The sequence below is a fragment of the Symphalangus syndactylus genome, chromosome 17 (assembly GCF_028878055.3).
Source record: "Symphalangus syndactylus isolate Jambi chromosome 17, NHGRI_mSymSyn1-v2.1_pri, whole genome shotgun sequence".
NCBI classification, from domain to species: Eukaryota; Metazoa; Chordata; class Mammalia; order Primates; family Hylobatidae; genus Symphalangus; species Symphalangus syndactylus.
In genome coordinates this window covers 17,330,046-17,457,368 of record NC_072439.2, presented here as the reverse complement: position 1 = coordinate 17,457,368, position 127,323 = coordinate 17,330,046, and the positions used below count along the sequence as shown (strand labels likewise).

General features: G+C 50.2%; 4 protein-coding genes across 6 annotated transcripts; all 4 read left to right on the top strand.

Annotated features, from left to right (window-relative positions):
- Window positions 1-7,053: 7,053 nt before the first annotated feature.
- IGSF23 (immunoglobulin superfamily member 23) lies at window positions 7,054-30,334 on the top strand. The gene is made up of 5 exons (XM_055247386.2): window positions 7,054-7,261; window positions 20,245-20,510; window positions 24,041-24,194; window positions 28,987-29,051; window positions 30,010-30,334. The coding sequence occupies exons 1-4, from the start codon at window positions 7,137-7,139 to the stop codon at window positions 29,018-29,020; spliced, it is 579 nt and encodes a 192-aa protein (XP_055103361.1). The 5' UTR covers window positions 7,054-7,136; the 3' UTR covers window positions 29,021-29,051; window positions 30,010-30,334.
- Window positions 30,096-57,381, top strand: PVR (PVR cell adhesion molecule). 2 transcript variants are annotated; one of them, XM_055247135.2, is made up of 9 exons: window positions 30,096-30,259; window positions 37,516-37,742; window positions 40,676-41,023; window positions 43,254-43,550; window positions 47,354-47,471; window positions 51,610-51,758; window positions 52,598-52,759; window positions 55,132-55,163; window positions 55,585-57,381. In XM_055247135.2, exons 1-9 carry the CDS (start codon window positions 30,096-30,098, stop codon window positions 55,639-55,641), a joined length of 1,554 nt encoding a protein of 517 aa, XP_055103110.2. In that variant the 3' UTR covers window positions 55,642-57,381. The 2 variants fall into 2 exon arrangements, with proteins under 2 accessions (XP_055103110.2, XP_055103353.1); XM_055247378.2 differs by lacking the exon at window positions 30,096-30,259 and having other exon boundaries at window positions 37,405-37,742; window positions 52,598-52,723.
- On the top strand, window positions 56,095-77,148 carry CEACAM19 (CEA cell adhesion molecule 19). Of its 2 annotated transcripts, XM_055247138.2 has the most exons (10): window positions 56,102-56,219; window positions 60,923-61,125; window positions 63,807-64,485; window positions 65,091-65,459; window positions 69,114-69,264; window positions 71,679-71,762; window positions 73,109-73,155; window positions 74,049-74,134; window positions 75,389-75,442; window positions 76,229-77,148. In XM_055247138.2, the coding sequence occupies exons 3-10, from the start codon at window positions 64,431-64,433 to the stop codon at window positions 76,283-76,285; spliced, it is 903 nt and encodes a 300-aa protein (XP_055103113.2). In that variant the 5' UTR covers window positions 56,102-56,219; window positions 60,923-61,125; window positions 63,807-64,430; the 3' UTR covers window positions 76,286-77,148. The 2 variants fall into 2 exon arrangements, with proteins under 2 accessions (XP_063476905.1, XP_055103113.2); XM_063620835.1 differs by lacking the exons at window positions 60,923-61,125; window positions 63,807-64,485 and having other exon boundaries at window positions 56,095-56,219.
- A 15,699-nt stretch (window positions 77,149-92,847) lies between these two features.
- Window positions 92,848-104,475, top strand: CEACAM16 (CEA cell adhesion molecule 16, tectorial membrane component). Its single transcript, XM_055247376.1, has 7 exons — window positions 92,848-92,957; window positions 95,055-95,187; window positions 97,031-97,375; window positions 97,699-97,977; window positions 99,268-99,546; window positions 101,529-101,855; window positions 104,252-104,475. The coding sequence occupies exons 2-7, from the start codon at window positions 95,151-95,153 to the stop codon at window positions 104,260-104,262; spliced, it is 1,278 nt and encodes a 425-aa protein (XP_055103351.1). The 5' UTR covers window positions 92,848-92,957; window positions 95,055-95,150; the 3' UTR covers window positions 104,263-104,475.
- The last annotated feature ends 22,848 nt before the right edge of the window (window positions 104,476-127,323 follow it).

The window sequence follows — 127,323 nt, the reverse complement described above, 5'->3', positions numbered from 1 at the left end:
TGTGTGTGTGTGTGTGTGTATATATAATACAACAACCGAACTGCTCACCAATGACCAGGTGTTGCTCTGTTACATGGTGAATGCATTTTATCTTTCCCACGGTCCTAGAAGTTAAATGCAACTATCATCATCTCCATTTATCATATGGAGAAGTTGAGACACAGAATCACTAGCCTAGAGTCACATGGCTGGTACAGAGGCAGAATCAGGATTTGAACCTTTGCAGGCTGGATCCACTGTTCATGCTCCTTCCCATTCCACTGTTTTACCTCTCAAATTTGGAAACATTATTCTACCTGCCAGTTGTTCAGCACTTACTGTTGCCGGGCATATACTGAATTATCTCAGTTAATTCTCACTCCATGACACAGGATCTCTTGCTGTCCCCATTTTATAGATAGAAAAACTGACCCTCAGAGAAGGAGAGTCATTTGTTCAAGTCATACAGTTAGTAAATGACAGAGCCAGTCACCCTGCAAGTTACCCTGGTTTCAAGGATAAGTGGTATGTAGGAAAAATACATCATGCTATGAGAATTAGAGATGTTCTTCCGAAGATCTGATGTTTCATCTGTGACCTAAAGGATGGGTCAGAATTGAGTAGACAGAGTGAGGAAGAGTGTAATGACTGGAGCTCCAGCAGCCATTCTGAAGGACGAACTGACTTAAGGAAGGAAGCTAGGTGTGGTACAATGGAACAGAAACATAGAAGGAGCTTGGGTGGAACAGGAATAAAAAGAAATTAAAGACTGTGTAAGCAAAAACTCAGTTGTATGTAAGAAAACCTGATTCCCCTTGAGGAAGAGAAACAGCTGGAGTCCTTTAAAATTAACTGCCTGTTTTTCTGTCTGTGGCTAGTGAGCCTTATCTCTCCCTTTCCCAGGCATTATGAAGACTCTTGTTTCTCTAGCTGTGCAGCTGCAAGGTCATTAGACAGATAATCTCAAGTCGTAAAACATGTTGTTCCTTGAAAAGTAAGAAATAATGTAATGCATGTCTTAATTGAATAACTGTCTTTGTTTCTCACTTCTGTAATATGCTTCCCCCTGCACGGAACTCCCCCCACCTCACGAAATGCTTAAAAGGTAGCTTGACTCTGTTCAGGGCTCACTCCTTTGGATGTTAATCCGACTGGGTTGGTGCACCTAAATAAATAACTCCCCCTCAACCCCTTAGTCTCTCTGATTCCTTAATTATCCCGCAGCATGGGTACCCGGTGACCACACCAGACCACACTGAGATGTCTGTATCAGTTACCTATCACCATGTAACAAACCTCTCTAAAACCTAGGAACTTTGAGAGACAGACAAAAATGCACAAGACTTGTTGGGGCCTGGGCTCAGGACTACCACTTTATTATTTCTACCTCATTGTTTTGGTCAAAGCAAGTCATGAGGTTAACCAAGATTCAAGGGTACAGGAAAACAGGCTCCACCTGTTTGTGGGAGAAGCTGTAAAGTCACATTACAAGGCGCTTGGATACAGAGAGCAGAGAATCGGAGCCATGTCTGTGATCAACCAACCACAACTTATTTTACATGAGAGAGAACTACAGTCCTTTATTAACTAAACCACTGTTATCTGAGTTTCTATTTTATGCAGCTGAACCAAATCCCCACCTGACATAAAGAGTGTTGCAGATGGAGAGAAGAGTGTAAGCAAAGGCCCAGTGGTGGGAGGCTCATGATGCTTCAAATCACTGAAATAAGTGAGGGGGTGGATTTCAGGGGTGAGAAGATAAAGTCAGGCAACCACTGCCCACCAGCTCAGTGTTCCCTGCCCTTCCCAAGAGACTCACACATTTGACAACAGTTGTTACCCACGCATCAGGTGGGTTCAGTCACTTGGCAGGTATCAACCCAATGACCGCAACCAAAGAGGATTTAGCATGGGGATTTTATTACTTGCAACAGGTAAAGAGCACACTAGGGATAGTTCCCAAAGCAGTAACCTCTCTGAGCTGGGGTGCCACGGACCTATTGGACTGAACAAAGGGGGGCAAACATGGGAATAAAAGACAAGAGACAAAGGAGTATATTTGGAAGAAGGGATCAGGGGGCACCTTGCCTCTAGTGGACAAGGGCCCTGAGCTTTACACAGCCCTCTGTATTTATTAGGCAAAAGAGACAGCAAGAAAGTGGGGGTGATTGTCGCGTAATTGTCAGTCGGGCGTTTGGTTCACAGCAGGCTTTCGAGACTGCATCCTTTGAGCAATAGGCAGTAATATTCTCAGTAGATACCTTCAAGGAGCCCGGCGCCAGGCAGTGATGTCCCTCAGCAAACCTTTTGGTGGCAGGGCAGTGTGAGTCTGCCCACATCCTGCATGCGTGATAAACAGTTTGCTATTTGATCATATAGCCTCCAGTGGAATGCTGAGTTGGTCACGATCCCTTTGGCCTTTTCAGCTCCCAACACTGGGGGCTGGGTCAGGATTTTTATAAGCATGGGGTAAGGAGGCATGATCTGATTGGATCTTGCAATGAGGTGATGCCAGGAGGCATGATCTGACTGGATCCTGCCATGATGGGGTGATGCCAGGGCTTGATCTGATTGGCTCCTGGATCCTGCCATGTTATGTCTACTTCTTAATTCTGTCCTTGCTCCTTGGTCCAAACGCTTAGGTTCCCCTGTGGTGGTATACTTGGTTCATCTGGGCATGCTCAGTTTATGTGACCTGAGGGCCCATGGCAACCTAAAAACAGCTTACGACTTTGTTACATAAAAGTTGAACCAGATTGTGCTGCTACATAATCACACTGTAACTCCTGGAGCAGGATCTGGTTCAGCCTGCATTTATTAAATATGTGATGGGTGGTGGATCTAATGATGCAGGTGTTAAGGATGAAGGCAGGGTCCCAAGTGTTAAGAATTTCGTGGCCAGGTGCGGTGGCTCATGCCTGTAATCCCAGCACTTTGGGAGGCGGAGGCGGGCGGATCATGAGGTCAGGAGATTGAGACCGTCCTGGCTAACATGGCGAAACCCTGTCTATACTAAAAATACAAAAACTAGCCGGGTGTGGTGGCACGGCACGCACCTGTAGTCCCAGCTACTCAGGAGGCTGAGGCAGGAGAATTGTTTGAACCCAGTAGGTGGAGGTTGCAGTGAAACCAAGGTTGTGCCACTGCACTCCAGCCTGGGCAACAGAGCAAGACTCTGTCTCGAAAAGAAAAAAAAAAGAATTTCCGGCCAGGCATGGTGGCTCATGCCTGTAATCCCAGCACTTTGGGAGGCTGAGGTGGGCAGATCACAAGGTCAGGAGTTTGAGACCAATCTGACCAACATGGTGAAACCCCATCTCTACTAAAAATACAAAAATCTGCCAGGCGTGGTGGTGCATGCCTGTAATCCTAGCTACTCAGGAGGCTGAGGCAGGAGAATCACTTGAATCCGGGAGGCGTAGGTTGCAGTGAGCCGAGATCGCGCCACTGCACTCCAGCCTGGGTGACAGAGCGAGATTCCGTCTCAAAAAAAAAAAAAAAAAGATGATCATGATGGTTTAGGGGGTTGAATGGTGGCCCCCTAAAAATAAATGTCCATGCAGGACCTGAGAATATGGCCTTATTTGGAAACGGATCCTTGTGATGTAATTAAGTTAAAGATCTTGAGATGAAGTCATCCTGGATTGTCCAGATATGCCCTAAATCCAATGACAAAGTGTTGTTATAAGAGTTAGAAAACGAAGGCTGGGCGCGGTGGCTCACGCTTGTAATTCCCGCACTTTGGGAGGCCGAGGCGGGCGGATCACGAGGTCAGGAGATCGAGACCACAGTGAAACTCCGTCTCTACTAAAAATACAAAAAATTAGCCAGGCGTGGTGGCGGGCGCCTGTAGTCCCAGCTACTCGGAGAGGCTGAGGCAGGAGAATGGCGTCAACCTGGGAGGCGGAGCTTGCAGTGAACTGAGACTGCGCCACTGCACTCCAGCCTGGGTGACAGAGCAAGACTCCGTCTCAAAAAAATAAAGCTCTGTTTTTCATCTTTCCTTTCCATCAAAGTTCTTTTTTTTCTTTTTTTCTTTTTCTTTTTTTCTTGAGACCGAGTTTCACTCCTGTTGCCCAGGCTGGAGTATAATGGCGTGATCTCGGCTCACCACAACCTCCGCCTCCCGGGTTCAAGTGGTTCTCCTGCCTCACCCTCCCGAGTAGCTGGCATGCACCACCACGCCCAGCTAATTTTGTATTTTTAGTAGAGACAGGGTTTCTCCATGTTGGTCAGTCTGGTCCAGAACTCCTGACCTCAAGTGATCCGCGGCCTCGGCCTCCCAAAGTGCTGGGATTACAGGTATGAGCCACCGTGCCCGACCTCAATCAAAGTTCTTTTGGGATTTAAAGTAACTGAATCCCAAAACAAACTGACTTCAGGGGAAACAATGAGAATACACAGACCAGCATAGCACACAAGCTGAAGGATCAATATGGACATGAAGGATCAGCAGAAGGCACAGCTGAATTTAGGTGTTTAAATGATGCCGTTAGAAATCTCTCTTTCTGTGCACTGACTATGCTTTCATATGTGCTGGCCTCGTTTTTAGGCAACCTCTCTATTCATGATAGAAAGATTGCCCCCGGCAGCTGCACACTGAGATCTCTTCATCTCAGCAAACCCAGAAGCAAGAAAAAATGCTTTTAAGCTGGGTGCCGTGTCTCACGCCTATAATCCCACCACTTTGGGAGGCCGAGGCAGGTGGGTCACTGGAGGCCAGGAGTTCAAGACCAGCCTGGGCAACATAGTGAAAGACTGTCTCTACTTAAAATATGAAAAAATTAGCTGGGCATGGTGGCACATGCCTGTAATCCGGAGGCTGAGGCATGAGAATCTCTTAAACCCGAGAGGTGGAGGTTGCAGTGAGCAGAGATCACGGCACTGCACTCCGGCTTGAGCAACAGAGCAAGACTCTGTCTCTAAATAAATAAATAAAATTTTAAAAACAGAAAAAAGAAAAATTGCTTTATTCACCAGAGTTCCAATAAAATCCCTAAGAGATTGCTTCTCCTTGGCCTGTTCTGGGTGCCACGCCCAGGTCTCCAGAAATTACTGTTGTCAGGGGATGAAGTGCTCTGATTGACCAGTCCTGGGCCCCTCACCTCCCTGGGGCCATGAGGAGGTTGGTTTCCAAAAGAGAACTCCAGGTGCTGTTACCTGGATAAAATAGAGTGCGGGCTGGGTAGAAACCCCGGAATCCTTACAACATAATGGTTATTAATTGCATTGCAAATATTTACTTTTTGCCTACAGTGGTCTCCTGACCTAGCTAATCACTCCAGCAGAGGCCTTCAGACCAACCATAAAAGAGGCACTTTAGCAAATGCTAATAAAGAAATAACTGTGTCACTTGATAACGACTATTATTAGAGACTCATGGGTGAACCTTAGCCCCTGGGTGGAACCTGAACCTCTCTGGGAGGGAAAAGCATGAGCTTCTAAGTCAGAAAGATCTGAGTTCAAGTCTGAACACTCCCATTTCACTCGCTCTTCATTCATTTATTCACTAAAAAGAAAACATGTAGGCTGGCTAGGTGGTTCATGCCTGTAATCCCAGCACTCTGGGAGGCTGAGGCAGGAGGATCACTTGAGCCCAGAAGTTTGAGACCAGCCTGGGTAATATAGTGAAACTCTACTTCTACAAAAAAAATTTTTTAATTAGCTGGGAATGGTAGTGTGAGACTGTAGTCCCAGCTACTCAGGAGACTGAGGCAGGATTATTGCTTGAATCCAGAAGGTTGAAGCTGCAGTGAGCTATGACCGTGCCACTGCACTCCAGCCTGGCTGACAGAGTGAGACCCCAACTCAAAAACAAAAACATGTATTGAGCACCTGTTATGTGCAAGGCACTGTTGTTGTCACTAGGGACAGACAACATCCCTGCCCTCCTGGATCTGATATTCAAGTTGGAGAGGTGGAACTAAGGAGAGAGAGACAGATAACACAAGCGGACAAATAAATAAATCATCTAAAATAGCAGTAAATGATGTAAAGAAAACAAAACAGTGTGGCTTGCTAGCAAAGAGGTGGGGAACTGAGTTGCAGCAGGCATTAAGCGGTGGCTCACGCTTGTAATCCCAGCACTTTGGGAGGCCGAGGCAGGCGGATCATGAGGTCAGGAGATCGAGACCACGGTGAAACCCCGTCTCTACTAAAAATACAAAAAAATTAGCCGGGCGTGGTGGCGGGCGCCTGTAGTCCCAGCTACTCAGAGTGGCTGAAGCAGGAGAATGGCGTGAACCCGGGAGGCGGAGCTTGCAGTGAGCCGAGATTGCACCACTGCACTCCAGCCTGGGCGACAGAGCAAGACTCTGTCTCAAAAAAAAAAAAAAAAAAAAAAAGAAAGGCCTTTTTGATGTGGTGAAGTGTGTGAATTAAGCCAAAATAATAAGATACAGTCAACTTTGAGATTACATGAGTAAGGTTCTAAGGAGAGGGAACGGCTCATGAAAAGCCCCTGAGCTGGTGCCTCCAAAAACTGGCAGAAAGCCCCTGTAAACGGCTGTGTGATAGTAGGTGAGTTACTCAGCCCCTGTGCGCCACGGGAAAATGGGGATGCTCATATCTACCCTTCGAGGTTGGTATGAGGATTCAATTAGGCAACCCTGTTACAAGGTTAATGCTGTGTCCGGCATATAGTAGGTGTTCAATAAACACCAGCTATTAGTTTGAGCAATATAATTATTAATTTGAGGAGGAAAGAATGGACCTGGGGAGTGAGAAGGGTGAGGAAAAAGGAGCTAGTGTAGCTTATCCTTCTAGAATCTAAAATTCAGAATATAGTCTGAGCAAGCTCCTGATAACGGGATTCTAAACATGCCTCCAGGACATCCTGGACACCAAATTATAATTAGCATTGACTTCACAGTGACTGCCATTCATTGAGCGCCTACTACGTGACCAGGCACTACTCCAAGCACCTTGTGTCCACGGCCCCGTCTGACTCCGGGGCAGGCACTATTATTAACGCCTCCATTTTACAGAGGAGAAAAGCTGTGGTTCAGAGTCCAGGAGAGAAGCCAGGAGGCCAACAGAAAGCCCCGTCACCTCCTACCAGGTTGACCTTTGGCCATTCCTTGCGTTCGATGTGAGTGATAGGAGCGGGCGATTCTGCTTCTCCCTCCATCTCCCGGTGGGGATTGTAGGGTGAGAGAATGGGAGCAAAACCTCAGAGCCCCCTTCCCAGGAACCCTGTCCCAGCCTGGTCCCCACCCACCACCACCACTGACCTGATGCTAGAGAAGGATGCGGCTGGAGGTGACTTCCCAGCCAACTTGGTGTAAGTCATGTGGGGAAGTGGCCAGGGTAGGGCATGGTCATCGTGAGTGGGGTCCTGCAGGGCGGGGCCGGGGCTGCAGACACGACTATAGAGGTCTATAAAGACCCCATGTGTGATGAGGAGACCTTCTCTGCACAGGCCCTGGACAGAATACGAGATGAGGAGTCCTCTGGACGTCAGCTCCGGCCACACCCCTGCCTGGAGGAAGCTGCTTTTAACAGGTGCGTTGGAGACAGCGGCTTCACCACGGGCCAGGGACAAGGAAGAGAGAGTCTCCTTACAAGTCCGAGTCGCCCCCACTCAGAGCTTCCACCCTGTCAGTTTGAGGCCTGTGCAGCTCAGGCACCCAACTTATGAGAACTCTTGAAGGCCACTCCGCCACAAGAGATGACCCTATTGGCTTCTTTTAGGAAGAAGGGAAGTGAGGCACAAAGAGGGGACCAGGTCACCTACCCAAGATCGCAGGGCTGGCAAGGGGCAGGATCAGAATTTGGGACCCCAGCCCAGCCCCCTTCCACCAGAATGCCCTGTCTCACCCCAGCAATCCACAACCTAGTAATAATAAATATAAATAATAACAATCATAAAATAATAACAGCCGTAATAGAAGGTCACTGTAACTGAATAGATCTATATACCAGCCTGTTTGAGGTTTTTGTTTTTTTGTTTGGTTTCGTTTTGAGACAAGGTCTTGCTGTTGTCCAGGCTAGAGTGCAGTGGCCCAATAATGACTCATCGCAGCTTCAACCTGCTGGGCTGAAGCCGTTCTCCTGCTTCAGCGTCCTGTGTAGCTGGGACCACAGGTTTGCGCCACCAAACCCAGCTAATTTTTTATAGTTAGTAGAGAGGAGGTCTTACTATGTTGCCCAGGCTAGTCTCGAACTCCTGGGCTCAAGCGATCCTCCTGCCTCGGCCTCCCCAAGTGCTGGGATTACAGGCATGAGCCACTGCACCCAGCCTGTCAGCTCATTCTAAGTGCTTTCCTGTAGTGACATTTACCTCTTATCACAACTCTTTGAGATCAAAGCTGTACAATCCCTATTTCACAGAAGGGGAAACTGAGGTTAAGAGCGATCATGTGCCCTCTCCAGGTCGCACACTTGGAAGTGGCAGACTGAAGATTTGAAGCCAGATGGGCTGGTTTCCCAGACCACACTTTCCAGAGACCACACACATCTGCCTCTCAGATAGTGAATGAATTGCTTCCTTATCCAGGTCTTAAAAGTTCAGTTCTGAGCCCGGCGCGGTGACTCACACCTGTAATCCCAGCACTTTGGGAGGCCAAGGCGGGCGGATCACGAGGTCAGGAGATCGAGACCATCCTGGCTAACACGGTGAAATCCCGTCTCTACTAAAAATACAAAAAAATTAGCCGGGCGTGATGGCGGGCGCCTGTAGTCCCAGCTATTCGGGAGGCTGAGGCAGGAGCATGGCGTGAACCCGGGAGGCGGAGCTTGCAGTGAGCCGAGATCGTGCCACTGCACTCCAGCCTGGGCGACAGAGCAACACTCCGTCTCAAAAAAAAAAAAAATTTTTCAGTTCTGAGCCGGGTGCAGTGGCTCACGCCTGTAATCCCAGCACTTTGGGAGGCCAAGGCGGGCGGATCATCTGAGATCATGAATTCAAGACCAGCCTGACCAACATGGAGAAACCCCATCTCTACTAAAAACACAAAATTAGCTAGGGTGGTGGCGCATGCCTGTAATCCCAGCTACTCGGGAGGCTGAGGCAGGAGAATTGCTTAAACCCGGGAGGCGGAGGTTGCGGTGAGCCGAGATGGCGCCATTGCACTCCAGCCTGGGCAACAAGAGCGAAACTCCATCTTAAAAAAAAAAAAAAAAAAAAAAGTTCCGTTCCGTGTAATTTTAAAACCCCAAAGTCCACCTAGTTCAAAGCTTTGCTCCGTCCCCAGCTCAGGCAGGTGTCACACTGGAAGGAGGAAAGGGACGGGGTGGGCCTCTTCCCTATTTCGTCAGAGCTGTTCTCTGAGGCCCCTCTCAGGGCGGAGGGCAGAGGGGAGGAAGGAAGGAAAAGGAGGTTGGAAAGTTTCTCCTATGCTGCTGCAGTTTTATGACGGAAACAAGGCATGCTGTGTGTTGCTGGATCTTCCTAGGGGCGGGGAGGGTGGGGTACTTTGGGAATTGGCTGTGCCACTGGATAAAATAGCAACCAGTTTTTAGAAAGTTGTTTACAACATGTTTGCAAAGCGAGGTGGGGCAGCTTACAAAACATTGTCCAAAGGAAAACAAAGCCACGGTGCAACAAACTTCAACTCTGTAAATACAAAATGTTCTCTTGATAAAAGCAGGTACCTGGAGAGTGTGACCAGGACAAGCGTAGGGGTGGAGGTCAAAGGGATATTTGGCTTTATATGGGTCTACTTTTTTTTTCCTGAGGAGAAGCTCCTGAGTAATTAAAAATTAATTTTAAAAATTATGAAAAATCTTCAAAGAAAATATACTCCCCAAAGTGGTTATCTGAGTATTAGGCTTAAGGATTTGTTTTACTGCTTTTTACTTTACTTTCCAAATTATTCTATAATAAGGAGCAGAGGTTGTTTTTTGTGATGCCTTGTAAGAATTGCTGAACATAATTCTACTTTTTGTTTAAAAGAAATAGAAACAGCCAGGCACAGTGGCTCACGCCTGTAATCCCAGCACTTTGGGAGGCCCAGGCAGGCGGATCAGGAGGTCAGGAGATTAAGACCATCCTGGCCGACATGGTGAAACCCTGTCTCTACTAAAATACAAAAAAATTAGCCGGGCGTGGTGGCGCGTGCCTGTAGTCCCAGCTACTCGGGAGGCTGAGGCAGGAGAATCACTTGAACCCGGGAGGTGGAGCTTGCAGTGAGCCGAGATTACGCCACTGCACTCCAGCCTGGCGACAGAGCGAGACTCCATCTCAAAAAAAAAAAAAAAAAGAAAGAAAGAAAGAAAGAAATAGAAATAATAACAAGCATAAAGCTTGAAAAAAATAGTAAAAGTTTCCAAAACATAGTGTTTATTTCTAGGTGTCTAAGTTTTATGCTATAAAAATGGATATATATATGAGTATATATGAGTAATACCATATATGTAGAGAGAGGGAGGGAGAGAGAAAAAAAGAGAGAGAGAGGGAGAAAGGTCTTGCTCTGTCACCCAGGCTGCAGTGCAGTGGCAGGATCATAGCTCACTGAAACCTCAAACTCCTGGACTTGAGGGATCTTCCCACCTCAGCCTCCTAAGTAGCTGGGACTACAGGCGCATGCCACCGTGCCCAGCGAATTTTTTATTTTTGTAGAGACAGGGCCTCACTCTGTTGCCCAGGCTAGTCTTCAACTTCTGACTCAAGTAATCCTCCAGCCTTGCCCCGCCCCCCTCCACCGCCGCAAACTGCAGGATTACAGGTGGGAGCCAACACACCGGCCTACTCTTATGTTTAAAAAAAAAAAAAAAAGTCCTATCTGGAGTGAAAGGATTAGGGTGTGGTGCCCAAAAGATGCAAGGTGTCTTTTTGGGGTGATGAAAATGTTCTGAAATTGATTGTGGTGATGGTTGCACAATTGTGTGAGTATACTAAAAGCTCTTGAATGGTACACTTTAAATGAGTAAATTATTGGCTAAGAAAGTAGATTTTATGTGTTCTCGCCACAAAAAAATAAGTACATGAGGTAATGCATATGTTAATTACTCAATTTAGCCATTCTACAATGTATATGTATTTTATTTTATTTATTATTATTATTATTATTTTTTGAGACAGAGTCTCGCTCTGTCGCCCAGGCTGGAGTGCAGTGGCGCAATCTCGGCTCACTGCAAGCTCCGCCTCCCGGGTTCACGCTATTCTCCTGCCTCAGCCTCTCCGAGTAGCTGGGACTACAGGCGCCCGCCCCCATGCCCGGCTAATTTTTTTGTATTTTTAGTAGAGACGGGGTTTCACCGTGGTCTCGATCTCCTGACCTCGTGATCCGCCCGCCTCGGCCTCCCAAAGTGCTGGGATTACAAGCGTGAGCCACCGCGCCCGGCCTAATGTATATGTATTTTAAAACATCACATTGTACACCATAAATATATACAATTTGTATTTGTTAATTTTAAAAAGAAAAAATAGACGCAAGATTATAACTTAGTGTCCAGAACAAACATTATGTCACCCTTTAAAAATGTACCATTCACATTGATTTATAACCCATTATTATTTCAAAATAAGGTGGTGAGAAAATGTTGGGTGAGGGGTTGGGTAGGAGTAAATGGAGCAAAGCGGATCCCAGAACCAGAAGACATTAGTAGTATATGGAGAGGGACGCTCAGCAGGAGCTGTAGGCTGGAACAGAAGGACCCAGCCAACTGTAGGACTAATCCCTTCAAGCTTACTCCCCTGCTGCCCTCTCCTCTTCCGCCAGCATGCCCACTGACAGAAACCAACCAGCAGCAAAAGGTAAGGGGACCCCAACAACACAGCTCAGAGAAGTCAGCCTTTCAGGCAGCAGAGTGGAGCAAAGAAGGGTAGAAAACCAATTTTTACAACATCCAGTATAATATAAGTGTGTGCCTCATGGGCTCAAGGAGGGGAATCAATGATTTTATACACATTCAGCACTTAGAACAGTCAGGCTTGTGGTGGGTGCTAGTGAATGTTCTCTGTTATTTTACTCTACTTTTATCATTACTGCCACTGTCATCATCAACTCTTGATGCTCCACACTCACTCTCAGTGGCTTGGGAACAATCACTTGCAGCGACAGCATTTCGCCTTTGGTCTCACTTGCTCCCCTTATCTCCTCCTCCTTCCCTGCTCCTCCAAGTCACCCTGCTCACATCCTGCATCTGCTCTGCCTTCTCGGAGCTGCCCTTCTCGGCACAGCTGAACACCTTGACCGAAGGAGCCAGCGTCCACCTTCCTGTCCCCGGAAGCCTTGAAGGCATTCTCACCACCTCTTGGTTCCGAGGGTATGACGCCCAGCCAGCTGTTAGGTAACAGGGGTACCTTAATGGCGCCGGTTCCGGGTTCTTCTCCCCTCCTTGACCGGGCACTGTCTGAACCCGCCAAACGAGGGCCAATCAGAAAGAAGCATCTCCCGCCTTCCCTTGGGCCCGCCCCACGTAGGCCCAAGGGATATAAAACCCAGCACACCAGCAGCTCTCTCTCTTCTCTTCTCTTCTCTCTCTCCCCCGCGTGACCTGACCTCTACCTCTCCAATAAAGATCTCTTGGCTGCCACCGGTGTCGTCTCTGACTAGCCTGTCGCCCTTCACCAGCAGCCATGATATTCTCCCCGGAGGGCCTCCCAGGACCTGCTCACACTGGCTGAGAGATGCTGGGAACCCAAGGCAGCCTGGTCATTAGAAACGTGACGGCTCAGGACTCGGGCAGCTATACCGTCGTGCTGGAAACCAGCAGGGGACGCAGGAGTGTGACAGAGCAGATCCATGTCAACAGTGAGTGGGGCCCCACAGTGGAAGGGGCTGACTTCTCAGAAAGCAGACCCACTGACCCAGAAAAGCCCACCAGGACACTTTCTGTGCTGGTTATCCATTGCTCCCCAATAAACCACCCCAAAACTTAAAACATCAATCATTTATCTAGCTGGACAGTTCTTGTGGTCAGCTGTTGGGGTGTCTGGGTGTTGGCTGGTCCAAAATGACCTCCTTCATGTGCCTGGCCATGGACCAGCTGGTGTCTGGAGTGATGGGGGTGAGTGGGCCACATAGCCTCCCAACCTCCAGCAGGCTATCCTGGGCTTGTTCACTCAGCAATGGAAGAGGAACAAGAGGTAAAGCTGCAAAACTCCTTCAGGCCCAGGCCCAAAACTGACCACCATCACTTCCACCACCTTCTATTGGTCAAAGCAAGTCACATGGCCAGCCCAGCTTCAACAGGCGGGAAATAGGCCCCACCTCTTAAGGAGAGGAGTTGCAATGTGTTGTGGCTATTTTTTGTCATTATGTTAGATTGTTCTTGCATTGCTATAAAGACATACCTGGGACTGGGTTATTTATTTTTAAAAAAAAAAGAAGAAGAAGACGTTTGATTGGCTCATGGTTCCACAGGCGGAAGCGTGGTGCCAGCATCTGCTCAGCTTCTAGGGAGCCCTCAGGGAGCTTTTAATCATAGCGAAGGCAAAGGAGGAGCAGGTGTCTCCCATGAGAACAGGAGCAAGAGAAAGAGAGAGTCAGAGAGGAAGTGCCACATTTTACAACAATCAGATCTCATGAGAACTCACTACCATGAGGACAGCACCAAGCCATGAGGGATCCGCCCCTATGGCCCAAACACCTTTACCCAGGCCCCACCACCCACAATGGGGATCGCATTTCAACATGAGATTTTGGCAGGGATAAATATCCAAATTATAACAGCCAAGACTTGCAACAGACATGCATGAGATCCGCATTCATCATCACTTGGGAAAGGTAGAGAAGGTCTCTGGTAGCAGCCTTCAACCTCATCTATATTTTTATCACCTGGACTCAAACTTTCATATCTGAATTAGGAAAACAAAGCCCTGAGGGTAACCAGACCCATCCTCCTTTTAGAAGATAGTCCAGAGACTGGCTTAGTCAGCTCGAGCAAAATACTCTAGGCTTAATCAACAGAAACTTATTCCCTCACAGTTCTGAAGGAGGGTTTGCAAGATGAAGCTGCTGGCAGGTTTCATCTCCTCTGAGGCCTCTCTTTTTTGACTTGCACAAGGATGCCTTCTCATTCTGTCCTTGTGTGGTCTTTCTTCTGTGTGTGCACATCCCTGGTGTCTCTCTGTGTGTCCAAACTTCCTCTTCTTATAAGCGCACCAGTCAGGTTGGATTAGGACCCACCCTAACAACTTCATTTTAACTTAATCACCTCATTAAAGACCTTATCTCCAAATACAGTCACATTCTGAGGTACTGGGGGTTAGGGTTTCAACATATATGTTTGGTGGGGGACTCAATTCAGTTCATAACACAGATCAACTTAGTTAGGGTTCAGATTCTGATGCTCTAACAAAGACTCAAAAAGTTCCAGGGTTGGCCAGGCACGGTGGCTCATGCCTGTAATCCCAGCACTTTGGGAGGCAAAGGCGGGCGGATCACGAGGTCAGGAGTTCGAGACCAACCTGACCAACATGGTGAAACCCCGTATTTATTAAAAATACAAAAAGTAGCTGGGCATAGTGGCAGGCGCCTGTAATCCTAGCTACTCAGGAGACTGAGGAAGTAGAATCGCTTGAACCTGGGAGTCGGAGGTTGCAGTGAGCCAAGACCATGCCACTGCACTCCAAACTGGGCGACAGAGTGAGACTCTGTCTCAAAAAAAAAAATTCCAGTCTCTGAAGCAAGATGGGAGTTTATTTCTCTTTCCCATAACAGTCTGGCATAAGCAGTTTAAGGATGATACAGTGGCTCCATGGTGCCAAGATGTGGGGTCCTTCGAGTTTTCCATTATTGACAGGGTGTTGTCCCATCCATGGGATCCAAGGTGACTCCCGTAACGTCTGCATTCCAGCCAACATACCAGAGAGGGGGGAAAGGAGGTGAAAATGCCTTCCTTTTAAGGCCCAGCATGGTGGCTGCTCACACCCCGTTGGCTGGAATCTAGTCACTTGGTCATACTTAGTTGCAACGGGAGCTAAAAATGTAGCCCTTATTCCAGGCAGCCATCTGCCTAGCTAAAATGTGGGGTTTTGTGACTAAACGAAGGAGAAAAGAGATGTTGGCAGACATCCAGCACTTTCTGCCACAGGTTGCTAGTGGAGAATGCCTTTGGGGCTCACCCCTACCCCCATCCCTCAGAATCCCAAAGGGTTTAGCCAAGTATTCCTTCCAACCCAATGTATTTGGCCTCTAGATCATCCAGGGATGATCTAATTTTTGTATTTTTAATAAATATGGGGTTTCACCATATTGGTCAGGCTGGTCTCTAGCTCCTGACCTCGTGACCCACCCGCCTCGGCCTCCCAAAGTGCTAGTCAGCCCACTCCATGTGGGCTCCCAGCTCTACAGTAGGCACATGAATGGGTGTGTAGAAAAGGGGTTCATTCCCTAGGAACAGTGATATGGGCTAGGAGGGCTGGGGCTTTGGGGGAAGGCTTTGGGGAGCGGGAACATTTTGCTATCCATTTATTCAACAAGCCATCAGGACCTACCCTGTACTGGGCAATGCTGGAGACACAACAGGGACTGAGACAGCCCTGGCCTCTTCCTCCCATCCTTGCACTCACAGTCCAGGGAGGGAGACAGACCCATCCCCAGATAATGATGACCCAGAGTTGGCAGAGCTGGGCTGGGTGAAACCCACAGGACTGTGGGAGCCCAGAGAGCACCTGGCCCCTTTGAGGAGTCTGGGAGGACTTCCTGGAAGAGGGGGAATTCAGCAGTGAACAATACAGAGTTGATCTCTCCCACCATGGAATTCTCAATCTATCACGGGAGACAGACACTAAATGAACAATTCCAAGTGTAGGGTCAGAAAGTTTATCTGCAGGAGTAACATTTAAAATTATATCTGAAGCAAAATAGAATTTAGCCGATAAATATATGGAAAGTTGTTCCAGGCAGCAGGAACAACGTGGACAAGCACTGGAAGGGTAAGAGAGATGCTGATGAGTTTGACACAATGAGAGTAGAGCAGTGTACAGGCCATGGGACAGATGAGGCCACTGGCATTTCAGTGTCACAGAGGGAGGCAGGTGGAGTTTTGGGTGAAGAGGGCTGACAATAGGCTTTAGGAGTGACCTTCAGATTTCTATGCAACAGGACTTTCCCAGAGCTGACTTTTTACGTGCGCATCAAATACCTCTTTTGTGACTTCTCTGTCCTGGTTGATGCTGAGATTGCAGCCAGGGAGATGTGGGAACCAAAGAAGGTGTCTGACAGCCCTGGAGGGCCAGTAGAGCTTCCTGAAGCCTGAGCGGGGACCTGTACGATGGGCAGGAATTTGCCCAGTGAAAAGTAGGGAAAAGTGTTCCTGCAGAGAGGCCAGCCAGAGTAAACACGGGGAAGCAAGCCTGAAGGGAGGCTGGGTGCAGTGGCTCACGCATGTAATCCCAGCACTTTGGGAGGCTGAGGCAGGCGGATCACTTGACGCCAGGACTTTGAGACCAGCCTGGCCAATGTGGTGAAACCCATCTCTGATAAAAACACAAAAAATTAAGCCAGGCATGGTGGCACACACCTGTATTTCCAGCTACTCGAGAGGCCGAGGCAGGAGAATTGCTTGGACCCAGGAGGCAGAGGTTGCAGTGAGCCAAGATTGCGGCACTGCATTCCAGCCTGGGCAACAGAGCGAGACTCCAACTCAAAGAAAAAAAATTGTGAAGGGAGCCAGTTCACTGAGCATTCTTGACATGCCAGACACTGAATGATTTCCCAGCAGCCCAAGAAGCAGCAGCTCTGAGCAGCAACCCATTGCACAGGTGGGGAAACTCAGGCTCAGAGACGTGACATCAATGGCCTGTGGTCATGTGACAAGCAAAGGGCTGAGCAAAGGTCATATGATGACTCATTGATCCTGGAGCCCCTCTCCTTCTGTGCGGACTCTCCAGCCCAGCAACGTCTCCATGGTACAAGGCAAAGGTGGGGATCGCGATTAGAACCCCGCTTCTGTACAGACGGGTTTTTACTACCCTCCCAGAGAATTTATGGACCGCTGAGGTTCATCCATCTGTATTTCTGTGATTTGATGACTAATTTTTTTTTTTTTTTTGTGAGATGGAGCCTCACTCTGTCGCCCAGGCTGGAGTGAAGTGGTGCGATCTCGGCTCACTACAACCTCCACCACAGGAGTTCAAGCGAGTCTCCTGCCTCAGCCTCCTGAGTAGCTGGGATCACAGGTGCCCGCCACCACGCCCAGATAATTTTTGTATTTTTAGCAGAGACAGGGTTTCACCATGTTGGCCAGGCTGGTCTCGAATTGCTGACCTCAGGTGATCAACCTGCCTTGGCCCCTCAAAGTGCCGGGATTACAGGCATGAGCCACCGTGCCCGGCCTGAAGGCTAATTCTTCTAAAGGCCTGGCTCCACACCCTTGCCTATGCCATTCTCAGTCCGAAGGGCCCTTTCTAGAGAGAGAGGCTGCAGGAACTCACGCTCGGTGGTGCAGGCTCTGCGGCCAGAACTCCCTGGATCAAATCCCTCCGCCATCTGTTATGCCCCTGAGTCCCTGCAAAAAAGTAACTTTCTGTTTTGCACTTCAGTTTCCCCATCTGTGCAATGAGGTCATAGCGGAACCTACCTCATAGGGTGACTGTGAGGAGTAAGTGAGTTAATCTGTGCTAAATGCCTACAACAATGCCTGACAAAGAGCAAGTAAATGTTAGCCCTGGCCAGGTGCTATGGCTCACACCTGTAATCCCAGCAGTTTGGGAGGCCGAGGTGAGAGGATTGCTTGAGCTCAGAAGTTCGAGACCAGCCTGGGCAACATGATGAGACCCCGTCTCAACAAAGAATTTAAAAATTAGCCAAGCCTGGTGATGTGCACCCATAGTCCCAGCTACTCAGGAGGCTGAGATGGAAGGATCCCTTGAGCCCGGGAGGCTGAGGCTGCAGTGAGCTGTAACCTTGCCACTGCACTCCAGCCTGGGGGACACAGCAAGACCCTGTCTCAAAAAAAAAAAAAAAAATAGTCCTGTTTGTTTCAAAGGACTTGACTTCTTTGAGCCTTCCTTTTCTCATCAAAATGGGAATAAGGGCAGGCACAGTGGCTTACACCTTTAACCCCAGCACTTTGGGAGGACAACGTGGGTGGATCGCTTGAGCCCAGGAGTTCAAGACCAGCCTGGGCAACATGGTGAGTCCCCATCTCTACAAAAAATAGCTGGATGTAGTGGCACAAGCCTGTAATCCCAACTATTCTGGAGGAGCCTTTGAGCCCGGGAGGTGGAGGTTGCAGTAAGCTATGATTGCACCACTGCACTCCAGCGTGAGTGACAGAACAAGACCCTGTCTCAAAAAAAAAAAAAGGAATAATAATAATTACTTCCTAGGATTGTTGTGAGGATTAAATGAATAAATCCAGTGGCTTTCATAAGAAATGCTTTTCACATCATGCCCAGTATATCCCACAACTAACCAAAAGGCAAGTGTAATAACAGTTATTACTATGAGTAATGCTCTCTGATGTTTTCTATAATATTTCTTTTCATGTTTTAAATGTTGATCACAGTCTACTAAATGATTTAGACACCTGGGCATGGGTCTCGCATGCAGTATAACAAGCCACGGATTAACACGTGTGCTTGGCTCATAGAGCCCAATCCATGGCCGGGTGTGGTGGCTCATGCCTGTCATCCCAGCACTTTGGGAGGCCAAGGCGGGTGGATCACCTGAGGTCAGGAGTTCGAGACCAGCCTGGCCAACATGGTGAAACCCCATCTCCACTAAAAATACTAAAATTAGCCGGATGTGGTGGCGGGTGCCTATAATCCAGCTATAGAGAGGCAGAGGCAGGAGAATTGCTTGAACCCGGGGGGTAGAGGTTGCAGTGAGCCAAGCTCCAGCCTGGATGAAAAAGCAAAATTCCGTTTCAAGGAAAAAAAAAAAAAAGAGCCCAATCCAGGTGGCTGTTATATTGCCTCTTGTTTGTACACCTAGTGGGCTCTTTCTCCTCCTTCAAGGCTTAACTCAGACACCTCCTCCAGGAAGCCTTCCATGAGCTCTCTGGTTGTGCTAAAGTTCTTTTCACTTATAACATTGCGTTGAAATCAGAAATCAGCTCTAACTGGAAGTTCCCAGCACAGTCTGGGAGTTCAAATCCCAGATGTGTCCCTACTTGACCACAAAGCCTGGCCCTAATGAGCCCCAAACCTCAGAGCCTTTCACCTGAAAAACGCAGACAAGAAGTGGGGACCTCATGGGTCACCTCCTCACTGGGCTGTTTCCACTCCTGCAAACTTAAAGTCAAGTTCTCACATGATAGCCAGAGTGAGCCTGTTCAAACCTAAGCCAGCTCACGTCCCTCTTCTGGGCAGTCCTCCCATGGGTCCTACTGCACTCAGAGTCAAAATCAGAGTCCTCACCCTGGCCCAGGAAACCCCAGCATGATCTGCTCCCATTATCCCTCTGACTTCTTCTCCCAGCCCTCTCTCCCTTTCCCTCCTCTCTATGCCCACCTTGGCTCACACCCACCTTAGGGCCTTTTGCTTGCTGTTCCCTCTGCCTGGAACATTCTTTTTCTTAGGAATCCACATGGCTTCTTCCTTTGCTTCTTCAGGATTCTGCTCAAACATAACCTCCTCAAAGAGGTCCTCCTTGACCCACCTTACCTGAAACGGGCTTACCCCACCCCCAGTCCAACCCCACAGCCCTGTGCAGTTTTCCTCACAGCACTTACCACCACTATATATATTTATCAGTTTGTTGACCCTCTCCTCACTCAACTGTAAGTTTAATGAGGGCAGCGACTGCGTCTGTTTAATCAGTGCTGAGCCCCCGAGTCCTAGAGCCTTAGAGTCCTAGATTTGGTTCACCCAGATCCAAAGGCGAGGATTCAAGGACAGATAGTCTGTTTGGGAGGTGCAAGGAACTGGAGAGTGGGGAAGTTAGGCAGAGAAGGCAGGAAATAATAAAAGCTGTGTTCCCAAGCTGGTTACTAGGGGCCACTGCAGCACAGTCCCATTGGGGAACTCAGGCCCTGGTGTGGAATGACACTGCAGAGTTATCCCACATAGCAGTGAGGGAGCTGGGGAATTTATACACCAACCTGTCCTGGCATTGTGGAGGGCTGCTCCCTGATGTGCTTATTCCCCAGCACTTCCAGCCTGCTTCCTCCATGGGCAGAGTAGGCTTTGGCCACCAGTGAAAGTCCTTAGGCAACGGGATGCAGGTGCTGGCCGTTGGAAGTGGGAAGGGCAAGGGGTTGGACTGGGGGCACTGGGCACAGACCAGGCTCTTCAAACACATTCATGGGTGAATTAATGAATGAATGAACACATGAAAGAATGGACGTCTCTATGGTGGGCAGAAGAAATGCCCAGCTTTTCTGAGTGATCTCCACTCTTGTGGCCTTGTTCTCTGTTTGCACAGACAGCCTCCAACTAATGCCACTGAAGACATTCCCAGCTGCTATCCGGGAAGTCATCCAGAGTGAGCTCAACAATTCTGTGATCCTGCAGTGGGTAGTGACAATGGACCCTGAGCCCATGCTGAGCTGGACCTTCAATGGGGTGCCCTGTGGGATGGGAGAGAAGCTGTTCATCCAACGGTTGTCCTGGGAGCAGCTGGGCACCTACATGTGCATAGCCACGAACAGCAAGAAACAGCTGGTCTCCAAGACTGTGACCATCTCACTGCCAAGTGAGTCCCCCATCCCACCCCACCCCACCCAAGAGCCCTGCACCCTCTCCAGCCTCTGGAAAGGCAGCCTCTCTGATTCCATTGAGGCACCTACTATAAGCAGTCGCCTTCGAGACCTTTTATAGGCAAAATGTCATTCCAATGTTCCATCCACCTGGCAAACTGTGGATTATTAGGCCACTTTCTTCTTCTTCTTTCTTCTTTCCTCTTTTTTTTCTTCTTTCTTCTTCTTTTTCTTTCTTCTTTCTTCTCCTTCTTTTCCTCCTCCTCCTTCTTCCTTCTTCTTCTTCCTTCTTCTTTCTTCTCCTTCTTTTCCTCCTCCTCCTTCTTCCTTCTTCTTCTTCCTTCTTCTTTCTTCCTTATTCTTTCCTCCTCCTCCTTCTTTTTCTTTTTCTTCTTCTCCTTCTTCTTCTTCTTTTTTTTTTTTTTTTTTGACAGAGTCGTGCTCAGTCACCCAGGCTGGAGTACAGTGGTGTGATCTCAACTCACTGCAACCTCTGCCTCCCAGGTTCAAGTGATTCTCATGCCTCAGCCTCCTGAGTAGCTGGGATTACAGGCATGCACCACCACATCTAGCCTATTTTTGTATTTTTAGGAGAGACGGGGTTTCACTGTGTTGTCCAGGCTAGTCTCAAACTCCTGGGCTCGAGTGATCCACCCACCTTGGCCTCCCAAACTGCTGCGATTACAGACATGAGCCACCTTGCCCAGCCAATTAGGCCATTTTCAGATGACAGGCTGAGGCTCAAAGAGGTTAACTATGATGAAAGCCCAGCTTAGGATCTGGACCAGGCTACCTGGGTCCTTGGCTCCAACCATTTGCTGGCTACATGAACATGGGAAGCCTCTTTGCCTCCCTAAGTCTCAGCACATACCTGCAAAAAATACAGATCAAAATCTAAGGAGTGGGCCAGGTGCAGTGGCTCACACCCGTAACTCCAGCACTTTGGGAGGCTGAGGCAGGAGGATCACTTGAGCCCAGGAGTTAGAGACCAACCTGGACAACATAGTGAGACCTTGTCTCTACCAAAAAAAAAAAAGTTAAAAAAATTAATCAGGCATGGTGGTGCCACCTGTCGTCCCAGCTGCAATGGGAGGATCACTTGAGCCCAGGAGTTTAAGGCTGCAGTGAGCTGTAATCGCACCACTGCACACCAGCCTGAGTGACAGAGGATAACTGTCTCAAAAAAAAAAATCACCATTGTCATCATCTAAGGAGTGGTTCAAAGCAATGGCTTTGGAATTTGAATCCCTGGTTGTGTGACTCTGAGCCAGTGCCTTGACTTCTCTGTGCCTCAGTTTCCTCATTTATAACACTGGGAAGATAATAGTGCCTACCCCAGTGTGTAGTTGTGAGCATTCAATGAGATAAGCAGGTGAATAGCTTAAAACAATAATGTCTAGCACTATCGAACACTAATGAGTGCCCAATAACCATGATCCAATATCACTGTTGCAATTAGCATTGTCATTATTAATTGTAGCTATTACCATATACAGTCGGTATATGGAGCCCTAGGTGGCAATCAAAATGACAGCAAGTTGTTGAGATCAGAGAAGTGATTTGGGACCTGGTCAAAACTCAGTTCAGTCCCTGTTCCTGTGCCTTCCTGGCTCGGTAACTTAATGCAAGTGACTTCCCCTCTCTAAGCCCCAGTTTCCTCATGTGTATAATGGGGGTAATCCTATATACCTCTACAGGGTTGTTATAAGGAACGAAAACAAGGGGTGACTGAGTTTGGCAGAACAACTGTCAGGCAGCAGGTGCCTTGAATAGCAGCTGTTATGGTGAATATTATTTTTAGTGTGTTATTCATGGAGGGACACATGGTGATATGGTTTGGCTGTGTCCCCACCCAAATCTCATCCTGAATTGTAGCTCTCATAATCCCCATGTGTCATGAGGGGGACCTGGTATGAGGTAACTGAATCATGGGGTCAAGTTTTCCCCATGCTGTTCTCATGATAGTCAATAAGTCTCACAAGTTCTGATGGTTTTACAAAAGGCAGTTCCCCTGCACACATTCTCTTGCCTGCCGCCATGTAAGACATGCTTTTGCTCCTCCTTCACCTTCTGCCATGCTTGTGAGGCCTCCCCAGCCACGTGGAACTGGGAGTCCATTAAACCTCCTTTTTTTAAATAAAGTACCCAGTCTCGGGTATTTCTTCATAGCAGTATGAAAATGGACTACCATGGCTTGGTGTGAACTAGAGGTATGCAGAGGAACTGGCCAGGATAGAAGAGGGGGAGAGTATTTGGGGTAGCAAAGAATGCATGAGTCAAGGTTCAGAGCTGGGACGTGGAATGGAATGGGTGATGGGAATCTCAGCTTGGCTGGGTCCCAGAGAACCACCTCATCTCCCTGGCCAGGGTCCAGTGGGAGCTTCAGGGCTGATGCACTGGGGGAAAAAATGTAAATCTTATAGCACCTACTGACCCTGATATTTATTGAGAAGGACAATACTTCCAAGACCCCCTTTGCTCATTCATCAACTGCCCAGGAAATGTTTATGAGCACTTGCTGTGTGGCCAGCCCATATAGCTGGGAACACCCTGGCGACCAAGACAGCTGCAGCCCTCCCTTCACAAGACTCACAGCCCAGTGTCCACAGATGGTGATCATCAGAGTGGGCAGGGCTGGGATGGGGGAGCCCAGAGAGCTATGGGACTCAGCCTAGGAGTTAAGGAGGGCTCCCTGGAAGAAGGGACACCTGAGGTGGTACTACAACACATAAGAATTATGCAAGCTGGCCAGGTAGAGTGGCTCATTCGTGTAATCTCAGCACTTTGGGAGGTTGAGGTGGGTGGATCACTTGAGGCTAGGAGTTTGAGACCAGGCTGGCCAACATGGTGAAACCCCGTCTCTACTAAAAATACAAAAATTAGCTGGGAATGGTGGCACGTACCTGTAATCCCAGCTACCAGAGGGGCTGAGACACAAGAATTACTGGAACCCAGGAGGTGGAGGTAGTGAGCTAAGATTGTGCCACTGCACTCCAGCCTGGTGACAGAGGGAGACTCTGTCTAAAAAAAAAAAAAAAAGTGGGGGGGAATTATGCAAGCCGAGAGAGAGATGGCATTCCAGAGAGAGAGTGCAGCATGGACAGGCCTGGAGGCAAGAGAGAAAGAAAGGGATGAGCTTGGAAAATTGAGTGGAGTCCAGGGTTGCATGGCTATAAAGGCAGGGCAGTGAGAGGGATGAGGCTGGCCAGGTGGCAGGGCCTCAAAGGCTAAGGTGAGAAACTGACTTCTGCCCCAGGGTGTTGGGGAGCCACAGCAGGGTTCTGAGCAGGGGAGGAACAGGGTCAGGTGTGAGCTTTAGAAAGATCCTCCTGGCTTCCATGTGGTAGGAAGGTGGATGGGCACTGGATTAGGGCAGGAGAGCAGGGAGGAGAGGGGGCCGGAGACCTGGAGGATGGAAGAGAAGGTTGGATTGAAAAGACAGTTGGGAGGGGGAATGGCACAGGGAGGGGTGCACAGGGAGGGCGGGCAGACGGCTCCTCCAATCTCACCCCTCCTTGGTCCCCAGAACCCATCGTGCAGCCCACAGAAGCAGAGCCCATGGAGCTGGACCCCACTCTGTCCCTGTCAGGAGGCTCTGCCATCGGGCTCCTTGCAGCTGGGATCCTGGGAGCCGGGACACTGATTGGAGGCATGTGTTTCACCATCATCCAGAGCCTAAGGTACCTCCATCCCTCACCTCCGTCCACTGGGCAACATCCACTCAGCCCCCATGGGGCACAGAGCTGGCTCAACAAGGAAACAGAGATGAAACCAACACCCTCATCAAGGAGGGTGATAGGGACTCCTGAGGGGCCCATCTGACTCATTGGTTTCCAAAATGGGATCACAGCAACAAAGAGATAGAAGAGGGCACTAGCAAAAGAAAAATTCACTCACAACAACCCAGAGAGTCAGATGCTATTATTATCATCTGCATTTTGCAGATAGGCAAACTGAGGCACAGAGAAGGGGAGTGGCTTGCCCACAGCCTCACTGCTAGTAAGTTACGGAGCTGGGAAACTCTAACCCAGCGGCGCTAGAGGAATTAAAGACACAGAAATATAGAGGTGTGAAGTGGGAAATCAGGGGTCTCACAGCCTTCAGAGCTGACAGCCTCAAAGAGAGATTTACCCACGTATTTATTAACAGCAAGCCAGTCATTAGCATTGTTTCTACAGATTTTAGATTAACTAAAAGTATCCCTTATCGGAAACAAAGGGATGGGCCGAAATAAAGGCATGGGTGTGGCTATTTATCTGCAGCAGGAGCATGTCCTGCTCATACTGCACAGATCGCTCATACTGTTGTTAGTGGTTTAAGAACGTTTTTAAGTGGTTTTCCACCCTGGGTGGGCCAGGTGTTCCTTGCCCTCATTCCGGTAAACCCACAAGCTTCCAGGGTGGGCATCATGGCCATCATGAACATGTCACTGTGCTGCAGAGATACTGTTTATGGCCAGTTTGGGGGCCAGTTTATGGCCAGGTTTTGGGAGTGGCCTGTTCCTAACATGTCCCCCTTCTTTGATTTGCAAAGCAATAAAAGCAAAGGCAGTTTTGTCACGGTGAGCTACTTCTCGCAGGAGTCAGGATCTGCATCTGCAGACTGTACAAAGACAACACAGATTAAAGGCATAATCATCATTGAAATCACAGAGCTTCCAAGTGTTTTTATCCATTTTAATCCGTTACTATCTGCTAATCTGTCTGCAGCTCCTTCAAGCACGCCAGTTCCTGGCAGTAAGGTCAGGTGTGCCTTGGATGCTTTAAATATTTGTTCTTTTAATTTTGCAATATCCAAAGACAAGTTTGTAGAGTGTCCTTCTAGATGCTTTTTTATTCTTTCCCAAATTTTGATCTTATTAAGAGCTATTAATAGTTTCCACAAATCCTTATGTTAAGCTCCTACAGTGGGCCATATCATTTGAGGTTGAGGTGCCACTATACCGCCATGGTTTCAGATAATAGGAATTCTTGCCGTACATCTTGCCGTTTTTACCATCTGACCATTTTGTTCAGACCAGCTGAACATAGTGTGGCTGTGGCACACAGACTGCAAGGTGCAATTTAAGCTAAACATCCCTTTAGGAGACCAATTAACAATGATTCCATAAGAATCATTGTGCAGCACCTCTGCCTGTTCTGCAGTGCAATCTTCCTAAACAAGTATGTTCATTTTTTCTGGTCAGGTTCAATTTTGTTTACAAATAGGTTTTTGAGGGCAGTATGCCTCAATTATAGGAGCAGATTTATTATGGTAAATACTGAGATCAGAAAGCACGTGTAACTGTGTCATAGAGTGATTACATCCAGGCATTACTGTCAGCCAAGATTGATACATATGCCTTATAAGTATCATTGTTCTTTGTGTCAGCCCTTCTTTAAGTAATACTCACAGCAATTGTGATCACCGCTCTCATAGCTACCATTACTTATTGTGACTGGTTGTGCCACTTTCCTCAGGTTTTCTTCTGCCAGCTGTGACAACTTCTTGATCTGTCCCCAGGTGGGTGGCTGTGTTCGACGGGTGTTGCTCATGACAGCTGGGGTCCTCCTCAGCATCAGCCTCGACATGGCTGCAACCAGGGAGTCGCCAGGATCCTCCCGGAGTCTCTTCCTCGGCATCTGGCTCATGATAAGGTTTCAGGTGTCTTGATGGTATCCAAATCGGCTGTTCATTTTGGCCTGGAGAAACACAAGCATAACCTCTACCCCAAGTTATTATTTTACCTATTTCCCAACTTTTTGTTATCGGATCTCTCCACCAAACCAATTGTTCTGCTTCTGTCTTTGCAGCTGGTTTCTGTAGATGCTGTTCAGCTGCTGATAACATCTGGCTTTTGGGCAGGCTCAAAAAATTTAAAGTTAATAATGCTAGATTCAATTGTGTATGGGCTGTCCCATAATCCCTCTTTCTCTCCCTGTTTTGTTTTTATCATCAGTTGTTCATCTGTATGAAATCATAACTGAGCATTTTCAATTAACTGTGTGGAATGAACCACGTATGAAGAATCAGAAATCACATTAATAGGCATATCAAAAGCACTCAATACCTCAATTACACCTACAAGCTCCACTTTCTGAGCTGAAGTATAGGGCGTCTGGAAAACTTTACTTTTCAAGCCAGAATAAGAAACTTTACCATTATTAGACCCATCTGTAAAACAATGAAAACGCTTAGCAGGCTACAGGTTGTAAATGCAAACCATTCACAGTCTTGCTCAGCTAAAGGGATAGTACAGAAAGTCTTTTAAATCTATGACTATTAAAGGCCAATTTTAAGTCCTCTAAAGCCTCCAGTTTTTCTTTACTTAGTGGCCATTGTTCTATCCAAATTGGCTTATCTGTTAACCATTTTAAAGGTATCGGTTCTGGAAGCTTAACAATGGCTGCCATCAAAAATGATATTCTAAGCTTTGGCTGGAACTTTGTCTTTCTGCTTGAAGCGGTTCTTTCAAAACTTGCAAATTTTTTTCTAGTCCCATGCTGGGGACATGCCCCATTTCATGCATCATATGTTGATTTTGAGGGATATGTAATTGTTCTGGAATTAGAACTTGTGCTCCCCATTGTTGTAATAAATCTTTCCCCCATAGATTTATAGATACAGAAGTTATAATTGGTTGAATAGTCCCAAGCTGTCCATCGGGCCCTTCAAAATGCAAAATATAGCTACTTTGATATACTTCAGGGGCTTTACCAACTCCAACTGTGTTAAACTGAGCAGGTTAAATTGGCCACGCGGACGGCCAGTGCCGTAGAGAAATGATTGAAATGCCCGCTCCTGTATCTGCCAAACCTTTAAATTTCTTTCCCTGAATAGTTATTTCACAGGTAGGATGTTTATCAGTAATTTGATTTACCCAGTAAGCTGCTTTCCCTTGTTTATTTGTGCTTCCAAATCCTCCTGTTCATTTAATTTCACTTTTTCCCATTCCCACATACAGCACAATCAGGAGCTGTGCTACGCGCTCTCCTAGCTCTGCTTTCCAGGGAGCAGAAGGAGATACAACAATTTGAATTTCCCCATTGTAATCTGAATCAATGACTTCTGTATGTATTTGTACCCCTTTTAAATTTAAACTAGACCTTCCTAAAAGTAATCCTATTGTCCCTGCTAGCAAGGGTCCACAGACTCCTGTTGGGACCTTTTGCGGGGGTCCCCCAGGCAGAAGGCTCAGAGCTTTTGTGCAGCATAAATCTACTGCGGCACTACCAGCTGTGGCGGGGGACAGACATTGTACAGGGGTGAGGGAATGGCCTGAGCTGGAAATGCCCCAGTTTGGAACAGGGCCCGGGATGGGCCCCTCATAGCATTTCCCGAAATCGGGTTCCCTTCTTTATCAAACTTAGAATGACACTGATTAGCCCAATGTTTTTCTTTTTTACATTTTGGAATATTTCAGACTCAGCAATTTTCTTTTTTCCCCTATCTGGCAGCCTGACTTGCTGATTATTTCTACATTCTCTTTTAGTATGAATAGCTTGTTTAAATTCTTTGAGTAATTTACAAGGAAAAGGCTCAAATGTAGCTATAATATTTCCCTGTTGATCTGGGGGGTGTATTCTGATAGGGAACTGCCAAGCCTCTAAATCACCTTCTCTTCTAGCTTGCTGGATTCCTGCCTGAATAGAACTGACAGCGGTCGCTCGAGGTGCTGCTCAAACAGTCACTGAGGCAACTACTTTTCGCCCAGTGTCCTCCGGAAAAGAAAGATCTGGAGGGTTAGGCCACTGTTTATGGCCAGTTTTGGGGCCAGTTTATGGCCAGATTTTGGGGGGCATGTTCCCAACAGAATCTCTTGAACCTGGGAGGTGGAGGTTGCAGTGAGCTGAAATAGCGCCACTGCACTCCAGCCTGGGCAACAGAGTCAGACTGTCTCCAAAAAAAAGAAAAAAGAAAAAAAAAACCCAGGGATGTGATTATACTTTCCTCCAAAGACAGGAGTGAGGATTAAGTAAAATGATGGGAGTCATGAGCTATGAACAGTGCCTGGAATGTCATGAGCCTTCAATAAACCTCAGCCATGTGATGATGATGATTGTATTAGTTTGCTCCAGCTGCTGTGACAAAATGCTACAGACAGGGGCTTAAACAACAAAAATTTATTTTCTCACAGTTCTGGAGGCTGGAAGTCCCAGATCATGGTGGCAGCCAGTTTGATGTCCCATAGCGCCCCTCTCCATGGCTTGCAGAAGGCCACTTTCTTGCTGTGTCCTCACATGACCTTTTCTCTATGCTCATCCCTGGTGCCTCTTCCTCTTCTTGTAAGGATACCAGTCTTATTGGATCAGGACCCCACTCTTATGATCTCATTTAACCTTATTGTGTCTGAAGAATCTATCTCCAAATATAGTCACATTGGAGGGTTAGGACTAGGTATTAATGTGGGGAGCGGATAATAATTCAGTCGATTCTTATTCTCTCTCATTCTCTCTCTTTCTCTCTCTTTGTCTCTCTCTCTCTCCACTGCAGGACTGACAGGCAGAGAATAGGAATATGCAGCTGAAATGTGGGCAACTCTCCTGTCAGCTGAAGAGGTAATACCGGGAAGGGTGTGAAGGAAATCCTAGGTTTTGGAACAGAATGAAGTTTCTGGGCAGAGACTCCATATGTGATTTCCTCCCTCCTGGTTCCCTGGTCATTTGTCTGTGAGATGTTCCCCTCCTGTGGAGAGCTCCAGGAGCTGCTTTTCTCTCCTTTTGCCAACTGCCAGCACCCCATCTGCCCAGCTCATCAAATTCCTGGAAGCCACCTAAACAAGCAGTCTATATTTCATAAACCTCTTGGGCTCCATGCAAAAGAAACGCACTGAAGTAGCTCAGGAAAAAATAAAATGAACAGTTTAATATAAGGACCTATGAAATTTTTCAGCAATCCATAGGTGTGACAGTCAGCATTTGCTTTGTAACAAACTACCTCCCCAAAATTCACTGGCTTGAAATAACAGCCATTTATTTAGCTTGCAATTTCATGGGTCATCCATTTGGGCTGGGCTCAGCTGGGTAGTTCTTCTGGTCTCTGCCAGGCTCGCTCCTGCATCTGGGGTCAGTTGGCAGATTGCCCAGGGGCTGTCTGGACTAGGATAGCCTCATAGCTGGGACAACTGGCCTCTCCTTCATGTTGTCTCTCATCCTCTAGCAGGGTGACCCAAGCTTGTTCACATGGCAGAGGCAGGATTCCAAGAGTAACAGCAGAAACTGCAAGGCCCTTTAAGTCTCAAGCTCAAAATGGACATGCCATCACTTCTGCCACAGAAAGGACTTCATTGGCCAAAGTTACATGACTGGCCAAATTCAGGGAATGGGGAAGTTGACTCCACTTCTTGCTAGGAAGGGAAAAATCTGTGGCCATTTTCACAATCTACGAAGAAATGTGGAACTACACACAGCTCTCTCTGCCAGCCTCCCCCACCCACACACTTCACCACTACCCCAAGCCCTTACAATTCCTTTCCTCCTGCACATGGAATTCACAGTTCTCTGTCTCTCTCTGCAGATGGGCACTTTGTACGTCTCTATCCACGTGGGAAAAGACCCCATCCCATAGCTTCCAAGTCTGGAATATCTCTGTTCAAGGGAACAATGCAACGTAACCAGACTCCCTTTGCCCTGTTTCTGAAACACCTGAAGGAAACATCTGATGGGTTGACTCGGTGCCATCCTTGGTCCCATCGCTGTGACACGTTGTGCAAGCAAAGCATCAGAGGCTCATCCCTGTCTGTGGGAGCTGAGTGCTCAGAAAACAGGTGGGAGGTTTTACCTTGGAAATTGGCCAGACTCCAAAATATGTCTTCTACACATGCTGCTTTTTTTTTCTCTTCTTCAAAAAGAACCAAAAAATAACTAAAAACACCACCACTTCTGAGTGGTTTCTCATGAAGCCTCTCTTCCTGAGAGTGGGAGAGGCATGTTTGCAAATAAGAGCTTTGTGCTGTTCAAGTTTAATACCTCTCCATAGGAGGATCCTGACAGATGGCAGGCACAGGGCACACAAGTATGGCTGAAACTCCTCTGGGGGATATATCTCACATTTGAGGAACATTCGGTGCTTCTGTGACCAACACAGAACCACCTAACATGCCATTCTGCTTAGCAATAATAGTAGCAGAACTGAGTCCAAGTCTTGTCTGTTGAGGGCTCTCCATGTGCCAGCCACTGACTATTTACCTTACATGATTAATGTGTCATAGCAGGCCAGGCGCAGTGGCTCACACCTGTAAGCCCACCACTTTGGGAGGCCGAGGCGGGTGGCTCACCTGAGGTCAGGAGTTCAAGACCAGCCTGGCCAACATAATGAAACCCCATCTCTACTAAAAATACAAAAATTGGCGGGACATGGGGGCAGGTGCCTATAATCCAAGCTACCCAGGAGGCTCAGGCAGGAGAATCACTTGAACCCAGGAGGCAGAGGTTGCAGTGAGCCGAGATCATGGCCACTGCACTCCAGCCTGGGTGAGGGAGTGACACTATCTCAAAAATAACATAAAATAAGTAAGAGATGTTAGCCGGGCACGGTGACTCACGCCTGTAATCCCAGCATTTTGGGAGGCCAAGGCAGGCAGATCACCTGAGGTCAGGAATTCAAGACCAGCATGGCAAGATGGTGAAACCCTGTCCCTTGTTATCACAGGAATGGGGATGTGGCTTCTGTGCTGCCTAATCTTGCCTAGAACTAGATGTACCTGCGTTCTTTTCCTTATGGCTTTACCCTTGGTTACCCTAATTCCCTATTCTCCTGCCTCAAGAGGTGACCACAGCAGCCCTGGGCCTGCCCTCCTAGGGCTTATAGTACAGTGAGAGAGGCAGACCTGTTCCCAGTGATGACCCAGAGTCATCACTCCCCTCTGGGAGGCCAGGGGGAAGTTTTAATGGAGACTGGAGGATCCAGGAGGGCTTCCTAGTGAGGGAGGGGTCAGCTGTACTAGAGAACACATTAAGATCATTAATAACAAGAGCAACCAGACGGCCGGGCATGGTGGCTCATGCCTGTGATCCCAGCACTTTGGGAGGTGAGGCAGGCAGATCATGAGGTCAGGAGATCGAGACCATCCTGGGTAACACAGCGAAACCCTGTCTCTACTAAAAATACAAAAAATTAGCTGGCGTGGTGGCAGGCGCCTGTAGTCCCAGCTACTCGGGAGGCTAAGTCAGGAGAATGGCGTGAACCCAGGAGGTGGAGCTTGCAGTGAGCCAAGATCGTACCACTGCACTGCAGCCTGGGCGACAGAGCGAGACTCCGTCTCAAAAAAAAAAAAAAAAAAGGGCAGCCAGGTCTTCTGATTGGAGTTGGTGTTTAGGAAAAATAAAATTTAAAAATTAAAATTTTTTTGGCCAGGCACAGTGGCTCACAGCTGTAATCCTCGCACTTTGGGAGGCCAAGGCAGGTGGATTGACTGACCTCAGGAGTTCAAGACCAGCCTGGCCAACATGGCGAAAACTTGTCTGCTAAAAATGCAAAAAAAATTAGCCAGGCGTGGTGGTGCGTGCCTGTAATCCCAGCTACTTGGGAGGCTGAAGCATGAGAATCACTTGAATCCAGGAGGCAGAGGTTGCAGTGAACCAAGATTGTGCCACTGCACTTCAGCCTGGGCAACAGAGCAAGACTCTGCCAAAAATAAAAAAAATTTAAAAATTGTTTAAAGAGCAGCCAGGTCTCCATAGTGATAATTGTCAGGCATTGCACCAAAGAGCTTTAATGCGTTATTCTCAAACAGTCCTCCCACCTCAGCCTGCCAAAGTGCTGAGATTTCAGGTTTGAGCCACTGTGCCATGCTATGCCCATTTTTCAGATGAAGAATCATAAGCCCCAGGAGACATCAATAATAATTGCTGCCATTTGTTGAGCAGCTAAATAAATAACTTTTTAAACCATATAATTTCTTTCCTTTTTTTTTTTTTTTTTTTGAGACAGGGTCTCACTCTGTTGCCCAGACTGGAGTGCAGTAGCACGACCTTGGCTCACCGCAACCACCACCTCAAGTGATTCAGCCTCCCAAGTGGCTGGGATTACAGGTGTACACCATTACCACCCAGCTAATTTTTGTGTTTTTAGTACAGATGGGGTTTCACCATGTTGGCCAGGCTGGTCTTGAACTCCTGACCTCAAAAGTGTGGGGGAAAGAGAGATCAGGCTGCTACTGTGTCTGTGTAGAAAAGGAAGACATGAGAAACTCCATTTTGATCTGTACTAAGAAAAATTCTTCTGCCTTGAGATGCTGTTAATCTGTAACCCTAGCCCCAACCCTGGGCTCGCAGAAGCGTGTGCTGTATTGACTCAAGGTTTAATGGATTTAGGGCTGGGCAGGATGTGCTTTGGTAAAAATGTGTTTGCAGGCAGTATGCTTGGTAAAAGTCATTGCCACTCTCCAGTCTCGAGTAACCAGGGACACAATGCACTGTGGAAGGCCGCAGGGACCTCTGCCCAAGAAAGCCTGGGCATTGTCCAAGGTTTCCACCCACTGAGACAGCCTGAGAGATGGCCTCGTGGGAAGGGAAAGACCTGACCATCCTCCAGCCTGACACCTGTAAAGGGTCTGTGCTGATGAGAAGTAGTGAAAGAGGAAGTCCTCTTTGCAATTGAGATAAGAGGAGGGCATCTGTCTCTTGCTCGTCCCTGGGAATGGAATATCTCGGTGTAAAACCCAATCGTACATTCTATTTACTGAGATAGGAGAAAACTGCTTTACAGCTGGAGGTGAGACATGCTGGCAGCAATACTGCTCTTTACTGCACTGAGATGATTGTGTAAAGTCACACATAAATCTGGCCTACGTGCACATCCAGGCACAGCACCTTTCTTTTAATTTATCTATGACACAGAGTCCTTTGCTCACATGTTTTCCTGCTGACCCCCTCCCCACCATTACTCTATAGTCCTGCCACATTCCCCTCACCGAGATAGTAGGGATAGTGATCAATAAATACTGAGGGAACTCAGAGACCAGTGCCAGTGCAGGTCCTCATTTGCTGAGCGCCAATCCCCTGGGCCCACTTTTCTTCCTCTATACTTTGTCTCTGTGTCTTATTTCTTTTCTCAGTCTCTCATCTCCACCTTGTGAGAAATACTCAGAGGTGTGGAGGGGCAGGCCCCCTTCAAAATGATCAACCCACCTCAGCCTCCCAAAGTGCTGGGATTACAGGCATGAGCCACCATGCCCAGCCACAAATAACTTATTTCTAAATAACTTATTTAACTAACACCGCATGTTTTTATGACCTCCTATTTTATGGATGAGAAAAAAGAGGCAAGAGAAGCGATACCAGTTGCTTAGGATTCCCAGCTACCAATTAGTGGAAGCAGAATTTGAACCAAGGGAGTCTCCGGAGCCCTCGTTCCCAATCTCCTCTTCTTCCTCTGCATGTCTTTCTCTCTTTCTCCTCCTGCTCCCACGCCTCCTACATCACACCCTTCTGGACAAAGCTTCGCATCTGACATTTTCTTTTTTAGGGTGGACAGAGTCTCAACTCTGTCACCCAGGCTGGAGTGCCGTGGTGCAATCATGGCTCACTGCAGCCTCAAACTCCTGGGCTTGAGGGCTCCTCCAGCCTCAGCCTCCCAAGTAGCTGGGACTATGGGCATGTGCCGCCACACCTGGCTAATTTTTTAATTTTTTGTAGAGATACGGGGGATGGGGGCATATCTGAAATTTTTAAACCTTCCCTGACTGCCGTGAGCATTTCTGGGTAGAAGCCACTCCACGCCCTTACTTTGCTGGCATGGATGCTGGACAGCAATTTGGCAACATCCTCTAGACCACAAATGTGCATAGCCTTTGGCCCAGCAAATCGGCTTCTGGGAATAAATATGACAGATACTGTCACATACATGGGAAATGCCATGGACATGATGACCCAGGGAAGCACAGTTTGCAAGTACGAAAGGGCTGGAAACACCCAAAAAGCCCATCCCCTGAAGACAGTTTCAAAAATGATGGGGCATTCATGCAATGGAATAGCACACATTTGTGAATGAATGAATGAGGTAGCTCAATATATCTGCCTATGGGAAAATCACCAAGATATGTTGCTAAGTGAAAAACAGAAAGAGACAGAATAATGCTACCATTTTATTTTTTAATGGGAGAGGGAAGAATAAGGAAATGGATTCATATGTGCTTAATTACACAAGCTTCTTGATGATCCTTTTGGATCCAGAAGTTTGAAAACCACAGCATCAAGAGGATGCCCATTGGGCCTGGTGGCTCACGCCTGTAATCCCAGCACTTTGGGAGGCTGAGGAGGGTGGATTGCCTAAGTTCAGGAGTTCGAGACCAGCCTGGCCAACATGGTGAAATCCCATCTCTACTAAAAACACAAAAAAATTAGCTGGGTATGGTGGTGCAGGCCTGTAATTCCAGCTATTTGGGAGGCTGAGGCGCAAGAAGCACGTAAGCCTGGGAGGCAGAGGCTGCCGTGAGCCGAGATCATGCCATTGCACTCAAGCCTAGGAGACAGAGCAAGACTCTGTCTCAAAACAAACAAACAAACACACAAAAAATTAAGATGCCCATTGGAGATCTCCATTCACTATTTTATCAGATGATATTTCAGCACCTGAGAGAAGAAAATGTCTACGACTGGTCCAAACACTCAAGGAATTTAGACTTTTGACAGAGAAACACACAGAAGCAAGCAGATACACCCAGAACCAAACTTGCTTTTTCTTCTAAGCCTGTTTCTTCAGAGCAGCCTCTGACCCTCCAGGGCCCTGAGAGGAGTCCCTGGAGCCACAGGAGCTTGGGAGCCCAGAGAGGTGAGGGAACCCCAGATGGTGACAGCATCGTCAAGAGGAGGAACATAATGACGGCCACAGATTCCCAATTTGGAAATAACTCAGCAAAACAACAGTGACAGAAAATTCAGATATTTCCAACAGACTAGCCTCTATATTTCCATTTAGAAATTCACCTACATACATCCAGGGTGAGAGACCCCAAGCATCAGATGTGTCATACACAAGCATCAGATCCAAGTTAGAGAGGGCACCCAGGGACAGAAACCTCCAAGCCAGCCAAAAGCCAAAGGAAGGATTTTACAGAAAGACACAGGAATGTGGGGCCAGGCACAGTGGTTCATGCCTGTAATCCTAGCACTTTGGGAGGCCAAGGTGGGAGGATTGCTTGCGGCCAGGAATTCAAGACCAGCCTGAGCAACATAGCGAGACCCTATCTCTACAACAAATTTAAAAAACTAGCTGGGCGTGATCACATATGCCTGTGGTCCCAACTACCCAGGAGGCTGAGGCAGGAGTTGAGCCCAGGAGGTGGAGGCTGCAATGAGCAATGATGGCGCCACTGCACTCTAGCCTCAGTGAAATAGTGAGACCCTGTCTAAAAAAAATAATAAAAATAAAAAGGATATAAACATGTCAGAGAATAGGGAACAGAGCTGTTAGTTGGCCTCATGGAGACCCTGGCCAGGACAGACACCTCTGGGGACCAGGAAGTCTCTCAGGTTCTATCTCTGAGGGTTTGGCTCTCTGAGTCTCTCTGTCACCTCTCATTTCTCTCTCATCTCGCTCTGTCTATGCTATGTCTCTATCTCTTTCAATCTCTCTCTGTCTCTGTCTCCCAGCCCTTATCTCTGAGTGTGTCTCTCTGTTTCTCTCTCATTTCTCTCTCTCTCTCTTTCTCTCTCTCTCTCTTTCTCTCTCTCTCTCTTTCTCTCTCCCTCCCTCCCTCCCTCCCTCCTCCCCTCTCCCTACTGCAGGTTGGTCTATAACCCTTATCTTCCCCAGACCTGATAGAGTTCTGGTATTAATCTGTTTATGGTCGGTTTCCCTCCACTAGAACACAGTCTTCATTAAAGGCAGAGATTTTTGTCTGTCTTATTTTCTGCTGTATACCCAGTGCCTGGGATACTGGCTGGCTCAATAAATACACACTGAGTGAAGAATGAATGAATGACCATTCTCATCAACATTATTATTTGATGGCAACTGTAAAGCAACAATAATAATAATTGTCACTGCCACTGCTGCTATTGTTGGTATATCTGCTTTTTATTTAGTACAAACTATATCCCCGAAATTGAGCTAAGCAGTTTCTTGTTTAAGTTTTACAGACCACGCTGTGAGGTAAGTACTGTTAGTATGCCCTTTTTTCTTTTTTTTGAGACGCAGTCTTGCTCTGTCGCCTAGGCTGGAGTGCAGAGGCCCGATCTTGGGTCACTGCAACCTCCACCTCCCAGGTTCAAGTGATTTTCCTGTCTCAGCCTCCCTAGTAGCTGGGATTACAGGCATGTGCCACCATGATGGCTAATTTTTGTATTTTTAGTAAAGATGGGTTTTTGCCATGTTGGCCAGGCTGGTCTTGAACTCCTGCCTCGGCCTCCCAAAGTTCTGGGATTACAGGCGTCAGCTACTGCGCCTGCTCTCCCAGCCCCCAACTTTTTTTTTTTTTTTTTTTTTGAGACAGAGACTTGGCTCTGTCACCCAAGCTGTAGTGCGGTGGTGCGATGGTGGCTCACTGCAGCCTCTAACTCCTGGGCTCACACAGTCCCCCTGCCTCAGCCTCCCAAAGTGCTGGAATTCAGGCCTGGGCCACCACGCCCTACTATGCCCATTTTTCAGCTAAAGAATCTGAGGGCCCTCGAGGAGAAACCATTGCCCAACATGAGCCCAGGTCTTGTCTGACCCCAAAGCCCATGGGAAGTTTAGGCTGCGTGGAAGGACAGCCTGGTGGGCTCAGGATCTGTCCCATCACGAGTTGGAACCTCAGCTCTGCCACTCGGCAACCGCGAGCCGTTAGTAAGTTGCTGAATCTCTCCGCGTGCCCCCGTTTTCTCGCCTGGAATGTGTGCGACCTCACAGAGGAAGCCGCCTCTTCTAGTGCGCACCGAGGGAGCGAACGCGAGTTTGCAGCGGGACTGAGCGCCGGGAGAGACCTGCGCAGGCGCAGGCGCGCGGGGAGGGCCAGCCTGGGTGGGACTGGCCGCCAACTCCCCTCCGCTCCAGTCACTGGTCTGGAGCTTGAAGAAGTGGGTATTCCCCTTCCCACCCCAGGCACTGGCAGAGCGGCCCCCGGGGATTCCAGGACCTGAGTTCCGGGAGCCGGACTCGCAGCGGCCACGGCAGAGCGAGCGGGCGCCGGGAAGCGAGAAGGAGACGCCCGCCGGAGGCCCAGCTGCCCAGAGCAACTGGCATGGCCCAAGCCATGGCCGCCGCGTGGCTGCTGCTGCTGCTGCTGCTGGTGGCGCTACTGGTGCTGTCCTGGCCAACCCCAGGAACCGGTGAGTGACCCCCGCGCAGTCCGGTGGCCCCTGTCTGGCTCCCAGCTGCGCATCCAGGCCGGGTACTCGGCCCCCTGGGTTCCCGAAGATGACGGCGCCGCCCGGCGCCACCCACCCCCCATCTCTGCCCCGGGGTTGGAAGGAACACGGTGCGAGGGCAGGACCCTCCTCTTGGCCACCCGGAGAGCGGTCGGGGTTGGGTTTAGAACTTCCTTGAAATTGGCAGGAAAACGGAGCGAGGGCAGGACCCTCCTCTTAGCCACCCGGGTAGCGGTCGGAGTTAGGTACAGAAATTCCTCGAAATTGGCAGCAACACGGGGTGGGCACAAGACCCTCCTCTGGGCCCCTCGGAAAGGGGATGGAGTTGGGTGCGGAAATATCCCAAAAAGGCAAGTGAATCTCGGAAAAGCAGCAGATGGTGACTCATGCCGGATTACCTTACCGAGGTTCCTGCTCAGCCTACCCAGGCCATAACCCAGCAGCCTGCTGGCAGGCTGGGTGTGGACGGAGAGGATGGTTGATGTTGGGGAGGAGGACAGTGGGTGACACTTGACACCATTCATTACCCCTCTGACCCCCAATGTCTGATTCCAAGGGCCTGGCCATTCATTCATTCTTTCATTCTTTTTTTTTTTTTTTTTTTTTTTGAGACAGTCTCACTCTATCACCCAGGCTGGAGTGCAGTGTCCTGCCCTTGGCTCACTGCAGCCTCCTCCTCCCGAGTTCAAGCGATTCTGCTGCTTCAGCCTCCCGAGTAGCTGGGATCACAGACATGTGCCACTATGCCTGGCTAATATTTTTGTATTTTTAGTAGAGACAGGATTTCACCATGTTGGCCAGGCTGGTCTCAAACTCCTGATAAATATATATATTATGTATTATTATTATATATTATTATAATATATTATAATAATATATTATATAATATTATATATTATAATATATTATAATAATACATAATATAATATAATATATTGTGTATTATTATATAATTAATAATATATTATGTAATAATATATTTCTTAATATATATTAAATATATACTTATAACATATATATTATTTATATAATAAATAATATATATTTTATTATACATTTAAAGAGTAAATATTTTGTTATTTATTTATATATTTTGTATATATCTATAGTGTGTGTGTGCGTGTATGTGTGTGTGTGTGTATGAGAGAGAGAGACAGGGTCTTGCTTTGTTGCCCAGGCTGGAGTGCAGTGGTACAATCCTGGCTCATTGCAAACTCGACTTCCCAGGCTCAAGCGATCCTCTCACTGTGGCTTCTGGAGTAGCTGGGATTATAGGTGCTCATCGCTACACCTGGCTAATTTTTTTGTATTTTTGGTAGAGATAGGGTTTCGCTATGCTGCCGAGGCTGATTGCAGCCAAGCACAGTGTCTCATGCCTGTAATCCCAACACTTTGGGAGGCTGTGGTGGGAGGATCACTTGAGCTTAGGAATTCAAAACCAGCCTGGGCAATATGGCAAGACCCTATCTCTACAAAAATAATTAAATAAAAGTTCAAAAATAAAAAAGAATGCATAGGACCATGTTTATTAGCGTCAATAAGCGCTGTCACATGTTGAGGACCTACTATGTGCTAGGGCCCTTAGTAGAAAGATTTTTATATAGGACCTGGGGGATTAGAGGTCAGTCTCTGACCACCCAAGTTCAAATCCCACCTCTGCCACTAAACCTCTGTATGACGTGGAGGACACTATACTCTGTGTCAGTTTCCCTGTCTGTAAAATGATGTTAACAGTAGTGCTTGCCTCAGGGGGGCTATTTGAGGATTAAATGCCAAGATATATGTGAAGCACCCAGAATAGCCCCTGATCTGTGTCAGCACCCTGTGAGTGTCCACTGTTCTAAGTCTCATTTTACAAACTAGGAAAAAGAATCAGAGAGGTTAAGTAGCCGGCCTGAAGCTTCACAGCAGAAAACTGAAGGGACCCAAAACTCCTGGGCTATCATTGCCTTCCTCTCGTGCCTCGATCCCCCACATTCTTCCGACCAGGACCCACCCAGAGTAATAATGCAGCGTGTCATGGATTTGAAGACCCAGGATTTTTCCCAGTTTTCTACACTGGGGATATTCTAACCCCTAATGGCAAGTTGTGCTGTAAATGACGACAGTCATGGTATGTGAAACCTACCACACTGGTGTGATGAAAAAGTTCTGGGCCAGGTGTGGTGGCTCATACCTGTAATCCCAGCACTTTGGGAGGCCGAAGTGGGAGGATCACTTGAGGTCAGGAGTTCAAGACCAGCCTGGCCAATATGGTGAAACCCCATCTCTGCTAAAAAAAAAAAAAAAATACAAAAAATTACCGGGTGTGGTGGTGGGAGCCTGTCATCCCAGCTACGCGGAAAGCTGAGGCAGGAGAACCGCTTGAACCCCGGAGGCAGAGCTTGCAGTGAGCAGAGATTGCGCCACTGCACTCCACCTGGGTGACAGAGCGAGGCTCCGTCTCAAAAAAAAAAGAGAAGAAAAGAAAAAGTTCTGGAGCTATATAGTGGTAACGGTTGCACAATATCGTGAAATGTACATAGTGCCACTGAACTGTATGCTTTAAATGGCTTCAATGGTAAATTTAGTTTTTTAGCCACAATATTTACCACAATTTTTAAAATCGATGTTGAGATTGAGGGAAATACGGTAATAATAGAAGAAATATGGTAATAAATAGCCAAAGTGAAGGAGCACGACCAAGTTGCAGACCATCCCAGACGCCCTTACCCTCCTCGCCTGCCATGACCCCAACTAGTGCCCCGGTCCCCCCTCCCTCACACCCCACCGTCCACCAGGGCTCCAGGGCCCCAGCGTGCAAGTGCACGCCCAGGTGCCCGGGCTCCTGGAGCCCCTCCCTGTCTAGCCCAAGATCGCCTGGGGTCTGACACCTTCTCTTCGGTTCTCCGCAGGGGACGTCGTCGTGCAGGCGCCCACCCAGGTGCCCGGCTTCTTGGGCGACTCCGTGACTCTGCCCTGCTACCTACAGGTGCCCAGAATGGAGGTGACGCACGTGTCACAGCTGACTTGGGCGCGGCATGGTGAATCTGGCAGCATGGCCGTCTTCCACCAAACGCAGGGCCCCAGCTATTCGGAGTCCAAACGGCTGGAATTCGTGGCCGCCAGACTGGGCGCGGAGCTGCGGGATGCCTCGCTGAGGATGTTCGGGTTGCGTGTGGAGGATGAAGGCAACTACACCTGCCTGTTCGTCGCGTTCCCGCAGGGCAGCAGGAGCGTGGATATCTGGCTCCGAGTGCTTGGTGAGCAGGGGATTTGGGGGAGGCGGAATGAAAGGCGGAGACTTGGGAGGATCAGGGAAGGTGGCAAAGAGCGGGGAGGCCTGGGACGGAGGGAGATTCCCTCCACAGCAGATTCCCTGGGGACAAAAGGAGGGGGCAGCGCAAAGATGGGGGGTGGGGTCGGGGGAGGTGAGTGGCGGGAGGGGCTGCAGGGCAGGAAGACAGCAGAGATCTCAGGGAGTAAGGACCAAGCCTGGGATCAGAACACCCTGAGGGAGAGGGAGGGGTATCTTGGAAAGGGAGCTGGGAGGGGACTGGGAAGGAAGGGAGGAGGCCTGGGTGGCCTCTTCTGGGTCCCTCCTTTCCTCATCTGTAAAAGAGTTGGTGACAATAGCATCACCCTTGGAAAGCTGTCCTGAGTGTCATCACTGCCTAGGAAAGAGTCTGTCTGCCCCCTTGGACTGTGTACCCATGAGGGCAGAACCAGGGCTATTTTGGTCACTGCTGGGCCCCAGCACTTTCCACCAAACAATATTTATTGAGCACTTATTATGTGCCATTCTAAGAGCTTTACCTGCATATTCTCATTGCCTATGATACCATCATTATCCCCTGTCGACAGACAAGGAAACTGAAGCACAGACTTGCCCAAGACCAAAGGTGCAGCCTTAGGGCAGTGGCGCTTCACCGCTGGCACATGTGAGCCCCTTAGAGCTGTCGGTTACTGTTACTTTATTTGGTAAAGAAGGAGAAAGTTGAAACAGACAGACAGGAAAGCAAGGATCCTGACACCCAAAAGAGGACGGGATCATGCTTTCATTTTCATGAGCTCCATGAAGCCCTCCTCTTGGAACTTGAGCAAGAAGTCTCTGTGCCTCAGTTTCCTCATCTGTGGGATAGGGATCACCATGAAGATTCAAAAAAACTGACCCTTTTTTTTTTTTTTTTTTTTTGAGACAGTTTAGCTCTGTCGCCTAGGCTGGAGTGCAGTGGTGTGATCATAGTAGGTCCTCACTGCAGCCGGGAACTCCTGGGCTCAAGGGATGTTCCCACCCTCCCTGTAGCTAGAATTACAGGAATGTGCCACCACGCCCAACTTGTTTTCTGTTTTGTTCTGTGTTTTTTTAAGCTTATATGCCCAGAACTATTCTAGGCCTGTGCATGAGAAACTCATGAAATGTCAAGAGCTTGGAACTGTGCCTAGCACACAATACCCAACCAAAGGCAGCTCTTGTCATTCCAGCAAGCCTGGGATTCCAGGTATCATGGTTTAGGATGAGGGTGAAACAGAAAGTGAGTCAAGTTAAGGAGAAATCTTCAGTAAATAATACAGGTAATGATGGGGAAGGAAGTTCCAGGTTTGGGAATCACCAGGATGATGATTAAGAGATGGTCAAGGTGGTTTTGGAGTCAGACAGACTTTATGTGAAAGCCCAGCTCTGCTGCTTACAGCTGTGTGACTGTGGGCAAGTCACTTCCCTTCTCAACTTCAGGGCTCAGGCTTCCTCTCCTCCACTGAGCCCCAGACTAGGATAACCCCCTTTGGGTTTCCCCTTCCTAGCCCTGCCCTCTCCAAGTCATCACTGCCTAGGAAAGAGTCTGTCTGCCCCCTTGGACTGTGTACCCATGAGGGCAGAACCAGGGCTATTTTGGTCACTGCTGGGCTCCAGCACTTTCCACCAAACAATATTTACTGAGCACTTATTATGTGCCATTCTAAGAGCTTTACCTGCATATTCTCATTGCCTATGATACCATCATTATCCCCTGTCGACAGAAAAGGAAACTGAGGCACAGACTTGCCCAAGACCACCCAGCTGCTCAGGGACACAGCTGGGGTTTAAACCATGCCATCCTGTATCCTTTTTTTGTTTGTTTGTTTGTTTGTTTGAGACAGAATCTCACTCTGTCGCCCAGGCTGGAGAGCAGTGGCACAATCTCGGCTCACTGCAACCTCCGCCTCCCGAGTTCAAGCAATTCTCTGGCCTCAGCCTCCCAAGTAACTGGGATTACTGGCGTGTGCCACCATACCCTGGCTAATTTTTAGTAGAGACAGGTTCCCCATGTTGGCCAGGCTGGTCTCGAACTCCTGACCTCAAGTGATCCACCCACCTAAGGCCCCCAAAGTTCTGGGATTATAGGCGTGAGCCACCCCACCCAGCAACCATGCTATCCTGTACCCTTAATGAATGCCCCCTTCTACCACGGAGGTGTTCATTGAATGACCTATTGCTTTTGTTCCTCTTCCCAGCCAAGCCCCAGAACACAGCTGAGGTTCAGAAGGTGCAGCTCACCGGAGAGCCGGTGCCCGTGGCCCGCTGTGTCTCCACAGGGGGTCGCCCGCCGGCGCAAATCATCTGGCACTCAGACCTGGGCGGGATGCCCAATACAAGCCAGGTGCCAGGGTTCCTGTCTGGCACAGTCACTGTCACCAGCCTCTGGATTTTGGTGCCCTCAAGCCAGGTGGACGGCAAGAGTGTGACCTGCAAGGTGGAGCACGAGAGCTTTGAGAAGCCTCAGCTGCTGACTGTGAACCTCACCGTGTACTGTGAGTGTGCCCAAGTCAGCGATGGCAAGAACCCCTGCCAGGCTGCCCCCACCACTGTCTACACTGACTCCCCAAGGCACTGTAGGCGTTGCTTCCATCATCTGCACCGGCTCCCCTGACTCCTATCTACACGACCCACCCCCACTGTCTGCACCAGCTCCCCTGGGCCATAAACAACACTGTCCCTGTTGTCTACACCAGTTTACTTGGGCCATAGTCAATGCTGGTACGCAGATCGTCTGCCCTGGCTCCTCTAGCTGCTGTCTGCACAGATACCTGACACTCTGTTGACTCCCTGGAGCACAGTCTACACTGCCCCTAAACTGCCTACACCCACTTCCCCAGGCAAGTATCCACAATGACCCTCCCCACATTGCTACACTGGTTCTCCTGGCCACGATCAACACTGCCTCCCTTAATTGTCTACACCCACTCCCTTGTCCTTTTCTTTCTTTCTTTTCTTTTTTTTTAAATAGAGTCTCACTCTGTCACCCAGGCTGCAGTACAGTGGCACGGTCTCGGCTCACTGTAACCTCTGCCTCCCAAGTTCAGGTGGTTCTCCTATCTCAGCCTCCCAAATAGCTGGGATTAAAGGTGCACACCACCACACCTGGCTAATTTTTGTATTTTTAGTAGAGACAGGGTTTCACCACATTGGTCAGGCTGGTCTCGAACTCCTGACCTCAGGTGATCTGCCTGCCTCGGCCTCCCAAAGTGTGCTGGAATTACAGGCATGAGCCACTGTGCCCGGCTTTTTTTTTTTTCTTTTCCTTTGGACAGGGTCTCGCTCTGTCACCCAGGCTGGAGTGTAGGGGCATGATCATGGCTCCTACAGCCTCAACCTTCCAGGCTCAAGTGATCCTTCTCCCTAAGCCTCCCAAGTAACTGGGACTACAGGTGCAGCCACCATGCCCAGCTAATTTTACAATTTTTTTCTAGAGAGAGTTTTGCTATGTTGCCCAGGCTGGTGTCAGACTCCTAGGCTCAAGTGATCATCCCGCCTCAGTCTCCCGAAGTGCTGAGATTACAGGTGTGAGCCACTGCACCTGGCCCCTTGTCCATTTTCTGCGCTGCCTTTACCATTGTCTACCCTGGCTCTCCTGGGCCACAGACAGCACTAACCCCATTGTCTACACCACCTATTTCGGCCACCAGCTGTGGGGTGTTTTCACTGTCTCCCATGGTGTCTACACTGGCTCCTATGACCACTGTCTACATAAACACCCCACTTTTTCTACACTGGTTCTCCTAGGCACTCTCTAAAGTGCCCCCCGACACTGTCTACACTGACTCCCTGGAGAACTGTCTGCATTCACCTCCCACATTGTATCAACCAGTTCCCCTGAGCCACGATCGACTGTCTCCGCCGGGTGCTAGTTGCATTGATCTTCCCACATTGTTTGTTCTTGCTCCCCTAAGCAGTGTCTGCAGAGTCCCCCAGTGTAGTCTCCATGCTCCTCTGCCCAATATTGTCTACACTGGCTCATCTACAGGCTATCCAGTCTCACCCCACATCACCACACTGGCCTCCTTGTGCTCTGTCTGCACAGCCCCCTGACAGCATCTGTCCTGGTTCTGCACAGCGTTACCTCCACCAGCTCCCTCACGGCATCATTGACATTGACACCCACACGTTTATCTCCACTGACGGCCCCAGGACTCTCTAACCACTGCTGTCTAACAGAAATAGCATGCAAGCTGCATATAGGATTTTAAATTCTCCAGCAGCCACCCCATTAAAAATTTAAAAGAAAGAGTCCAGGCACGGTGGCTCACGCCTGTAATCCCAGCACTTTGGGAGGCCGAGGCAGGTGGATCACCTGAGGTCAGGCATTCAGGACCAGCCTGATCAATATGGTGAAACTCCATCTTTACTAAAAAATACAAAAATTAGCCAGGCATGGTGGCGGGTGCCTGTAATCCCAGCTACTCGGGAGGCTGAGGCAGGAGAATGACTTGAACCTGGGAGGCAGAGATTGCAGTGAGCGAGATCGCGCCATTGCACTCCAGCCTGGGCAACAGAGCAAGACTCCGTCTCAAAAACAAAAAAAGAAAAAAACAAGAAAAGAAAGAGAAGAAATTTATTTGTTTATTTATTTATCTATTTATTTATTTGAGACGGGGTCTTACTGTGTCACCCAGACTGGAGTGCAGTGGCACAGCTCACTGCAGCCTCAACCTCCTGGGCTTATGTGATCCTCCCACCTCAGCCTCAGTCTCCTGAGTAGCTGGGACTACAGGCATGTGACACCATGACCAGCCAATTTTTGTTTTTGTTTGTGTTTTTTTGTTCTGTGATGAAGTCTTGCTCTGTCACCCAGGCTAGAGTGCCGTGGCGCAATCTCGACTCACTGCAGCCTCCACCTCTCGGGTTCAAGCGATTCTCCTGCCTCAGCCTCCCAAGTAGCTGGGATTACAAGCCCTGGCCACAGTGCCCAGCTAATTTTTGTATTTGTGGTAGAGATGGTGTTTCACCATGTTGGCCAGGCTGGTCTCAAACTCCTGACCTCATGATCCACCCACCTTGGCCTCCCAAAGTGCTGAGATTACAGACGTGAGCCACTGCACCCGGCCTATTTTTATTTTTTCTGGAGACAGGATCTCCCTATGTTGCCCAGGCTGGTCTCGAACTTCTGGGCTCAAGTGATCCTCCTGCCCCAACCTCCCAAGGTACTGGGATTACAGGCATGAGCCACTGTGCCTGGCCAAAATTAATTTTAATAATTGCCTTTACTTACCCCAATATACCCAAAATATTATTTCAACTTGTGATTGGTTTTTTTTTAATTATTCTTGAGATCTTTCCCATTTATTTTGTCCTAGTAAAGCCTTTGAAATCTGGTGTGTGTTTCGGCCTGGCTGTATTTCGAGTGCGCGGTAGTCACATGTGGCCAGGAGGTGCCATATTGGACAGCACAGATCTAGACTAAGTTCCCACATCGTCTACACTGGCTCATTCAAATACTGTCTACACACACACACACAGAGCCTGTCTTAATTTCGTCAGCTCCCGCGGACACACTCAATATGTGGGGGTGATCTCACCCCTACCACAACATTTTCAACACTGGCCCTACAATATAACATCTGCTGTAATATTCCAACACCCTGTCTACACTGAGCCCATCAGTAATATCCACACAAACTCTTCTAGGCATCATTCATACCGTTCCTCCCACCATTGTCTATACTGCTTACTCCCCGCCAGGCAATTGGTACACAGATTCCCTCAGGTACTGTCTATACTGGAGTCCCTCAATCCCTCAACACTGTCACTGGGTCTGAATGAGGGGGAGATCTACACTGACTCCTACTCCTCGCTCCTGAAAAAAACCCTGTCCCATTGGCCTGCCCCCCGAGAACATTGAAAGGTCTTCGCTGTCAATCACGTCTGGGATGGCTGAGCAGCAGCCTAGAGCAGGGTTATCCAGGACTCTTTCCCGCAGGACTTGTCAGAGCCTTGAATACACTGCTGTGTGTTATGAGTGGTCATTGCCTATGAGTGAGAAAAGGAGGAGGCCTTTTCCTGCAGGACACCCAAGCCATGCCTGGTCCAGGCTACCCAGGAAAGCTAGTGGAGAAAAGCAGGTCCTCGGAAGCCCTCTCCATGTCCCCACTGACCAAGGACTCCCAGGCTTCTGCTGTCTGCGGCACACCATCTACCTAGACTCCTCCTAGGCCTCTCCAGCTCCCGCTGTTTTCCAAATATCCCCAGGCCTTTTCCTGCAGTGTCGTGAATCCCATGTAGCCCCAGGCCCCCCAGAGGCTCCCAGTCTCTGAACCTCTGTGTCCATTTCCTGCAGACCCCCCAGAGGTATCCATCTCTGGCTATGATAACAACTGGTACCTCGGCCAGAATGAGGCCACGCTGACCTGCGACGCTCGCAGCAACCCAGAGCCCACAGGCTATAACTGGAGCACGTGAGTCCTGGGTCTCAGGGAGGAGGGGCTGGGGGTCTGGACCCCTGGGACTGAGGGAGGAGGGGCTGGGGGCCTGGACCCCTGGGTCTGAGGGAAGAGGGGCTGGGGGTCTGGACCCCTGGGTCTGAGGGAGGAGAGGCTGGGGGCCTGGACCCCTGGGTCTGAGGGAGGAGAGGCTGGGAGCCTGGACTCCTGGGTCTGAGGGAGGAGAGGCTGGGAGCCTGGACTCCTGGGTCTGAGGGAATAGGGGCTGGGGGTCTGGATTCCTGGGACTGAAGGAGGAGGGGCTGGGGGTCTGGACCCCTGGGACTGAGGGAGGAGGGGCTGGGGGTCTGGATTTTTGGGACTGAGGGAGGAGGGGCTGGGGGCCTGGACTCCTGGGACTGAGGGAGGAGGGGCTGGGGGCCTGGATCCCTGGGTCTGAGGGAAGAGGGGCTGGGGGTCTGGACCCCTGGGTCTGAGGGAGGAGAGGCTGGGGGCCTGGACCCCTGGGTCTGGGGGAGGAGGGGCTGGGGGCCTGGACCCCTGGGTCTGAGGGAGGAGAGGCTGGGAGCCTGGACTGTTGGGTCTGAGGGAAGAGGGGCTGGGGGTCTGGACCCCTGGGACTGAGGAAGGAGGGGCTGGGCCTGGACCCCTGGGTCTGAGGGAAGAGGGGCTGGGGGTCTGGACCCCTGGGTCTGAGGGAGAAGAGGCTGGGAGCCTGGACCCCTGGGTCTGAGGCAGGACGGACTGGGGCCTGGACTCCTGGTCTAAGAGAGGAGGGGGATTCAGAGAAGAAAAAAAGAGAAGGAGGTTGACTTCGGGCCCCCTAGTGGGGGGCGTCTCTGTTTTGACATCTCTGTTTTGCAGTTGAGGTGTTTAGCAGGTGGTTGAATCCTGGCCGGTGGATGCACCTGCTTTTTGGGGTGTGCCTGCTCTGTGCCCCGTACTTCCCCCGAATCCCACGTGACCCCATGCCGTGCACAGTCAGTAGCTGTTGCCCTGCCCAGGTTAAAGACCAGCCACAAGAGGGCAGAAGCGGCCCTTGAATCAGCGCCTGGCTCCAAAGCTGGTCCTCCGCCTCTTAGCCAAGCTTGTCTAACCTGCAGGCCACATAATTTGTAAACTTTCTTAAAACATGAGACTTTTTTTTTTTTTGCGAATTTTTTTAGCTCATTAGCTATCGTTAGTGTTAGTGTATTTTATGTATGACCCAAGACAGTTCTTCCAGTGTGGCCTGGGGAAGCCAAAAGATTGGACACCCCCACTCTAGACTGTAACCACCTCACCCTCACCGTCTCCTTGTGTAACCTACTTGGTTACCTCTGGACGGAGCAAGTACTATCCTCATTGTCTAGATGAGAAAGTTGAGGCTCACAGGTTTCCCCAGATTCATACTGAGGCTGAGGTCAAGAGCAAGGTAAGAAAAAGGCAAAGAGATAATACATAATTTTATAATATATAATTTTACATAAATTACATAATTTTACTGAACCACCTTTTTTTTTTTTTTTAAGAAGGATCTCTCACCGAGGCTGGAGTGCAGTGGCATGATCACAGCTCACTGCAGTCTGGACCTCCCTGGGCTCAGGTGATCCTCCCACCTCCAGCCTCCTGAGTAGCTGGGACTACAGGCACACGCCACCATGCTCAGCTAATTTTGTTGTATTTTTTTTTGCAGAGACAGGGTTTCGCCACATTGCCCAGGCTGGTCTTCAACTCCTGGGCTCAAGCAATCAACCCACCTCAGCCTCCTAAAGTGCTGGGATTACAGGCGTGAGCCACCTTGCCCAGCCTTAGGTCTTTTTCCTTATTACAAAAATAACTTGTGTCCACTGTAGAAATATGAAACAATTTAGTTATGAGCAAAAAGAAGAAAGTAGTGCCTATAGTCAAGTGTACCCAGCCACCTCCAGAAATACCCAGTGACCCCTTATTATACATCCTTCTGTCTTTTTTCTCTCTGTTTCTAAACAAAGACTGGAATTATGCTGTACATATAATTTTGAAACTTTTCATCTATCTTGTGAATACCTTTCCATGTCAAAGCACATAGATCCACAACTCCATTTTCCCCCACGTTGTATTAGGAAGACTGTCAAACATACAGAAAAATCATAGGAATTTTCCAGTGAACACGTAAGATTCCACCACGTGGATTCCCCCACTAACATTTTACTGTGCTTGCTTTATCACGTTTCTGTGATTCCTTCAGTCCCTCTATTCATCCATCAATCATATTATGCATTTCAGAGCACCCCCAGCTCCCCTGCTTTTTTTTTTTTTTTTTTTTTTGAGACAGGGCCTCACTCTGTTGCTCAGGCTGTAGCGCAGTGGCTCAATCACAGCTCACTGCAGCCTTGAATTCCTGGGCTCAAGCGATCCTCCAGCTTCAGCCTCCCAGATAGCTGGGACTACAGGCACACACCACCACACCTGGCTAACCTGGCCCCTTTTTTAATGTTGCTGGAATTCCACCACTTAAAAAAAAAAAAATTTAAAGAATAGAGACAGGATCTCACTATGTTGCCCAGGCTGGTCTTGAACTCCTGTACTCAAGCAGTCCTCTCACCTGGGCCTCCCAAAGGGCAGGGAAGGGATTCCAACATATGTGGATGTCATCAGTTATTTAACCAGTCCCTAGTAGAGGACACAGATGTCATTTTCCATTTTCAACTTGGCAAATGCCGTGGTGGTGACCATCCCCACTGGTCATTTGTTAGCAGTTGTCCGTGGAAGGAATTGCCGGTCAAAGGTTTTCAACTGGTGTGATGGTGCCTTTACTGTCCTGCCTCAAAGCACCACAATTCAAGCTCTTGAGCCAGATAGCTGCGTTTGCATCCCAGCTCTGCAGAGCACCCAAAGCCTGATGCTTCCATCTCCTCCACCTCTGTTCATTAAACCAGTGTTCCTTGACTACTTACTGTGTGCCAGGTACAATTAACCAACATACGTTGGCCGATAAAACAGACCAAATTTCCTCCCCATATAGAGCTTCCATTCTAGTGGTGAAAGAAACAAGAAGCAAGATAAAGTCATAAAGTGTGTAGTGTGTGTTCAATGGTGATAAATACCATAGAGAAGATAAAGCAGAGAAGAGAATGGGACTGGGCACCGTGGCTCATACCTGTTATCTCAGCACTTTGGGAGGCAGAGATGGGAGGATCACTTGAGGCTAGGAGTTTGAGACCAGCCTGGCCAACATGGCGAAACCTCATCTCTACCAAAAAAGATACAAAAATTGGCCGGGTGTGGTGGCATGCACCTGTAGTCCCAGCTACTCAGGAGGCTGAGGTGGGAAGATTCCATGCACCCAGGAGGTGGAGGTTGCAGTGAGTCAAGATGGTGCCACTGCACTCCAGCCTGGGTGACAGAGTGAGACGCTGTCTCAAAAAAAAATAAATAAAAAGAGAAGGGGATGGGAAGGGTGATCATCACAGTTGAAACAGGGTGGCCAAGTGAGGTGTTACTAAGGTGACATCCCAGCAGAGGCCTGAAGGAGATGAGGGTGAGCTCTGCGGGTACCTAGGGGGGAAAGCATTCCGGCAGAGGGAACAGCATTTCTATCCATCGGTCCCTGCATAAGCAAACCCTGGACACCTAACTGGAGAGTTTGAGGACCAACAAGGAGGCCACGGTGGATGCAGAGGCAGGAGCAAAGGGGAGAGTAATGGAAAACGTGGGCAGAGGTAGCAGAGGCCAGATCACGTGGGGCCTGTGACACGCGAAGACTTCGGTTTAACTCTGAGCCAGGCTGAGCCGCCAGAGGGTACTGAGCCGAGGGATGGGAACTGACTTAGGGTTCACAGGCGACCTCTGGTGGCCATTTGGGGAACAGACGAGGAGGCGAGGGCAGAAACGGAGCCCAGCGTGGAGGCGGCTGCTGGGGGCCGGGATGCACAGCGCCAGAGCAGGGAGGTAGCCGTGGAAGCCCGGAGGAGCGGTGGGATTCTGGACAGATCTTAAGGCGGGGCCGACATGATTGGCTAATGGGTTGGGTGTGGGCATGAGAGGAAGGGAAGAGTCGGGGGGCCTCCAGAGTTGCTCTCCGCTTATGCTGTAGAGGGCGTGAGGGTTTCTGGGCACGTAGTGAGTGCTCAATCACTGTCCCTCCGGAGCTGCAGCAGAAGCCACCTCCTCACCTTTCTGTCTCTCCCAGGACCATGGGTCCCCTGCCACCCTTTGCTGTGGCCCAGGGCGCCCAGCTGCTGATCCGTCCTGTGGACAAACCAATCAACACAACCTTAATCTGCAACGTCACCAATGCCCTAGGAGCTCGCCAGGCAGAACTGACCGTCCAGGTCAAAGGTGAGGAACTCCCTGGGTGGGGATAACAGGGACCAAAGGAAGAGGTCGAGGCAGGGTTCCCTCTCTAATGCTCTCTGGCTCCCATCCTTCTCCTAAGCCTTCTCACAAAAGGACCAGTGGGGCCAGCTTTACTCCCCTGTTAACTCCATACCTATACCACTGGTACCGTTGTTCAGCTGCCTGGATACACTCCCTCCACACACACAGGTTGGGATAGATGTGGAATCCCTCTCTCTCAGGGACTCAGGCCTTTCCAAATGTATTAGGCAGACCTCTATCAATTGCAATTGACAGAAACACAACTCAAAGTAGTCTAAGCAAACAAACAAACAAACGAAACAGGACTTTATGGAAAATTCACCTTCAGGTATTGTTAGATCCAGGGGCTCCAACCATGTAACCCAGGAACTTTTATTTTATACATCTCTTGTCTCTGCTTTTCGTTATACTGGCTTTATTCTCAGGCAGGCTCTGAAGCAAGATGGCCCTCAGCAGCAACAGGCTCACATCCTACCAGAATAGCAACAGCAGGAGAAAAAACACACCACTTTCAATAACTGTAGCCAAAGTCCCAGGGCTGGCTCTCATTGGCCCAGCTTAGGCCACAGCCCAGCTATGAACCAATCATAGCAGCCAGGGAGAATGGAATGTTCTGATTGGCCAGGCCTGTGTCAAAGTCCCATTCTAGGAACCAGAGGGTGGGATCCAGTCCACCTGAATTAAATAGACTGAGGCAAGTGGAGTGGTGGCTCCCTAAGGAAATTCGAGATGCCATTTCCAGAATGAGGGATAAACCCCAAGAGCTTCCTTACCTAAGTATCTGTTTCCTTCTCTTTCAGAGGGACCTCCCAGTGAGCACTCAGGCATGTCCAGTAAGGACATCACCTTCCTGATTCTGGGAATCGCGATTTCTCTGATCCTGCTGCTGGGGATCGGGTTTTATTGCTATTGGTCCAGACGTTCCTGTGAGTTCCTTTGGCACCGTCATCTGTCTCCCTCGAGTGAGCATCACCAGATTTGCCGTAATTGAGCACCTACTATGTGCTGGGCTCTGTGCTGAGTCCTTCCCGTGTGCCTCTCACTGAATCTTCACCCCACTGCCATGAGGTTTCCCCCATTTGACCGATGAGGGTGCAGAGCCAGGGAGTCTCATTCACTGGTTCATTGATTACATTTACAAATATTATTTACAGAGTGGGAGAAGAGCGTATAGAGCCTTAAGGCGGTGGTAGGGACTTTGGAATTTAATTCAGGTGATGTGGGAGTCCCTGCCAGATGGATGGAGGGTGAAATCATGCTTAATCCCTCAGCCTTACTCCATCTGCCTTGTTCAGGAGTGACTCCTAGGAGGAGATGGCAGGAACTGGCTTAGCTCTAAAAGGGTCTGATGCTGTCACACCTCAAGAGATTTGCACAGGCCGTTCCCCTGCCTGGAGCACCCTCCCATGGCTCCTTCTGGAGAAGTGCGCCAGCTAATTCTGTAATCAGAGGAACGATATTTTGCTGAGCACTGTCTACGTGACACTTTGTATGTATAACCCCCTCGATTTTAATTTTTTATTTTTTTATTATTTACTTATTTATTTTTGAGACAGGCTGTCACTCTGTCGCCCAGGCTGGAGTGCACTGGCGCGATCTCAGCTCACTGTAGCCTCCACTTCCCAGGTTCAAGCAATTCTCATGCCTCAGCCTCCTGAGTAGCTGGGATTACAGGCATGCACCACCATGCCCAGCTAATTTTTGTATTTTTAGGAGAGACAGGGTTTTGCCATGTTGGCCAGGCTGGTCTCAAACTCCTGGCCTCCTGTGATCCACCCACCTCAGCCTCCCAAAGTGCTGGGATTACAGGTGTGAGCCACCACACCCGGCCTGTACAATCTCCTTGAATGCTCACAACCACCCAGCAAAGTGCTTCTCCCGTGAGCCCCATGTTACAGAGGAGGAAGTATTTGCTTTGAGAGATGAAGTTACCTGCCAATGGTCAAACAGCTGGAAAGTGGTCGATGGGGAGAAAAAGCCAGATCTTTGACTACCAAGCTTTTCCCTCAACCACTAAACAGATCTGCTCCCTTACATCCTGGGCGGATGCTGCCTCATCCAGGAAGCCCTCCCTGACCCCCAAGCATGGGCCAAGCATCCACTAGGCTCTCCCACTCCAGCCTTGCCCATTCTGGGTCATCACTGTGGGGGACTTGTTTGTCTTCCCCAGTGGACTGTGAGCCCCTAGAGAGCAGACCTGAGGCTGTCACTGTCGTGACTACGTCCCCAGGAGCACCTACCACTGGGCCGGGCATAAAAGAGGCACTCGAGGAAGTGTTTGCTGAGTGATTCAGTGTGTCAACTCCAGAGCCAAACTGCCTGTATCTGGGCCCTAAAGCTACTGCTTGATTAGTGATGTCACCATAGGCAAATAGCTTAATCTGTATGACTCAGTTTCCTCATCTGTAAAATGGGGTGATGGTACCTAATAATACAGTAAAGCACTTAACACAGCAGGTGGCACATTGTAAGCCACATACTGGGTATATATTAGCTGTGATTATTATTGCTATTATTACTATTATTGTTATTATTAACATAAACTGCACAACAGCAGGCATTTTTTTTTTTTTTTTTTTGAGACAAGATCTCACTCTGTTGCCCGGACTGGAGAAGTACAGTGGTGTGATCTTGGCTTACTGCAGCCTCAACCTCCCAGGCTCAGGTGATTCTCCCACCTCAGCCTCTCGAGTAGCTGGGATTATAGGCATGCATTTCCATGCCTGGCTAATTTTTTATATTTTTAGTAGAGATGGAGTTTCGCTGTGTTGCCCAAGCTAGTCTCAAACTCCTAGACTCCAGCAGTCCACCCACCTCAGCCTCCCAGAGTGCTGGAATTATAGGTGTGAGCCACCATGCCTGGCCAAGAGCAGGCATTTTTATCTGTTTTGTTCACAGCAGTGTCCCCAGCACCTAGAATGTACCTGGCACAAAGTAGACATTTACCATTTGCTGAATACTACTACTATTTGCTAAATAAACCCCTGTTGAATAGTCTAGGAACTGAAACACAGAGAGGTTAAGTCACTTGTCCAAGTTCACACAGCTCCTAAAGAACAGAGATGGAATTTGAACCCATCCATCTGGTTCTAGAGCCCAGGCTCGATATTTATGGATATTTAATAACCAGGTGAATAACTGGATGATCAGATCCTTAAAGAGCACACCCGCCATCCCTGTCTGACACATGTGTATACCATTAAGGGAAATGGCACCCCCATGTAATAGCAGAGGCAGAACTTGACATTTTCAGGGCCCTGACACCCAGGCATGTCTTCTTCCCATGCTTCCCAGCATTATTCCTTCCTGACGACTTCCCCTCCTATTTCCCCAGGTAATGAGCATGCCAACGCCTCGGCTAATGGGGTAAGTGCCATGTTGGAGCTAAGAAGGGTGTGGGGTCTGCACGAACTACAGACCAGACGTCTTCAGATGCCCACGGCCTGGCCTCAGGAGCCTGGGTCTTTTCTCCTGTTGCCTCGAGCAGCATTTCCCAACCCTTCCTGCTGGGCGGAATCCCCTGTAGAGTTTGCTAAGACGCAGCCCCAGACAGTCTGGTCTGTGATGGGGCTGGGGAATCTGCATTTTAATATCTGCTCCCTCCCCCCCCGCCCCCCGCCCCCTCAATTCTACCCATGGCCACACACCTTGAGAAGCCTCTATCCCTGGCTTCCAGGGATAGAGGAGGGGATGGGCCTGCAGTTCTTTGCACATTGGGCTTCAGTGGGAAGATGTTTGATTTTGTTCAAAAGAGCCCCAAGGCTAAAGTTTGAAAACCCTCTTCTAGCACGTCTCCTATTCAGCTGTGAGCAGAGAGGATCCACAGACAGAGGGCACAAGGTGACAGCATCAGGACTGAGAGGGGAGAGGGACTGGAGCTGGCAAGGACATGGGCCTCCAGAGTTGGACCCCACCCCAATGGATGAAGACCGCCTCCAAAGAGACCACCCTCCCTCCCTGTGCCAGACCTCAAAACAAGGGGGGCAGGTGCAAGTTCAGAGGTCTCCAAGACCACCCTCTGTTCATTTGCTAGAAGGACTCACTAGACTCAGGAAAGCTGTTAGGCTCACAGTTACAGTTTATTACAGTAAAAGGACAGAGATTAAGATCAGCAAAGGGAGGAGGTGCACAGCACACGTTCCAGGACAGATGAGGCACCAGCTTCCAGCTGCCCTCTCCCAGTGGAGCCGTATAGGCAGCACCTGATTCTCACAGCAACATGTGACAACATGCAAGAAGTACTGCCAAAGAGAGCAGCTCACTCGAGATCTTCGTGTCCAGAGTTTTTTGTTTGTCTTGAGACAGGGTCTGGCTCTGTTGGCAGACTGGAGTATGGTGGTGGGATCACAGTTCATTGCAGCCTTGACTTCTCAACTCCAAGTCATCCTCCCACCTCAGCCTCCTGAGTAGCTACGACTACAGGTATGTGCCACCACGTCTGGCTAATCTTTTTATTATTTGTAGAGTCGAGGTCTCCCTGTGTTGCCCAGGCTGGTCTTGAACTCTTGGCTTCAAGTGATACTTCTGCCTTGGCCTCCCAAAGTGCTGAATTAAGCAGCTCACCATCCACACGGTTGACCTCATACATCAAGCCAATACCGTGTGGCCCAAGACCCCCACCATAAATCACATCACTAGCATGAACCACCCAGAGTGGCCCAAGACTCTCAGATCAGCCACCAGGCAGGATATTCCAAGGGCTTAGAGATGAATGCCCAGGAGCTGAGGATAAAGGGCCCGATCTTTCTTTGGGCAAGGTTAAGCCTTTACTGCATAGCAGACCACACAGAAGGGTGTGGATCACCAGAGAATTTCGGTAAAAATTTGGCCTCTGGCCTTGAGCTTCTAAATCTCTGTATCTGTCAGATCTCTGTGGTTACAAGAAACAGCCACTGACCCTGGTCACCAGAGGCTGCAATTCAGGCCGCAAGCAGCTGCCTGGGGGGTGTCCAAGGAGCCGAGAAAACTACTAGATGTGAACTTGAAGAAGGTTGTCAGCTGCAGCCACTTTCTGCCAGCATCTGCAGCCAGCAAGCTGGGACTGGCAGGAAATAACCCACAAAAGAAGCAAATGTTTTTTCCAACACAAGGGGGAAGGGATGCAGCGGGAGGCAGCGCTGCAGTTGCTCAGGACACGCTCCGATAGGACCAAGATGGATGCGACCCAAGACCCAGGAGGCCCAGCTGCTCGGTGCAACTGACAAGTTAAAAAGGTCTATGATCTTGAGGGCAGACACCAGAATTCCTCTTATAAAGAAAAGCGTTTGGGAAGATACCTTGAGGGAGAGAAGACTTTGGGCCAAGATGCTAAATGGGAATGCAATGTTTGAGCTGCTCTGCAAGAGAAAATAAGCAGGACGGAGGATTTGCTCTGGACAGAGATGGAAGAACGGGGAACAGAGAAGTGTGGGGAAGAGATAGGAACCAGCAGGATGGCAGGGGCAAAGGGCTCAAGGGTGAGGAGGCCGGTGGGACCCCACAGAGTTGGGGAGACAAAGAAACATTGGTTGCTTTGGTGGCACATAAGCTCCTTGTCTGTCTCCTGCGCCCAGAATCTCATTAAAGTTTATTTATTGTACCTCCAGTGGCTGTGTGCAATGGGGTCTCTTGTGGAAATCAAGGAGCAGACAGGTTTCATGTGTACTGTCACCACATGGGATGGAACCAGAGGCATGGAAGCAAGACGCTAAATGAAGAGGGCCGTAAAGGCTGGGATTCCCAGGCACCTTAGGAACAGCTTGTCTTTTTTTTTCCTCTCCAAAAAAAATGTTTAAGAGACGGTGTCTACTGTCACCCAGGCTGGAGTGCAGTGGCACAATCATAGCTCATTGCAGCCTCTAACTCCGGGGCTCAGGCAATCCTCCCACCTCAGCCTCCCAAGTAGCTGTGACCACAGGTGCCCCTCACCATGCCAAGCTAATTTTTTTAATTAGATAGTACATAAACTTCCCAAAATTAGAAGTTATAAAAAGACATGAGGGATCCATTCTAATTTGTGTTTGGAGTATAATGGTCCAGCTCCATTCTTTTGCACGTGGATATCCAGTTTTACACAACACTGTGAATGTAATGAATGCCACTGAATCATACACTCAAAAATAGCTAAAATGGCAAATTTTCTGTTATCTCTTTTTAACCACCATTTTTGAAAATTAATTATACCAAAAAACCATTGAATAGTACAGTTTATTTATTTATTTATTATTTGTTTATTTATTTATTTATTTTAGAAACAGAGTCTCATTTTGTTGCCCAGGCTGGAGTGCAGTGGCGTGATCATGGCTCATTGCAGCCTCGACCTGCTGGGCTCAGGCGATCCTTCCATGTCAGCCTCCCGAGTAGCTGGGACTATAGGTGGGTGCCACCCCACCTGGCTAAATTTCTTTTTAACTTTTGTAGAGATGGGCATCTTGCTATGTTGCCTAGGCTGGCCTGGAACTCCTGGACTCAAGTGCTCCTCCTGCCTCAGCCTCCTAAAGTGCTGGGATTACAGATGTGAGCCACCGCGCCCGCCCTGGACCTTACTTTTGTTGCTCAGTTTCTGGTAATTCAGAGAGTGCCTCCTTAGTTGTTCTACACCCACCTCATATTCTATGGGAGGGATGCACAGGGCTTTTATAACGGGCCCCTAAGGACAGGCATTTGTATCATTTCCAGCCTTTTACGATTACAATGTTGTAGTGAATAACTTTACACACTGTCATTTATTTTACTTATCTTTTTTTTATTTTAGAGACAGAAATCTTGCCATCTTGCCCAGGCTGGTCTCAAACTCCTGGGCTCAAACAATCCTCCTGCCTCGGCCTCCTAAAGTACTGGGATTTATAGGCATAAGCCACCGTGCCTGGCCAATGCACACCTGTCATTTAGCTCATGTTGACACCTGAGTGTAGGTCACACTCCTGGAGGTGGAATTGCTGGGCCAAAGAGTATGTTTCTTGTCATTGTGATAGATATTGACAAATGAACCCTCACAGAAGTTGTGCTGAGTTCTGTTCCCACCAGCGACGTAGGTGATGACCTTTTTCTGGAGGGAGGGGGCATCCTTGGAGTCCACAGAGCCAGGAATGCAGAGTGGACCCAGAATTTTGGTATAGGTGTTGTATAAACTTATAGTAAGGTTAAGAAAACCGCAACTATCCATATCAGAGACTTGGCGGGGGGCAGGGTATGATGGAGATCATAAAGAGGCTAAAACACTCCACACCCTCCCTCTGCATTGCTCCTGCATGAGAATCGGGAATCTTTTCAGGTTAATATGATCTCACCTTGAGGAGCTGTGAGGTCCCAGAAGCCTCTGGGTTGCAGATTGCTTGGGGTGAAAATGCCTGTGCTACTGAAATCTAACTTTTTAAAAAAAATTATGAGCTGGGCGCAGTGGCTCACGCCTGTAATCCCAGCACTTTGGGAGGCTGCAGCGGGTGGATCATTTGAGGTAAGGCGTTCAAGACCAGCCCATAGTGAAACCGTGTCTCTACAAAAAAAAATTAGCCGGGCGTGGTGGTGCATGCTTGTAATCCCAGCTACTCAGAAGGCTGAGGTGGGAGAATCCCTTCAACCCGGAGGTGGAGGCTGCAGTAAGCCATGATCCAGTCACTGCACTCCAGCCTAGGTGACAAGAGCGAGACTCTGTCTCCAAAAAAAAAAAAAAAAAAAAAGAACTGGATTGTCTGGCTCTACTCCAGGCATGGCGTGCAGGGCCCAGTTCTGCTGCTCTGCTGTTTGTTCTGCTTTCCTCCACGTATTGGCATCACCCTCTGGTGCCAAGATGGCTGCTGCATTCCGGGCATCACATCCAGAATCAGACCCAGAGAAGCTGCCCATCCCTACCTGGGTGAGCTTTGTAGGAACGAAAAACCACACCCAGCAGCAGAAACCTCACCCAGCAGCGTCTTTTCCGGTCTCATTCACCAGCGCCGCCCACCACTCAACCAATCCCTGGCCAAAAGAATGGGACCGCCTGGAAGGCTGGACCAATCAGGACCTGCCCTCTGGGGCTGGGGAGAGGCCCGGATGAAGGCTGCAGGACAGGATGGAATCCTAGACTTCTGTTACCAGCAGTGACTACCTCTGTCTGGGTGGTTGAAACATGTTTGAATTTTATTCTCTTTTAAGTACTGTCTAAAAGTTCTGCAATAAACCTTGACTCTTCTTTTAATAATGCAAAAGGAATCGAAGTGTTTGTTTGAAAGGGAGAGGAAGAAAGAGAGAGGGAGGGAGGGAAGAAGGGAGGGAGGCAGGGAAGGAGACAGGAGAGAGAGTAGAATCCAGCCACCGGAAAATCCAGAATAGCTGGCTTTGCTTAACCCATGCCCGGAAATAACTGCTGGGTTTGCAACAACCTCTCTCCCGGAGACAGACCAAGGAAACTACAAAACTGCAGGAAGGATTGAAGGGCCGGGCACGGTGGCTCACGCCTGTAATCCCAACACTTTGGGAGGCCGAGGTGGGTTGGATCACCTGAGGTCAGGAGTTCGCGACCAGCCTGGCCAACATGGTGAAACCTCGTCTCTACTAGAAATACAAAAATAAGCCGGCCGTGGTGATGCGCGCCTATAGTCCCAGCTACTTGGGAGACTGAGGCAGGAGAATCGCTTGAACCCCGGAGGCGGAGGTTGCAGTGAGCTGAGATCGTGCCACTGCACACCAGCCTGGCGACAGAGCAAGACTCTGTCAGGTGGATTCTGAGGGTACTCTGACCCTAGGAACCTAGCATGAAATCTTCCAGGCATTAAGGAACATTGAGGATGTGGAGGATTGGAAATCCCTCCAGGGAAAATAGACTTCTCTTGAGCAGGGTCACAAGGGGTGGGGGCAATGTGGGAGGTGGGGCAAGTCCAAAGACAAGGTCAACAGCAATAATAATAATAACAACGACAGGCATTTGTTGCTTGTTTGCCGGGCCTCTGGCATACAATTCTCCCAACATCCCTGTGAGGTGGTGATGCTTTTCCCCATTCTCCAGGGGAGGAGGCTGAGGCCCAGAGAGGTGAAGTCATGCGCCACAAAATACCCCAGCCAAATGGTGGTAGAACCAAGTTTTCAGCCAGACTCACCAGCTCACGGCAGAGCTGCCTGGAGTCTACAACCATTCAGTCTATAGCCGGGCCACTCCATCCTTCAAGGCAGTTCAACGTCAAGATTCCTGATTTTCCTCAACCTGGGCCGTCTAGAAGATACCATCACCCCCGACAAGCTGAAGACGTGTGTCCGGAACACTCAGACACACACAAAGTGCTATGGATACACCACACCCAGACCTAGCTGTCTCTTCCTGATGGACCTCACTGGGTAGAAATGCCTGGCACCGCCTGCCTCAGATCCCTAGGTCAGCTCTCATTCCCGAATAGAAGTTTCTGAGATGATGATGAAAACGTTCTCTATCTGTGCTGTCCAATGGAGTAGCCACTGATCACATGAGGCTAGTGAGCACTTGAAAGTGGCCAGTTTCAGGAACTGCATTTTTAATGCATTTAATTTTAATTACTTTGAATATATATACACACATATATACATTTATATATACATATTCATACACATATATTATATATATATATTCAATTTTTTTTTGGAGATGGAGTCTTGCTCTGTTGCCCAGGCTGGAGTGCAGTGGCACAATCTCGGCTCACTATAACCTCCACCTCCCGGGTTCAAGCGATTCTCCTGCCTCAGCCTCCCGAGTAGCTGGGATTACAGACGTGTGCCACCATGGCCAGCTAATGTTTGCATTTTTAGTAGAGACAGGGTTTCATCATGCTGCCCAGGCTGGTCTTGAACCCCTGACCTCAAGTGATCTGCCTGCCTCTGCCTCCCAAAGTGCTAGGACTACAGGCATGAGCCACCACACCTGGCCTATTCAATATATTTTTTTGAGACAGGGTCTCACTCTGTCATCCAGGCTGGAGTACAGTGTCATGATCAAAGTTCACGGCAGCCTCGACCTCCCAGGCTCAGCGATCCTCCTGCCTCAGCCTTCTGAGTAACTGGAACTACAGTCGAAAGCCACCAAGCCTACCTAATTTTTTAAATTTTTTTTGTGTAAAGATGGGGTTCTACTATGTTGCCCAGCCTGGTCTCAAATTCCTAGGCTCAAGCAATCTTCCCACCTCAGCCTCTCAGAGGGGTAGGATTACAAGTGTGAGTCACCTGTGCCTGGCCTAAATTTATATTTAAATAGCCACATATGACTAATAGCTATGATATTAAACAGCATAACTCTAGACCCTCTATCACCCAAGCTCTGTTGATCCAGCCAACAGAGCACACCTGATCTCTCCCACCTCCCAGCCTCACACACACATGCCCCACACCCTCCTTCCTGGCTCCACTCACCCAAGATATTGCAACCTCCTCAATACACCTTGATGACTATCTCAGCCTCCACATCCTTGTATTGCTGTTTATGCTGCCTGGTGCACCTCACGCTGCCTCACCCCATCATCTGCCTCATTTCTACTCTTACTCCAGGTCTCAGCTCAGATGCCCCCTCCCCCAGGAAGCCCTCCCTAGCCGTCAGGTTGAATGAGGTGTGTCTCCTTGGGCTCTCCCAGACTCCGGGCTCCTCCATCCCAGCCCTGATCACTCTGGATCATAACTGTGTGAGAGGAGTCTACCCCCCATACCCTACAGGACTGTGTGCCCTACTGTGGACAGAGGGCAGAGCAGAGGTGGTCTCAATCATCACTGCGTCACCAACATCACACAGCACCCACAACTGGGCACTAGGAATGTGTGCTGGAATGAATGGAGGATGCTTTTCAAAAACTAGGCTAGGCCAGGTGTGGTGGGTCACATCTGTAATCCCAGTACTTTAGGAGGCCAAGGTGGGAGGATCACTTGAGCCCAGGAGTTCAACACCAGCCTGGGGCAACATAGTGAGATCCCATCTCTACAAAACATAAAAAAATTGGCCAGGGATGGTAGCGCACAACTGTGGTCCCAGCTACTCAGGAGTTGGAGGCTGCAGTGAGCGATGATCATGCCACTATACTCCAGCCTGGGCAACAGAGTGAGACCCTGTCTTAAAAAAAAAAAAAAAGAGTAACACACTTGGAATAAACATGATCCAAAAAAGTACAAAACATACACTCTGGGGCTGGGTGCAGTGGCTCATGCCTATACTCCTAGTACTTTGGAAGGCCGAGGCAGGAGGATCATCTGAGGTCAGGAGTTTGAGACCAGCCTGGCCAACATGGCGAAACCCCATCTCTACTAAAAATACAAAAATTAGCCAGGCATGGTGACGCATGCCTGTAATCCCAGCTACTCAGAAGGCTGAGGCAGAAGAATCACTTGAACCTGGGAGGCGGAGGTTGCAGTAAACTGAGATTGTTCCACTTTACTCCAGCCTGGGTGACAGAGCGTCTAAAAAAAAAACCACTCCCAAAACTACAAAATATTCTTGCAATTATAGGTGACATATTTAAATGGTAAGACAACCAATGTTCATGAATGGAAAGACAGAGCAGGACCCTGTCTGAAGAAAAACAAAAACAAAAACAAAAAAAAACAGGCCGAGCGTGGTGGCTGACACCTGTAATCCCAGCACTTTGAGAAGCCAAGGTGGGCAGATCACCTGAGGTCAGGAGTTCAAGACCAGCCTGACCAACATGGAGAAACTCCATCTCTACTAAAACTACAAAATTCGCTGGGCATGGTGGTGCATGCCTGTAATCCCAGCTACTCGGGAGGCTGAGGTGGGAGGATTGCTTGAACCCGGGTGGCAGAGGTTGCGGTGAACTGAGATTGCGCCATTGCACCCCAGCCTGGGCAACAAGAGCAAAACTCCATCTCAAAAGAAAAAAAAAAAAAAACGAGGCCAAGAGCTTTTTTTTTTTTTTTTTTTGAGACGAAGTCTCGCTCTGTCACCCAGGCTGGAGTGCAGTGGTGCGATCTTGGCTCCCTGCAATCCCTGCCTCCCAAGTTCAAGTGATTCTCCTGCCTCAGCCTCCCCAGTTGCTGGGATTACAGGTGCCCACCACCACGCCTGACTAATTTTTGTATTTTTAGTAGAGACAGGGTTTCACCATGTTGGCCAGGCTGGTCTCAAATTCCTCACCTCGTGATCTACCCACCTTGGCTTCCCAAACTGCTGGGATTACAGGCGTGAACCACCGCACCCAGCCTGTCTCAGAGCCTTCAAGTGAGTCAGCCACAGGTGAAATCCCACCTCTGTCTATTGGCAGACTTGCCTCTTTTCCTGAGCCTCTGTTTTCACATCTGTGCAATGGGAACAGTTATTTATGGTGGCTGCTGAATGAGGCAGTGTGTGTTTGAGCAAACCCAGGGGAATTGTTCAAACAGAGGCTGTTATGACTATTGCTATAGTGATTGCTGTTGTAGTCACACTGAGTGAGAAAAAAAGGTTGAAGAGGGTCAGGGGAGGAGTCCTGGGAAGTTCCCCAGTTACCCTGAAAAACTGGTTCAACCTCTGTGCTCCCATCCCAGGGAGTGTAGGTGGAGCCTCCAGAGCCCGCGGACAGGGCATGCTGGGGCTGGGCCAGCCCCAGCGGTGTCTCTAAGGCACCCCTGGGATCCCCACTGAGCTGGCCTACTTCAGACAGCCAGGGCCCACCCCTCTGGCCCCCTTAGTGTCCAGTTCGTGGCCCCTTGGCATTTCCACAAGACGCCAAGATGGAGATTCCCATGGGGACCCAGGGCTGCTTCTCAAAGAGCCTCCTGCTCTCAGGTAAGGAGGAAATAGACCCTAAAGGCCAAGGGGAGAAATGGAGACTCAGCCCAGAGATTGAAGTTTCCTCTTAGAAGTAGGGAAAGATTACCTGAGAGGATGAAATTAGAGTAAGATGGGGAAGGGGCAACAGAATCACAGCTTCATTGCCATTTTATCTATAGAATTTTCTATAATGTTAGGACCATGGAGGCAGTAATTTATGTATGTTTGTTTCCCTGCTATATCTCCAGTGTCTAGAAATTGAAGGAAGTTTAGATGTATTATATATAGTTGTTATTATAGCTTATATATTACATATGCCTCTAAGTATTGGTTGAATAAATGAATGAATGAATTCAGAGAGTCCATGTGTTTAGAAGCAGGCCACACAGCATCTCAAGGTAGAAAAACCTCTGGATCAATAGGATGGCAAATCTGTTGTATCCATGCCTGTGTTCCCACTCCTGCACCCAGGGCAGACATCACTAATCAATCCCAGCATTGTTTCCAATGAGCAGCACTCAGAGTCCTTGCTCCCTGCTGAAGGTCTCTATCTAGAGAGGAGCATGTCATGGTCCCTGGCAACAGCCCTGATCTCAGCCCTTCCCTATAACTTCCCACAGCCTCAATCCTGGTCCTCTGGATGCTCCAAGGCTCCCAGGCAGCTCTCCACATCCAAAAGATTCCAGAGCAGCCTCAAAAGAACCAGGACCTTCTCCTGTTGGTCCAGGGTGTCCCAGACACCTTCCAGGACTTCAACTGGTACCTGGGGGAGGAGACGTATGGAGGCACGAGGCTATTTACCTACATTCCTGGGATACAACGGCCTCAGAGGGATGGCAGTGCCATGGGACAGCGAGACATCGTGGGCTTCCCCAATGGTTCCATGCTGCTGCGCCGCGCCCAGCCTACAGACAGTGGCACCTACCAAGTAGCTGTTACCATCAACTCTGAATGGACTATGAAGGCCAAGACTGAGGTCCAGGTAGCTGGTAAGTGTTAGGGTCTGGGGATGAGGTGAGGAAGCTAATGAGCCCTGAGCAGCTACCATGCACCAGGTGCTGTGCAAACACCATTTCATTTGGTCCTCTCATTCATTCACTTGACACATATTGAGCGTCTACTGTGTACCAATCCCCAGAGATCATCTTTAACCCTCACATGCATTAACTAATAAAATATCTAAGAAATGCCTGCCTTGTGCCTGACACTGGAGAATGCACCATCTCATTTACCTCTCACATGCACTAACATTAACCAAATTTTTATCGAGCACTTACTGTATGCCTGGTTGTGAGGAATGCATCCCTCAATCTTTATGTTCATAAAACGAGTATTTACTGATGAATCCACTCGGGGCAAAGTGTGAGGGAAAGGGCAGTGGGCAATAATGACAGCTGGCATTTCTTGGGTGATCATTAAGAGCCAGGCACCATCTTAAACATTTTCCCTAAAGCATAGTTTCTCAGCTTCAGCACTACTGAGGTTTTGTATTGGCCAGTTCTTCCTAGTAGAGGGTTTGTGCATTGCAGAGATTTCAGCAGCACCCCTGGCCTCTACTCACTAGGTACCAGTAGCAGCTTCCTAGTCATGCCAACCAAAAATGCCTTCAGATATTACCAAATGTCTCCACCCTGGGATAAGAATCACCCCTGGTTGAGAACCACTACTCTATATTTACTCATTTTTACCTTAAAACAACTCCATGAGGCGGGTGCCATTATTGTCTCCATTTTACAGATTGAAAAATGGAGGCACGCAGTGGTTATGACTTGCTGAGTAAAGAATACGAACCAGAATGATGTGACATGGGAAAGGAGGTCATCAGGGAGACCTCACTCAAGAAGTGACCTTAGAGGAGAGACCAGAAGAAGGTGATTGAGGGAGGGAGGTGCTGTGGCCCCTTGGCATTTCCACAGGACACAGATCCCCTCAGAATTTATATGTTGAAATCCTAACCTCCAAGATGATGGTATTAAAAGGTGGGCTTGGGCTCGGCACGGTGGCTCACACCTGTAATCCCAGCACTTTGGGAGGCTGAGGCGGGTCGATCACCTGAGGTCAGGAGTTCGAGATCAGCCTGGCCAACATGGTGAAGCCCTGTCTCCACTAAAAATACAAAAATTAGCTGGGCGTAGTGGCAGGTGCCTGTAATGCCAGCCACTTGGGAGGCTGAGGCAGGAGAATCACTTGAACCTGGGAGGTGGAGGTTGCGGTGAACTGAGATTGCGCCACTGCACTCCAGCCTGGACAACAGAGCAAAACTCCGTCTCAAAAAAAAAAAAAAAAAAAAAGTGAGGCTTTTGGGAGGTGATTAGATCATGAGGGTAATGCACTTGTAAATAGATTGTATGCCCTTTTTTTTTTTTTTTTTCAATTTAAAAATAAGATTGTGTGCCGGGCACGGTGGCTCATGTCTGTAATCCCAGCACTTTGGGAGGCCAAGGCGGGTGGATCACAAGGTCAGGAGATCGAGACCATCCTGGCTAACATGATGAAATCCCGTCTCTACTAAAAATACAAAAATTAGCCAGGCGTGGTGGTGGGCACCTGTAGTCCCAGCTACTTGGGAGGCTGAGGCAGGAGAATGGCGTGAACCCGGGAGGTGGAGCTTGCAGTGAGCCGAGATCGCGCCACTGCATTCCAGCCTGGGCAACAGAGCGAGACTCCGTCTCAAAAAATAATAATAATAATAATAAATAAATAAATAAATAAATAAATAAATAAATAAAATAAAAAATAAAAATAAGATTGTGGAGACAGGGTCTTACTGGTATTGCTCAGGCTGGTCTCAAACTCCTGGCCTCAAGCAATCCTTCCACCTTGGCCTCCCACTACTGGGATTACAAGAATAAGCCACATGCCCAGTCTCAGCTCACTGTAACCTCCACCTCCTGGGCCCAAGCGATCCTCCCACCTCAGCTTCCCGTGTAGCTGGGACTGTAGGCGCGTGCCATCACACCCAGCTAATTTTTTTTATTTATTGGTAGAGACGGGGTTTTGCCATGTTGCCCAGGCTGGTCTCCAACTCCTGAGCTCAGGCAATCCACCCACCTCGGCCTCCCAAAGTGCTGGGATTACAGGCGTGAGCTACCACTCCTGGCCCCTAGTTAAATTTCAAAATGGGTTTTGGACACTGAATAGAAAAAATTTTAGAGAAATGGATGAAATAGGCAAAAGTTGACTCAACATATGCATTAATTTGATTACACAAATCTGCATAAAATGACACTCTAGTCTGGTTGGAGATGACAGTCCTTACTTCACTCATGGAGCCTGAAGTGGCTTCTCCCCACATTTCTGGGGCTCCCAGGTCACAGGTGCCCCTTTTGGAAGCTGCACAGCATGGTCATTAAGGAGTTCAGGTGGCCTGGGTATGATCCCAGCACTGCACTTATTGTGAGCCATCAAGCAAGTCAATTTACTGTTCCGTGCCTCAGTTTCCTTATCTGTAAAATGGCACAGAGCTTACTTCTTTGTTGGATCATTGAGAGAACAGCATGTGCGTGTGTGTGTGTATTTCAAACTTCATAACAACCCTAAGAACTAGGTATTCGTATTATGCTCATTTCACAGACGAACCAAGTCACAGAGAGATTGAGTAATTTGCCCAAGGCCACACAGCTAGTAGGCAGCATTAGGATCTCATAGTCTATGAGCTTAGCTGCCAAGAAGGGTTGGGACAGAACAGATGTCCAGCTTGAGAGTAAAGCTGGGAGGTCAGAGGGTAAGAGCCAGGTAGGCGTGGTCTTAATTTTGGCAAGTCCAGTTTAAGAATCCTCCGAGTCCCCTACATCTCCTGCAAAACACAGCCCAGAACCTCATCCTTCTGCTGAAAGGGTTCAGGTATCATCAACTGAGGTGAGAAAAAGCAAAGGAGATTGGGTCTTGGCTTGGTGGCTCATGTCTGTAATCCCAACACTTTGGGAGGCCAAGGCAGGAGAACTGCTTGAGTCCAGGAATTTGAGACCAGCCTGAGTAATTTAGTGACACCCCTTCTTTACAAAAAATTTGAAAATTAGCCAGGAGTGGTGGTGTGCGCCTGTAGTCCCAGCTACTTGGGGGACTGAGGTGGGAGGATGGCTTAAGCCCAGGAGTTTGAGGCTGCAGTGAACCGTGATCATGCCACTGCACTCCAGCCTGGGCAACAGAGTGAGATGCCATTTCAAAAAAGAAAAAAAATCAGTTTGATGGGGTAGGGTTGGGGAGCATGTCAGCAAGCAGATTTTGGATGTGCTGAGGATCATATGAAATCCTAGGGAAGTGGCAACATAGAGATAGGGGACAACTAAGGAGTTCCATCTGGGACATGTTGAAATTTTTTTTTAATAGAGATAGGGTCTCACTATGTTGCCCAGGCTGGTCTCGAACTCCTGGGCTTAAGTGATCCTCCCACCTCTGCCTCCCTAATTGCTGGGATTACAGGTGTGAGCACTGTGCCCGGCCGCTGGGACATGTTGGATTTTATGTGCCACCCAGATGGTTGGATACTCAGATCTGAAAAGCAGGGGAAAGCTCTGGGCTGGAAATAGGAAACTGCACCTCAGTTCTCCATGCAGTCACTGATACAGTCGGTGGGGGATTGGGGGAGCCCTCAGGAGACATCACACAGTCCTCCCTCTCTCTTTCTTTCTGTCATCCCTCAGAAAAGAATAAGGAGCTTCCCAGTACATACCTGCCCACCAACGCCGGGATCCTGGCGGCCACCATCATTGGATCTCTTGCTGCCGGGGCCCTTCTCATCAGCTGCGTTGCCTATCTCTTGGTGACAAGGAACTGGAGGGGCCAGAGCCACAGGTACAGGGCCCCCAGGCGTCCCTCTCCTGTCTCCTCCCACTGTCTTCTCAAGCCGCATGGATTCTTCCACAAGTCACATCATCCGGCTCATACACAATCTCATCAAATCTCGGAACTCCTGGGGTGAAAAGGATCTTTCTATCCTGTATTAAACAGAATTCTGCATTGCAAGGGACAGGAAACCTATTCTTAAACTGACTTACCAAAAACAAGGAATTTTAGACAGGGTCTCGCTCTGTCACCCAGGCTGGAGTGCAGTGGCGCAATCACAACTCCCTGCAGCCTCAATCTCCCCAGGCTCAGGTGATTCTTTCACCTCAGCCTCCCAGGTAGCTGAGACTACAGGTGTGCACCACCAGGCCTGGCTAATTTTTTTTATTTTTGTAGAGATGTGGTTTTGCCCAGGCTGGTCTCAAACTCCTAAGCTCAAGTGATCCTCCAGCCTTGGCCTCCCGAAGTGCTGAGAATACAGGGATGAGCCACTCTTCCCTGCCTAAAAGCAAGGAATTGTTTAATACTACATAACTTATTAACTTCAGGTAGGGCTGCATCCAGGGGCTCAGTGTTCTCAAGTGACTCCTTTATATACTCCTCAACTCTGTCTTTTTCTTCGGTGGCATTCTCAGGCAGGCTCTCCCCTGTTGCGACAAGATCACTCCCAGGGGGCCCAGGCTCATACTGCACTGGTTTAGCCATTCCTAGCAAGGAGACCACCTTGTTCCTGGTAGTTCCAGCAAAAGCCCCAAGTCTACCTCTCATTGGCTTGACTCAGATCACATGACTTTTTATGAACCAATCACTGTGGCCAGGGGTTGGTGGCCAGGGAAAGCTCTGATTGGCCAAACTTGGGCTATTTGTGCAGCCCTAGAGCCTGGGTTAGATCCAACTCCGTTTAATCAAGTGGATTGAGAGTGTAGACCGGCTCTCCAAAGGAAAACTGGTTGCTATTGTCAAAGAAGGGGAGTGGACAGCGGCAGGCACAGCTATCAGATGCTACCTACCTCTGTGTGGGGAGAGAGAGAGAGATGGGGTCCTGTTTCCCCCAGGGAGAGTCTATTCGTGAAAAATTCCTTTCTTATGACATCAGCGTTTTCAGAACTTTGTCTCTTGAAATTGATTCTGAATTGATTGTAAAATCACTCTCCAGTTCCCAGAATATGAAAGCAGCAATTTTGTCTCCTTTCTCAACTCTTCCGTATGTGCCATGGATTCTCTTTTCTTCTTCTTCTTTTCTTTCTTTCTTTCTTTCTTTTTTTTTTCGAAACAGAGTCTTGCTGCAGTGCAATGGAGCAATCTCGGCTCACTGCAACCTCCACCTCTGGGACTCAAGCAATTCTCGTGCCTCAGCCTCCCAAGTAGCTGGGACTACAGGCGTGCACCACAACGCCTGGCTAATTTTTTGTATTTTAGTAGAGATGGGGTTTCACCATGTTGCCCTGAGTGGTCTCAAACTCCTGATCTCAGGCAATCCGCCGGCCTCGGCCTCCCAAAGTTCTGGAATTACAGGCGTGAGCCACTGCGCCTGGCCTCTTTCTTTTTTCTTTTTTAAAGAGACAGGGTCTTGCGCTATCACCCAGGCTGGAGTGCTGTGGCGTGATCATAGTTTACTGCAGCCTCAGACTCCTGGGCTCAAGCGATCCTCCCACCTCAGCCTCCTTGGTAACTGGGACCACAGGCCTGTGCTACCACAACTGGCTAATTATCTGTATTACTATTTTTTGTAGAGATGGGGTCTTGCTACGTTGCCGAAGCTGACCTCAAACTCCTGGCCTTAAGCGATCCTTCCGCCTCAGCCTCCCAAAGTGCTCGAATTACAGGCATGCACCACCATGCCTAGCTTATTTTTTACTTTTTGTAAAAATAAGATCTCCCTGCGTTGCCCTGGCTGGTCTTGAATTGCTGGGTTCAAGCCATCTCGCCAAATCAGCCCCCCAGGTAGCTGGGACTACAGGAGTGCACCATTTCCAAGCTTTTTCTTCTTCTTCTTCTTGTTTTGCTCTTGTCGCCCAGGCTGGAATCCAGTGGCGCGATCTCGGCTCGCTGCAACCTCCGCCTCACGGGTTCAAGCGATTTTCCTGCCTCAGCTTCCTGAGTAGCTGGAATTACAGGCACCCACCACCTCGCCTGGCTAATTTGTGTATTTTTAGTGGAGATGGGGTTTCACCATGTTGGCCAGGATGGTCTCAGACTCCTGACCTCAGGTGATCTGCCTGCCTTGGCCTCCCAAAGTGCTGGGATTACAGGCGTGAGCCACTGAGCCCGGTCGATTACTATTTTTTGTACTCAAAACCGCACACGCACCTTCCACCCCCTCCCCGTCTCTCCACTTTCCTTCATAGGGAAGGAATGTTGCTGTCTGATATTCTACTGTCAATGCCTTATTCCAATTTTCTTCCCCTCTCTTTCCCCCCTAGACTGCCTGCTCCGGGGGGCCAGGGATCTCTGTCCATCTTGTGCTCAGCTGTGTCCCCAGTGCCTTCAGTGACACCCAGCACATGGTTGGTGCTTGTAAATACTTATTTGGTGAATTAACAAACTCGCTATAGTGGTGTCAAGAGTACTTTTGTTTTCAGAGTCAAAAGTCTCACTCTGTTGCCGAGGCTGGGGTGCAGTGGTGCGATCGTAGCTCACTGTAGCCTCAACCTCCCTGGTTCAAACTATCCTCCCACCCGAGGCTCCCAAGCAGCTGGGACCCCAGGTGCGCACAACCACACCTGGCTAATTTTTGTAATTTTTGTAGAGACGGGATCTCACTTTGTGGGTCAGGCAGGTCTCAAACTCCTGGTCTCAAAAAAGTCTCCTGCCATGGTCTCCCAATGTGCTGGGAGTATAGTCATGAGCCATTTCACTTGGTTGCAGTGTACTTTTAAAATTAAGGGTATTCAGAACGGGTGCAGTGGCTCATGCCTGTAATCCCAGCACTTTGGGAGGCCAAGGCAGGTGGATCATTTGAGGTCAGGAGTTCGAGACCAAACTGACGAACATGATGAAACCCTGTATCTACTAATAATGCAAAATTAGCCGAGCATGGGCCAGGCGCGGTGCCTCATGCCTGTGATCCCAGCACTTTGGGAAGCCGAGGCTGGCGGATCACGAGGTCAGGAGATCGAGACCATCCTGGCTAACACGGTGAAACCCCGTCTCTACTAAAAATACAAAAAATTAGCGGGGTGTGGTGGCAGGCGCCTGTAGTCCCAGCTACTCGGGAGGCTGAGGCAGGAGAATGGCGTGAACCCAGGAGACGGAGGTTTTAATGAGCCGAGATTGCACCACTGCATTCCAGCCTGGGCGACAGAGCGAGACTCTGTCTCAAAAAAATAAAATAAAATAAAATAAAATAAGCCAAACATGGTGGCATACACCTGTAATCCCAGCTACTTGGGAGGCTGAGGCAGGAGAATCACTTGAACCCAGGAGGCGGAGTTTGCAGTGGGCTGAGATCACGCCATTGCACTCCAGCCTGGGTGACAGAGTGAGACTCTGTCTCAAAAAAAATAAAAATAAAAAATAAATAAGGGTATTCAAATGAATCAATGTAAAGAGAAATATTAAGGAAATCATAAGACAGGTGGATGGAGCAGGATCATTTAGGTGATCTCTGTAAATGGTGATATCTGGGGAACACTACTCACTGGCATAAGGTGGTGGCTAGGGAAACTGAGGGACTGCGGGTGGGGATTATGGAAGAAGAGTCTGGGATAGCTCAGGCCTCATCCTAGCTCACTCTGAAGGAGAGACCATGTGGCTTTCAGGGACCTGGTGGGATTTCCAGCTTCTCTAAGTCTCTCTCCACCCGCCTGAGTATCTCTCTATCCTAATATCAATTCCCTCCATGTGTCCCCAGGATGGCGACCACAGAGAAGCCAGAATTGGGCCCTGCTCATGATGATGGTAAGGCGGGAGCCCCAGATCTCACTACCTAGCCCTCCTCTCAGTTCCTCCCTTCTCCCACATAGCCACAAGCCCCCTTATTCTCCCTCACTCAGAGGCTTCCCAATGCACCTGCCCCGAGACCTCTCTGGGGCCCGCTGAACGCCACCCACATAATCTGAGCACATCGGCACCCACCCCAAACCTGCTTTTTCTCTTCTTCTCAGTGGCTGGCACCCCCATCCCATCATGCAAGTGGATCCCATCCACCCCCACAGGCCACTACCAGCCTCCTAGACCCCCCACACCCAGCTCCTCACTGGTCTCCCAGCCTCCAGACCCCTCCAACCCATCCCGCGATAAGGTCTTTCTAAAACTCTGATCCTGTTACTCCTCTGCTCAAAGGCCCTCCATGGCTCCCCTGTGCCCTTGGGACAAAGTTTAGTCTCCTTAACATGGTTCTCAAGGCCCTTCACAAGACAGATCAAACGTAGTTTCTGAAACACAGCTGGCTCTCTCACCAGACCTCTGCACTCATCCTCTCCTGCTTTAGCTTCACTCTTACTTCTCTCTACTATTTCAGATGTCCCCTCCTCCAGGAAGCCCTCACTGAGTCCTAGGCTGCTTAGGCACCCCCTCTTGGGCTCCCACCCACCCCCAGTCCCCCCACTCCAGCCCTAAACACTCCAGGTTGTCACTCTGGAGACTGGTCTGCATCCCCCACTGGACTGTGAGTCCTGGAAGGGCAGGCCCGGGACTGTCGTGGTCACCACTGTGTCCCCAGCACTGGGTTTGGCCAGAAGAAGCGTTTGCACAAATGTTAATTGAATAAATAAATAAATGAATGTGAACAGGCAGCCAGAGTGGCCTGTGGGGCCCATCTGTCAGCTGGTACCTCTCCTGTCCCGTTTCAGGTGACAACAACATCTATGAAGTGATGCCCTCTCCAGTCCTCCTGGTGTCCCCCATCAGTGACATGAGGTCCATAAACCCAGCCCTGGTGAGTCCCGTCCCCAGCCTCTCCCCTGAAGCCAATGCTAACAGGCGCCTCGCCTCTGAGCTGGCTGTGGTCCTATGGGCCATCTTGACACCAGGTTTGGGAATCTCAACTCTCTATATATTGTTCCCTGTTTTTAAAAATCCTAAGGAAAAGAGACTGGAAGGAAACAGCACAACAGAAGCAGCATTTGTCTCTGGGGTGAGGAGGCTGGTGGGTGGGTTTTATCTTCTTTTCTTTTATACTTGTCTGTGTTTTGCTGTGCACTGAGCAGCTACTCCCTTTATAATGGGGAGGTTTTATGTATATATAACGAAAAGTTTATAAAAATGAGTCATTTAGGCTGGGCACGGTGGCTCACGCCTATAATTCTAGCACTTTGGGAGGCCGAGGTGGGTGGATCACCTGAGGTCAGGAGTTTGAGACCAGCCTGGCCAACATGGTGAAACCCCGTCTCTACTAAAAATACAAAAATTAGCCAGGTGTGATGGCACATGCCTGTAATCCCAGCTACTCAGGAGGCTGAGGAAGGAGAATCGCTTGAACCCAGGAGGTGGAGGTTGCAGTGAGCCGACGTCGTGCCACTGCACTCCAGCCTGCATGACAGGAGCGAGACTCCATCCCCCCCCAAAAAAAAAAAAGTTATTTAGATTAAATAAAAGGAGAAACTTAGCTGAGCATGATGGCTCACACCTGTAAATCCCAACACTTTGGGAGGCCAAGGTGGGAGGATTGCTTGAGGCTGGGAGTTTGAGACCAGCCTGGGGAACAGAGCGAGACCCCATATCTACAAAAATTTAGCTAGGCATGGTGGTGTGCACCTATAGTCTCAGCTACCAGGGAGGCTGAGGAGGGAGGATCGATTGAGCCCAGGGGTTTGAGGCTGCAGTGAGCCGGGATTGCACCACTGCACTCTGGCCTGGGTGACAGAGCAAGATCCTGTCTTTTTCTAAAAAAGTGAAAAATAAGAGAAACATAAAACCCTAAGGCTAAGAGCTTAGAACCAGAGGTGTTGACAGGGGTAAACTGAGAGTTAATGGAGTGGCTGGCGGGCCACTTGGATACCACACAAAGCTGGGGCCCATTTGTCAGAGGAGAACACGGAGGTGTAAGGAAGCTAATCCCCTCTGCCCAGGGGCCTCGCCGTCTGGGAGGGGTGATGGGGACTTGGAATCTGGGACTGCCCTAGCACCAAAGGTCAAAGGTTAGAGGGTGGGGGGTGCCGAGCGCCCGCTCACCTGTGTCCTTCCCTTGCAGCCCCTGCCCACACCCCCACCCCTGCAGGCGGGGCCAGAGAACCACCAGTACCAGGTGTGGAGCTGGGAGCTGGGAGGGGTGGTGGGGATCTCATGGATCCAGGAGCCCCGAAGCCGGGGTGGGGCGGGGTCAAGACAACTGAAACTGGGGGCTTTCCTTCCCTCGTCCCCCCAAGACTCACGGTCTTAACCACCTCCCTGAGAGACCCTGGCAAGTCCCTTTTCCTCCCAAGGCTGCAATTTCCTTCTTTGCAAAAGGGATCCAAAACCTTGAATTTGCACAGGAGGAACAAGGCCCAGAGAGGGACAGGGGATTGCCTGGGGCCACACAGCCAGTCAGGTCCGCAGTGAAACCCCACTGCAGGGCTCAGTCCGTCTCCATCCCCTCCTGTCAGCTGTCTGATCCTGTAGCTCTGTCTCTCTCTCAGTGGCCTACGTATGTCTGTGTGTCTGTCTTCCCCTTTCTCGGACTCTCTCTCTCTCTCTCTCAATTTCTCTGGCTGTGTCCTTTTTAATCTCTCTGTCTTTCTCTGTTTCCAGTTTGTTCATGCTGCCTTGTCTAAGATGCATTTCTTTACACGCCGTTGTTTCTCTGCATCTCTGTCTCTCTCTCTCATTCTCTGTCTCTCCTGCCTCTTTGTCTCTGTCACTGTGTCCACCTCATTTCCTGGCTCTTCCAGGACCTCTTGTCTCTGTGTCTCACTCTCTTTCCACCTTGCTCTTCCACTCTCTCTGTGGGTTTCTCTCCATCTCACTCTGTCTCTCATCCTCTGTCCCTCTCTGTCTCCCCAAGACTCTCCCCCTCCACCCAGTCATACTTCTGTTCTCTCTTCCCCCCAAGCAGGATCTGCTAAACCCCGACCCTGCCCCCTACTGCCAGCTGGTGCCAACCTCCTGATGGGTCCTGGGCCAAGCCAGCCGGGGAGAAGACAAGGCCCCAGCCCTCCTCTGGGAGCCTCACACCTGAGACCAGCAGGACAAGGCCGTCGGGGGCTGTGGGGCCGATGAGGTGGGCTCGGCCAAAGACTCAGCAGCACATGGGGCAGGTGTCCTGGCAGGGGGACAGGAGACTGTAACAGGCCCAGGTCCCTGTGCAGCCCCTGAATGCACACCCACCTTCGGTCTGTTCCTTCAAGCAAGCTGGCCTGGTCCATGTGCCTGTGAAAGGCAGGCTCTGGCCCCTTTCCGTGCCAAAGTCCTCCAAGATCTGGATATCTGGGGCAAGGGGGTGGCCTCAGGCCTGCCTCCCAGGCAGTTGGCTGGGCTCCCAACTATCTGTCCTCAATGCCCTACCCCAACTCCACTAGTGACCCTCAAAGTCTTTTCCCCTGAGGACAAGGCAGACACCCCACCATGCGGGCCTCAGGTGGCAGAGAGGCCCAGCCTCACAGGCCTGTGGCCCCACACACCAGTCCCAGCAAGGTGACCACGGCTGCCGGACCCCTTCCTTGTTCAGGCAGGCCCAGCCCCTCTCAGAACCCGCTGCCAGCTGCTGGTCTTGGCCCCCACCCTGAATCTCACCGAGTCCCTCTGGGCGGCAGCTCCCTTCTCCACCCCACCCCAGCCCCCATCCCAAATGTGGCCTCAGCTTGTCCTCCCCTCCCCCAAACTATGCATTCATTCAGCAATAAATGAGCCTCTGCCATATGCCAGACCCGGTTCTAGACTCTTGCAGCCTTGGTAGAGAGCAAAACAAACACTCCCGCTTTCCAGAGGGTCACTTGGCAGGGGAGAGACTCAGGAAATAAAATAAATAATGAACATGCATTGTCTGTCAGATGGGGATAAGTGTACTGGGGAAATGGAGGGGGGTCGAGAGTATTGGAGGACTGAGATTTTTAATTAGGGCACAGAGGTCCTCAATGAGAAGGTGACAAATGAGCAAAGACTTGAAGGAGGGGAAGAAGGGAGCCATGTGGGGCTCTGGAGGAAGAGCATTCCAGACAGAGGGAATAGCCAGTGCAAAGGCCCTGGGGCAGAAGCATGCCTGGCACATTCAAGGAGCAGCAAGGGGGCTGTGCGTAGTGGCCCACGCCTGTAATCCCAGCACTTTGGGAAGCCAAGGCAAGCAGATCACTTGAGGTCAGGGGTTCAAGACCAGCCTGACCAACATGGTGGAACCCCTTCTCTATTAAAAATACAAAAATTAGCCGGGCATGGTGGCAGGCGCCTGTAATCCCAGCAACGGGAGGCTGAGGCAGGAAAATCACTTGAACCCGAGAGGCAGAGTTTGCAGTGGGCCAAGATCGCGCCCCTGCACTCCAGCCTGGGTGACAGAGCAAGACTCCACCTCAAAAAAAAAAAGGAGCAGCAAGGAGGCCAGTGTGGTGGAGAGGGTGGGGAAGGAGGAAAGGGTGGGTAGAAGTTGACGTCAGGAGATGGACGGAGGGGCACATGGCACAGGGCCAGGTAAGGCACTGCCGAGACTGTGGCTTTGAGGGGCAGGGTGCTGTGAAAGGCTGAATAACGGCCCCCCAGTGACGTCTACATCCTGATCCCCTGTGAATGTTACGTTATCTGACAAAAGAATGCAGCTGTGATTAAGTTCAGGATCCTGCTTTGGGGAGATTATCCTGGATTGCCCTGGCAGGCTCTTCATGTAATCACACAGGTCCTTATAATCAAGAAGGACACAGGAAGCGTTGAGTCAGAGGGGCTGTGACAACAAAGGAAGCAAAGCCCTTTGAAGAAGGGAGAAGGAGCCGAAAGTCAAGGCAGCACTTCAGAGTCAGAATGATTCAGTGTGAGAAAGATTCCGTGGGCCATTGTGAGTGTTGAAGACGGAAGGGGGCATGAGCTAAGGAATGCAGGAAACTTCTAGAAGCTGGAAGAGGGCCAAGCTCAGTGGCTCACGCCTGCAGTCCCAGCACTTTGGGAGGCCAAGGTGGGAGGATCACTTGAGGCCAGGAGTTGGATACCAGCCTGGGCAACATAGCAAGACCCCGTCTCCTAAAAAAAAAAAAAAATCAGAGCCGAGGGTGGCGGCTCACACCTGGAATCCCAGCACTTTAGGAGGCCAAGACTGGGGGATCACCTGAGGTCAGGAGTTCAAGAATCAGCCTGGCCAAGATGGGGAAACCCCGTCTCTACTAAACATAGAAAAATTAGCAAGGCGTGGTGGCAGGTGCCTGTAATCCCAGCTACTGGGGAGGCTGAGGCATGAGAATCGCTTGAACCCAGGACATGGAGGTTGCAGTGAGCCAAGGTTGCGCCACTGCACTCCAGCCTGGGTGACAGAGTGAGACTCTGTCTAAAAAAAAAAAAAAAAATCAGAATTGAGGAAAGGCAAGAAAATGGATTCTCTTCCTAGAACCTCCAGAAAGCAACACAGTCCCGCTGAAACCTTGGCTTTAGTGCAGTGAGACCCATTTTGGATTCTTGACCTCCAGAACTATAAGATAACAAACATGTGTTGTTTTAAGCCACTAAATTTGTGGCAATTTTTTACAGGAAATGGGAAGCTAATCTAGAGGATGAGGAAGAAATCACAGAAGGAGAAGTTGCATCTCATGCTGACTCAGTATGCAAATACTCCCTGGGAGACTTCTCCATCCTCAGACTGCTCCAGACACCGAATGCCTGGGCCTGTGACCGCCTTGCTAAGAGGGTCAACCAGGTCAGCCAGGTAGCCAGGGTTCAGGGCAAGGAGTGTGAGGGGATTCCATCTTTTCTCTCTCTTTTTTTTTTATTTTTCGAGACGGAGTCTTGCTCTGTCGCCGAGGCTGGAGTGCAGTGGCACGATCTCAGCTCACTGCAACCTACGCCTCCCAGGCTCAAGCAATTCTCCTGCCTCAGCCTACCAAGTAGCTGAACTACAGGTGCGCACCACCTCACTCAGCTAATTTTTTTTTTTTTTTTTTCAGTAGAGATGAGTTTCACCATGCTGGCCAGGATGGTCTCAAACTCCTGGCTCCGCAGACAGGAGGACCGAAATCCATGGTGGCAGATGCCTGTAATCCCAGAACTTTGGGAGAACAAGGCAGGCGAATTACTTGAGGTCGGGAGTTCAAGGCCAGCCTGGCCAACATGCTGAAACGTTGTCTCTACTAAAAATACAAAAATTAGCCGGGCCTGGTGGTAGGTTGGGACAGGAGAATCGCTTGAATCCGGGAGGCAGAGGTTGCACTGAGCAGAGGTCATGCCACTGCACTCCAGCCTGGGCAACAGAGCAACACTCTAGAACAAAACATTGACAGAATTTGGTTCTGGCTTGGATATTGGGGATTGGAGAGAAGAGTGTGCCAATAATTGGTTTGTTCATCAATTCAATGAACATTTATTGAGCATCTGTTGTGGACAGCCCTATTCTAGGTTCTGGGGAGACAGCCATGAATGAGACAGCGATGCCTGCTTTTGGAGAGCTGACCTTCTAGTGGGAGACAGGCCACAGACAAACAAAGCACATGGAACATAATGTCAGGGATGATGATGCTGTGAAGGAATGGAGCAGGTGCTAAGAACCTACTGGAACTGGCATGCTGAAGAGGTGCTGGAGAGGGTCAACTCTTGGATGACTGCTTCGAGCAGTGGGAGGGTGGGGAGCAGGAGTGTTGTGTACACTGCGACAGGGCCAGGTTTGCAAAAGAAATCAAGACACGGCCACACAAACACTTCTGTGTGAATGTTCACAGCAGCATTATTCACAATAGCCAAAAAGTAGAAATAACCCAAATGTCCATGAGCAGATGAATGGGTTTTTTTGTTTTGTTTTTGTTTTTGAGACAGAGTCTTGCTCTGCTGCCCAAACTGGAGTGCAATGGCACAATCTCAGCTCGCTGCACCCTCCACCTCCTGGGTTCAAGTGATTCTCCTGCCTCAACTTCCTGAATAGCTGGGATCACAGGTATGCGCCAACATGTCCAGCTAATTTTCATATTTTTAGTAAAGTCAGGATTCACCATGTTGGTCAGGCTGGTCTCGAACTCCTGACCTCAAGTGATCCACCCTCCTCGGCCTCCCAAAGTGCTGGGATTACAGGTGGGAGCCATGGCACCTGGCTGTACACGGTTTTTTTTTTTTTTTTTTTTTTTTTTTTTGAGACAGAGTCTGGCTCTGTCCCAGGCTGGAGTGCAGTGGCGCAATCTCGGCTCACTGCAAGCTCCGCCTCCTGGGCTCGCGCCATTCTCCTGCCTCAGCCTCCCGAGTAGCTGGGATTACAGGCGCCCGCCACCACGCCCAGCTAATTTTTTGTATTTTTAGTAGAGACGGGGTTTCACTGTATTAGCCAGGATGGTCTCGATCGCCTGACCTCGTGATCCGCCCAACTCGGCCTCCCAAAGGGCTGGGATTACAAGCGTGAGCCACCGCGCCCGGCATGGTATTTTTACTGTATCTTTTCTGTGTTTAGATACACGAATATTTATCATTGTGCTACAATTGCCCACGGTTTTCAGTGCAGCTACAGGCTATGCAAGTTTGTCACTTAGGAGCAATAGCCTGTACCTATACCCTAGGCGTGTAGCGGGTTCTACCATCTGGGTTTGTGTAAACACATTCTATAATGTTCACACAACAATGAAATCGCCTAAGGACTCATTTCTCAGGACATGTCCTCATCATGAAGTGACGCATGGCTATATTATCCAGCAGAACATTATTCAGCCATGAAAAGAAATGAAGCCCTGACACATACTGCAGCAAGGGTGATCCTGAAAACGCTGTGCTAAGTGAAAGAAGCCAGACGCAAAGGACTGCATACGGTAGGATCCCATTGCTATGCCCAATGCCCAGGCAATTCATCAAGACAGAAAGTGGATGTAGTAGTTGTTGGGTTGGGAGGGAGGGCAGAATGGAGAAGTGACTGCTCATGGATACAAGCTTTCTCTTAGGGGTGATAGGATGTTCTCAATTTTTGTTTGTTTGTTTTCTTTTGTTTTGTTTTGTTTTGTTTTCTGAGATGGAGTCTTGCTATTTCGCCCAGGCTGGCGTGATCTCTGCTCACTGCAACCTCTGCCTCCCGGGTTCAAGTGATTCTCCTGCCTCAGCCTCCCGAGTAGCTAGGATTACAGGTGGATGCCACCACACCTGGCTAATTTTTGTGTTTTTAGTAGAGACGGTTTCGCCATCTTGGCCAGGCTGGTCTCGAACTCCTGAGCTCAGGCAATCCACCCGCCTCAGCCTCCTAAAATGCTGGGATTACAGGCATGAGCCACTGCATCCAGCCATGTTCTCAAATTGATTGTAACGATGGCTGCACAACTCTGTGAATATACTAAAAGCTATTGAATTGTACACTTTATTTTGGTTTTGTTTTCATTTTAAGAGACAGGGTCTTGCTCTCTCGCCCAGGCTGGAGTGCAGTGGTTGCGATCTGGGCTCATTGCAGCCTCAGCCTCCTGGGCTCAAGCGATCCTCCTTCCTCAGCCTCCTAAGTAGCTAGGATTACAGGCATGCACCACCACGCCCGGCTAATTTTTGTATTTTTAGTAGAGACGGGGTTTCGCCATATTGCCCAGGCTGGTCTCGACCTCCTGACCTCAAGTGATCTGCCTGCCTTGGCCTCCCAAAGTGCTGGGATTACAGGTGTGAGCCATGGCACTCAGCCCACATTGTATACTTTACATGGATGAATTGTGTAGTATGTGAATTACAGCTCAAAACTGTTTAAAAAAGAAGAAAGGGGGAGCCTTTCTGAACCTATTCTGGTTCAGGGGCTGCCAGATTCGCAAAATATTTTTAAAAAGAAAGAGAGAAATGGGTTGGGGGAGGGAGGAGGAGTGTGGTGGGGAAAAGGTGGAGAAAGAAAAAAAGAGGAGGAAAAAAGAAAGAGAGAGAAAGGAAGCGGGGAGGGAAAGAAGGAGGGAGGGAGTGGGGAGAGAAAGCAGGCGGGTTTGAGAGGTCAGTCCTGAGTCGGCAGGACGGGGCAGCTGGAGACCGGGGTGGGGTGTGGGAGCGGGGACAGCGAACATAAGTGCTCCTTGTAGCACCTGACTCACTATCACTCCAGAAATGTCACCTTCTTTCACTGTTTGGGGTTTGTGCTTATTGGGTCGTCACTATTGCCAGACTTGCTGCAAGACAGGGTCAGCCCTGAGCCAGCAGGGGGCAGCAGAGCACCACACAGGCGCATGCACAAGCGCGGCAGCTACCTGGAGCCCCGCGTGCGCCCACCCCATCTGTGCCGCTTTCTTTACCCCTCTGGGAACCCAGAGAGTCTATCCAGCTGTCCAACCCCAAACCTGGTCACCTCCCTCCCCACTCTCACCGCAGGCACCAGGCCCTGCCCTCCAGGCCTCTTGAACTTGGACTTCGCCTGTCCCTGCAGCCCAGCCCTGGGCCAGGCAGCTTCTCTCCCATCCCTGCCCAGCCTCCCGCCTGGACTCCTCCCCACTCCCATTCTCCTACCACAGAGCAGCCCAAGGTATCTTTCTAAAGCCCAAACTCAACCTAGCCCCTTCCTGCTCGAAACCATCCATGGCTCCCCAGTGCCTTAGAGTCCAAGCTCCTCACCACAGCCTCCAACACCTGCAAAGTCCAGGGGACACTCAGTCTCACCTCTCAGCACCCACTGCCCTCTCACCCTCGCCCCCGGTCTACAGCCCACCAGATTTAACTTCTTTCTGTTTCCCCACACACTGTGTTCCATCTCACTTGCAGGCCCTTGCACATCCCCAGGCACACAGCTCCACTCTTCCTGCCCACCCCATTCACCCTCCAAGTCTCAACTCACACACCTCCTCCTCCAGGAAGCCCTCCTTGACCTCCAAGCTGGGTCAGATCCCTCCTGTGAGCTCATCCACCCCAGTCCCGCCCACTCTGGGCCATCACTGCCTAGGGATGGGTCTGTCCCGCTGAACTAGGAGCCCTATAAGCACAAGTGCTATCTCCATCACTGAGGGGCTCTAGCACTGACCAGCACAAGGCAGAGGCCCAAAGAGTGTGGACGCTCATTATACACATCCTTCCCTTTCCCAACCTAGCAGTCCCCATTCATTCATTGACAGAAGTTTATTGAGCAACTACTATCACCAAACTCTGTTACATGAACTTGACTGGCATGAGAGAGGTGAAGATAAACCAGCCCAGCTCCTACTCTCAGGGAGCTTGAGGTCTAGTAGGGGAGATGACCTGGAACTCAAAGTAATAGTAATAATTAATAGTAAACATTATTGAGCACTTATTATACGCCATGCACTGTACTAAGGGCTTTACATTTATTCACTGATATCTTCACAACGGTTCTGTGAGGGAAGTTTTGCCATTGAAAGTAATGGTGGCCGGGCGCGGTGGCTCACGCTTGTAATTCCAGCACTTTGGGAGGCCGAGGAGGGTGGATAACGAGGTCAGGAGATCGAGACCACGGTGAAACCCTGTCTCTACTAAAAATACAAAAAAATTAGCCAGGCGTGGTGGCGGGCGCCTGTAGTCCCAGCTACTCGGAGAGGCTGAGGCAGGAGAATGGCGTGAACCTGGGAGGCGGAGCTTGCAAGAGCCGAGATTGCGCCGCTGCACTCCAGCCTGGGCGACAGAGCAAGACTCCGTCTCAAAAAAAAAAAAAAAGAAAGTAATGGCAAGCCAGGCGCAGTGGCTCACGCCTGTAATCCCAGCACTTTGGGAGGCCGAGGTGGGCAGATCACCTGAGGTCAGGAGTTCGAGACCAGCCTGACCAAGATGGAGAAACCCTGTCTCTACTAAAAATTAGCTGGGCATGGTGGTGCACGCCTGTAATCCCAACTACTGGGGAGGCTAATGCAAGCAAATCGCTTGAACCCAGGAGGTAGAGGTTACAGTGAGCCAAGATCGCACCATTGCACTCTAGCCTGGGCAACAAGAGTGAAACTCTGTCTAAAAAAAAAAAAAAAAGTAATGGCAAATTGGCCGGACGCAGTGGCTCACATCTGTAATCTCAGCACTTTGGGAGGCTTGGCGGGCGAATCACAAGGTCAGAAGTTCGAGACCAGCCTGGCCAACATGGTGAAACCCATCTCTACTAAAAATACAAAAAATTAGCTGGGCGTGGTGGCAGGCACCTGTAATCCCAGCTACTCGGGAGGCTGAGGCAGAAAAATCGCTTGAACCAGGGAGGCAGAGGTTGCAGTGAGCTGAGATCGTGCCACTGCACTCCAGCCTGGGAGACAGAGCAAGACTCCGTCTCAAAAAAAAAAAAAAAAAAAGAATGGCAAAAGCCACAATTACTTTTGCACCAACCTAGTACTGTGATTATCCCCATTTTACAGATGAGGGAACTGAGGTTAAATAAGTGAAGCTGGCCAGGCAAAGCGGCTTATGCCTTTAATCCCAGGACTTTAGGAGGCAAAGGCAGAAGGACCGCTTGAGCTCAGAAGTCCAAGATGAGCCTGGGTAACATAGCGAGACCCAGTCTGCACACACAAAAAAATTTATTTATTTACATTTATTTATTTATTTATTTATTTATTTTGAGACGGAGCCTCTCCCTGTCACCCAGGCTGGAGTGCAGTGGCACGATCTCGGCTCACTGCAACCTCTGCCTCCTGGGTTCAAGCAATTTCTGGCTTATTCTTGTATTTTTAATAGAGATGGGGGTTTTACTATGTTGGCCAGGCTGGTCTCGAACTCCTGACCTCAAGTGACCCACCCACCTCGGCCTCTCAAAGTGCTGGGATTACAGGCGTGAATCACCGCACTGGGCCAAAAAAAAATTTAAAAATTAGCCAGGCGTGGTGGTGCGTGCCTGTGGTCCCAGCTACTTGGGATACTGGGGTGGAAGGACTGCTTAACCCCAAGAGGTCAAGGCTACGGTGAGCGTGATTGTGCCACCACACTCCAGCCTGGGCAACAGAGCAAGACTCTGTCTCAAAAAAAAAAAAAAAAAAAAAAAGGTGAGGTCACACAGGGTATCAGTGGACAAGCTGAGAACAAACCCGAAGTCTTTCTAATGCCGAAAATTTGTCTTCTGCTCATCCCAGCCTGAAAACAAGGTGAACTGAGATGCAACCCGTGCCCATTCAAGTGGGGTCTGTGTGTCCAAGCAGAGGTGTCTGCCCTCTACGAAGGACACAGAGGAGAGAGTCATGCTTAACCCAAAGGAGGTCTCGCTGATGGTGGAATTTCAGGCACCATGTTTATGTTTGGCCTAATCAGCTTGAGACCAGTGTCCTTGACTGGAACTAAGACGCCCCCCCACGCCCATCTCCGGCTCCCAGGCTCTCTCCACCCAAGTTCTGCCCACCAGGGGACACTGCTTCCCTCTGCCACCTCCTCTTCCCACGAGCCCTGGCACACCCTAGATTCTCAGGGCTGTGGCTCCTTGCTTTACAAATGAGTAAGTTGGTGGCAGGGAAGGAAGTGGGCTGGGCCATGACCAAGAGTCATTATGATTCACGGGGAAAACCCTGCCCTCCCGATTCAACTGTGTGTGCACAAAGGCTTTGTGTGGGGTCCTAGGGTCGCAGGGTCCATGGATATAGATAGACCATTAGAGGTATATACAGCCCCCTCACCACTGTCCACCAACTCCCCCACCCCCCGGGTCTGCCTATAGCCCTGGATGGGGATCCTGTACGGGGGGGTGGGGGGGAGGGCAGGGGAGGGTGTGGACAGGTGTGGGTTGAGGTGTTGTTTATATGTTGAACACACTGGGGTTCCAGGTAAGTTTCCGTCAGAAGAAAGCACCTCACTGCTGAGGCAGAAATTTCAAAATATTGAACCACTTTTCGATCCTGGCAGAAGGGAAGTTTCCCAGGGTGATAAAAGTGTTCTAAAGTTAGATTTGAGTGATGGCTGCCCAAAAGGAATTATGATATTAAAGAAATCATGGCTTTGCCGAACAACTGAAAACTCGAACACTGAGCATTTGAAGATACTAAGGAATTGTTGATTTTTATGTTCACTGTTTAGGTGAAATGATGGCATTGTGAGTGTGTTATTTTTAAATGAGTCCTTATCTTTTAAAGATACAGGCGGAAATAGCTATAAAATGATCTGATGGCTGGGATTTGCTTTCAAATAATACAGGAGAGGGCCGTGGGTGAGGAGAGGGAACCAGATTGCCCAGGAGTTGAGTGATGGGTATGTGGCTGCGAAGGGAGACACCATTCTTCTCTCTGCTTTCGATGGGTGTGTAGAATTTCCCATAATAAAAAGTGGTTTTTAAATTGTTTTAACCATTGGCCTGGCGCGGTGGCTCACGCCAATAATCCCAGCACTTTGGGAGGCAGAGGCAGGCAGATCACTTGAGGTCAGGAGTTCGAGACCAGCCTGGGCAACCTGGTGAAACCCCATCTCTATTGAAAAAATATAAAAATTACCCGAGTATAGTGGCATGCGCCTGTAATCCCAGCTACTCGAGAAGCTGAGGAAGGAGAATCGCTTGAACCCGGGAGGCAGAGGTTGCAGTGAGCTGAGGTCGTGCCACTGCACTCCAGACTGGGGGACAGAGTGAAACTCCATCTCAAAAAAAAAAAAAAATTGTTTTAACCATTCTAAAGAAATGAGAAAAGAATTCTACAACATTTTTTTTTTTTTTTTTTGAGACAGAGTCTCACTCTGTCCCCCAGGCTGGAGTGCAGTAGCATGATCACAACTTACTGCAGCTTCCGTCTCCTGGGCTAAAGTGATCCTCCTGCCTCAGCCTCCAGAGTAGCTGGAATTACAGGCATGTGCCACCATACCTGGCTAATTTTTTTTTTTTTTTTGAGATGGAGTTTCACTCTTGTTGCCCAGGCTGGAGTGCAGTGATGCGATCTCGGCTCACTGTAACCTCCACCTCCTGGGTTCAAGCGATTCTCCTGCCTCAGCCTCCCCAGTCGCTGGGATTATAGGCATGCGCCACCACGCCCGGCTAATTTTGTATTTTTAGTAGAGACGGGGTTTCTCCATGTTGGTCAGGCTGGTCTCGAACTCCTGACCTCAAATGATCTGCCCGCCTCGGCCTCCCAAAGTGCTGGGATTATAGGTGTGAGCCACCGTGCCCGGCTTTTCTTTTTCTTTTATTTTTAGTAGAGATGGGAGTCACTCTGTTGCCCCGGCTGGTCTGAAACTCCTGAGCTCAAGCAATCCTCACACCTCAGCCTCCCAAAATGCTGGGGTTACAAGACTGAGGCACCATGCCCAACCCAGGCCTGACCATAATTCTAAGTCCAAGTCCAACCCCTTCCCACTTTCCTGAAGGGAAAAATGAGGTGCGGAGAGAGGAAGGAACCCTTAACCAGGTCCCTTTAGGGTCCCCAGAGAACCCTGGCACTCTCTGCTGTCCTCCAACCCCCTAACTCTCCCCTTCACTTCCTCCCCTCCAGCACCTTCCAGAAAAGCTCTAGGTGGCTGGTCCCCCTCTGACCACCTTCTCCCACTTTCCCCTGCCCCTCACTCAGCTCCAGCCACACCAGGCTCCCTACTGTCCTTATGCTCATCAAAATCCCTCCTGCCCCAGGGCCTTGAATTCACTTGTTGTACCTTCTACCAAAAACACTCTCCTCCCACACACCCACAGGCTCCCTCCTCTGTGGCCTCCTTCAGGCCAGAAAAAGCGCCACCACCACCACCTCCCAAACTAAAACAGCAACCCCTGCTCCTCTCTATCCACTTGCCCTATTTTATTTAATTTTTATTTATTTTGAGACACGATCTCGCTCTGTTGCCCAGGCTGGAGTGCAGTGGTGCAATCTCAGTTCACTGCAATCTCCACCTCTTAGGCTCAAGCAATTCTCCCACCTCAGCCTCCCAAGTAGCTGGAATTACTGGTGCACACCACCACCACGCCTGGCTAATTATTGTATTTTTTTGTAGAGATAGGACCTCACTATGGTGCCCAGGCTGGTCTCAAACTCCTGGCCTCAAGCGATCCGCCCACCTTGGCCTCCCAAAGTGCTAGGATTACAGGCGTGAGCCACTGCACCTGACCTATTTTACTTTTTATAGCTTTTATCTCTGCCTGACATTAAATGCCATATCAGGTTGTTGTTTTTTTTTTAATTATTATTGCCCATCTCCCTCCAATAGGATTTAACCCAACAAAGGAAAGGATGTGTCTGTGCAAACAGCCTGGTACATAGTCCATGCTTGACAAATATTTGTTAAATGATTGAATGGCTTGGAAAAACCCAGATGAATGAGGTGAGGAGGGTAGGGACGGGTATCCAGGCACAGGGAACAGCCTATGGAAAGGTCTGGAGTTTCTCTGATCCACCTGCCTCCTCTCCTGCATGGAAGCCTAGGTGCTTTTTTTTTTTTTTTTTTGAGACAGAATCTCACTCTGTCACCCAGGCTGGAGTGCAGTGGTGCGATCTCGGCTCACAGCAACCTCAGACTCCCGGGCTTAAGTGATTCTCCTGCCTCAGCCTCCTGAGTGTCTGGGATTACAGATGCCAGCCACCACACCTGGTTAATTTTGTAATTTTTTTAGTAGAGACGGGGTTTCTCCATGTCAGTCAGGCTGGTCTCGAACTCCCGACCTCAGGCAATCCACCCGCCTCTGCCTCCCAAAGTGCTGGGATTACAGGCGTGAGCCACCGCGCCTGGCCGCCTGGGTGTTCTTTCTAGGGTCAGGAATTAAGGGGACATTTGGTCCTTTCTCCCCAAGAACAACCTCTCCAGGCCCAGCCAGAGCCAACTCCAGGCCTTGCCAGGCCGGCACAGGAAGCCACACCCTGAGCAAATATGACGGCCCCTCTGCCTCGCCCAAGATAAGGGGAGGCTGAAAGGGGTTCGGAAACCTGCTTCAGCCTAAGAGATTAGCTCCAGCCAAACCCTCAGTCTCGAGGCCTCCCCATCCCTGCCCAGGGAGGACGGGACAAGGATTCTGCCACAGAGGCCCAAGTCCGACGTTTTCATCTAATATATATTGATGATGTCAGTGGTGGGCAGGGTCTTGAAGAGGAGATAAAGGAGTTCCCAGCCCCCTTCCGGGTCCCGAGGGAACTAAGTGACTGGTGAGACAAGAGGGCTGGGCGGGCAAGGGGTGACCCTGACCAAACAAGGTCATAGACCCGTGTCCCCAGATGGCTGTGCAGAGAAGATAAGACTCATCTGCTCCAACCTTATGAGGCAATGGCCCGGGGTCTCAGTTTACTTGTCTGCAAAATGGGTTTTCTTGGGGATGGGTAGCGGGGAGCTGGATGAGATAACAGGAAAAGCTGAAGCTGTCAAAAAGATTAATGGGCCAGGCACGGTGGCTCACACCTGTAATCCCAGCACTTTGAGAGGCCAAGGCAGGTGGATCACTTGAGGTCAGGAGTTTGAGACCAGCCTGGCCAACATGTCAAAACCCCGTCTCTACTAAAAATATTAAAATTAGCCAGGCATGGTGGCGCGTGCTTGTAATCCCAGCTACTCGGGAGGCTGAGGTGAGAGAATCGCCTGAACCCGGGAGGTGGAGGTTGCAGTGAGCCAAGATCGCACCACTGCACTCCAGCCTGGGTGACAGATCAAGAGTCCATTTCAAAAAGAAGAAGAAGAAGAATGATATCAGCAGAATACATCTACAAGCTGACCACTTCTCCCATCCCTGGTTCAGCCACCACTACCTCTTGCCTGGTCCAGCCCTACCCAACAGGAGCAAGAGTGGAGCCACAAACACAATTCAACCTTTCCCAGCCTCGTCTCATGAAGAAAGGCGAAATGAATGTATTTAACACAACATATGCAAAATGTCATTTCAGCACAGAATCAGTATAAAAAACTGATTATCCGTTTTACATTATTGTGTGTGTGTGCGCTTTTTTTTCTTTTTTTCTTAATGAGACAAGGTCTTGCTCTGTCTCCCAGGCTGGAGGGCAGTGGTGAGATCACAGCTCACTGCAGACTCAACCTCCTGGGCTCAAGCGATCCTCCTACCTCAGTCTGCCAAATAGCTGGGACTACAGGCGTGCAACACCACTCCTGGCTAATTTTTAAATTTTTTGTAGAGACGTATTGCTACGTTGCCTAGGCTGGTCTCGAACTCCTGGGCTCAAGCCATCCTCCCGTCTCAGCCTCCCAATGTGCTGGGATTACAGGTGTGAGCCACTGCACCCAGCCCCCCGTACTGAACCTCTACTCCAATGTCGCTCTGACAATGTCGCCTTGCTGCCCTGCGTAAACCAGTGCCCCGACCACCTCCATCCCTTCCCCTGCTTTATTTTTCTCCATAGCATTGTCCCCACCTGTTCTAATACTGCTCATGTTTGTATTTGTCTATTAACTGTCTCCCCAATCAATAGGTCAGCTCTATGTCTATCTTATTCATGGCTGTAGCCCCACAGCGCCTAGCGCAGTGCCCAGCACATAGTAGGTGCTCCATAAACATTTGTCAAATGGTGGAGGAACAACGACCGCTGCGCCCCCAGTACGTGCTCTGAGGCAGGCCCAGCACTGAATGCTCCATGTGCCTATTTTGATCCTCAGAAGAGTCCCAGGGAAGTCAGTGCCATGACCGCTCCCCACCCACTGCACAAACAGGCAAAAGCCCCTGCCCACGAGAACCCCGTCTGCTTTCTGCCCAGCCGGGCAGCGCACAGCAGGTGCTAAAGAGCCTGCAGCTCTTGATTGAACCAAGGATCTGGGCTCACAGCCGGGAACACCAGAGGAGGGGCCAGGGAGGTGGAGGATGGGGGCAGACTGGGAAGGGTGGGTGTGACGCTGCGGGGCCTCTAGAGCCCGGCCTGGTCACACTCCGCAGGCAGACAGCGGATCACCAGGAACCTGAGCCTCTCTGAAGACTCCTCTCTCTGTGTCATCCACACCTGGTGTCCAGTTCCACAAACATGCTCTGAGCCCCTGCTCTGTGCCAGGCGATTTGCTGGGCAGTGCTGGGGACACAGTGGTGACAGCCCAGCCCTGCCCAGCTGAGGCTCCCGGGCCAGTGGGGAAAAAGACTCAGCTTCAGACAGCGAGAACCCAAAGCAGTCAGGGCTGGAACAGGGAATTCCAGGCCTTGGAGTCCAGGAGGGCTTCCTGCAGGAGGGGTTTGGGGAAGGCAGTGGAATAGAGCAGAGGGAAGCAGGGATATTCTGGGTAGAGTGCAAGTGAGACAGAAGAACTGAAGCAGAGGGTTCCCGGAAGCAAGTGGTGTTCTATGTAGCTGGTCAGGTGGGCAGGAGTCAGGCCGGGCAGGGCCTCCTGGGCTACAGTGAGGAACCTGGGCTTCCTCCCAAGGGCACTGGGGAGCCACAGCAGGTTCTGAGCAGGGAGGGGCAGAGGCAGGTTTTTGTTTTAGAAAGAGCCTCTGTCTGCCATGTGGAGGGGCAATGGAAGTGGGGGAGACCAGGGCCAGAGATTAGGGAGGAGGCTGGTGAGGAGAAAGGGGGACCCAGGCAAGGTGGAGTGGTGGGGTGGTCACCTAGACCAGGGCAGGGGCTTCAGGGAGGGAGAGAAGATATACGTAGAGTCAGCTGCCAGAAGGGGTGGCGTGTTCAGGGAGTAGGGGGAGGCATCAGGGATGAGGCCCCAGGTCTCTTTTCCCAGTGATGAGGTGGGTAGTGGAGCCTTCCCTGATAAGGGCACCAGGGGAAGAAACACTTCTGGGGGAAGATGCCAAGGTCAGTTTGGGACAAGGCGAGTGAGAGGTGCCCAGGGACTTCGGGGAGGCATCCTGATTGATACTGGGATGAGGTCCCAGTGTTCTGGCCCAGGATGGAGAAGAGTGAGGTGAGGTCACAGGTGGGGAGCGGGGAGCAGGAGACGCCAGGACATCCTCTGTGCCTCTCACCTGGCCTCACCCGCACCTCCTTAGGGCCTCCTCCCCCTTGTCAGAGCCCTGCCCCACGAGGGCAGCCCAGGACACAGTGCTGGAGGCAAACCAGGACAGGTGAGCACAGGTGTGGCCCCCTGCCCGGAAGCAGGCTGCAGAGGCCTCAGAGGAACCAGGACTCAGAAGCCATCACGACGTGGGTGTTAAGAACACAGCTATCAGCAGCTCTGGCACCACAACCCCCTTGGCTCCCGCCCAGCATCATCTCAGAGACACCTTCCCTGGTACCCTCCCTCCACCCCAATTTAAAGTAGCAAACCAGGCCAGGGGCAGTGGCTCACACCTATAATCCCAACACTTTGGGACGCCAAGGTGGGAAGATCACTTGAGGCCAAGAGTTTGATACCAGCCAGAGCAACATAGCAAGATCCCATCTCTACAAAAAATAAAATGGCAAATCCCGGCCGGGCGCGGTGGCTCACGCTTGTAATCCCAGCACTTTGGGAGGCCGAGGCGGGCGGATCACGAGGTCAGGAGATCGAGACCACGGTGAAACCCCGTCTCTACTAAAAAATACAAAAAATTAGCCAGGCGTGGTGGCGGGTGCCTGTAGTCCCAGCTACTTGGAGAGGCTGAGGCAGGAGAATGGTGTGAACCCAGGAGGCGGAGCTTGCAGTGAGCCGAGATTGCACCACTGCACTCCAGCCTGGGCGACAGAGCGAGACTCCGTCTCAAAAAAAAAAAAAAAAAAAAAAAGGCAAATCCGCTTTCTGACTTTATTTTTCAATCTGATGTGGAAGATATTTACCTTTCCTTTATTTACTCCGCAAATGTCGGCCCCCCGAGGGCAGGAATTTCATCTGTCTTGTGCACAGCTGCATCCTCAGCGCCTAGAACAGCACCTGGCAAACAATAGGTGCTCATTCAATATTTCTCCAATAAATGAATGAGTGATTTACTGAGCATTTACTCTGTGCCAGTCATGGTAAGTACTGTACTTCACACGTGTGTCTACTTCATCCTTTCAACAGCCCTGTGATGTGAGTACTATTGTTTTCCCTATTTTACAAATAAGGAAGCTGAGGCTTGGCAGATTCCATCAATTGCCCAGGGTCCTGGAGGTAGGAAACAGTGGAACTATGTCCAGAGCCTATACTTTTTTTTTTGAGATGGAGTTTCACTCTTTTGCCCAGGGTTCAAGCAATTCTCCTGCTTCAGCCTCCCAAGTAGCTGGGATTACAGGCACCTGCGACCACATCCAGCTAATTTTTGTATTTTTAGTAGAGACAAAGTTTCACCATGTTGGCCAGGCTGGTCTTGAACTCCTGACCTCAGGTGATCCACCCACCTCGGCCTCCCAAAGTGCTAGGACTATAGGCATGAGCCACTATGTCCGGCCATGAGCCACCACCCCCGGCCAGAGCCTATACTTTTAATAACAGTCATACCAATCAGACCCTCGTCCACCAGGCCCTGGCTTAAATCCCTGACTTGTAGCATCTCATCAACTGCTGTCAACAACCCTGAAGTAGGGTCCATATCATCTCAATTTTTTTGTTTGTTTTTGAAATGGAGTCTTGCTCTGTCACCCGGGCTGGAGTGCAGTGGCAGGATCTCAGCTCACTGCAACCTCCACCTCCTGGATTCAAACGATTCTCCTACCTCAGCCTCCCTAGTAGCTGGGATTACAGGCATGTGCCACCATGACTGGCTAACTTTTATTTTTTGTTTTTGCTTTTGTTTTTTGAGATGGAGTCTCACTCTGTCACCCAGGCTGGAGTGCAGTGGTGTGATCTCAGCTCGCTGCAACCTCCGCCTCCGAGGTCCAAGAGATTCTCCTGCCTCAGCCTCTCGAGTAGCTGGGACTACAGGTGCACACCACCACATCCAGCTAATTTTTTATATTTTTAGTACATACGAGGTTTCACCATATTGGCCAGGCTGGTCTCGAACCCCTGACCTCGTGATCTGCCTGCCTTGGCCTCCCAAAGTGCTGGGATTACAGGCGTGAGCCACCACACCCAGCTAACTTTTATATTTTTAATAGAGACGGGGTTTCTCCATGTTGGTCAGGCTGGTTGCGAACTCCTCACCTCAGGTGATCTGCCCGTCTCAGCCTCCCAAAGTGCTGGGACTACAGGCACCTGCCACCATGCCTGGCTATTTTTATTATTATTATTTTTAGTAGAGATGGGGTTTCACCATGTTGGCCAGGCTGATCTCGAACTCCTGACCTCAAATGATCCACCTGCCTTGGCCTCCCGAAGTGCTGGGATGACAGGCATGAGCCACCGCACCCAGCCATCGTCTCTATTTTTCAGAATAATAAATGGAGACTCAATAAGGGACTATCCCCAGCCCCACTTTGGGTAAGTGCAGAGCTGGTGTCAAAACTCAGCTCTCCTTGGCCCCAAAGCCTCCAAATACGCCCATTTGACAGAGAGGGGAAAACAAGGCCTCCTAAGTGGGAGAAAGAGAATGTGAATTTCTGAGCACTTTGCAAGAAGCCAACAAGGAGAGCCCCAAAGAAAGCATGTGGCCATACAGCTTCCTGCCCTTCTGTCTGGGTTTGCACACAGAGCAGGGCTCAAATCCCCTCTCCCTGCAGGAACCTAGACAAGTGGGAGTCCCCACCTGGCACATCTCCAGCTGCAAAGGGGGGTCCTAAAGGTGCCCATTTTACAGGGTTGTTTTGCCATCCACTGAGACAACACCTGTAGGTCCCCTGCACTGGGTGGGGCTGGGAAAGGTGCAGTCACCTTTCACTAATTTTATTCCTTGGTGACTCCCAAGCTCTCTGAGGAGGCCATGGGCCTGGGTGGTTGGTAAGAACTACCCAAAAATCTTCCCCTACCTTTCCTCTCTTCTCCTCGGCGACCTGGTTCCTCTCCCGGTACCAAATCCAGGCCCTCAGCACAAAGAGGGTTAGGCGGCTGCCCCAGGAGGCCTGCCCAGGTCACGGCCTCTGGCCGCTGCCCGCCACACCCACCCTGGTACCCAAACCGGGCCCCAGATCCTTGGTGACTCGATCCCTCCAAATTCAGGTGATCTCCCCTGGCTCCAAATCACCAAACCCTCCCAGGTCCTGCGGCAGACGGAGCCGAGCCCCAACCAGGAAGGGAGTCCGAGCGCTGGGACTTCAACGCCACCATCTCCAAGACTCGGTTTGGGGTGAAAGATGGCGCTGACTGGGTACAGCTGGCTGCTCCTCAGTGGTGAGCGAGAATGGCACCCCCCAGCACCTCAGCCCCCCGAGGACCCCAGGGAGGGGAGGGGACCCCCAGTCTGAGAGAGGGAAGGTATGAGCAGAAGTCCAGCGTGCTAGGGAGGGAGGGCAGCCCTGCTTCACACCGGCACAGTTTACCCCTCCAAGAGGCATCTGCATTGGGCAGGCTGGGGACAGCCACCCAGAGAGGTTTTCAGGGTGGGCTTTGGAGATTTCTAAGCCCAGGGCACGAGCCGCTGTTGCTCCTTCATTCCTGCGAGTTTCTGTTTTATCAGCTATGGAAGTCTTGACAAGGCTAAACTCTTCCCAGCAGCTGTTTCTCCCGGAAGATGTGGCTTGGGGCAGTTGCTTTTCCCTTCTCAGCCTTTGTGTACCTACCTATGAATTGGGCCTCACTGACAGGATCATGTAAAGGTCATTATAAACAGCACCATATATGCTGTGTGCCCGGAGCTGTTCTGAGAGTTTCTCATGTGTTTAAAACCACCTATGAGGAGCCAGGCAAGGTGGCTCACACCAGTAATGCCAGCACTTCGGGAGGCCGAGGCGGGCAGATCACCTGAGGTCAGGAGTTCAAGACCAGCCTGGTTAACATAGTAAAACCCCATCTCTACTAAAATACAAAAAATTAGCCAGGTGTGGTGGCACATGCCTGTAGTCCCAGCTGCTCGGGAGGCTGAGGCAGGAGAATCACTTGAACCCAGGAGGTGGAGGTCACAGTGTGCCAAGATTGCACCACTGCACTCCAGCCTGGGCAACAAAGCAAGACTCCATCTCAAAAAAAAAAAAAACCAAACCACCTATGAGGGAGGCCCACACATGAAACCCCACTTCATAGGGAGAAAACGAGGCTCAGAAAGGTGAAATCACTGGCCGCTGTCACACAGCCAGAAAGTGGCAGGACTGAGGGCTAGACCCAGAGCCCCTCACTCCTAGCCACACTCTAACAGCCTGGAAAGTACCAGAAAGCTGGTCAGGCATGTAAGTCCTTTTTATGTGAGCACTGTCACAGCCGCCCGTTCCAGGCATTCAAACCACATGTCATTCAAACCCCAGCAGCCCCAACCAGATCATCGGGCTTGGGGCTGATGTGCTTGGTTGAGAAGGAAAGGGGTGGAATGTGTTCATCTTACCCCTACTTTCCGCTGTAGGCGAGCTTGGAGAGGCAGAGGCAGAGCCCCAGCCTGGGAGTCAGGACCCAGGGGCAGGCCCTGAGGTCCTACGTGGTGCCATAAAATTAGCTGGGCTGGATATGCAGCCGGATCTCATGAGACTTAGTTTGGCGACTGTCACGATGGGAAAACCCTTTGGGTCCAGCTTAAAGCCGCAGGTCCTGTGGGCTGAGCACTTGCTTTGCACTTGCTGTATGCAAGATGTGATGCTAGATCCTTGGCACGGTCCATCCAACCCAATCCTCACAACACATGCCTCCCTCCCTCGGACTGAGTCCCTCCCTGGGACTGAGCTCCTGCATCTGACTAACATGTATTGGGCACCTACTGTGTACCAGGCATTCTAAGCGTGTTATGTGTACAGAATCCTTACAGCCTTACGAGGCAGGTAGACCTGTCATCCCCATGTGAGAGTTGGATGAACAGAAACACAGAGAAAGACAGTGTACTCAAAGCCACGCAGATAAACTCCCAGAAAGATTAGGTGGCTAAGATGTTGAGAGTCAGAGAGTTGCAGGTTCAAATCCTGCTTTTGCCTGTCCTCATTTACACAGAGGACATTGGGCTCAGGACGTGCCCCGAGCCTGAGTCTCTTCTTCTGTCAAATGGGGCGATTGATCAAACCTGCCTCATCCAACCCCTCTGACTCCTCTTCCTCAGCCACATTCCTGAATGTGGGGGCCGAGATCTCTATCACCCTGGAGCCTGCCCAGCCGAGCCAAGGGGACAACGTCACGTTGGTCGTCCACGGGCTTTCGGGGGAACTGCTCGCCTACAACTGGTATGCGGGGCCCACACTCAGCGTGTCGTACCTGGTGGCCAGCTACATCGTGAGCACAGGCGATGAGACTCCTGGCCCGGCCCACACGGGGCGGGAGGCTGTGCGCCCCGATGGCAGCCTGGACATCCAGGGCATCCTGCCCCGGCACTCAGGCACCTACATCCTGCAGACCTTCGACAGGCAGTTGCAGACCGAGGTGGGCTACGGACACGTGCAGGTCCATGGTGAGACACCCCCCAGCACCCACCTCTGCCCCAGCTGGGCCTTCCCATCTCCTTCTCAATCCTTATTTAAAAAAAAAAAAAAAAAATCCAACAAATCATCAGGGAAACTGTCAGGGAAAAAGTTTCTAAAATAACCTCAAAATGCTCACCTCCTTCAGGATGGCCTCCAGGATTAGACCTGCCTCCTAAACCCATTCTTTGTCCCTCCGGCTGACGGTGTAGGGGCACAGCCACAATCCGGCCATGCCCCTTGTCGGAGGAAGGGAAGGCCCTCGGAGCAGGCGGTGCCCGGCCCCCTCCCCCTCTGTCTCTCACCCCCACAGAGATCCTGGCCCAGCCCACAGTCTTGGCCAACAGCACAGCGCTGGTGGAGCGTCGAGACACCCTGCGCCTCATGTGCAGCAGCCCCAGCCCCACGGCCGAGGTCCGCTGGTTCTTCAATGGTGGGGCCCTGCCCGTCGCTCTCCGCCTGGGCCTGTCCCCTGACGGCCGGGTGCTGGCCAGGCATGGCATTCGCCGGGAGGAGGCCGGCGCTTATCAGTGTGAGGTGTGGAACCCGGTCAGTGTCAGCCGCAGCGAGCCCATCAACCTAACGGTGTACTGTGAGTCCTCCTGGCCCCACCAGAGATACCCAGTGTCCAAACCTCATGGATGGGGAAACTGAGGCCAGGAGAGGGGACCCAAGGGCACACAGCGAGTCAGCTGGCAAGCTGGGGTTGGGGACCAGGGGCCCCTCTTAAAGTGCACTTGCCCTGGCCAGGTGCAGTGGCTCACGCCTGTAATCCCAGCACTCTGGGAGGCCTAGACAGGAGGATCACCTGAACCCAGAAGTTTGAGACCAGCCTGGGCAACATAGCAAGACCCTGTCTCTACCAAAAACATAAAAATTAGCCAGGCATGGTGGCACATGCCTGTAGTCCCAGCCACTCAGGAGGCTGAGATGGGAGGATTCCTTGAGCCCTGGTGGCCGAGGTTGCAGGTGCAGTGAGCTATGATTGCACCACTGCACTCCAGCCTGGGCGACAGAGCAAGATGCTGTCTCAAAAAAAAAAAAACAAAAAACAAAACAACAAAAAACAAAAAAAAATACACTTGCCCCATATCCTAAAGGACTTCTACAGACCACCTTTGCTATTAAATAACCCTTCAGTTAGGAGCAATATCTACAGAGAAAGGAAACAGGGCCAATTGGTTTGAAAAGGGAGCAGGGGAGGGAATAGTGTAATGGGAGGGGACACAAAATTTAACAACATAACCAAAGCATGCAGTCATTCCCAGGAGCAGCAGATGTGCAGTGTGGAATCCTGGGAAAATAAATCACCGAGGTACATGAGGACCCATGATGTAGAAAAACTTAGTGCCTAGAATCCTAGAATCCTACAACTACAGAATTCTAGACTTCAGAAGCACTGATTTCCAGACTCTGAGAATCTTAGAACCTCTAGATGCAGAGATTCTTAGAATCTTAGAATCTAATAGTGAAATCTTAGAGCCTAGAATCTTAGAAACATAGATTTCTAGAAGCTTAGAACCTTAGAACCTAGAAGCACCAATTCTTGAAGCCCTAGAATTCTACACTCTTAGAATGGCTTTGTTAAAAAAAAATCATTTAGGCTTTTTTTATTTGTTAATGGAGCCATAGATTTCAAAAATACCTTGAAATGTTACCTGGCCCAACACATTCTTTTTACAGAAGAGAAAGCTGAGATCCTCTGAGAGGGAGTGATTCTCAAGATCCTAGAACAAGTTAGAGTTAAGGCCAGAGCTTTTTTTCCCCTCCACTAGGCCAAGATATTCCCAGGGACCTAGCCTGGTGGAGAGAAAACCAGGGGTACCAACCTCCACTCCTCCTTCCCTCTACTGCCCCATCTATCTCCCTCCTGCCCCCACAGTTGGCCCAGAACGTGTGGCCATCCTCCAGGATTCCACCACCCGCACAGGCTGCACCATCAAAGTTGACTTCAACACGTCCCTCACCCTGTGGTGCGTGTCCAGGTCCTGCCCAGAGCCCGAGTATGTGTGGACCTTCAACGGGCAGGCCCTAAAGAACGGCCAAGACCACCTCAACATCAGCAGCATGACAGCTGCCCAGGAGGGGACGTACACATGTATTGCGAAGAACACCAAGACCCTGCTATCTGGATCTGCCTCCGTCGTGGTCAAGCTCTCTGGTGAGTCACCCCCAGCCTGACCACCCCCCAATCCCCATGGAGGCCTCATCAGGCTGTGAAGGTTAAGCCACCATTTGCCCAACAGAGAATTGGAACATGGTAGATTCACAGTTCATTCATGAGCTGTGACAAAGTGGCATATCAAGTGGATCCCTTTGTATCTGGGTCTAAAGAGAGACAGCCCATGTCCTGTTCACCTAGAGAACAAATGTCAAACCATTGTGGGTTGACAGAGTGGAAAATCACTCAGATGTCACTTCAGGTGGGTGCCACTGTTCTAAATTCAGTCACCAGCTGCTTAGGGACTTGACCCACCACCCCCTGCCCCACACCCCGCCACACAGACAGCTGAAATTCTGTGTAGCCAACTAGACTACCCAGTTATCTGACCCAGATGACAGGCATACGTACACACACACACACACAATTGGAGAATCACAGCCAATTGCTGGCAAATGGAGAAACAGCTGGGGAGGCATCGTCATCTTGTTTCTGTCCTAAAATGACCTGAGGGCTGGGGCAGTGCAGGCAGCTGGCATTTCAGAGCCATTGGGATCCTCGGGTGACATTTTCTCATCTTCCGGGGATGGTGGCTTTGAACATTAAGGCTTCATTAATTCCACCTCGGTTCTTTCCCAAGTGTCCATCATCCCTGGGGAACAGTGGGGAATGGTCATTCCCTCCCTCCCACTAACAGGCTGGGTCTCATCCAAGGGGTGGATTTTCGCCCAAAGCAGAAATGGCATCCCCAGAGGTAAGTGTGCCTCCTGCTCCACTCACCTGGGGCTTTGGCAGCTGGTCTTGACAGGAGACAGGGGGATGGACCAGATGACCTCAGGCGCTACCCCAAGCCCTGCATGTGCAGGCCAAGAAGGGGGGTGTCCAAGGTATGCAGGTATGTGCAGGGAGTGGATACAGTGCCCCCAAGGGCTTCTAGTACTGTCAGCAACTCTGTGGCAGGTGCTGGGAGAGAGACAGAAGAAACGGAGACGCCACCCTCCCTCCACCTTGGGAGACTAATCCGATGGAGGAGACACGGCCTCTGTCCTTGGAGAGATGGTCCTGGGACAGGGAAACATGGCTCCCTTATTCAAGGAATTGCTGCTCAAAGAGACGAGGCAAGGCCTCATCCTCCTTGAGCTTCCAATCAGTAATGAGGGAGATATGACAACCCACCCTCAGTGAGCTCCTAGTCAGATGGAGGAGTCACAGTCTGCACTTGGGGAGAATTTTCCTTCTGATGGGGAGACTTGGTCTCCAGGAGACATGGCTCTGTTTTTTGAGCATTCCTAGTCTGATGGGGTATCCACCTTTGGGGTACTCCTAATCTGATGGAGGAGTACTGGTCCCCAATTTCTAGGAATTTCCAGTCTGATGGAATAGACATTTCCCTCTAACTTCTAGGGTCCCCAGCTTGATTGGAAAAACTCAGCAACAATTTAGAATTTTTCAATCTGATGGAGGAAACAGGGCAGCCACCTTGCAGGAATTTTCAATCTGATGGAGGAGACATGCTCTCACCCTCAAGAATCTTTCAATCTGATGGAGGAGCTATGGTTTACACATTCTGGGGTCTCTCGGTCTGACGGACACAAGTCCCAACCATCTCATGGGGAAGACACGGTCCCCATTTTCTGGGATTTCCACTCTGATAGGGGAGACATGGCCCCTATATTTTGGGAATTTCCAATCTGATGGAGGAGACATGACCCAGCCCTCCAGGGTCTTCCAGTTTGGTGGGAGAGATACCTCTCAACGGCTGGGAATTTGTAGTCTGATAGGGGAGACACAGACCCCAGCAGACACTATTCGGACCCAGAATCCACCTCCACCACCACACAAGTCACCTCCTTCCTCAGTCTCCTTCCCAGCACCCTACATGGGGAGCGCCAGCCAGCTGGGGGGAGGCCAGCAAGGGATGGGAGGGGGACACCATGCCAGATGCAGACCAAGCTGACCCAGCCCCCTGGCTCTCTCCCCAGCTGCAGCAGTTGCCATGATGATTGTGCCCATGCCCACCAAGCCAATGGAGGGCCAGGACGTGACGCTGACCGTGCAGGGCTACCCCAAGGACCTGCTGGTCTACGCCTGGTACCGCGGGCCTGCCTCCGAGCCCAACCGGCTGCTCAGCCAGCTGCCGTCAGGAACCTGGATTGCAGGCCCTGCGCACACAGGCCGGGAGGTGGGCTTCCCCAACTGCTCGCTGTTGGTGCAGAAGCTGAACCTCACAGACACCGGCCGCTACACACTCAAGACCGTCACACTGCAGGGCAAGACTGAGACACTGGAAGTGGAGCTGCAGGTGGCCCGTGAGTGTGTGGGAAGGGGCAAGGCGTGCCCCTTTTTAGACAAGGGCTCCCAAAAGGAGCCTTTGCTTCCTCCATCAGGCTGGGGGACATAGACCAAAGATGGATACCCCTCCCCCATCAGGGTGAAGGAAGCAGCCTTGTCTCCTCCATCTAACTTGGGGGTCCCCAAATAGGGTTCTGCCTCTTCTATCAAACTAATGACCTACACTGTGGGTAGACAGGCCTCCTCCATCAGACTGAGGGTTGCTACAGGGGACCCCCATGCCTTCTCTCTCAAATAAGAGGTACAGCAGACTGAAGGTTTTAAAAGAAAAGGCATAGTCTGATGGTGGAGCATCCTTTTTCCTGCAGACAGGTGGACCCTAAAACATAGGGTCCATATTGGGGTAATGGGTTAATGATGGGAGTTTACCTCTCCTATCAGACTGCAGGCATAGAGTAAGGATGAATCAGGCCTCCCTATTCAGACTGGGAGATCCTATGCAATGGGGATCATGTCTCCTCCTTTCTATTATTGTGAAGGCAAAGTTTCTATCATCAGATGGTGGAGTTTCTCTCTCAAACTGAAATAAGGATGATTGCTCCATTAGGATGGAGGCCTCTAGGTGTGGAAGTTGTGTCTCCTCACAGAATGGAAGTTCCCAGATGTTGGGGACCATGTCTCCCCATCAGACTGGGAGAGCTCTTAGAAGTCAGGAACAATGTCTTCCCCATTGGATTGGGTATTCCCAAGTGTTGAAGACCATGTCACCTCCCTCAGACTGGGAGCTCTCAGATGTTGGGAACCATGTCTCCCCATCAACTGGGAGCTTCTAGAGTCAGAAACTATGTCTCTTCCATCAGACTAGGAGCTCCCAGAGTCAAGATCCATGTATCCTCCATCAGACTGAGAGCTTCCAGAGTCAGGATCCATGTCTTCTCCATCAGACTGGGAGCTCCCAGAGTTATAGACCATGTTTCCTCCATCAGACTGGGAGCTCCCAGTGTCAGGAACTATGTCTCCCTCATCAGACTGGGAACTCCAGGAGTGAGGGTCCATGTCTCCTCCATCAGATTGAGAGCTCCCAGAAGCAGGGACCATGTCTCCCCCATCAGACTGGGAGCTCCCAGAGTCAGGGTCCATGTCTCCTCCATCAGACTGGGAGCTCCCAGAGGCAGGGACCATGTCTCCCCCATCAGACTGGGAGCTCCCAGAGTCAGGGACCATGTCTCCTCCATCAGACTGGGAGCTCCCAGAGGCAGGGACCATGTCTCCTCCATCAGACTGGGAGCTCCCAGAGTCAGGGACTATGTCTCCTCCATCAGACTGGGAGCTCCCAGAGGCAGGGACCATGTCTCCTCCATCAGACTGGGAGCTCCCAGAGTCAGGGACTATGTCTCCTCCATCAGACTGGGAGCCCCCAGAGGCATGGTCCATGTCTCCTCCATCAGACTGGGAGCTCCCAGAGGCAGGGACCATGTCTCCTCCATCAGACTGGGAGCTCCCAGAGTCAGGGACTATGTCTCCTCCATCAGACTGGGAGCTCCCAGAGGCATGGTCCATGTCTCCTCCATCAGACTGGGAGCTCCCAGAGGCAGGGACCATGTCTCCTCCATCAGACTGGGAGCTCCCAGAGGCAGGGACCATGTCTCCTCCATCAGACTGGGAGCTCCCAGAGTCAGGGACCATGTCTCCTCCATCAGACTGGGAGCTCCCAGAGTCAGGGACCATGTCTCCTCCATCAGACTGGGAGCTCCCAGAGTCAGGGACTATGTCTCCTCCATCAGACTGGGAGCTCCCAGTGTCAGGGACCATGTCTCCTCCATCAGACTGGGAGCTCCCAGAGTCAGGGTCCATGTCTCCTCCATCTGACTGAGCATCCCCAGAGGTCTATGAGTCCATGTCCCTAGAGCAGGGCCAGGTTTTCCCCATTAGCTCTCAGACACTGGGGATGAGATCATTCCCCAAGTCTGGAATCTTGCCTCCCCCAGCAGACAGAGCACTCTCAGAAGCCATGTCCCTGAGTCTGGGATGGTGCCTCCCCTATCACTGGAAATTTCCAGGATCAAGGACTCAACCACTGCCAGTCACCCACTTTCATCCATTCACTGATCAAACCCTGGTTTTCTGGGTCAGTGTTAGGGGAGAATGCTGTTCGGTGGCAGCAGGCCACCCCGACAAAGCCTTGGGATTCCTTTTCACCCATTATCTCTTCTCACAGTCAACCTCCCTCCCTCGCACAAGGACCAACGCTACCTTCCTGAACCTGAACCTGGCACAGGATGAGCGTGGGGTGGATTGGGCCACTGGGTGGCCCGGGGCGGGCAGGGAAGCAGAAGGGGTGGGGGCACTGGGGACCTGGTCCTCCAACTCTCTGACAGCCTCCTTCGCCCCCTCGCCCCATATGCCCCCACAGCCTTGGGGTAACAGCGTGACCCTGGAGACGCCCACAAAGAAGAGCTCTTCGCACCATCCTCTGGTCCTCGCCCTCTGAGTGGGAACCGCTGCCCCCCCAGCGAGGATGCCAGGCTGTGGTCCTGCTGTTCTCCTGCCTCCACCCTAGAGCTAGAGCCACAGGGCCCCACTCCCTCGCTGAGCTGTTGGGGAGCCACTGACGCCATAAACGTCCTGGTTAATGCACACGTGTGTCAGCCTCTCCTTCCACCACCGCTAGCCCCGCCGTTTCCTGGTGGCCACACTCATTTCCTTTCCTGCGCAAGACTTTTCTCAGTCTGGGTGTGCACGTGCAGGAGGATGGGCCCAGATCACCGTGCTCCACACCCCCCTGCTGGATGCCAGGGCCTTGTGCTCCTCCCGCAGTGCTCCAGGTTATATGTGAGAGTCCCGCTCCCCAGCTGGCCAAGGACTGCCCCTCTTGGAGCACCAGCATTCTGTGGGACATGGCTCTCCCCTACACTGCACCTCATTTTGTCACCTGGGCCCCGAAACAGGACTGCTTGTGCTCAGGAAATGACCATATTTCGCAAGAAGTCTTCCATCACCTTCTGGTAGTCCTCACCCATTTAATCAAAGACACAGCTTTGTCCTGGGATTCCCCACATGTCTCTCAATCACCTGCCCAACCCTGACAATATCTCCATCCTTCTGTAGCCACAGGAAAGGCCCTGTGGATGGATGAATGCGAGCGGGGCAGAGGTAGAGGCCAGGAGTGGAGAGCTGGGAAGTGAGGGCCAGAATGAGTGTGTTTTCTCAGTCTTCTCATTAGTGGGAGCCACAGGCCCCACCCAGCCGCAATGCCCCACTGGAAAGAGGCTCTTAGCTTGGTCAGGAGTGGTGATGGCCGAGTCCAGGCTTAGAATAGAAAGACAGGTTTGGGCAGGGACAAGAAAGGCCCTTTTGGGGATGATTGTGTTGAGTTGGGGTGATGGGTGGTGAAAGACCTCCAGAATGAGAGTTACAAAATCTGGATCATAATCCTGCATTTGCCACGGATTCACTAGAGCCTCAGTTTGCCCATCAGTAAAAAGATGTGGATTTGAGGTAGACCAGACTTTTCCAAACCATTTTTAAAAGCCTCAGAGCCCTTCCTTCAAATGCAAGTTTACATGGCAGGTCAATTTATTATTAATATTTAAAATAGCAATGCAACAAATATAGCCCCAGCACAGTGGCCCATGCCTGTAATCCTAACACTTTAGGAGGCTAAGGTGAGAGAAACGCCTGAGCCCAGAAATTTGAGACCAGCCTGGGCAACATGGCAAAATCCCATCTCTATTTTTAAAAATAAATAAAACCAACTATAGATACCAATTCAGTAGCTATACTCGTCTCCCCCAAGATTTCTACAGAGTTGGAAAAAAAAAAACCCTTAAATTTAAATAACACTGGGATTAGCCAGATGTGGTGGCGCGTGCCTATAGATCACTTGAGCCCAGGAATTTGAGGCTGCAGTGAGCCATGATCGCACCACTGCACTCCAGCCTGAGCAACAGAGTGAGACTACATCTCATAAAAAATGTTAAATTTTACAAATAAAAGGTAACACTTGGGGCCGGGCGCAGTGGCTCACCCCTGTAATCCCAGTACTTTGGGAGGCCGAGGCAGGTAGATCACGAGGTCAGGAGTACAACACCAGCCTGACCAACATGGTGAAACCCCGTCTCTACTAAAAATACAAAAATTATCCAGCCGTGGTGGCGTGCGCCTGTAATCCCAGCTACTCAAGAGGCTGAGGCAGGAGAATTGCTTGAATCTGGGAGGCGGAGTTTGTAGTGAGCCAAGATCATGCCACTGCACTCCAGCCTGGGCAACAGAGTGAGACTCCATCAAAAAAAAAAGTAACACTTGGACTACAGAAGCAACTAAAATACAAGATATCAACCAGAATCAAAGGACAGTGAAAGCAACATATAAATCAAACCTGTGGGATATGGCCACAGCCATCCTTCAAGAGAAAAATGATAGCTTATAAGCATTGAGAGTACTAAAGGAAAAAGACTTGAAAATGAATAAAACAAGCTTTCTACTCAAGAAACTAAAAAAAGTCCACAAAATGAACCAAAGAAAAAAGCTAAGGAATGAAGAAAGGTAAAAGCAGAAATAGATGAAATATAAAACAAAACATGGCCAATAAAACCTAAAGCTGATTCTTTGAAAATGTCAATGAAATAGACAGACTTTTTGCACGTGTGATCAAGAGAAAAAAAAAACAGAGAAGTATAAATAAGAAACACAAATAATAAAGAGCCAAGGAGATTAATATATAAAATAAAACGCCCTGGGGTGGGTGCTGTGCTCACACCTGTAATCCCAACACTCTGGGAGGCTGAGCCAGGAAGATCACTTGAGCCCAGGAGTTCCAGACCAGCCTGAGCAATGCAGCAAGACCTCATCTCTACAAAAATTTTTCAAAAATTATCCAGGAAGAGTGGTGCATGCCTGTAGTCCCAGCTACATGGGAGGCTAAGACAGGAAGATTGCTTGAGCCCAGGAGACCAAGGTTGCAGTGAGCTATAATCACCCTACTGCACTCTATCCTGGGCAACAGAGCAAGACCTTGTCTCTAAAAAGAGAGAGAGAGAAAAGAGAAACTGGTCTGGTTGAAGCACATGTTGCTCAATAAATATACATTGACTGAAGAGGGATCCGTTGGTTGCTCCCCAGCCCACTGCCCTCCCTGCTTCCATGACACACGCACTGCCTCCCTCTCTGGAAGCTGAAAATGTCAGGTACTCACTTCCCCAAACTGCCTTGCAGCTACAAGCAGCCATGTGACCAATTCAAGCCCATGAGGAAGGAGAGAGCCTAAAGTTCCGCCCACTGACTCCACCTCACCTGAGGGGACCCTGAGGGAGCTCTATGGAGTTTGAAAGCTATTATCTAAATTAGTGATCTCCATTGTGGGGCTTCTAGCTGGGACGTGAGGATGGACTTGAGCCCATGCTGCTAACCCCAACACTATCTGGCCCAGAAAGAAGAAATAGTGTCCATATTCCCACCTTCACTTCACCCCACCCCCATCCACCCAGGTTCACATAAAAACTTGACATAGATGGGGCCAGAGTCTAGATATAACAGTTAGAAATTCTTTGCCCGGCACGGTGGCTCACGCCTGTAATCCCAGCACTTTGGGAGGCTGAGGCGGGCAGATCATGAGGTCAGGAGATCGAGATCATCCTGGCTAACACAGTGAAACCCAGTCTCTGCTAAAAGTACAAAAAATTAGCTGGGCGTGGTGGCGGGTGCCTGTAGTCCCAGCTACTCGGGAGGCTGAGGCAAGAGAATGGCGTGAACCTGGAGGCAGAGCTTGCAGTGAGCCGAGATTGCACCACTGCACTCCAGCCTGGGTGACACAGCGAGACTCGGTCCCCCCAAAAAAAAAGAGAGAGAGAAATTCTTTTCAGTGGCTACGCTGGGCACTGTGGCTCACGCCTGTAATCCCAGCACTTTGGGAGGCCGAGGTGGGCTGATCATCTGAGGTCAGGAGTTCGAGACCAGCCTGGCCAATATGGTGAAGCCCCATCTCTACTAAAAATACACAAAAATTAGCCAGGCGTGGTGTGGTCAAGAAAAAAAAAACAGAAGTATAAATAAGGAACACAAATAATAAAGAGCCAAGGAGATTAATATATAAGATAAAAGGGCACCTGTAATCCCAGCTACTTGGGACGCTGAGGCAGGAGAATTGCTTGAACCCATGGGGCAGAGGTTGCAGTGAGCCAAGATCATACCATTGCACTCCAGCCTGGGTAACAAGAGTGAAACTCCGTCTCAAAAAAAAAGAAAAGAAAAGAAATTATCTTCAGTGGCTAGTAAGAAATATTGGAACTAACATAAACAATTAGACAGAATAGATACAGGGAGTAGCTTATATGGCTAGAAGACTATTTTTCTCACACGTAAAAAATCTCCGGAAGCAGATTGTTCAGAGCTGGAATGGAGGCCCTGTAGTGTCATCAGGGACACAGCTCCTTCTATTTTTCTGCTCCATTATCCTTACCTTGGGGCTTCCATCCTCTCCATTACCTCATGGCCCAAGAAGGCTGCTGGAGTCACAGCTACCTCATCCATGTTCCAGGCAAGAAGCAGAAAGAAGGGGACAAAGGGAAACAAACAAACAAAAAGTTCCCCCTAGCCAGTTTATGGACTGTGCCCCTTTTAAGGGAACTTTACCTAAGGCCCATCCAACAACCCCTGCTTAGATCTGATTGGCCAGCTCATAGTACCATGGCCACCCTAGCTGCAAGGGAGGCAGGGAATTGCAGTCATTGCCTTGGGTATGTTGCTGCCCCAATTAACATCAAGGTTCTTGTATTAAGAAAGGCAGAGAGAATGGGTCCCGGGTGGGCAGCTGGCAGGCTTGGCCACTCCAAGCCTTGGAACTTCTACCTCCTCAGCTAGACAAAATGGCCTTCCTCACCTGAGCCCAAGGAGTAAGAGTCACAGCCCCCGTAGCAGGGGTTTGGGAAAGATGGGAGCAAGCTGCTCTGAGCTGTGATTGTGTGCAGTTGATGCAGAATGAGGCCAGCAGGAGGGGCAGAGGGAGGGAAGGAGAAGCAGCTCAGGTTTCTAGGTCAAGCCAGATCCCATAGCCTCAGGGTGTGGTGGAGGCTCAAATGTCCCCAAGACCAGGTCCTCCGTCCCTCTGGGCATCTCTGTTCTGTTTTACTGAATTATCCCAAGTAGTACAATCCCCTTCATTAAGAGTCTAGGAAAGAATAATAACAATAACCACAAAATAATAATCACTCCTATATCTCGAGCATCAGTGTATTAGTCCATTCTCACATTGCTATAAAGACATACCTGAGACTGGGCAATTTATAAAGAAAAGAGTTTTAATCAGCTCATGATTCTGTGGGCTATACAGGCTTCTGCTTCTGGGGAGACCTTAGGAAACTTACAATCATGGCAGAAGGTGAAAGGGAAGCAAGCATGTCTTCACATGGCCAGCAGGAGAGGAAGGTGGGGTGCTACACACTTTTAAACAAGCAGCACTAGGGGGATGGTGCTAAAACATTAGAAACTGCCCCCATGATCCAATCACCTCCCACGAGGTCCCTCCTCCTACACTGAGGATCATAACTGGACATGAGATTTGGGTGGGGACGAAGAGCTAAACCATATCAATTGGTTTTATCCTTTTTCATGCAAGATCTCGAATCCTACAGCAGCTCTTAAGAGAAGTTACTATCATTCCCCCAACTTACAGGTGAGGAAACTAAGGCACAGAGACTTGAAAACTTTGCTCCAAGTCCCACAGTTCCCATGGGTCATAGGTGGAGGTGCTGCTGGGGGAGTCCTCTCCATTCTTCAGCAGGGCAGGGGATTTCAGGGCACAGCTCTGAGGTCAGACAGAACTCGTTTTAGCTGTGGGAACTTGGGTACGTTGCTTGCTTTTCCTCCTTGTAAAATGGAGATGATAATACTGCCCCTGCCTCCTAGGATTGTTGAAAAGATCACATTACTCAATACAAGTAAAGGGCCTAAAACATGGATGCTCAATAAATGCCTATGACCCGGACTAAGGTGTTAGATTTTAACAACAGGCAGATGGAAAAAGCAAAGATAACATTTTTCTTTTTCTGTTTTCTTTTTTTTTTTTTTTTTTTTTTGAGACGGAGTTTCGCTCCTGTTGCCCAGGCTGGAGTGCAATGCACGATCTCTGCCTCCTGGGTTCAAGCAATTCTCCTGCCTCAGCCTCCCCAGTAGCTGGGACTACAGATATGCGCCACCATGCCCAGTTAATTTTTTTTTTTTTTTTGCATTTTTAGTAGAGACAGGGTTTCTCCATTTTGGTCAGGCTGGTCTCAGGTGATCCTGACCTCAGGTGATCCACCCGACTCGGCCTCCCAAAGTGCTGGGATTACACGCATGAGCCACCGCACCCAGCCTTTTTTTTTTTTTTTTTTTTTTTTTTTCAGACAACAGGGTCTCAGTGTTATCCAGACTGGAGTACAGTGATGTGATCATGGCTCACTGCAGCCTCCCAAGCAGCTGGGACTACAGGCATGAGCCACCACGCCCGGCAATTTTTGTATTTTTTGTGGAGTCAGTGTCTTGCTCTGTTGTCCAGGCTGGTCTCAAATTCCTGGGCTCAAGCAATCCTTTCACCTCAGCCTCCTAAAGTGCTGGGATTACAGGTGTGAGCCACCACACCCCGCCACACCCCACCTCAAAGATAACATTTGTCCTGGCGAACTTAATCCTACTAAGCAGGTTTGCCTCAATTTATGTAATATATGATGTTCTCTACATTGTAATCACTGAGATTTGCTTACAAAAAGTAATAATAGGCCAGGCGCGGTGCCTCATGCCTGTAATGCCAGCACTTTGGGAGGCTGAGGCAGGCAGATCACCTAAGGTCAGGAGTTCGAGACCAGCCTAGCCAACATGGTGAAACTCCGTCTCTGCTAAAAATACAAACAATTACCAGGTGTCATCGTGCGTACCTGTAATCCCAGCTACTTGGGAGGCTGAGGCATGAGAATCACTTGAACCCAGGAGGCAGAGGTTGCTGTGAGCGGAGATCGTACCACTGCACTCCAGCCTGGGCAACAAAGTAAGACTCCATCTCATAAAAAAAAAAAAAAAAAAAAAGGAATAGGCAGATCACAAGGTCAAGAGATTGAGACAATCCTGGCCAACATGGTGAAACCCTGCCTCTACTAAAAAATACAAAAATTAGTTGGCCGTGGTGGCACATACCTGTAGTCCCAGCTACTCTGGAGGCTGAGGCAGGAGAATTCACTCGAATCCAGGAGGCAGAGGTTGCAGTAAGCCAATATCATGCCACTGCACTCCAGCCTGGAGACAGAGTAAGACTCTGTCTCAAAAAAAAAAAAACAAAAAAAAAAAACAGTAATAAAAGCAATAGTAATAAACGTGTATGAGCTTTTAGAAGCACGATGCTCATCATCGCAGGTTCCAGGGTTAGGTGCTCTCAGCACAGGTTCTCTGACTTGCTCCTCAAAGCTTCCCTTTGAAATGGAACTATTAATACATTTCCCAAATCTCCTAGGTGTTTATTAACGTAAACATCCCTTCGAGGAGCACTGGCTAACGCCTGTTATTCCAGCACTTTGGGAAGCTGAGGCAGGAGGATCACTTGAGGCCAGGAGTTCAAGAACAGCCTGGGCAACATTGCAAGAGCCTATCTCTACAAAAAAACAAACAAACAAAAAAAAAACAACCAGGATTAGCCGGGCATGGCAGCTCTTGTCTGTCATCCCAGCTACCTGGGAGGCTGAGATGGGAGCATTGCTTGTGCCTAGGATTTTGAGGCTGTAGTGAGCTGTGATGGTGCCATTGCACTCCAGCCTGAGACAGAACAAGACCCTATCTCAAAAAATAAAATAAAATAAGTTATACATTCCAGGCCCCTGCCTGGGCCCAGAAAACCTGTCTCTCCAGGGCGGGGACTTGAAAGCAGAATTTTTTTTTTTTTTTTTGAGATGGAGTCTTGCTCTGTCGTCCAGGCTGGAGTGCAGTGGCATGATCTCAGCTCACTTCAATTTCTGCCTCCCAGGTTCAAGCTATTCTCATGCCTCAGCCTCCCGAGTAGCTGAGATTACAGGCACCTGCCACCACGCCCAGAAAGCAGAATTTTTAACAAAGGGTCTAGGGAATTTTTGTCAGCTGAGAAGTTGGGGGACTCAGATGCAGAGACTGTTTGACCAAAAAAAAAGGAAAGTGAGACACCACAAAGAAGAGGAGGTGACTTGCCCAAAGTTACTCAGCCAGAAAGGAGCAGGGCCAGGATTTGGCCCAGAGAGGGGCAGGAACTAGTCCAGGGTCACAGAGCAGGTTTCAGATGAGGGCTGAGACTGGCGCCCTTCACTGTCCCAAGCAGGTCCACAGTGGCTCCTCGCCTCCCCCATAAAGCCACGAAGCTCTGGTGGCGCTGGGGCCCTCAGATTCCACCAGCCATGGGTGGGGAGGCAGACCACACCCCTCTCAGCCCCAATCCCTTCCCCCTTACCCAAGCTGCCTTTTCTCAAATAACCACACCGGGGAGGGCAGGGAGTCGGGGTGACCTTGAGGCCAGAATACACAATGGCCCAGTCCCTCTCTGGAGCCCTGCCAGGGAGAGGAAGGAAGCCTGCCCTGTTTTTTTCCATGGGCTGGAATGTTGATTCAGGATGGAGAGCAGGGAGGAGGGAAGGGGGAGGAGGGAGAGAGAGAAAAAAAGGAGGAAAGAGAAGGGAGTAGGAGGAGGGTGGAGGAGGGAGAAAAGGGGAACAGAAAAAAAGGGAGAAGAAGGAGGTGGAGGAGGTGGAGGAGGAGGAGGGATGGGGAGGAAGAGGAGAAGAAAGAGGAAGGAGACGGAAGAGGAGGATGGAGGAGGGGGTGCCAAGGCCAGACTTTGGGAACCAAGGAGTGAGCCCCATCAGTTTCAGCCCATCCTGACACACAGTGTGGAGAATGCAGAGTTCAGAGAGGGCACCCCAAATCTGCAAGGTTGCACAGGACCAGTGCAGCCAAAGGGCCTCACCTGTGTGGCTGCCTCCTGCCTGTGGACGCAGGAGCTCCCTGAGTCCTCACAGCGACCTTCAGACGCAGGTGTCATGTTGCACGTTTCTCAGAAGAGGAGACTGAGGCACCCAGAGGTAAAGCCACATTTCCTGGAGCATCTCCCCTTTGGATCGGACTCCAGGGTCCTTACAATGGTCCGCAGGCCTGTCTGCCCCTCATTCCCTTCATCATCTCCTCTCCTTCACTCACTGCAGCCACCCTGGCCTCCTGGCTATTGTTTGAACAAATCAAGCAACTCCTTCCTCGGGGCCTTTGCACTGGCTGTTCCCGCTGCCAGGAATGTCCTTCCCTCAGACACCTGCATCACTCCAGTCAGGTCTCTGTTCAAATGTCAACTCCTCAGAGGGATCTCCTGTACACCCAAAGTTGTCTGGCTTTATTCTTCACAGCATTTATCGCTTACACAACTAACCCAACTTTACATTTTATATTTCTTTTTTTTTTTTTTCTTTTTTGAGACAGAGTATTGCTCTGTTGCCCAGGCTGGAGTGCAACAGCACAACCACAGCTGACTGCATCCTCGAACTCCTGGGCTCAAGCAATCCTCCTGCCTCAGTCTCCTAAGTAGCTGGGACTACAAGTGCTCACCACCATGACCTGCTAATTTTATATATACATATATATATATATATATACACGTTTGTTTTTTTTTCCTGAGATGGAGTCTCGCCCTCTCGTCCAGGCTACTAGAGTGCAGTGGTGCAATCTTGGCTCACTGCAAACTCCACCTCCCAGGTACAAGTGATTCTCCAGCCTCAGCCTCCCGAGTAGCTGGGATTACAGGCACCCACCACCAGGCCCAACTAATGTTTGTATTTGTGTAGAGACGGGGTTTCACCATGTTGGCCAGACTGGTCTTGAACTCTATCTAGAATATACAATATATCAAACATTTCAACAGAAAAAAAAATCTGACTTTTTTTTTTTTTGGATATGGAATCTCAATCTGTCACCCAGGCTAGAGCGCAGTGGCATGATCTCAGCTCACTCCAACCTCTGCCTCCCAGGTTCAAGTGATTCTCCTGCCTCAGCCTCCTGAATAGTTGTAACTACAGGCTTGCACCACCACGCCCAGCTAAATTTTGTATTTTTAGTAGAGTCGGGGTTTCACCGTGTTGGCCAGGCTGGTTTCCAATTCCTGACCTCAAGTGATCGGCCCGCATCGGCCTCCCGAAGTGCTGGGATTATAGGTGTGAGCCTTCACGACTGGCCATTTTTTGTCTTTTTGATGACAGCATCTTGCTCTGTCATCCAGGCTGGAGTGCAGTGGCACAACTATAGCTCACTGCAGCCTCCAATTCCTAGGTTCAAGCAATCCTCCCACATCATCCTCCCAAGCGAGTAGCTGGGACCACCACTGTGCACCACCACACCTGGCTATTTTTAACTTTTTGTGCAGACAGGGTCTCGCTGTGTTGCTCAGGCTGGTCTCAAACTCCTGGCTTCAAGCAACCCTCCTACCTCTGCCTCCTAAAGTGCTAGGATTATAGGTGTAAGCCACCATGGCTGGCCAACACTATAATTTTTTAAACGGGCAAATTATCTTAACAGACATTTCTCAAAAGAAGACATACAATGGCCAACAGATATATGAAAAAATACTCAACATCATACTCATCGGGGAAATGCAAATCAAAACCACAATGAGGTATTATTTCACCTGAGTTAGGATGGCTGTCATCAAAAAGACAAAAAATGGCCAGTAGTGATGGCTCACGCCTGTAATCTCAGCACTTTGGGAGGCCGATGTGGGTGGATCACTTGAGGTTAGGAATTTGAAACCACCCTGGCCAACATGGTGAAACCTTGACTCTATTTTTGTAAAAATACAAAAATTAGCCAGGCTTTGTAGTTCAAACCTGTAATCCCAGCTACTCGGGAGCCTGAGGCAGGAGAATCACTTGAACCGAGGAGGCAGAGGTTGCAGTAAGCTGAGATGGCGCCATTGCACTCCAGCCTGGGCGACAGAGAGAGGTTCCCTCTCAAAAAAAAAAAAGGAACAGGGATTCAGCAGCAGCTTTGAGGGCCATGGTGAGGCCCAGGCTGCAGTGCAGTGGCGCGATCTCGGCTCACTACAACCCCCGCCTCCTAGGTTCAAGTGATTCTCCTACCTCAGCCTCCCCAGTAGCTGGGATTATACGCATGTGCCAACACACTCAGCTAATTTTGTTGTTGTTTTGTTTTGTTTTGTTTTTTGAGATGGAGTTTCGCTCTTGTCTCCCAGGCTGAAGTGCAATGGCGCCATCTCAGCTCACTGCAACCTCTGCCTCCCGGGTTCAAGTGATACTCCTACCTCAGGCTCCTGAGCAGCTGGTATTACAGGCACGCACTACCACAAAAGCTAATTTTTGTATTTTTAGTAGAGACGGGGTTTTGCCATGTTGGCCAGGCTGGTCTCAAACTCCTGACCTCAGGTGATCCACCTGCCTCGGCCTCCCAAAGTGCTAGGATTGCAGGTGTGAGCCATCATGCCCGGCCCTGATTCAGGTTCTAACAGGATCCCTCTGGCCACCGGGTGGGGGCAGAATCGTGCTGCGAAGGACAAGAAGAGTCAGGGGTCTCCAGGCTTTGAGCCTGAGCCACTGCAAGGATGAAGTTGCCATTTCTGAGGCCAGAAGACTGCAGGCAGGGCTGGGTTGGAGGTTGGAATGAAGGTATGTCTTGTTTGAGGCCAATGAGCAGGGCGCCTCACCCGAGGCACACAGGCTCCAGGCGGGAAGTTGGCGACAAGTTGTGGACTGTGGTTTTCACCCACCTCATGGGGCCCCCTCATCCTCTCCCCCAACTTCCCCTCACACCCTGGTGGAGCCAGCTTTGTTTGTTTCCCTCCCATCATCCGTTTCATGATGGGGAAGACTGGTTTTCCCCTAACCCAGCAGACACCTCTTCCCTCAGCCTGTCCCTGACCCTCCCACCTCGGGAAGCCCCGAGCGGGCCTCCCAGAATGTCCCAGCAGGATGGGACTGCTGCTACCGTTCATCCAGCCAGATGAACCCCAAAAGGGGAAGTGGGTCACCCGTAGTCACCCGGCTCATGGTCAGCTCGGGACTTCAGGATCTCGTCTCTTCACTGCCCCACCACAGCCCTGGGAGGCTTTCCATGCACGCTTCTCATTCTCCCCACATTTCACACGAGAAAACAGGGGCTCCAAGACAGGCCCACACTTACCTAAGGAACTCCAAAGATAGGGGCGTCTGGATTTGAACCCAGGTCCTAGCAGATGTTGTTAGCTCAGAGGAGAAGGCAGAGAGGGTGAACAGAACCCAGCCCTGCCCTCCCAGATCCAGGGGGAAGGCAGACTTGTCCCCAGGTAATAATGGCCCAGCAGTGTTCACAGCCTGGGATGGAGGAGCCCAGGAGGCTGCAGGAGCTCAGAGCGCATGCCTGACCCAGCCTGGGGTCAAGGAGGGCTTCCTGGAGGAAGGGACAGATCATCTGATACCTAGAGGATGAGTAGGGGTTACTAGGTATAAATAGTGCAGGGAGAGGGAAGAGTATGTGCAAAAGCCTAGGGTTGAGAGGGAACCTAGGGGCTTCCAGCAAGGCGCAGCGGCTCATGCCTGTAATCCCAGCACTCTGGGAGGCCGAGGCAGGCGGATCATCTGAGGTCAGGAGTTCAAGACCAGCCTGGCCAACATGGTGAAAACCTGTCTCTACTAAAATACAAAAATTAGCCAGGCGTGGTGGCATGCACCCATAATCCCAGCTACCTGGGAGGCTGAGGCATGAGAATTGCCTGAACTTGGGAGGTGGAGGTTGCAGTGAGCCAAGATCACACCACTGCACTGGGCAACGAAGTGAGATTCCATCTCTCTCTCTCTCAAAAAAAAAAAAAAAAAAGCAGGGGGGAACCTAGGGACTTCTAAATCCGACTGTGTCCTGGCCCTGATTAAACTCTCCTACGGCTGCCCTGGCAAACTCTTTAGCTTGGTATTCATTCATTCATTCATTCATTCACTCATTCATTCCATAAAATTCCATAAACATTCCCTGGGTGCACTGTTAGTGTCAGGCCCCAGCGGAACACAGCAGTGACCACGACAGCCCCACCAGACCATGACCCTGACCAGGGGGCTCACGAGGGTGGAGACAGCTACTCCAAGACCTGAAGGAGGAGTAGGAGAGATGCTGGGGAAGAGGCAGGAAGGGTGTTTCTGGCAGAGGGAACAGCCTGTGCGAAGGCCTGAAGGTAAGTTTTGCATGTGACACCTTTGAGAAACTACTTATTGTTCAACTGAAGCATAGGGTTGTTCAGAAGAAGCCAGCCTTGTGGCCGGGTGTGGACTTCCTCCCAGGGCACCAGGGAGCCACTGTAGGGTTGTGAGCAACGGACAGACAGGGTAGGTTTGTACTTCCAAGAGACTCCCCCAGCTGCCACATGCAGGGTGAATGGAGTGACGCACAGAATCCAGTTTCAAGGGTAGTTTGGGACTTGGACCCAGGTCCCAGGGAGACAGTCCAAGGAGCCCTTCTCTGGTCTTCCAAGGCGCCGCTCTCCCCAAGCTCCGGATGGAAGGCGTGCCCATGGCAACCGCTAGGTGGTGCCCGTACACCGCCAGCCAGGTCTTTTTTGGCCAAAAGTAGATCAGGCCCAGAGCTGGGCAGAACTGCCCCTGGGTCAGGAGAGCAAATCCTCTCTGTCTTTCGGTCCTGGCTCCCTGGCCAGGCATCCTGGGGCCATTTGACTCCCAGGCTCAGGAAGGAGCTGGCTGAGCTGCAGCAAGTATGTTCTGTGTCTCTTTCCTCACCTTGGAATCAGACCGGAGCACCCTGGCTCCCACTTCAGACGGGAGGAGTCTTACCTCCCTCATCAGACTAGCAGGCTGTTTGTCTCCCCACCAGTTTGAGGGGCTCCCCATTTCTATCATTCATTTGGAAGCTCATCAGCTCTCCCAGAAGCCATAGGAGCCCTTCAACACCCCCATCAGACTAGGACTACCCGTCTCCCCCATCAGATTAGAAATGCATTGTCTCACACATCAAAGTATCACTCCTGGCCAGGTGCCGTGGCTCCCGCCTGTTATCCAAGCCCTTTGGGAGGTCAGAAATTCAAGACCAACCTGGCCAGCATGGTGAAACCCGGTATCTACTAAAAATACAAAAATTAGCCAAGCGTGGTGGCAGGCGCCTGTAATCCCAGCTACTCAGGAGGCTGAGGCAGGAGAATCGCTTGAACCCAGGAGGCGCAGTTTGCAGTGAGCCGAGATGGTGCCACTGCACTCTAGCCTGGGCGACAGCAAGACTCTGACTCACAAAAATAAATACATTGTCATCAGAATGTTGCTCCTTACCTCCCCTGACAGACTGGAAATACAGACTGGACACTCGTTCGTGCTGCACAGGGCCGGAGCTTCTTATCTAATTCATTGGATTTGGACAATCCTGTCTCCCTCATGGGATTTGGTGAGAGCGCCTTAGTTTCCTTATTTTTCCCACTGTGTTGGGCCACCTTGTCCCCACCATCAGATTGGGCGAACACATTGTCTCCCAGTCAGACCAGAGGGGCAGATTCCTCCACCCTTGCAAAGGTTCCTGGGTCCTTCTTACATCCATAGGAGGAACCATGCCTATTTTACCAAGAGGGAAACTGAGGCACAGAGAAACAAAGTACCACTTCTCTGTCCAGCTGCAGATGCCTCCACCTCCCCCTCCGCCCGCTCCTCTGCCCCTGCCCTCCCCCGCCCCCAACCCCTGCCCTGGGTAACTCCCCTGGCACCGGGAGTAGGGGAATTTTGCCCTGCTGGCCTCTGCATCAACCACCTCCCCTTATCGGCAGCTTCGCCACCAGTGGTGGCCCAGGGTTAAAGTCCGGAGAGAGCTCAGGGCACAAAGCGGATACGGAGGGAGGAGTGGCGCCCAACCCAGAAGGGGGACTCCCCAGAGGTCGAGCTCTCACGCTGCTGGGAGGAGAGGGGATGGGCAGGGCCCTGTCCCATGGTAAGGTGTGGGTTCAATCCTTCTTTTCTAGTTCCCAGCTGTGTGGTCTTGAACCTGGAACTTCACTCCAACTGGGAGCCTCAGCTTCTCCAGCTTTAATGAGTCAGGGGCGTGAAAATGTCCACGGTCTGGAGTCAGACTCCAGGAGTTTGAACGCTGGCTCCTGTAACCTGCTGTGTGAGATCCGGGGCCAGCAAGTGTGTCTCTCTCAGCCTCAGTTTCCCCAACTGCGCAATGAGGATACCTACTGGGTGGTGGTGAAGGCTCCATGAGTTCACGCACAAGAAAACCTTGGGACAGTGGCTGATAGTGGCGCCAGCAAGCCAGCAGGCACCCTACCCTTTCCTTCCAAGAAAATTGCCTCCTGAATCTATGATTGGTAACCTTCACCCCTCCCTCTTTTACCCACCTCCTAACCCAGGCCACCTGGTGTCTTGCTGCACAGCTGGTCTCCCTGCCCACGCCACAGCCAGAGGCGTCTTTGGAAACACAACCCTGACCCTTGCTCAGAATCTGCCATGGCTCCTCAGTGCCCCCAGGAGAAAGCCAAGTGCTGTGCCACAGCCACAGCCACAGCCTGACCACTCACTGCTTATATTTTTTTTTCTTTGTCTTTCTTCCTCTCTCTCTTTTTTTTTTTTTTTTTTTTTAAGACAGGGTCTTGCTCTGGCCCCAGGCTGGAATGCAGTGGTGCCATCATAGCTCACTGCAGCCTCAACCTCCTGGGCTCAAGCCATCCTCCCACCTCAGTCTCCTGAGTAGCTGAGACTACAGGCACATGCCACCACACCTGGGTAAATTTTTAAATTTTTTTTTTTAGAGATAGAGTCTCACTCATTGCCCAGGCTGGTCTTAAACTTCTGGGCTCAAGTGATTCTCCCGCCTCAGCCTCCCAAAATGCTGGGACTACAGGTATGCACTGCCGCGCCCAGCCTCCTTTCTGGTTTTCTAATAAAGCCTTTTGTTCACCTCCTTCAAACACTTCCCCATGCTCTTCAGGTCTCAGCTCAAACAGCCCAGGCCCAGTCCCCTGGGTCCTCTTTGTCCTCCCTCTCCTGGTTCCCTGTACCTCTCCAAAAGCCCCCACCACCAAAAGAAATAAAGATGTGGGGCCAGGCGTGGTGGCCTACACCTGTAATTCCCAGCACTCTAGGAGGCTGAGGTAAGTGGATCACCTGAGGTCACGAGAATTGATTGAACCCCAGAGGCAGAGGTTGCAGTGAGCCGAGATTGCGCCACTGTACTCCAGCCTGGGCGACAGAGAGAGACTCAACCTCAAAAAATAAAAAAAAAAAAGGAGGCTGGGCAAGGTGGCTTATGCCTATAATCCCAGCACTCTGGGAGGCTAAGGCAGGCCGATCACTTGAGCCCAGGAGTTCGAGACCAGCCTGGGCAACATGGTGAAAACCCGTCTCTACAAAAAATACAACAATTAGCTGGGCATGGTGGCATCTCTACTAAAGAATACAAAAATTAGCTGGGTGTGGTGGCATGCACCTGTAATCCCAGCTACTCAGGAGGCTGAGGCATGAGAATCTCTTGAATCCGGGAGGTGGAGGCTGCAGTGAGCCAAGATCATGCGACTGCACTCCAGCCTGGGTGACAGTGCAAGACTCTGTCTCAGAAAAAAAAAAAAAAGTCCCCACTCTGGTCCAGCCACCATCACTGAAGGCCTGGACCATGCAGTCACCTCCTCATGGGACTCCCTGCCTGGGTCCTTGCTGCGCCCCCGCAAGGACCTGTCTTTCCCCCACATGCAGCCACAGGGATCCTGTTAACACCTAAGTCATCAGAAGGCTGAGGCGGGAGGATCATTTGAGCCCAGGAGGTCGAGGCTGTAGTAAGCCAAGATGGCACCACTGTACTCCAGCCTGGGCAACAGAGTGAGACCCTGTCTCTAAACAGTAATAATAATAACAAATTAAATTAAATTAAAACCTGGCCTGGGCATGGTGGCTCATGCCTGTAATTCCAGCACTTTGGGAGGCCGAGGCAGATAGATCACCTGAGGTCGGGAGTTGGCCAACATGGTACCTGACCAACGTGGTGAAACCCTGTCTCTATTTAAAAAATATAAAAATTAGCTGGGCGTGGTGGCAGGTGCCTGTAATTCCAGCTACTCAGGAGGCTGAGGCAGAAGAATCGCTTGAACCTGGGAGGCAGAGGTTGCAGTGAGCCCAGATGGCGTCACTACACTCCAGCCTGGGCGACAGAGTGAGACTCCATCTCAAAAAAAAAAAATCAATTCAGATTATCCCTCTCCTGCCCAGATCCCTCCATGGCTGCCATCTCCCTCTGAGTAAAAGCCTACATCCCTACAGTGGCTCATAAGATCCTGAGCCCTCTCCTTGCCACCCTTCCCCTCTCCCCATCCTCCCTTCCCGTCTCCCCATCCTCCCTTCCCCTCTCCCCATCCTCCCTTCCCCTCTCCCCATCCTCCCTTCCCCTCTCTCCATCCTCCCTTCCCCTCTCCCCATCCTCCCTTCCACTCTCCCCCAGCTCATTCTGCTCCAGCTACACTGGCCTCCAACAGCTGTTCCGACCCACCTCTGGGCCTTGGCATTTGCTGTTCCCTCTGCCTAGAACACTCTTCCCCTAGACGTCCGCATGGTTCATTCCCTCCCCTACCTCAAGTTTTAGCCCCAAACATCATTCCTTGGAGGGCCTCCCTTGGCCACTGGATTTAAACAACAGCTTCCACTTCCTGTCCTCCATCTCCCTCATTCCCTCACCAGCTTTATTTTTCTCCATAGCAAATACATGCCATTGGCTGTACTTTCTTTGCCTTGTTGACTGTCTCCTGGATGGATGGACGAGTCTGTGGCTCCCCAAGGGCAGGAATCTTATTTGTTCAACACCGGGGCAGGGCCTGAAAAACTTGTTAGCAGAGTGAATGAATTGTGTGTTTGTTTTGAAAAGGTAAGGCATTCACAAGTTCCAAAATTCAAAAAGGACCAAATGGCAGTGAGCAGCCATTTCCCCATCACCACTCTGCCCCTCCCCTCCCCAGTCCTGTTCTCATCTCCCAGTTTCCATTCTTTTTTTTTTTTCTTTCTAAGACAGGGTCTCACTCTGTCACCCAGGCTGGAGTGCAGTGGCGCCAGCATAGCTCACTGCTGCCTCAACCTCCCGGACTCAAATGATCCTCCCACCTCAGCCGCCCTAGTAGCTGGGACCACAAGCACGCACCACCACGCCCAGCTAATTTTTGTATTTTTGGTAGAGATGGGGTTTCACCATGTTGCCCAGGCTGATCTCGAACTCCTGGGCTCAAGTGATCCATCCGCCTTGCCCTTGCAAAGTGCTGGGATTACAGGCGGGAGCCATTTCGCCTGTAATCCATGTGTCCTCCCCTCTTTATGCAAATGGTGCATGGTCTTGCTGTGGCCTGCGTTTTCCCCTAGCAATACAGCAATACATCTGGAAAATCACACCGCATCAGCACCTTCTTTTTTTTTTTTTTTAAATAGTTGCATGCACAGTGTCGACTTGTGGGTAGAAGAGAGCTCTTGCCGCAATTATTATTATGTTTCAGGAGTGGTGTGGCTTGGTGCCTAAGAGCTGTGTCATCTCTCAGACCCGGATTCACCTCGTAGCTCTACAGCCAGAACTCCCACAGGCTGCTGGTGGGCATACAAGCCCCGAGCAGCCACTTTGTAGAATGGTTTGCCAACTTCCCGCAAGGTTAAATATACACTTCCCATGGGATCCAACAATTTTATTCCTCGGTATTGACTCGAGAGAAATGAAAACCTATTTTCACACAAAAAAAACCGTATGCACACACACTCACAGCAGCTCTGTTCGTAATTGCCAACAGCTGTAAACAACCCAAATGTCCTTCAGCCTGTACGTGGTCAAGCGAGCTGTGGTCCATCCACACGATGGAATATCACTCGGCAATGAAGAGGAACTGCTATTGGTACACACAACATGGATGGACCTCAACTGCATTATGCTAAGTGAAAGAAGCTAGGCTCAAAAATTACAGTATTCAGCTGGGTGCACTGGCTCACGCCTGTAATCCTAGCACTTTGGGAGGCCGAGGTGGGAGAATTGCTTGAGCCCAGGAGTTTGAGATCAGCCTGGGCAACATGGTGAGACCCCATCTCTATAAAAATGATGATGATGGTGGTGATAACTATGTCACTCCATTTACAAGACATTCTGGAAAAGGCAAAACTAGAGGGACAGAAAACAGAACTGTGGTTGCCGGGGTGGGGTGGGGATGGGCTTGACCCCAAAAGGGCAGATGAAGGGTTTTAGGGGTAGTGGGACATATCCATATTTTGATTCTGGTGGTGACTACACAGCCACACGAGCCTGTCAAAGCTTAAAGAACTGCATGCCCCACAGGCATTTTGAGAGGACAAAGCAAGAGGCCAGGAGTTGAAGACCAGCCTGGGCAACATAGTGAGACCCCATCTTTACCAAAAATACAAAAATTAGCTGGGCATGGTGGCATGCACTTGTAGTTCCAGCTAATGAGGAAGCTGAGACGGGAGGATCCCTAGAGCCTGAAAGGTCGAGGCTGCAGTGAGTGGTGATCGCACCACTACACTCCAGCCTGGGTGACAGAGTGAGACCCTTCCTCAAAAAAAAAAAAAAAAAGAAAGAAAAGAAATGCATGATGAAAAGAGTGAATTTTACCGTAGGTAAATTTGTCAATGATTTTTTTTTTAAGGACTACATACTCTGTAATCCCATTTACATGTCATCCTGGAAAAGCAAACTTATAGGGATAAAAAGCAGCCGGGTGTGGTGGCTCACACCTGTAATCCCAGTACTTTGGGAGGCTGAGGCAGGTGGATCACTTGAGGTCAGGAGTTTGAGACCAGCCTGGGCAACATGGTGAAACCCCGCCTCTACTAAAAATACAAAAATTAGCCGGGCGTGGTGGCAGTCACCTGTAATACCAGCTACTCAGGAGGCCGAGGCAGGAGAATCGCTGGAACCCGGGAGGTGGAGGTTGCAGTAAGCTGAGATTGTGCCACTGCACTCCAGCCTGGGTGACAGAGCAAGAACCCATCTCAAAAAAAAAAAAAAAAAAAGCAGATATAGCTGGGTCGCTGGCTCAGGCCTGTAATCCCAGAACTTTGGGAGGCTGAGGCGGGTGGATCACTTGAGGTCAGGAACTCGAGACCAGCCTGGCCAACATGGTGAAACCTCGTCTCTACTAAAAACACAAAAATTAGCCAGACATAGTGGTGCCTGCCTGTAATCCCAGCTACTGGGGAGGCTGAGGCAGAAGAATCACTTGAACCCGGGAGGCAGAGGCTACAGCAAGCCGAGATCGTGCCCCTGCACTCCAGCCTGGGTGACAGAGCAAAAAGTCTCAAAAAAAAGAAAAGAAAAGAGGCCAGGCGCGGTGGCTCACACCTGTAATCCCAGCACTTTGGGAGGCCGAGGCGGGCAGATCACGAGGTCAAGAGATCGAGACCATCCTGGCCAACATGGTGAAACCCTGTCTCTACTAAAAATTCAAAAATTAGCCAGGCGTGGTGGCGGGCGCCTGTAGTCCCAGCTACTAGGGAGGCTGAAGCAGGAGAATCACTTGAATCCAGGAGGCAGAGGTTGCAGTGAGCCGCGACCATGCCACTGCACTCCAGCCTGGCAATAGAGTGAGAATCCATCTCAGAAAAAAAAAAAAGAAAAGAAAAAGCAGATTAGTGGCTGCCAGGGTCTGGGGACAAGGGGAGAAGATGACTGCAAGGAGGGCACAGGGGACCTTTTCCGGGCACTAGAAATGTTCTATATCTTGATCAGGATATGATTAAATGATTGTACATGTTTATCAGAACTTATCTAACATACTCCTTCTTTAATTTAATTTTAATTAATTTAATTGACTTATTTTTGAGAGAGTCTCGCTCTGTCACCCAGGCAGGAGTTCAGTGGCGAGATCACAGCTCACTGCAATCTCCACCTCCTGGGTTCAAGAGATTCTTGTGCCTCAGCCTCCCAAGTAGCTGGGATTATAAGCATGCGCCACCATGCCCAGCTAATTTTTTTATTTTTTGTAGAGATGGGGTCTCGCCATGTTGCCCAGGCTGGTCTCAAACTCCTGGGCTCAAGTGATCTGCCTGCCTTGGCCTCCAAAGTGCTGGGATTACAGGCATGAGCCACCATGCCTAGCCAAACACACACATTTGAAACAGGTGTATTTATTGCATGTAAATTATACCTCAGTACAGTTGATTTTTAAAATCTAAACTCCTGACCAGGTGCGGTGGTTCAGGACTGTAATCCCAGCACTTTGGGAGGCTGAGGCAGGAGGATCACTGGAGCCCAGGAGTTCAAGACCAGTCTGGGCTGCCTGGCAAGACCCTGTCTCTACAAAAAAAAAAAAAAAAAAAAAAAACACAAAAACTAGCAAGGCGTGGTGGCGCATGCCTGTAGTCCCAGCTACTCAGGAGGCTGAGGGGGATCACCTGAGCCCCGGGAGGTGGAGGCTGCAGTGAGTCGTGATTGCACCACTGCACTCCAGCCTGGGTGACAGAGTGAGACCCTGTCTCAAAAAAAAAACACACACACACACACACTTAGCTCCTCTTCCCCCTTATTGGCTGTGTGACCTTAGACAAAGCTCCTAACTTCTCTGTGCCTGGGTAAAGGATGAGGGAGTTGGGGAGGAGGGAATGATCACTGAGGGCAGGTGCCGAGGTTTCGGGTCTCACTGTGGATTCATGCAAGAAACGTTTACAAGTGAAACAGAGGGGCTTTATGAGCTTTTAGAGTGGAACTGGAGACAGAGACCTGAGCAGCTGACAGTGGCTCCTGTGTCTCAGGAGGGCAGGTGGTGGGCTGAGCACTGTCAGGGCCTCACCTGCATCCCTTTGAACCATCGGGCACTCCTTTGCTGACCTGGAAAAGTGAGTGGAGCCATCCCTGGGATCCCAGAGGAATGGCATCGAGGGCACACAATTAAGAGCATTGTAAGCAAGCCTTGTGAACAGTCAGATGGGCTTGACAGCCCCGTGCCCAGAGGTCTCTGCTGTTTGGGGCAGTGCTGGATACATACAGCCGTGACAGCCCCAGGCCTGCCCTCACAGGCTCACACATGGAGAAGACTGGCCTGTCCCCAGACAGTCGCATCCCAGAATGTTGGTGTTAGCAGCGTCAGGGGGCCCAGAGGGGGCTCCTGACTCAGACTGGAAAGAGAAATCAGGGAGGGCTTCCTGGAGGAAAGGCTGTCAGAGCTGTGGCCTGATGTGTTTATTGAGCACTTACTGTGTGACCTGGTTTGGATCTCCAAGAAAGAGGCATAGTTTTGAGGTTGAAGTGAAAGGGGTGTGTATGGAAGGAGGATGGTGGGAGAGAGGCCTTGGCTAAGAGGCAGAAAGGGGTGTGGGTGGGACAGAGCCAGGGGATAAGGCTGAAGGGAGGCGGTACCTGGTGTGGGTCCTCTGCGGCGGGATCTTGGACTTTCTCCCGATGATGGAGCTCGGGAAGGAGTAGCTTCCTCAGGTTCCATCCTGTGCAAAGGGAGGAGCAGGCAGGAGGAGGTGGGGAGGCCGAGGAAAGGCCATGGAAATGAGAAGTGGCTATAAGAGCCACCCAGGGGAGGGGACACAGGGAGGGTGAGAAGACCTGGGCCCCCGCTCCTTTCTCTTCTCTGTTCTCACTCTGAGCTACACGGCATTGGCCGGACAGCTTCCTTGTTTCTAAAAGTTTAAGATAAAGGGCAGGCGAAGCGGTGCATGCCTGTAGTCCCAGTGCTTTGGGAGGCCCAGGCAGGTGGATCACTTGAGCCTCCTGTTTGGAGCTGTAGTGAGCTATGATCACATCACTGCACTCCAGCCTGGGTGACAGAGCAAGACCCCATATCTAAAAATAATAATAATAATAATTAATAATAAATATAAATTTAAGATAGTGAATCTGGCCGTGCGTGGTGACTCATTCCTGTAATCCCAGCACTTTGGGAGGCTAAGGTGGGTGGATCTCCTGAGGTCAGGAGTTCAAGAACAGCCTGGCCAACAGGGCAAAACCCTGTCTCTAGTAAAAAACACAAAAAAATTAGCTAGCGTGCACCTGTAGTCCCAGCTACTCGGGAGGCTGAGACATGAGAATCGCTTGAACCTGGGGGACAGAGGTTGGCATGAGCCAATACAGCACCACTGCACTCCAGCCTGGGTGACAGAGTGAGACTCCATCTCAATAAAAATAAATAAATAAATAGTGAATCTTAAGTTTGCCAAAGATGCATTTTTATCTTTCTTTAGTTCTTAAGACTCTGATCATTCTTTTTTTTTTTTTTCAAGTTCCAGGGTATACGTGCAGGATGTGCAGTTTGTTACATAGTAAAGATGTGCCACGGTGGTTTGCTGCACCTATCAACCCATCACTTAGGTATGAAGCCCACCATGCATTAGCTATTCTTCCTAATGCTCTCCCTCCCTCTGCACCGCTCCCCGTCCCAACAGGCCTCAGTGTGTGTCGTTCCCCTTCCTGTATCCATGTGTTCCCATCATTCAGCTCCCACTTATAAGTGAGAACATGTGGTGTTTGGTTTTCTGTTCTTGCATTATTTTGCTGAGGATAATGGCTTCCAGC

Coding starts and splice junctions, on each gene's coding strand:
- IGSF23 (XM_055247386.2), top strand. CDS start 7,137: ATGGGAGCAAAACCTCAGAGCCCCCTTCCCAGGAACCCTGTCCCAGCC. Junction 20,511..24,040: donor TGTGACCATCTCACTGCCAA/GTGAGTCCCCCA, acceptor CTTGGTCCCCAG/AACCCATCGTGCAGCCCACA. Junction 24,195..28,986: donor ACCATCATCCAGAGCCTAAG/GTACCTCCATCC, acceptor TCTCCACTGCAG/GACTGACAGGCAGAGAATAG.
- PVR (XM_055247135.2), top strand. CDS start 30,096: ATGCAACGTAACCAGACTCCCTTTGCCCTGTTTCTGAAACACCTGAAG. Junction 41,024..43,253: donor TATCTGGCTCCGAGTGCTTG/GTGAGCAGGGGA, acceptor TCCTCTTCCCAG/CCAAGCCCCAGAACACAGCT. Junction 52,760..55,131: donor CCGTCATCTGTCTCCCTCGA/GTGAGCATCACC, acceptor CTATTTCCCCAG/GTAATGAGCATGCCAACGCC.
- CEACAM19 (XM_055247138.2), top strand. CDS start 64,431: ATGGAGATTCCCATGGGGACCCAGGGCTGCTTCTCAAAGAGCCTCCTG. Junction 69,265..71,678: donor TGGAGGGGCCAGAGCCACAG/GTACAGGGCCCC, acceptor TTTCCCCCCTAG/ACTGCCTGCTCCGGGGGGCC. Junction 73,156..74,048: donor GGGCCCTGCTCATGATGATG/GTAAGGCGGGAG, acceptor GTCCCGTTTCAG/GTGACAACAACATCTATGAA.
- CEACAM16 (XM_055247376.1), top strand. CDS start 95,151: ATGGCGCTGACTGGGTACAGCTGGCTGCTCCTCAGTG. Junction 97,376..97,698: donor CGGACACGTGCAGGTCCATG/GTGAGACACCCC, acceptor TCACCCCCACAG/AGATCCTGGCCCAGCCCACA. Junction 99,547..101,528: donor CGTCGTGGTCAAGCTCTCTG/GTGAGTCACCCC, acceptor CTCTCTCCCCAG/CTGCAGCAGTTGCCATGATG.